The sequence below is a fragment of the Mustela nivalis genome (genome assembly GCF_964662115.1).
Source record: "Mustela nivalis genome assembly, chromosome: 6".
In the NCBI taxonomy this organism is placed as follows: Eukaryota; Metazoa; Chordata; class Mammalia; order Carnivora; family Mustelidae; genus Mustela; species Mustela nivalis.
Window position 1 is genome coordinate 135,526,584 of NC_139025.1, and position 121,896 is coordinate 135,648,479.

The window sequence follows — 121,896 nt, forward strand, 5'->3', positions numbered from 1 at the left end:
TCAGGTTTTTTTTTTTCCCGTTTCTGCCCCCACAACAAGTCATACGCAGATGACCAAGAAGCTCCATTGCACCAGTGGGAGCTCTCAGGACTGGTGTTATCTACAAGCAGGTCTTGAAGCTCTTGACCACTTCCTCTATACAGTGCCCTTCCCTTGTTATCTCTGTTTTGGTTTCTAGTTGTCATAAGGTGACACCACACTTTTTTTCATCCTCTGGCTATATCATCTTAATGTCTTTCGCAAATTTATCCTGCTCTAACAGACTGCTCAGTGCTGGAGGTCCTTGAGGCTCATGCCATCTTTCCATTTCATACTCTTCTTGGCAAGGTCATCCATTATTATGCCTACAGTGACCATAATCTGAACGCCAATCTCTCCAAACTCTTTTTTCTAGACCTGATCTGTCAGCTCTATAGTCATGTACTCAGCTACCCAAATGGCTTCTCCAGCTGAACTTCTGAAATACAGAGAAACCAAGACTGATCCCACAATCAATGAGTGAATAGCTCTAGTATTTTTTAATTGGGCTCAGCTCAATCCTGACATCCTCCTCCCTCTCATTCCTTTTATTGAGTCCTGTTAACTCAATATCATTACTGTTGTTCAGTACCTCCCTTCTTTACTGATAAAACAATAAAAGAGCAGAATCAGAAGAACATAGGTCTAAGCAACACAATTGGCTTCAAATAGTTGACATACATAGAACCCAAGAATTGCAGATAGGCCATAAGGTGGATCATAAAGAAAGCCTCCATTTGCAGAGGAATGGAAAACATATGGATTTTCCCTTCTGACTCAATTCTTAGGAATTAAGCTAGAAGTCAATAACATGAAGATAACTGGGTAATCCCATTTATGTTTTAGAATTAAGCACTATACCTCTAAAAAAATAAAACAAACAAAACCACTACCAACAAAAACTCTCCTATAGAAGAACTTAAAATGGAAATTAGGACATATTTTGAGTTATGTGGTAATGAAAACATGACACACCAAAACTTGTTTGATGCAGCTCATTTAGTGCTTAGACGGAAATTTGTAGCATTAAATGGATAAATAAGAGACTAGTAGAGTCCAAAAATCAGTATCTAATTTTCTATTTCAAGAATTTAAAAAAAAGGCAACAAAAAATGGCAAATCAAACACAAAGGGTACAGAAAGAATGAATGAGTTTTTTTTTTTTTTCTGTCCAATCCCTTTATTACCATGAATGTAGATTTGTAAACTTACACTCACAGTGGCAGCTTGTCTTCAGAAAGCTGTTTGGAATAAAAATTAATGTACTTTCAAGCCACAAAAAGGTATGAAGGAAATGTAAATAAATATTACCAAGTGCAAGAAGCCAGTTTGAAAAGTCTGTGTAATATATGTTTCCCCTCATCTCGATCAGTTTCTATTACCCAGAACCACACCAAATAAATATACAATCTACACACCAGTAGTTTTCTAGGCAAGTACAACTTTAAGATTCTTCCCCTAAGATACCACTTCCAGGTGAATTACAGCCTTCAGTCCTTCCCCATGTAGAAATTCTAGAGTCCACATTCACACACACTCATGGCTTGTGTCTACCAAAACTAATTTTAAAACATATTAAAAATTGGTATGATGGGGACACCTGTGTGGTGTAGTCATTTGAGTGTCCAACTCTTTGTTTTGGCTTAGGTCATGGGATCAAACCCCACATCAGGAATCAATACATAAAATCAACAAAGGAAAGTTAGCTTTAGAAAAGTTAATAAACTAATAAAGCCTTTGAGAGCCTGATCAGGAAAAACAATATAGAAAATATTACCAATATTCTGTTACTTATTGAATTGGAAGCCCCATTCAGTGCAGAAAGGAAAAAGCATAGGTATTTTAGAAAAGATGAAACAAAATTGTTATCATTTGAAAATAATTTAGTGGTCTACATTGAAAACTAAAGTTATAATTTACAGAGAAATTATTAGAATTAATAAATGACCTCAACAAGATGTTAGGAATTAGAATCCATGTATAAAAGTCAATTGTTTTCCTCTGTAGTAGCTACTAAAAATGAAAATATAATACAAATATCAATTACTGTAAAACCATGAAGTACCTAGAAATTAATTTGACAAAATATGTGCAAGTTGCCTATTATGAAAATGTATACAATGTAACTGATGATCAGTTAAAGACTGTTAAGAGTTATATACCATATAATTTAGTGTTCTTGCTACTTGATCTTTACCCAAATCAGCTGAAAACTTATGTTTCCACAAAAATTTGTGCACAAAAATTTATAACAACTTTATTCATAATTACCATTCAAATTTATTGAAGCAACCAAAATATCCTTCAACAGCTGAATGGATAAACAAACTGTGGCAATCCATACAATGGAATATTATTCAGCAACAAAAATACGTGAGCTATCTATCAGGCCACAAAAAAGTATGAAGGAAATGTAAATAAATATTATTAAGTGCAAGAAGCCAGTTTGAAAAGTCTGTGTAATGTGTGTTTCCAACTATATGACATTCTGGAAAAAGCAAAAACTATAGAGATAGTAAAAAGATCAGTGGTTGCCAGGGGTTGGGGGAGGGGAGGAGGAATGTATAGGTCAAGCAGAGGAAATTTTTAAGGGAGTAGAAACTATTCTGTATGATACTGTAATGGTGGATTCATGACATTATACACATGTCCAAACTCAGAAACGTATACTACAAAGAGCGAACCCTCAGGTACATTATGAACTTCAGTTAATTATAATATATCAGTAATACTTCATCAGTTCTAACAAATATATCCCATTAATGACAGATGGCAATCATTGGAGAAATGTTTTTGGGCAGAAGAAGAGATATATGGGAACATAGTTACTTTTGTGTAATTATTGTATATATCTAATATTGCTCTAAAAATAAAAAAGTCTATTACCAAAAAAAGACATAGAAAATAACCATATTCATGGCTAGGAAGATAACAGTATCTTGAAGCTGTCCTCAGATTAATTTGTAAAGCAACTGCCAACTAAAATATTCACTACTTTTATTTGGGGTGGCAGTATTAGACAAATATACGCAGATCTGAAATTTATATGGAAGAGCAGAGAAAAAGGAAACCAATCAGAAGAACCACAAGAAGATGGGACCTTATGCAGCTGGATATCAAACCTGTAGTGACTATGTGATATTGGCACAAGTATCAATAACTAGGTATGGACCTTATATATGGAAATTATATATCTAGTTAAGATGGCCTAATATATCACTGGGAGGTAGGGTAGGTTTTATTTGAAATTCAATTATGTACACAGATGGAAAACCAAAATCTCACCCCGCCCCCACAAAACCACACATAAACAATTTAGGATAGAACAAATAACTGTGAAATGCAAAACTTCAGAGCTTTACCAAGAAAATAAATGAAAATATATTAGTGATCCTAAGGATTTTTAAATTGTACCCACCATATACATGCCACACACACGAACATAACATGCAAAGAAAAAAAATATTGGTAAATTGAAGTCATCAAATTTTTTCAGATGTGGATCTCGACACCTAATTTTTTTAAAAAGCTATACATAGGGTGGAGAGTTTTTCAGCTGAAAGTACCAAGGAAGCATTATCAAAATTTTGAAAGTACTATTTCAGATAAGAGAAAACAAAGTGATCAACCAATAGAATAATGGGTCCACTTTCACAATTTCAGATTGGCAAATATTAAAAAAAAAAAAATCTTGCAATAGTAGTTACAGGCAAAGAGATTGCACAACAGAACTTATTGGCTGATGTTAAATATATTAATTAATATATCTATTTTGGAAAACAGTTTGGTAATACCTAGATAGTCAAGTTTAGGACACACATAACTTACAAGTCAACAATTCAACTCCGAGATAGGGTGTTTCTCAATGAGGTCTTATTGTTAATTTGGGCAGGACACTTGTCTCTTGTAAGATACCTTTCGTAACTCTGATTTGCTCCCACTGTGTATAAGTTATGCCCCCAGCTTTGGTCATTAAAACAACCATTCCTTGCATGTTTCTAACCACTTTTAGTGGGACAGTCCAGAGATGATGGAAAAAACTCTAGGGAAAAACTAACTTTAGCACCAGAAGAAAGTCGAAGAATAGTTTTTATAAAGTCTGCTTACCTCTGTTTTTAGTAGTGAAATGGAGTACCTTCAGAATCCAGCTGCAGGAAAATTAATAATTAAATTATAGCATCTTCTCACAACAGAATATTATACCATGAACTATGAAACCCTGCCTTTAAGTTACGAGGTATTAAGAGACAGCTTTGTGTAGCTCTAAAGAAAGCATAAGAGGCAAGAAGATATTGGAACTGTCTGTGCAAAACATCTAAGCCTTGCCTCTTGGCAGCCTGGTGGTTGGAGGATATCAGTGTGTTGGGACAGACAGGCATTGTGACAGGACATGAGGGCTTGCGCAAGTTGGCGTAGATTTGATAGGTGAGGAAATATGGTGGACACAACCTGAAGTGTGAGTGGGGTGGTAAGGAGGTGGTGAGCATTTTGCTGCCCCTGACATAGGTGTTTGAGGAACTTTCTGGTGTGATATGTGCTAGGAAGGGTGGTCTTTGTTGAGGGGCTGTTTATGGATGGTAAATGGATGGTTGGTAGTGGTTACTTTCTCTTTTCTGGGCTAAATGCAAAACTCTTGGAATAATTTAAAAAAATATTTTAAATAATTTTCCTTTTTAACTCACCCATGAAGAGAAAGCAAACTTTTTTTAATATTTTATTTTGAAGTCATCTGTGCCCTGAATCTGAGGTTCAAACCCACAACCCTCAGATTAAGAGTTACGTGCTTCATCAGCTGAGTCAGCCAGGTCTCTCTAAACCTCTTTTTTGAATACAAATCTTCTGCTTCTATTTTCCTGTCCTAGGACGTGCAAAGTAGAAACTGAGACTGATCCTCCCATGGTCACTTGAGTGCTACATATCTGCTTGGTTTGCAGAGGATGGCGGGACTGGGCTATAGCTAATCAGGCCTATGGGATCACATGTGGTCAAGTGCATTGCTCTGTCTATCCCCCTTTTGAGCTCCCTTCCACCATATTGAGTGGGCTTCTCCCACTACCTGAGGATCTAAAATTTATTACATGGTATAGAAGTTACCACTCCCTTGCTTATCTTCCCCACTAGGCTGTGTAATTTGGTCTGTGGGTAGGTCTAAAGGAGTCATGTCTAATTTGTCTTTGTTTTCTTGGGGCCTTGCTGTGTGCCTGACACAGAGCATGTGCTCAATCACTATTTACATATGAGGAAATCAACGATAGTAATGAATCCATTCAGGTTCATACAGTTTTTATCAGTGTCTTTGTTGTAAGTTCTCTTCAGTGTATAATTTCATTAAAGTCAGAATTTCTTTATTTGTTTAGGATTTTTTGGAAAGAAACATACTGTAAATGAAATTTCTATCTATATGATTTCACTGAAAACAGAGAGATTTAGACAGGTGTAGACTTTTCAGCCCAAGTCTGATACTAGCCTTAAATCTAAATGTGTTTGTCTCTGTCTTTTTTTCAATGAAGATGGAAGTTCTGGTGAATCCATGTCATGTGAGTTTGGGGGTTGGTGAATCTGTATCTAGGATACAGGTCATCTCTTTTCTTCCTGATGAATAGTGGACAGGTTACTATCACTCTCATGGAATGGGAGAAGCAATGAGGAGGGAAGAAAGGATTGGCGTGGACTGGACTGTAGCTAGTCAGGCCTATGGGATCACATGTGGTCAAGTGCATTGCTCTGCCTATCCCCCTTTTATCTCCTTCCACCATATTGGGGTACCACAAAGACAATAAGATGTTTGCTGAGTATTCGTGGTGTGGCTGATATTATTTGTAGCTTTCCAGAGAGGGGAGGGGTAAAGCAAGGAGCATCTGTGGTTCAAGTACCCATTGATGTTTGTCTCCCATGTTTTATGTCCAAGGGCAACTTCAAGGCTGAACCTGCAGCAGTGGGATAACACCCCAGATAATGATGTTGGCTGAGTGTCTTCCAGTTTTTTCCCCACTCCTGTCAGGGTCAGCAATGAAGTGAGGCGCGGGCTTACATTTAGGGGAAATGGAATGAGAAAGCAAAGAAAAAAATTAAGAGGGAAGAGGAAAAAAGAATGTGAGAATGTAGAGACGTCACATGGAAGTCTGAAATAGTCAAGTATGGAACAGTCTCACTGTCGTGCTCAGTCATCCCTAAGATCAAAGTGAAAGAAAGTCATTTTAGAATAAAGGATGCATTTGCTGGAAGAGGAGTCTCCAGACTTTTCTCCTGGGTCCCAGATTCATACCACACTGGATAGTCCACAGAAACCTGATCACAACTGGTTCTGGCAGAATTCTGTCTCTCTGAAGTGCTCTCACAGATACAAACATTTGTTTCTTGGCAACATCACCATTATGCACCAGGTGGCACCCATGAAATGACATGAAATGATGTTAGACTGTTCCCCTTTCCTTGCTTTTCATGGTCTCTGTAATCTTCAGAGACCCATCTCACATCTGTCTTCTCCTCTCCCATAAATTCTCTCAATCCTTCAAAGCCCAGCTGAAAATTTCTTTTCCTTGTCTGGGTTTCCTGACGATATAATCTGTATCTTCCCCCTACCTTTGTTTACACAGCATGTCACTTTTGCTGTCATGGAACACTAACCTCATTCTGCTTTCTCTAGAAATCTGTAGAGGGAGAAAGGGTTTGGAGCAAATAGGGAAGGGAAGGCAAATGGGTAGTCGGCAAAAGTGTCACTGAGTAAGACCCTGAGAAGATCATTAGCTTCCAAGACCTTATTAACTGTCCACTGGCCATCTGGCTCAGAGTACCACCTCATGATAACCCAATACCCATGAGACTGAGCTAGAAATTACAAATGGTGACTCATATGCAATGAGAATGAAATACTATGTAGACTCTCCTATTTATTTTGATATAAACAGCTCACTGTGTCATTATTATCAAGTTATTTGGGAAGTCAAATCATAATGAGCATCAACTTCATTAAAGTGGAGTGAGCAATAATTATATCAGGGCCTAGAAATACTTTGGAGAGCCTGTTGGGTGTATTGGCTCCCTGAAGTCAGCCTGCATTACAAGTCACATAGAATCAGGAGACTGTTTTGTGGACTCAAATGCCTGAGAAGAGAATGGTGTAGATAGCCATCCATCTCCCAATAGCGATTGAATTCCGAATGAGGACTTGACATACTCACATTTTGTTGGCTTGGGCCAATGACATGATGCCCACATGCCAACCTGCCTAGGCCATGAGGCCAAGGTTCTTAGAGTCCTGTGGGCTGGGCTCTCTCTTCCCTCCATAGGGTTCAGGAGTAAGTACAAACTTTTATCCAGGTCTTCTTGCATGACCTTGTCCTCTTTGGGATTGACACACTATTTGATTAGCTGTGTAATTATCACTTTCAGTCAGGATGAGAACCTCACATGGTTGCCCGGCAACCAGATTTTCTCCTTTACATGACTTTGTATGTCTGGCTTCTGATGGATGAAAGGTGGTCTTACAGTTTTATCCTGCTTGCTGTCATCACCAAAACTTGGGGATAGGAGGTGGCAAAGGGCACCTTTTTTATTGCCAATCCCATCCACCATTTTGTATTTTCATTGGTTGTTTAGAAGTTGGCATCTCTCTCTCTCTCTTTTTTTTTTTAAGATTTTTTAAAAAATTATTTGACATACAGAGATCACAAGTAGGCAAAGAGGCAGGCAGAGAGAGAGGAGGAAGTAGGCTTCGCTGAGCAGAGAGCCTGATGCGGGACTCGATCCCAGGACCCTAGGATCATGACCTGAGCCAAAGGCAGAAGCTTTAACCCACAGAGCCACCCAGGCGCCCCTTGAAGTTGGCATCTCTTATTAGACTGGGAGCTCCTGAGGAACAGACACCTTTTTTTCTTTCCATTCCAGCTTTCTGCACATCTCATTTATGTGGGAAAAAAAAAATATATATATATATATATACACACACACACACACACACATTTTAAAATAATCATTTAAGTGGTGGGAAGAAGGAGAGGGAGAGCAAGAATCTCAAGCCAATTCTGCATGTTGAGCGTGGAGCCCTGCGTGGGGTTCAGTGTCAGGACTCTGAGATCATGACCTGAGCTAAAACCAAGAGCTGGACACTCAACGAACTGAGCCACCCACAGGCCCTTACGTGAAATATATTGACTCATGTTTCTCCACAGCTGATTTTCAAGCCACAGGCCATGCTAGGTACTGTGGGGCTGCATGAATTGCCGCTGGGTTGGGGAAGGTGGTGATACATGGAGGCCTGGGGGAAGGAGGGCGGGCTCTAAAGGAATTCCTAAGTGTCAGGTTAAATACAGTTAAGGAGACCCAGGGGTAGAGTAGCTTCTTTTTTCTTCCTTTTTTCCCCCCTTGCCTTTGTTCTTCTCACTTCCTTCCCTGGTACTCATTTTATAAGATACTCTCTTCTGCTTTATAAAGTCAGGTATTTAGAAAATACAGAAAGTTGCCTCTGGTTCCCCTCCTTGGTGTTGATGGTGGTGGAGTTGAGCATAGGCCCAGATTTCACAAAGACAATGACGAAGATCTGAGGTGGTCCGGGCCCCTGATACGTGCTGGATCACTGGGCAAGGTGAATGGGGAGGAGTCATGTAGCAGGTGGTCAGGAAAGGGCCTGAAGAGGGAGGGCATATCCACTCCAACTCAGGCAGGGAATAAGCCAAGTTGCTGAGTTTCATGCAAAATTTTAAGGCCAAAAAAAAAAAAATGAAAGGCTTTTAGCTCAAATAGCTTGAGGGCACAAGCACTTGACATGGTTTGCATATTACCTTTGTATTTATTAGTTATTATAGTGGTTTCTACCATTACATTTCCCAGAATGAAATGAGGGCCGGAAGGTTTAATGACTTACCTAACATCATCAAGCTGGTGTTAGAGCCAGGAGCTAAATCCAGGACTGTCTGAATCCAAGTGCAAAACTCTATGTACATCAGGAGTTTGGAAATGAGACGACTCAGAGCCGCTGATCTAAAAAAGTTGGTAGTCAAAGGGAGATTTTTCTTTTTTAAGATTTATTTATTTTAGAGAGAGAGCTCACACAAGCAGGGGGAAGGGAAGATGGAGAGAGAGAAAGAGAAGCTCCAGGAGACTCCATGCTGAGTGCGGAACCCCCAATGCGGGGTTTGATCCCAGCACCCTGAGATCATGTCCTGAGCTAAAATCGAGAGCTGGGTGGGCACTCAGTCGACTGAGCCACGCAGGTGCCCCTCGAAGGAAGGTAGTTATTTTTGTGTGTCCACTGTGCCTTTTTAAAGGTGAGGATAATTATAGTGGTTGAATAGCCTTGTTGTGCTCAGCAACTAATAATCCTGAATGAGAGGATTATTGCCTCCTACCACCACATGTCCATGTAGTCGCCCACTGGGGATTTTCTGAGATTTCATTTGGCAGTTGAGGTTTTAAATAACTAGTGTCGGTGCTAGCTTATGCAGATGAGTTGAGTGGTTTAGAGAAGTACCTTACCTTATTGGGAGGTTTCCAGAAAAACTACCAGCCAACCACAGAGCTTCAGTTTCGTGACCACAGGGAAGCACAGTGACAAAGCAGTACAGAGGAACTAGCTTACACCTGGCACAACTGAACAGGTACATTAATTTCTCTACCTTTCAGTTATGTGTTCTGTACTGTTAGTGATTTATCTCCAGGATCATTCCTCTCCATCACCGTGTCCACGAGACGGGCACGTCAGCTGTGTTCCAGGATCTTCTGTGGGGTTGGCCTCTTTCTTCTTCTTTCCTCCCTCCTTTCTCCTCTGTTGAGTGCCTACTATGTGCAGATGCTGCTGTAGACACCAGGAACACAACCGTCAACCGAACAAACACCCACTATCTCGTGGAGATCTCATCCTGGTCCCAATGGGGGCAGGCTACAGATATGTTCAGAGAGGGCCAGGTGTAATAGAGAAAAACAAAGCAGAGAAGGTGATTGGGAGTGCTTGAACAGAGAAGTCCGGAAAGACCTCTTCTGGCCTGGTTGCATTTACCCAAAGACCTAGAGGAGGCAAGGAATTCAAGTGTGTCGGTGCCTGGAGAAAGAGCTTCTCTAGAGGAGAGAAGAGTAAGTGTCCAGGCTCCAGGAAGGCAGAGGAGTGCCTGGTGTGATTCAGGAATAGCAGGGCAGCAGTGTGAGGGGACAGTGGGTGGGAATGTGAGTTAATTTGGAGGCTGTGTGCGTCATGTGGGCTTTCCTTTTCTGTTGGGCAAGCTTGCGAGACCATAGGGCTACTTGGGTGTACCAAAGAATGGGCTAAGAAGGATCCCTTTGGGCTCAATAATGGTGTTGCTCACAGGCAGGGGTAAGTAGTATACAGGTGGTGCTTATAACACCTGCTCTAGACCCTGGGAATAGCATTAAGTAGAAGCTTTGCCTTGGAGGAGAGCCATGGAGGAAGCATGCACAGGTCAATGAGCTGTGCTTGTGAGGATTGGGGCACTGTCCTGAGACTTCATTACCAGCCCTCTAGCTCTGTTGTGATGAAAGTATCAGAGGGAAAGGGATGGTTGGAATGAAGGAAGGGACTTGGTTGGCTGACCACCTTCATTGAGCTTTTTCCTCCAGTCTTCCTAAACACATCCCCCACCTTAATAACAATCATACTAGTAAGACAGCAATACTAACAGAAAGGCCACACCAGTATCGCTTTCTGAGAGGTTACATATAAGGACCTGTGCTTGGTACAGTATAAGAGTATTATCTCATGAGACCACATCTATTTGGTTCCCTCTACATACAATTAGCCTAGTAAAGTGTCTGGCCCAGAGACAGCCTTTCAATGAATCAATTTTTCTCCAAATAATCTGTAAAGTAAGTATCTTTTTTGGCCCTTTTGGAGATGTTCTCATGTCTTGAATTTTAAGTAAATTGTGCAAGAACGCAAAGATAGGAAGTAGAACAAGTAGGATTCGAAATTCGGTCTTTCTGACTCCCAAGTCTCGTCTTCTCCGCACAGAGCTGGGCATTCTAATTTTGAATTCTCCTGGATCTTGGCACTGTGAAAAGAGTGGAGGATCCAGGACACTCCAGTAAAAGTCTAACTCTTTAATCTCCCTTCAGCAGCCAATTATCCTGTTCACGTCGGCTTCCTTATTCCTACATCGATGATACTGATGACAGCTTGTGGGCCCCTTAACAGGAGAATGTGTGTATTTGTAAATTACAAAGTGCTAAGAAAGTGTAATGGGGACCATTATTCTTTTAAGCTACCTGCTGGTAACAAGCGTGAAAAGAGTGCATGCAAGGTGAGTGGACAGATATTACTGAGCGTGAAAAGAAAGGTTGATTATACCAGGGGTTGGCAAACTTTTTCCACAAAGGGCCAGATAATAATAGGTTATCAATTGTTAATAGATGTTCAGTTAATGTTTGTATGAATGAAGAAATGAAAGAATACAAGGGAAGATACGTAAGACATGCCATGCTTATAGTTATGATGGTAGTGTTAAGAAATGAAAAATTCACTGCTTTTGAGCAAAAGCCAGATTTAATCAAACATGGATTTGCACAGAACTTTTAAAGTTTTATGGCTGTATATGCACAATATAAGAAATTCCCCTGAGAATTTATTATTGTATTTTAGTATTTGTCTTTTATTCCCTTGTAAATATTTTATTATGTAAGTTTTGAAAACACTAGGTCTTTGACACAACTGTCATTCGGAACATGACAGATGATATCATTGCCAGTCATTGAATTACAGGGATAAATGGAATAAAAAAAAAAAAAATCCTGTTCTTGAAGGATTCATGGTCTCAGGAATATGGACTTAGAATTTATTATACAAATAGCCACAGAATATAAGGTGCTATGGTTTACTCTATCCGGGGGAACTGAATCTTGATAAATTAGGAGAATTTTATTAAATGGCTAAAAGGAACAATATTTCATCTAATAAGTGGACATTATTATGAAATAATATGGTGCCTTTATGGATTGACAGTAATTTGGGTGGTAGCTAGGGCAGTTTGCAAGAATCATTTGTAAGGGCAGATTGGGGCTACCCAGATTATTAGTTCATCCTTTGACATGGAGGACATCAGAAACTTTCCAAGGATATTTCCAAGGATATTTTCCAAGCAGAGAAATTCTGGAGCCAGAGTCCCTGAGTTCATATTCCAAGTCCTGCCCTTTACTGTGTGTGTTACCTTGGACATATTTATTTAGGATCTCTCTGCCTCAGTATCCTTATTTATAAAATGGTGACGATAATTAAACCAAAAAGAATGCTGTTTGGATTGAATGAGTTAAGATATATCAGGTATATGGAAAAATTCTTGGCACATAGAAAAATCCCAATAAGTATTGGCTCTTGTTGCTTTTACTTTATGCATTGAGAAAAACTCAAAGCTTATTTTCAGCCAGAGCTAGAGGCACAAAAAGATTCAAGGGATTTCTTAGGGGTGACGTTAACAAAGCTTCAAGTTAACTACCAATATGTAACCAGGAATTTCAACTAATATGTGCCTATGTGCAGCGTAGAGGTAAGTTTGAAATTTGTATAACAGTTCCATGATTTACAAACTTCTAGAACTTAAATTTTCTAATTTGTGTTTTCTTTTGGATCTTCTAGAAAATTTCAGCTGTAGCCCTTGCACCAGAAGCTGAAATAATAGAAGCTGTGTACGATGCATTAGGGTATTGAAGAAAATACATTTTGAATTAAATGTTTGGAATATAAGGAAGGAAAGGTGATTGAAAATGGGGCGGAAGAAAATTCAAATCCACGCATAATGGATGAGAGGAATCGACAGGTAAATGAAAATTTTAACTTATTTATTCTTGATGTAAATATTGTTTTTAAAAGAGGAGCATAGGATAGAATGGTTGAGTTTTTCTTAAATTTAATTGCAAGTCTATTTTTGTTTTCAAACTAAATAAAAAATTTAAACACTTTTAGCTTGTCATCATGTGCTTTAAAGAAACTTTTTCTTATTGCAAAAATCATAGATGTTGGTTCTAGAAAATATAGGGGAAAAGAAGAGATCACTGTAGTCCCACCGTTACTGTCCATTGTGTAGATTTATTGTAATATACTTAGTCTTTTGTTCATTTGATTATGTTTGTTTTTAATAGGTTAATTATTATTATAAATTATCACCTCTATTTTCATAATTAGGGAATACCTAAGTTAACTATGGTTATCAGTGAATGTGCTTTAGTCACTTAAATTTTCTGGTTAACCAACAAATAAAGAGAATTTTTTTATAACTCATATTATCACAAATATTCCCAGAACAGTTATTATATTGATCTCAGTTTTAATTGATAAAATATATTGAACTTAATTTTTAGCACCAGTGTCAATAAACCCTTGTAAGTTTAAGATAATTATAATACTGATAATTATCTTAAATTAAGATAATTATTAATTATATAATTAAGATAATTATAATACTGATATATGAAGACTAGAAATTGTAAGAGTTTAGAGCAGGGATTGGCAAACTGTGGTTCATGGGCACACTGGCTTTTGACAAACAAATCATTGTTAAAAAACTGCCATGTGCATATGTTTACATATTGTCTGTGCCTGATTTCACATTGTAACAGCATAATTGAGTAGTTGCCCATAGGCCTAAAATCTTTACTCCTGGCCTTTTAAGAAGAAGTTTGCCATGCTCTTGGTTTACAGGAAAGAAGGAAAAATAGTTTCATAGAATATTGTAAATAATCTAGTATTCACAGCATATGCAGGAGGGGTAGATTCTGCTCTGGAAAGTTTACCTCTCAGGAGAAGTTTCCAGAAAAGCTGGTTTCTGGAAGCTTACCAGGAACAGAACAGCACTAAAGATAAAATCTGCAGAGTCTGAGTAGTAATTCATCTGGTAATATGGATATAATTGGAGACAAAACTCAGCTGAATAGCTGATAGAGAAGTTAGTGGAAGTGATTAGAGTTGTCACTGGACCTAAATGAAGAGAACTCCTGTTTCATCTCATGAAAATTCTTCTGATAAAATGTAGGGCTCACACAGTATGATTCTTTATGAAGGTTGATAAAACAGGGGAGAGTGATAAAATAACTATTCCATCATGATTCTAAGCAAGCTTGCAAGTAAATGTCCCTTCATAAATCTGAGGACTATGTCACATAGAGGGAACATGGGGGACCTGCTTCATGAACACATGCAATATTAATGTAAAATAGGGTTTATTCGGGGAATAACATAAAAGCAGAGAACTGGCAAAGGACGTAACATTCCCTGAACTCTCATTATCCCATAGAGAGTCATGTTTAAATTCAGCATAGATACACTGGATCTACCAGTGGAAAAGACATCCCAACTTTAGAGAGAAAAAGGAGCTAGGCATATGTAAGTGACTGTGTAATGGAGCTTTTTAAGCTAAGGAAATGATATTATTAAAAGATGAAGCTTGCCACTATACTCAGCAACTAGAATTAGCCTGAATTAATAATTAATATGTTGAGTTTACCTAAGTCATTTTCTTACTAAGCTGCCAGATGGGGCAAGGGTAAGGGTGTCTGAGTTTCTTCTCAGGAGATTTTGGCAAAGAATGCAGAAACCATACTGTGGAGGTAGTTAGACAATTTGGTTTTCAGGTTTGATTAGGCACAGACGTAATTGGTCATTTTTAACTTGTGGATTTTGAGTTAAAAGTTTCATTATTCTTGCATTAAAATGGGGGAAAAAGGTTTCTGTGCTGAAGAGAATATGTGTCGCTTATTCATCCAAATTTGAATATTTACCATATCAGAGAGAGACTGTGAAGCACTGGAGACTCATTCAAAACATATAGCCTACAGAAGAAATTTAACTATGTGGCAGATAGATGCTAAGCTTAGGTGCTGGGAGGGTTTATGGAAGGAACTACCAACCTCTGGGGTTGTTTAGCGAGCAGTACTGAAGGAGGTAACAGCGAATAGAGTTTTTAATGATGGATTTTTGGAGCTACTAAGATAAAATCACACTTCAAGTCATTAGAAGAGTGAGTTAAAACTCTTGGGGTTGACACTACCATGCACTTAAGAGCTGCTTCACCTCACTTCAATTCTACTTGGAAGCTTTCACTTGACTTCCATTTGGGAGCTTCTAGTGAAACCTTGTGTTGGTCCTTCTTGGCATAATGTGTTTCTATTTAAAAAGTCAATTTTGTATTAAAGTATAACATAAAAGAAAAGCACACAAATCCTAAGTGTGGCTAAGAGAGTTATTGCAAAAAGTACATGGCCACGTAACCAGCATATCCCAGTGCACCACCCCAGAAACTCTCTGTCTTGTCTCCCAGGCATTATCTCCCTGCCCCAGGGAAGGAAAATCATTAACTGAACTTTCTAACACATAGGTTAATTACCCCTGGTTTTGAATTTATGTGAACAGCATGTGTTCGTTTGGGCAACATTATGTTTGTGAAATTAATGTTAGTGTTGCATGTGGGTATATATGTAGATGTATTTTATAAATCTACATATTCATATATGTTTTCATTGATGTATGATATCCCATTGAGTGGATAGAACACAATGTGTACACTTATTTTTTCTACTGTAAATAGAATTTTGGGTTGTTTTCTACTTTGAGACTATTATAAAGAGTGCTATTTTGAATACTCCCGTGTGTGTCTTTGGTACCTATGAATGCTTGGGTATATGCCGAGGGGTACAGTTGCTAAGTCACAGAATATACCTGTGATAGCTTTAATAACAATAGTTTTCTAAAGTGGTTGTACTGATTTATAATTTTTGCTCTGCTAACAGGGTGTGAAAGTTCCAGCTGCTCAGCTGCTCTAAATATTCACCATTACTAGTTTTTATCCCTTTCATTTTAGCTGTTCTGGTGGGTGAGCAAAAGTAACATTTTAATTTTAAGTTTCTGTGATGTTTGATGAAGTTGATCACCTTTTCATATCTTTCCTGGCCCTTTAGATACCTTCTTTTAGGACTTACCTGTTAAGTCGTACCTCACTACCTTTTCTTAGGCAGTCTCCTTGACTGCTTTTTTCTTAGTAATTATTAGTATACATTCTGTATATAATATATTCTGAGTGTTTTGTTCATTGTGTGCATTTCAAATAACTTCCCTCATATCATGGCTTGCCTTTTCACTTTTTCAATCCTTTTTTTTTTTTTTAATGTTGTCCAGTTTCTCTTCTTTTTTTTTTTTTTTCCTTTATGGCTATTGCTCTGTGTTTTGTTGGAGAAATACTTACCTATCATAAGTCCATAAAGATTTTTTTTATGCTTTCTTCTGCTTTTTACCTTTCATGTTTTAGATCTGTTATCCATTTTGAATTGAGTTTTGTGTATGGTTTGAGGTGTTGGGTTAAGATTTGTTTTCCTGATAAATACTCAGTTCACCCAGTACAGTTTGTTTTAAGAACCATCCTTCCTCCATTGCATGACAGGGGTTGCCTTTGCTGTGAATCAAGGAATCATACACATGTGGGGCTGTTTCTGAACTCCGTTTTGTTCCATTTGTGTATTTTATATCCTTGCTCAATTCTGTACTATTTTAATTACTGTAGTTTAATATTTGGTAGTAGAAATTCTCTACCATGGTATTCTGCATGACTGAGTGGTTGTTCTTGTCATTTTTCTTTCCAAGTGAAACCAAGTGTCAATATTCACTTAAGAGATGGGCGCTGGGGTGGCTCAGTGGGTTAGGCCGCTGCCTTCGGCTCAGGTCATGATCTCAGGGTCCTGGGATCGAGTCCCGCATCGGGCTCTCTGCTCAGCAGGAAGCCTGCTTCCTTCTCTCTCTCTCTCTCTCTGCCTGCCTCTCTGCCTACTTGTGATCTCTCTCTGTCAAATAAATAAAAAAAATCTTTAAAAAAAATATTCACTTAAGAGAATCAACAAAATAAACTTACTGGAATTCAGATGTATGGATTGATTTAGGAGAACTGAAATCTTTACAGTATTAAGTCTTGTAATCCATAAATAGATATTTTTACCTTACATTTGTTTTTCATTAATGTACAGGTCTAAACATTTTTTATTTTGTTTATTTATAGGTATTGGATTTTTTTTAGTGTCATTGTGTTTTTCCCCAGATTTCATTAGTCTCGATGCTTGTTGCTAAGCCTATAAAAGCTTAGTTTATTTTTTTAATGTTGACTTTGTGTCTAGCAATCTTGCAAAATTCACTTTCAAAATTTACTTATTTCTAATAGTATAAGTTGTACACTATTTTGGATTTCCTATGTAAACAGTTGTGTTGTCTGTGAACAGTGATTTACTCTTTTTGAAATCCTTTATTACATTATCTTGTTTCATTGTACCAGCTAGGACCTCTAGAATAATGAATAAATGTGAAGGTAGTGGGCATCCTTTGTCTCATTCTCAACTTTAGGAAAACACATTCAATATGTGATCATTGATTATGGTATTTACTGAGAGTTTTTCTAAAAGATCCCTTTTATCAGAATAGAAAAGTTTTCTGCTATTTCTAATGCCACTGTTTTTATCCTGAATCAGTGTTGAATTTTATCAAAAGCTTTTTCTGAGTTTATGTAGATGATTCTATGGTATTTTTCTCCCCTTTTTTCTTTAATGTAGTATCCTATGTTGGTTGATTTTCAAATGTTAAAGCATTTGAATGCTTTAAAAATGTATTTCTTGAAATACACCTTTATATATATCACTTGATTTGATTGTTCTTACCCCATTTTTTATTTTTGCGAGTATTTGTGTGTGTGTGTGAGTTTAGTCTGAAATTTTTTTTTCTTGTAATGTCATTCTTAGGTTATGACAAGTTATGCTGGCCTTATAAAATGAGTTGGGAAGTCTTGTTTCTTGTTCTCTGGAGAAGTTTGTGTAATAGTAATATATTTCTTCTTTGAATACTTGGAAAAGTTTACCAGTAAATCTGTTTGTCCTTGGAGTTCATTGTGTGAGAGTTTTTTAAAGTAAATATTTAATTTCTGTAAGAGATAGACTGATTCCTACTCTTCTACTTTTTCTGCCAGTTGGGTAAGTTGGGTTTTTCAAGAAATTCTCTATTTTATTTAAATTGTTAATATTATGGATATTCAATGTGCATATGCTCTAATTTTCTTCATATTGCTCATATTCTCTTTTATATTTTGTCTTCCATTCCTTATATTGTTACTTCGTGTCTTTCTTTCCCTTGATCACTGAGATTATGTCAGTTTTATTAACCTTTCTTTTCTTCCTTTTTTTATTGTGTTATGTTAGTCACCATAATTATTAACCCTTTCTAAGAATGAACATTTTAGCTCACGGGTTCTGAGCTGTGTCTGCCAGAGAGATGCCTGGGGAGTGAGACAGGGTTTAATGAAATAAAAGGTGAGCCCAAAAAAGGACCTGCCCTCTCCCCACAGGTCTGCTTCTGGAAATGACTTTGTGGACCAGGGACCCTCCTGGGGGCCATCTTGGGGGTGATGGGCTAAAGATGGAGAACCACATGGACCACTGCAGTTACCCCTAGAACAGAGTTAATCCCTTCCAAATATTCTTGGACATGTTGGCTCCACAGAAAATTCATGAATTCATGAGACTCTGCCAGCTCCAGCTGATTTCTTCTGACTTGCTAGAACTAGAATCCATTGTCTTAATTAATATCTTTGGGGAGACCCTTTCACTCCTGGGAAGCTGCCTGCCCAGAGTGGCTGAGGGGACCTCAAAAGAGACAGATCCCTGAGACCTTGGAGGACACGGCCAGGCTTCTCTGAAGCAGAAGGAAGCTTTAAATCAGGAGAATGAGCCTCACTTACAGGTGGGGGTCCTGAGAGAATGGTCAAGGTCTGGCCCTGCTTTGACCCGTAGGTTTCCTGTCGGGTCATGTGGGCCTTCAGTGGCTGGACACCTGGCTACAATCAGTCTTTCCACCTCCCCCCATGCCTGTAGAAGTGAGATCACTTTTTATTTCAGGGCAAATTTAGAGCAACTGTCTCCTAGAAGCTGGCTGGCCTCCCCATCCTGTGCTCTGGTTGCTGTGCTCTGGTTGTCAGGCAACTGTTTACCTTAGAGGTAGAGCGCCCCCCAAGGTTCTGAGCCTTCAGTTGAGACCCAGAGAACACTGGCCTTTGGAGGCAGAGCTGGGGAGCTCTCCATAGCCCTGGATGGCCTCCTGCCTACCATAGATCCACTTTCCACTTGGTCCTAGACCACCTGTGCGGTCCTCTGCTGGTGATTTTTGAAAGCTGGAGACACGTTTCAGGTCTCCGTGGATTTCCCTGGGAGATCCTGGTATAAACTGTGATACTGGTTTTACCAGTGAAGAAACAACACATTTTAGAGAAGTGTGAAGGTGTCAGGCAAAAGGTGTTTCGCCCACGCTGAAGTCTGTGGAAAAGGCAGTGAGAATATGGAACCGCTGACACAAGCTGATGATGCCCGAGGTCTGCCCGGGGCGGAGGCCAGTCTTCCCAACTTAACATCCTCGTGCTTATCAGCAATAAATACAAACCACTGTAGGCTGTCTCTTCAGAATACTCTTGACTTTCTGAAAAAGTTGCTGAAGGGCCAGCCTTCTAAATCATCTCAAGAGACTGGTCACAGACCCATCTTCAAAGCCTCAGAAGAGAAGGGAGAAGACCTTGGGGAGAAAACACTGGGTGATGTGACTAAAAACCCTCCTGATCTCCAGAGTCCAGAACGGCTTGCCCAAGAAACTGCAAGATGGAAGCAGAGACTCCAAGAAATGGAGCAGGAGAAAGAAAGGCTTGAACAGTCAAACGCAGGATTCCAAAAGGCCCTGAACGAGAAAGTCAGCCAGTTAGTACCCGTGGGTGAAAACCTGCTGAAGACCTTCCCCGGGCCCACACACCTTGGAGATCATTTGGGTCATGTCAACTGTGAGGTCGAGGAAAAGAGGGAAACAGAAATTGACGATGGCCCCATCCACGGGTCAGAGGGTGATCTGAAGGGTGTCACTGATGATGCTGATTCCAATGTGTCCCTTCAAAGTGCTGAAGTGAAAAAGCAGGAACTAGCCAGACAATTGCAGGAAGGAAAGCAAATGAATGAGGAGCTTATGGCACAAATAACAGATCTTCAAGCCAAGGAGGCCTCTTTGCAGCGTGAAAATTCACAGCTTGAAGAGGAGATTCAGCAGCTGAAACAGAAGCTTCAAACTCTGCCTCAATTATATCAAGAATGCATCAGCCCCGTTGAGAGAAAATGGTCGGAGGCAGAAGAGCAGTGTGCAGACATTAAGTGGAATCTTTCCTGCACACGTAGAAACATCAAGGCCATGTCTCAGACTCGAGACTTCTACAAGGAGATCGCTGAAGACACCAGAAGACAATTGGAGGAAAATGCCATACACTATCAAGAGGGGATCCTCTTCCATGCAAAGAGAGCTCAGGAAAGCTGGATGGCAGCTGTGCTGACCGAGAGAAGCCTCAAGGAGCTAAAGAAAGAAAGTGATTACAACAGGCAAATGTTGGCCAAAGCAGAGTCCAACTTCCAGCTTTTCCCAAGTGGCCCTTTTACTCCTGCTCCTCCACCAGCTGCCCACAGAGGCCCAGAAGTGTCAGAGAACCCCTGGATCATCAGCACCCCCAGGAAGGAGATGAGCCAGGACTTGAGGGCCCAGGCAGCTGGGCCACACCACCAGAGCCCCCTGAGGATTTGACTGAGCTCACCGCAGGCCGGTCCTGAATTCCCACAACCACAGCATAACATCTGCATGTGTTTTCTGTCTTTAAAGTTATTTTGACTTATCTCTTTTTAGTTTAGGTATTATTTAGATAGATAGTTAGATAGTTATTTAATTGATAGTACAATTGCTTTTATTCAAGTAGATTTAGCATTATAGTTTTCAGATAGTATGTTTCCATTAAAGTGTCATTTCCTATAATTCTTAAAGATGTATTATTTTCACCAGACCCTCTAGAACTAGAAAATATTAAGTTAAAGATTTCAGTTAAAGATCTCCAGTTACTTTAACAATTATCAAAATTTGGCATGGATACAAACATTTAAAATAATCAACATTTTTTTTAAGAACGTTTTTCTATGGCATGAGCATTTTTGTGTGCTGTTTTCATACACATAAGCTTGTATGAGACATCTGCACAAGTCAATTAATATGTATCTGAACAAATTTTGATTTGAAAAACTGGGGAAAAGAAAACCCTAAAACAACAATTTCCTATTCCAACTTCATAAAATTTTGATTATCTTAGCAGAGTATAGTTACAATTTTTTCTCCCTTTGTTAACATTTAAAACTTTTTTCCTTTTCTTTAAGTTATTGTTTGCTAAATGTTTCGACATTTCTCAATTTATGTAGCGAAAATAAAAGTTTTTCAGAGATGGCAAGCAAACAGACCTCCCCCATGCAGTTCACAAGGCACTTTTAGTCAGTTTGGCGGTAACAGAGAGTAATAGAACAGTAAAGAAAGCTGCCAATTTTTAAAACAATTTTAAAGAGAGAAAGAAATGATGTTCACACAATTTGCATAATATGCAAAATATACCTAGCTCGTATATACACAAAAGGAGAATTGCCCAATGTATCAGATAGATGCTTGCCCTCTGTTTCTTGGAGCTGTGGAAGCAGAAAGCAAGGCAAAAAGCAGAGGGAGACTCCCAGATGCTAACAACAGGGGGAGCTGTTCCCACTCTTGGGCCTGCCTGGAGGGAGGAGGGGGAACTTGGTGCCATCAGGGCCCTAGGGAAGGCAGATTTAGTTCCAGGCCACCACAATAATGCAAATGTCACCATAAAGCACATAATTCATTAATTAATATTTTTTATTGAAATCAAATAAAAAAAGCCTTGTTTAAAAAATATTTTTGTTATTATTTTATTTATTTATTTGAGAGAGAGAGTGAGAGTGAGAGAGAGCATGAGAGGGGAGAAGAACAGAGGGAGAGGCGGACTGCTCGTGGATCGGGGAGCCCCATGTGGGACTCGATCCCAGGACTCTGGGATCATGACCCGAGCTGAAGGCCGTTGCTTTGCCAACGGAGTCCCCCAGGCACCCAAATTAAAAAATATTTTCTTGCTGAAAACTGATAACCGTCATCTGTGCATTTAGCAAGCTGTAATCTTTTAGCTGGGAGGAGGGTCTCGTTTCACTATTGATGCACATTGATCAGGGTGGTGGTTGATAGAAAACTGTCACAATTTCTTCAAAGACGACGACTACCAAGGTTGCCGCATCAGCCTACCCTTCCTGTCACGAAGATTTCTGGTAGCGGGCAGGGCTGTGGAGGGACGTGAAGAAATTGGAGCGCAGATGGTTGGGAATGTGAAACAGTGCAACTGCTGTGGTACATGGTGCAAAGTTTCCTCCAAAAATTAAAAAATACACTATGATCCAGTAATCCCACTTCTGTATTGCGGAAAACTGAAATCAGGATCTGAACGGGGTTTCTGCATTTCTAGGTTCATAGGGCACTATTCCCAGGAGCCCATGGATGGATGGATGGGCTGAGAGAATGTGGTGTGAATGAGTAAAGAAAATGTAATATTATTCTTTAAAAAGAAGGAAATTCTGTCACACGTTACAATATGAATGAAACTTAAGGATATTGCGTTACACAAAATAAGCCAGTCTCACACACACACACACACACACACACACACACACACACCAGATTTTCGGAGTCCCCTTATATGAGATCTCTAAAGGGGTTGAAAATAATATAAAATAGGGACACCTAGGTGGCTGAGTAGGTTAAAGCCTCTGCCTTCGGCTCAGGTCATGATCCCAGGGTCCTGGGATCGAGCCCCACTCTGGGCTTTCTGCTCGGCGGGGAGCCTGCTTCCTCCTCTCTGCCTACTTGTGATCTCTGTCTGTCAAATAAATGAACAAAATCTTAAAATAATAATAAAAATAAAATAAAAAATAAAGCAGTCAAATTTCTACAAACAGAAATTGGAACCATGGCTCCCAGGGCTGAGGGGTGGAAGGAACGGGGTTGTTCTTCCCTGTGCATAGAGTTTCAGATTTGCAAGATTAAAATTTCTAGCAATCCTTGCACAATTATGTGAATTTAGTTAGTAATACAAAACAGCAAACTCAAACTCGCGTGAGAACAAATGTGTCCTTCCTATACCCCAGAATCAAATCAGAAGTTAGGGAGTTAGCCAATGAGGAGGAAGCTGGTGTCTTATTTTCCTATTACTCTATGATGGTTGGGTGCCCTGATTATATACCTCTGGAGAATATCCTAGATATAACCTCAAGATAGAGATTAATCCAAAGGCGCCTGGGTGGCTCAGTGCCTGAGGAATCCAGTTCTTGCTTTGGGTTCAGGTCATGATCTCAGGGTCTGGGATTGAGCCCTGCATCTGAGCTTGTCCCTCGCACTCCTCCTCCCCCACGTGCACGCTCTCTCTCTCTCTCTCTCTCTAATAAATAAATAAATAAATAAATAAAATCTTTTTAAAAGAGAAAGATGATTCTACCTAGAGAACATTTCTCAGGTAGTTCTTCCTATCTCAAATGTAGCTGGTGATTAAACCCAGTCATATCACTCCTCTCTCTTTTTTTTTTTTTTTTTAACAGAGAAAGCAACAAGTAGGAGGAACAAAGGAACAACAGGCAGAGAAAGAGGAAGAAACAGCCTTCCTACTGAGCAAGGAGTCCTATGTGGGGCTCCATCCTAGGACCCTGGAATCATGACTTGAGCCTAAGACAGACACTTAACTGATTCAACTACCCAGGAGCCCCGTCCTCCTGTAATCTCAAAACACTTCCCCAGTTTGTAATCCAAACAGGTTTACCAGCAAAACAGGCAAGGAGTCTGCTTCGTCCTCTCCTTCTTCCTCTCCCCCTGCTCGTACTCGCTCTCTCTCTCACAAATAAATATATAAAACCTTAAAAAAAAAAAAGTGAGCTGAACTGTGGTTGTGCATAACTGTTAAAAGCATGCCCGGGTTAGACAACTTGACTGACTTTGCTATGTGACCTTGGTAGGTACCTTCTTAGTCTGTCAGTTTCCTTTTGAGGATAATAATGAGATTATTGTTGGCTTGCCTTTGTTGCTGTTCCTAACTGCATCTAAAGCAGTTAGGATATTGGTTAGCATATGATAAATACTGCTGTTGCAGTTGCTGTTATTGTCATCATCTCATTAATTCTTTCTCAAATCTTAATCCCATATGATAGTACTTACTTCCTTGCTTTCTCTCTCTCTCTCTCACTCTCTTTTTTTTTTTTATTAAGGACTTCATATAACTGCTGTATATTACATATTCCTCATTCATTCTGTGATGTAGGCTTCCCCAACTAGAATGCAAGCTCCATGAGATCAGTCGTAGAGATGTAGAGATTTTTCACTAGAACAAGAAAGGTGTCTGGAGTATATTGGATACTCAGTAAATATTTTCTGAATGGACTATATTGAATTCTATTCCAAATAGTAAGTAGATATTGGGGATATAAAAATGCATGAAGTTCTTTCTCTAAAAAAAACATAAAGTATAGAATAGAAGAGGCTCATACTTAAACAAAACTCAGTATGATTTTACTCCCCCCCACCTCCCAGAAGTGATTGTGATGGTAAGAGTATTCCTGAGGTTGCTGTCACAGAAGGTGCCGTTAAACTGGGGAAGATTGTTTAAGAGATGGGGGCACACTGTTTTCTAGCAGAGGTGAAAATTTGAGCGGAATTACAGAGCTTGAAGTCCAGGTTAACAACAATGTAGGCTGATTAGAAATGGAGGGACTGGGTGACTCAGTTGGGTGTCTGACTGGATTTGGCTCAGGTCATGATCTCAGGGTTCTGCAGTTGGTTCCATGCTTGGTATGGAGCCTGCTTAGGAGTCTCTGTCTCCCTTTCCCTTTGCTAAACCCCTCTCCCCAACCTGCTTGCTTATATGAATGCAAGCCGCTCCCTCTCAAAAAAAAAGGTAGAGTGTCTAGCTAGGAGGTTGGTGGGGATCACGGAATCAGATTTGGGAGTAATAGCAATTGGAGATGCAGGTTGTCTAGCCCTTGCCTGGACAGAAGCAATGAGATTTGGAGATTTAATATATGAAATTTAATGATAACTGGATGTAGCACTAACATTTTAGTTCAGGTTTTATTTTGAAGGTAAGAGTATGTTTCATTATAGAACATTATAAAAGAATTTGATTTTTTAAAATATTTCCTTTTAGAAATTGAGAACTATGTACAAAACACAAATTTCCAATAACAATTCATTATTTATTTATTTATTTATTTATTTTTAAAGATTGTGTTTATTTGTCAGAGAAAGAGTGAGAGAGTAGAGACCACAAGAGTGTGCATATCAGCTGGGGAAATAGCACACATAGGGAAAAGTAGGCTGGCTCCCTGCTGAGCAAGGAGCTGGATATGGGACTCAATCCTAGGATCCTAGAATCATGATCTGAGCCCAAGGCAGCGGCTTAACCCACTGAGCCACCCAGGCGCCCTAAAATTGGCTTTTTAAAGCAAGCTCTTTTTAACCTTGCCAAAAAAAGCTTATTTGTGTGTCTATATGTCTTAAAAGTTCAGGCTTTTAATATTTAATTTATTAATACAAAAAGAATATTTGGCAATTTGTATTTTTTCCCCTCTAGAGAAGGGGTTGATTTGAAATGGAAATAAAATTATAGTATCACAGTAATTAATATTGCCGAATCAGATTCTAAAGACTGGTATTTCTTTTCATGGAGAAATTACCATTTTTATTTGATGTAGCAGATTTACTTGGGAGTTGGTAGAGTCATCCAGTCATGCATTTCTAAATTATTGGATGAACAACACCATAATTGGTCCTGGCCCATCTGGGTGAGCAAGGTGGGGACTGAGGGAAGGGGCTTTTACCATCTTTCCTTTATACCTAAAGGCCTTACTGTTATTCAAAGAACTGGATCATTCTTTATGTACTGATCCTTGGTTAGTATTCACCAGTGTTCCTTTTTTAAATATAAATTATTGACATCAGTTTTATGTTCACTTTGGCAATCTTATGTTCATTATTTTCATTTCATTATTACCTTTAAAAGACAGTGAAAGCTACAAGCATACATGTATTTGAATACAAACATATTTTACGGCAATGCAGATCACTGACCCTCTGACAATTTTCTTTTATAAATGAGAACATAATATAGTGAATACTTCCAATTATTTTAGCAAAATTCAGTAGGCTGTGTGTACAAGGTAAATAGAAAGCATATCATTGGATCTAGAGTGTAGGAAAATGGGACCTAGGAAACCCAATTTGTGAATCTAGTGAGTTATCGAACATTACTGAACATCTAAATAATACTTAACTGAAAAAATAGGTTAGTGACATTAGAAATTCCCCATTGGCTAACATTATGTTTTTATTAGGCAAATACCACAAATGACTTAAATATTTATTTTCCTATTTTTCAGCAAGTATTTTTGGAGCTATCTGCCGGGCATAGTGTTGGAATGTATAATGTATAATGACAAAACATATTTAGTTCAATTTTGGAGTTAAGAACACTTACCCATCTCATTTTTTTTTTTTTCCTATAGCAATTGCATTTTGTGAAAAAGGAGCAAAGAATTTTCTGCGAGGATCATATGAAGTGCACTTTCTTGCTGATATATCATTTCTAGTAAGATATTTTTCATTATGTTATGAAGTAAATAAACACAATGGAAATGATTTCCTTTCTTAAAATCAGACGGTCTTTTTAGCTTGAATAGTAGTCTTTTTGGAGTTCATTTTGTGGCTTAATGTAGATTAATTAAGGGAATTTATACTGTCCATTTGAAGCGCATTCTGTTGTATTCTGACAGTTTTTCATATATTTAGCAATACCGCTGAGATAATCCTAACTTTTTCATTGTTCTCACTTCATCTTCCATATCATTTAGCCTTATTTAAAAAAAGAAAAAAAACCTGAAGTAGTCCATATTTTCTGTGACAATAAATAGAAGAAAGTGTGGATTTGAGGACATGAGTTAGATATAAGCTGAGAAAGATGTTCAAATGAAAGATGAAGTGTACAAATATTTCCTGAAAATATCTTAGGAAGGGTCAAAGAAAAAAGTTAAGCAGAGTTAAGAGATTTTTTAAAAATGTCAACTTAACATTTGTAACTTGAATTTGCCTCCTTAAATCATAGGTGCATATTTGCAAAGCTTCTGAGTAGGGTGTTTGACTTACAAACTTACAGTGGTCTAGGTTCATGGTTCCAGATTGTAAGATGTATAGTGCTCTTCAAACGTTTTCATGGGGGTGCCCCCGTGGCTCAGTGGGTTAAAGCCTCTGCCTTTGTTTCAGGTCATGATCTCAGGGTCCTGGGATCGAGCCCCACATGGGGCTCTCTGCTCAGCAGGGAGCCTGCTTCCCGCCCCCCGCCTCCCCCGATCTCTCTGCCTGCCTTTCTGCCTACTTGTGATCTCTATCAAATAAAAAAAAATGTTTTCGTGACTGAAACTTTATCTGAATTCCTCCTGTATTCAAAATGGAAAAGAAGTTAGTTACATTAATACCAGAGCATTTTGAAATAATAAAATTTTGAAAAATGTTAGTAGGGGATAGCTTTTGATGTGTTTTAACATTAACATTTTCAATAGATATTAGACCTCATTGATGTGCCTGATGATTATCTCAGTAAGAAAAGGGAGTGGAACTTGACATTTTTTGTACTTGTTTTAAGAACAGTTTTATTTAATATAAAATGTAAAATTTAGGGGGTATTAAGTGGTGTTCAAACCTTATGACTTATAAAATGAATCCTTTGTTAAATTACTTTATTGTGATACCAGTTTCCTTTTAAAAATTTTTTATTTTTAAATTTTTATTTCATTTTTTTAGAGAGAGAGGGATGGGGAGAGGTAGAGAGGAAGGGAGGGAGGGAGGGGGAAGGCCAGAGGTAGAGGGAGAGAGAGAATCTTAAGTAGGTTCCATGCCCAGTGCAGAGCCCAATGTGGGGCACTATCTCACAACCTTGAGATCATGATCTGAGCTGAATAAGAGTCAGACACTTAACAGAATGAGCCAGTCAGGCACCCCATGATACCAGTTTCTTATGTTTCTATATTTTTCTTTTAAAACTTTGACAGAGGAAGCGTCCATTTTATGATATCTTTCAGTTTGGGGAAGTAGGAGAAGAGGCATAATTTTTTCAATTGAAGCCAAGTATCCTACAGGCCAGAACTTGTATACACACAGGCAGGATGGGAAAAATAGAGTCAAATTCCTATTTTTATTTTTTAATTTTCTAAATATTTTATTTATTTATTTGACAGGCAGAGATCACAAGTAGGCAGAGAGGCAAACAAAGAGGGGGGAAGCGGGCTCCCCACTGAGCAGAAAGCCTGATGCAGGGCTCTATCCCAAGACCCCATCATGACCTGGGCCAAAGGCAGAGGCTTTAACCCACTGAATTTAAGAAGATAAATGTGTGTAAGGTGCAATACAAGGTTTCTAAGGTAAATTGGTGATTTCTAAGATAAACTGGAAATTACAGGATTCTGTTGTTTTCCAAGCACCTGGATTGAAGTTTGCTAAAGAAAAATGTATAGATTAAAATGGGTCCTGGAACAGTATTCACTCAGCAGTTCTCCTACTTTTTGTTGATGAATATTTAAAGAAAAGGGAAGAATTCAGAGTATCTACTAAGCTTCAGCAAAAGAATTTAAACTATGTAGAAACTACGTATGTAATATATGTATTATATACTCTTATGTTTTAGTTTGCTTTTTTTTATGGTATAACCGTAGATACCAATTGGACATTTAATTTTTGAAAATTAATTATAAGAATATATTTTCCGTTGAAGTTTTTCTCCTGATTTCTAGTGTATGTACAAAAAAAAAGGTATTAATATGTTTCAAAGAAAGTAAATATGTGAAATAGCATGAATGCAGTAAATACTCATTTTTTTATGATCATAAATACTAATATCATGCTTGGAAATACATTTGTTAGTAGTAATAATGATTCACTCTCCCGCAAATATTTACAATTGTGTAGCATTTTGTTCTAGCCCCATGTGGTACATATAATATGTATAATTTCAATTTTTCTCTTATAAAAAGTTAGTTTTAGAAATTGTGAGATACTGAAGGTTATGCAGCTCAAACAGTGAAATGTTTGTGGCTAGGATCCACCTTTCTTACTCAAATAGTAATGGATCTTCTCAGTCAGATAGTGCTTTGAAATTCTAAGCAAGTTGTGAAGAAGGAGTAATTGGAAATGGCGCAAAATGCTAAAGCAGAAGGAAGATTTCAGCGATGTTTAAAGTTCATGATTTTTGGTCTTCAGGATTTGTCTTTCTTCTTTAATTTAAAGGCAGCCATTGTGGTGTTGTTTATGGGAACTTTCTTCCTTTTCTACTACTTCAAAGTAGAATGCATTTTTTCAAGGGAAGCTGAAAGATTTCTTTTTGGAAAATATTTAAAAAATTCTTTTTCTTTAGAGGTGCCTGGGTGGCTCAGTTGGTTAAGTATCTGCCTTCAACTCAGGTCTTGATCCCAGAGTCCCTGGCTCAAGCCCCACATCGGGCTCCCTGCTCAGTGGGGAGTCTCTCCCTCTCTCTGTCCAGACTCAGACTCACCCTCTCTTGCTCTCTTTCTTTCAAATAAGTCGATAAAATCTTAAAAGTCTTTTTATTCTTTACTGTTGACCACATTGTTTAAAAACCTCATGTCTAGATGATAGTTCTGGGGTATTCATTTGCAACAGTAATATATATTGTGTTCCTTAGGACTTTGGTGCTGATTTCATTTTATGTTATCCCAAATGAGCACAGTGTTTCCCACAACATTAATAATTATATGCTCAAGATTCCCAAAGGCATATTTTTAGCTCTAATCTCTGAGTCTTGTGCCTAGGTTCCTGTTTGACATTTTCAATTGTATGATCCATGACCATCTCAGGTTTAATATGTCCCAAATTGAATTAAGTCCCCTCCTCCTCCTCCTCCTCCTACTCTTCCTCCTTCTTCTTCTCCTTCTTTCCTTCCTTCCTTCCTTCCTTCCTTCCTTCCTTCCTTCCTTCCTTCCTCCTTCTTCCTTCTTCTTTCCTCTAACAATTTATTTATTTGAGAGAGAATGTGCCTGCCAACACAAGCTGGGTCAGGAACAGAGGGAGAGAATCTTCACGTGGACTCCCTGCTGAGCACGGAGCTCAACAGAGGCTCAATCCTAGGACCCTGAGATCCAGACCTGAGCTGAAATCAAGAGCCAGTGCTTAACTAACTGAACCACCCAGGTGTCCTCTAAGTTCCCTTCTTTTAAAGCAGTAATGAATCATTCAAGATTTTCTCTTGTTAAGTACTTGTTTATTTGTTTAAAAAGCTCAGTTGTTGATTGTACACAGTTACTTCTACTACAAAGGTACTTTTTACTAAAAAGTTAGTACTTTTTACTAAAAGTTTTTGAAAAACATTAAGAATTGATTTACCAGGATCATCAGAATGAGATGTTCTGATGAACTCAGAGATTGATGTTTATTTAATAAGAGCTAACCTTAGAAAGTAAAGTTCACCATGTGTTTAAAGTTCATGCTCTTAAAATATTTAGTTACTTAAGCAACAGAGTTCTTTAAAACAGTAAACAAAATTGATTTGAAAAGACTGAAATTCTGTGATCAGTATTAGTATGATTTTGAGTGTTAGACGATGTTATTTCTCTTTCCCTTTTTTTTTTTTTTTAAATTAAGTGAACTGCACCCCCTTTCGTGGGGATTGAACTCATAACCTGAGATCTAGAGTCACAAGCTCTACTGACTGAACCACAGGTGCCCTCTACTGACTGAACCACAGAGCACATGTGCCCTTATTTCTTAAATTAAGACAGCAGAACCCATATTGGAAGTCTTTCTAAAAATGTGGTTTCTGATTTTATGAAAATGACCCACTAAAAAGAATTTCAGTTAACTGAGAGTTCAGTTTAAACTGATTTTTGACTTTAATGTTGCCTGAACACAGATATAGGCCTTGGAGTTAGTGAGATTCCTTCCCCTCTCCCCGAAGGATAAGATATATTACTTTGCGGGGAAAATGCCATCTGTGTTTGCTAAAGATGACTATTAGTCTCAAAGGTTAGTTTTAAATGTTTCCATTTCTTACAATTCCTTTAGTTTTATCATATAGAATTAGCACTCCGTTGACCTAATATGTTAGTGGTTAGCTTCATTTAATAAAATCATAATCCTGCAGTTGTTTTAAAGGTGTGTACATACTTTTGTTTAGCATTTATATTTTTTGAAAGTGTGGTAGAATGTATATAACACAGTATTTATCATTTTAATCATTTTTAAATGTATAGTATGGTGGTATTAAGCAAACTTCTATCGCTGTGCAATAATCACCACCATCTCCAGAACTTTTTCATCATCCCATTTTAAAACTGTGCACTCATTAAGCAATAATTTTCCATTTGTCCCTCTCTGTCATCGCTGGGAACTATTTTACTTTCTCTATGAATTTTGACTACTCTTTGTACCTTATATAAATGGAATTATCTAATAGGTGTCTTTTTTGACCTCTTTCTCTTATCATATATTTTTAAGGTTTATTCGTGTTATAACAAATGTTAGGATTTTTTTTTTATAACCGTTTTATCAGTGAAGGTATCTCTTTTTTTTTAAGGTTTTATTTGTTGATTGATGGGGCGCCTGGGTGGCTCAGTGGGTTAAGCCTCTGCTTTCGGTGCGGGTCATGATCCCAGGGTCCTGGGATCGAGCCCCACATCAGACTCTCTGCTGGACAGGAAGCCTGCTTCCTCCTCTCTGCCTGCCTCTCTGCCTACTTGTGATCTCTCTGTGTCAAATAAATAAATAAAATCTTAAAAAAAAAAGATTTTATTTGTTGATTGAGAAGAGCACATGTGTGCATGCACTCATGAGTGGTGCAGGGGTCAGAGGGAGGGGGAAGCAGGCTGTCCACTGAGCAGGAGGCCTGACAGGACACTGAGATCACACCCTGAGCTGAAGGGAGATGCTTAACTGGCAGAGTTACTCAGGTACCCTAAGTGATAGGATTTTCTGTAAAGCTGAAAAATACTCCATTGTATGTAGATAACACGTTTTGTTTTTCTGTTCATCTGCCAATGACATTGGGATTTTTCTACCTTTTAAGTGTGGATAACGCTCCTATGAACATAGATGTACAAAAATATTATTCAAGTCCCTGCTTACGGTTCTCTTGTATATAGACCTAGAAGTGGAATTTTTGGATCAAATGATTATTTGCTGTTTAATCTTTTGAGTAACCAGCATAAAGTACCATTCACAGTACCATTCACAGCAACAGTACCATTTTACATTCCCCCAAGCAACGCACAAGGTTTCACATTTACCCCCATTCACAATATGACTTTTTTTTTTGGTTTTCGTTGGTTTTAATGATAGTTGTCCAAATTGTGTGAAGTGGTATGTCATTGTGGTTTTGATTTGCATTTGCCTAATGATTAGTGATGTTGAGTATCATTTCACGTGCTTATTGACCATTTGTATATCATCTTTGGAGAAATGTCTATTCAAGTCCTCTGCCTATTTTTGGTTTTGAGTTTTAGGGATTCTTTATATATTGTGGATATTAATCTCAGATAATATGACATAGAATTATTTTCTTCTATTTGGTGGGTTGCTCATTTACTCTGTTGATAGTGTCCATGGACACTTTTTGACATTTGGCCATGTATTCCTGGATTTGTCTGTGCTCTTTCTTCTGTTCCATTGATCTATGTGTCTGTCTTTATGCCAATGCCATATTGTATTGATTACTATAGTTTTATAGAAAATTTCAACATTAGGGAGTGTGTGTCCTCCAAATTTGTTCTTTTTCAAAATTGTTTTGGATATTTGGAGACCTTTGAGATTCAATATTAATTTAGGGTGGCTTTTCAAAATTTGGGATCTTGATAGGGATTGCATTGAATTTGTGGTTCACTTTGGGTAATATCTGTATGTTAACAACAATAAGTCTTACAGTCTGTGAACATAGGGTGTCTTTTTATTTATTCTGTATTCTTTAGTTTCTTTTATCAGTGTTGTTGAGTTTTCAGTGTGCAAGTTTTTCACATTGACTAAGGTAATTCCTGAGTATTCAAAAAAATTTGATGCTATTGTAGAGGCACCTAAGGTGGCTCAAGTCAGTTAAGCCAAATTTTGGCTTTGGCTCTTGCATCCTGATTTTGGCTCAGATTATGATCCTGAGATTGAGCCCCACATTGGGCTCTGTGCTGTGCGGGGAGCATGCTTGAGGATTCTCTTCCTTTCCCTCTGTTTCTCCCCACTCTTGCACGCACACACGCTCTCTAAAATATTAAAAAAAATTTTTTTGATGCTATGGCAAATGGAATTATTTTCTTCTTTCAAACTGTTTATTGTTAGTGTAGAAATGCAACTGATTTTATTGTGTTCATTTGTATCCTACTACTTTGATGAACTTATTAGTTCAACAGGTTTTTGTGGAATCTTTTTAGTGGATTCTATGTATAAGATGACATCATCTGCAAACAGAGGTACTTACACTTTTTCCTTTCCAGTTTGGATACCTTTTATTCATTTTTCTTGCTTAATTGCTTTGACTAGAACTTCCCCTGTTGAATTTATGGGGCAAAATCAGTCATTCCTGTCTTATTCCTGATCTTAGAGGAAAAGCTTTTAGTCTTTCACCACTTGAACGTGGTGTGAGCTGTGGGGTTTTCCTATATGATTTTTATTTTGTTGAGGTAGTTTCCTTCTATTTCTAGTTGATTTTGTTTATCATAAAAGAATATTGTACTTTGTCACATGCTGCTTTTGCATCAATTTAGAGGGTCATGTGTTTTTTTCCTTCATTCTCTTAATGTGGTTTATCACATTGATTAATTTTATTAGTGTGTTAAATCATCCTTACATTTCCAGGAATAAGTCCCACTTTGTCATGGTGTACAGTCCTTTCAACATGCAAAACACACAACAGGCAAAATCACACCATCTCAATTACTATTCATTTTATAATAAGTCTATTAAATAACTGTATGAGTCTTTTCTTCAAGGTAGTTTTGACTATTCTTTATATTCGCAAATGGATTTTAAAATAATCTTGTTAGTTTCTGCATGTAATAAAAGGAAATCTGGTATTTTGATTAGGATGGCATTGAATCTCTAGATTAATTTGGGGGAGAATTGACATCTTTATGAAATTGAAACATCTCAGAATCTGCAAAGATGGATTTTTCTTTTAGTATATTTTAAATTTCAGGATCAAGGCATTTTTGTTTTCTGTGTTTTGTTTTGGATAACTGAGATAATAGCATCTTTCATTTAATGTTTTGCCCGTGGGAGTGCTTGCTTCAGTATAGAAGAAAATTTTGACTTTGAAGGAAAGAAAGGAGGAATTGCTGTAGCCAAGACCTAAATAGGAAAGAAGGCATGTATAGTCGGACAGATGCTGATGGATTGATAGATATGATGGCAGGAACTTGAGGAGATTCTCTTCTGATTACTGTTTTTTCCATAAGTAGAATAGGTAGCAAAGTCATCAACTGAAAGTGAGGATGAGTGATGAGTGTTAGAGTGTTAGAATAGGGCATCAAATAATCAAGCACATAACTGGGAAATGGAAAATTACTGAACTTAAGGAAAGATTAATTAGCCTGGTGAGTATGGTTGTTTATTCTCAGCCTATTCAGCTACATGGAAGTAAGCAGGTAGTCAAGAGCGGGTTCTTTCCCAGGAAATGACTGGAGGGAGGAGAGAAGAGGGAGAGCAAGAGCCGAGGGAGTGAGGGTGCATGAGAATTTAATTAGATAAAGAGACATAAACTGGCTGAGGAACAGTGAAAAGGTGGTAGGTATAATTAAATTATAGCACCTAATGGGATCTAAAGAGTGTTAAAATTATGTTACTACAGCATTTGAGCCAGAAATATGGGAAGTAGTAGTTAAAAAGAGTTATACTTATGAGTTTAGTTTGATATAATTTGCTTTCAGATTTTTGTTGGTTATTCGTATTAATCTTCATGTGGTAAATGCAGCACATGTTATAAAAAACAAGTTCATATTTTTTAATCCAAAACCTTTGGGGACAGATATTTGTTTTATTTTCAGCCCCTCTATTATTTTTTCCAGGAACTTGCCAGTTTTATTATTCCCTCCAAAGAACTAACTTTTAGTTTTGTTGATCTCTGTTGTATATTTTTTATTTCATTATGGTATGCTCTTTTATTTCTTCATCTGTAGTGTCTTGGGTTTAATTTGTTCTTTTTATAACACTTTCAGATGGTTGCTTAGAACATTGGTTTTTGGCCTTTCCTCCATATATGTGTTCTAAAGCTATAAATTTCCCTCTTAAGCATGGTGTTACCTGCATCCCATAACTTTTGATGTTATGTGAATTGTATAGTGTTCAATTCTTTTCTGATTGTGGCTGTGATTTCTTCTTTGACCCATGAGTTGATTAGAAATTTATTGCTTAATTTCACTCTATAAGCATTTCTAATCATATTGTTGTTACTTCATAGCTTAATTCATTGGAGGTCAGAGAAACATGTCTGTCCTTTGGAATTTGTTAGCAGTTTATGATCCAGCATGTGGTCACTTTTGGCAAATGTTTTTATTCACTTAAAAGGAATGTGACTTCTGCTCTTGTTAGGTATACTGTACTGTATGTCAGGCTGGTAATTGTAAAATTCAAATCTTTTTGTTTCTTCTAATCTATTCCTTGTTTTGGTGTGCTTGTTCCATTAGTTTCTGAGAAAGCTTTGTTAAAATCAACTTGCTAGATTTGTCGTCTTACTTACTAGTTCCCTTGGTACTGACTGAAGTTTATTTGGAGAAAGTATGTTTTTGGGGTGCCTTGGTGGCTCAGTCGTTAAGTGTCTGACTCTTGATTTTTGCTCAGGTCATGATCTCAGGGTGGTGAGATTGAGCCCGACATCAGGCTCTGTGCTCAGCAGGGTCTGGTTGAGATTCCTTCTGCCTCTGCCTTCTCCCAACCCTGCTTTCTCTCTCAAATAAATTTTGAAAACAAAAGTGTTTTTCCATCTGCACAGTTCAGTACAATATTTTAACAAACTGATATGTGGGCAAAGTCACAAATTAAATTTCAAATCAATTTGTAGAACATTAGAATCACAGGTAGACATTTTTGAGTCATGTTCTGTCAACAGAGGGAATGTGCATCTCTGTTGCTACTGGCAAAAAGAAAGAGGTTTCCATATTATAAGCCTTTGAGCTGTTATCTGCTGTATGTCTTGCATAAATTTCTAATTGCTGTTGTATTTGTCCCTTAATTTTGCTTAGCTTTGTAGAAAGCACAAAAAGTGTTTAACACAGAAAGTGTTAAATCATGGAAAAGGAAATAAAGCCAGTGAGAAAGCTATAGCATCTGAAGTCATGTAGTATTTTACATCCTAACCATGATAACTTTCTATTATAAATGGACATTTTCTGTATTTCAGTTAAGTATTAAAAGAGAAACGATTGGGGATTATGAGTTTATATGTAATATAATTTTTCCTATTTAAAAACATGGAAAATAAAGTCCTAGTTAGGATTTTGTACAGGATATCTGATTTTAAGGAACAGATTCCTGACTTTAAGTGTTACTAGGTATATTCAGATTTAGAATTGCTAGCTCTTTCCAGTGAATTGAGCTTTTACTGTGTTCTGGAATTGAGTCCTACATCGGGCTCCCTGCTTCGTGGGAAGCATGCTTCTCTCTCTCCCACTCCCCCTGCTTGTGTTCCTCTCTCACGGTGTCTCTCTCCCTCTGTCAAATAAATAAATAAAATCTTCAAAAAAAATAAAAAAATGTACTGTGATAAAGTATAGCTACAGATCTTTATTTTTGATTTGTGTTCTACACAGTGTGTTCTCCATGCTTTTACTTCCATTCTATCTCATATTTAAGATGTACTTTTGTAGTCATCAGATCTTTTTTTAATACAATTCAGGTATTAATTCATTTTCCCCTTCCATTAGCTTGTTAGCTTTCTGTACTTTTGCTGCTCTTACATGCATCTTTGACTCAAGTCCAAAAAGTAAAAAAGTACTCTTTTTATTTCCCATTAAATGAAAGGGTTTTAGAACACCTTAACTTTATTTACTCCTGTACTGTACTGTTGTTGTGTATTATTAATATTTTAAATTCTACAGTGTATTATTATCTTCTTTAGTCTATTTACTCAGAGGTACATATTTACCCTCTTCCTTATTCTTATTTGTTTGTTTATGTACGTACTTTTTGGTGCAATATCCAAGCTGTGTCTGGTATCCTTTTTTCTTTCATTCTTCTTTTTTTATTTAAAATTTTTTATTTTTTTGGGGCGCCTGGGTGGCTCAGTGGGTTAAAGCCTCTGCCTTCGGCTCAGGTCATGATCCCAGGGTCCTGGGATCGAGCCCCGCATCGGGCTCTCTGCTCAGCAGGGAGCCTGCTTCCTCCTCTCTCTCTGCCTGCCTCTCTGCCTACTTGTGATCTCTGTCTGTCAAATAAATAAATAAAATCTTAAAAAATATATATATAAAATTTTTTATTTTTTTTATAAACATATCGTATATTTTTATCCCCAGGGGTACAGGTCTGTGAATCTCCAGGTTTACACACTTCACAGCACTCATCAAAGCACATACCCTCCCCAATGTCTATAACCTCACCTTCCTTCTCCCACTCCCCCTCTCCCTAGCAACCCTCAGTTTGTTTTGTGAGATTAAGAATCACTTATGGTTTGTCTCCCTCCCAGTCCCATCTTGTTTTATTTTTTCTTCTCCGACCCCCTTAACCCCCCATGTTGCATCTCCACTTCCTCATATCAGGGAGACCGTATGATAGTTGTCTTTCTCCGCTTGACTTATTTTGCTAAGCATGATACCCTCTAGTTCCATCCACGTCGTTGCAAGTGGCAAGATTTCATTTCTTTTGATGGCTGCATAGTATTCCATTGTGTATATATACCACATCTTCTTTATCCATTCATCTATTGATGGACATTTAGGTTCTTTCCATAGTTTGGCTATTATAGACATTGCTGCTATAAACATTCGGGTGCATGTGCCCCTTTGGATCACTAGGTTTGTATTTTTAGGGTAAATACCCAGTAGAGCTATTGCTGGGTCATAGGGTAGTTCTATTTTCAACATTTTGAGGAACCCCCATGTTGTTTTCCAGAGTGGTTGCACCAGCTTGCATTCCGACCAACAGTGTAGGAGGGTTTCCCCTTTCTCCGCATCCTCTCCAGCATCTGTCATTTCCTGACTTGTTAATATTAGCCATCCTGACTGGTGTGAGGTGATATATCATTGTGGTTTTGATTTGTATTTCCCTGATGCCGAGTGATATGGAGCACTTTTTCATGTGTCTGTTGGCCATCTGGATGTCTTCTTTGCAGAAATGTTCCATGCTCCTGGATTGGAAGAATAAATATTGTGAAAATGTCTATTCTACCTAAAGCAATCTACACATTTAATGCAATTCCTATCAAAGTACCATCCATCTTTTTCAAAGAAATGGAACAAAGAATCCTATAATTTACATGGAACAAGAAAAGACCTCCAATACACAAAGGAATATTGAAAAAGAAAGCTAGAGTTGGTGGCATCACAATTCCGGACTTCAAACTCTATTACAACGCTGTCGTCATCAAGACAGCATGGTACTGGCACAAAAACACACACATAGATCAATGGAATAGAATAGAAAGCCCAGAAATAGACCCTCAACTCTATGGTCAACTAATCTTTGACAGAGCAGGAAAGAATGTCCAATGGAAAAAAGACAGCCTCTTCAATAAATGGTGTTGGGAAAATTGGACAGCCACATGCATAAAAATGAAATTGGACCATTTCCTTACACCACACACGAAAATAGACTCCAAATAGACGAAGGACCTCAATGTGAGAAAGGAATCCATCAAAATCCTTGAGGAGAACACAGGCAGCAACCTCTTGGACCTCAGCCGCAGCAACATCTTTCATTGCCATAGGCAAGGGAAGCAAGGGCAAAAATGAACTATTGGGATTTTTGTCAAGATCCAAAGCTTTTATACAGCAAAGGAAACAGTTAACAAAACCAAAAGACAACTGACAGAATGGGAGAAGATATTTGCAAATGACATATCAGATAAAGGGCTAGTGTCCAAAATCTATAAAGAACTTAGCAAACTCAACACCCTAAGAACAAATAATCCAATCAAGAAATGGGCAGAAGACATGAACCGACATTTCTGCAAAGAAAACATCCTTTTTTCTTTCTACTTGAAGAAGTCCCTTCATTGTTTTTGGTGTTAAATTCTTTGTTTCTATTTGATTACAGATGTCTGTGTTTTGCCCCCCCCCCCCCCCTTCAGGAGTATTACTTGCCAGATAGACTATTCTAGTTTGGCATTTCTCCCACTCTTGGCACTTTGAGAATATCATTCCATGTCTTCTGACTTCCATTACTACTGTGAAAAAGTCCACTGTAAATCTTTCCTTTTTTGACTACTTTTAAGATCTCTCTGTCTGTGGCTGTGTCTCTTTGCGTGAGTCTCTCTCTTTCCCTCCATCCACCCTTTTTACTTTGATATGTTTTTTGTTGTGGTTTTCTTTGGATTTGTTTTGCTTGGGAGTTTGTAGATCTGGGTTCTGTGGCATGATGTCACTGGTAAGTTTTTAAAAAGTTTTCAACTATATGTCTTTAAACATTTCTCTCTTTTCTTTCAAGGACTGCAGTTACATGTATTTTGGATCCATGTGTCATAAGTTTTTCACACTCTTTTCTGTATTTCCCAATTTATGTCTTTTTGGGCATCAGTATGAGTATTTTCCTCTTTCTTAGCTTCTGGATCATTGATTGTTCAGCTGTATTCTAACCTATTATGATTTATTTTTTTATTTTCTGTTTTCAGAATTGTATTTTTCAGTTGTTTTCCATACTTTTAGCATTATCTGCTAATAGTCGTTATTAATTCTTTGAACACATTCACATATTTTAAAGTTCTTTTCTGATAACACCATTACTTGGATCTACTATAGGTCTGATTTCTTGCCATTTTAAAATCTTAGTTTTCAAGTCAGGTCTTGACTGGTTATTTTTCATTTTTAGACATTTTATATAATAATGATAAGATCATTTAAATTTCTAGATGATATTAACTTTTGCTGGTAAGATATACTTTTGCTAAAATCTTTACAGGAGTTTTTATTGGCCTGCAGCTAGACTAATGACACTAGGTAGCCCAGATTCCTTAACCTAATCAGGGATTGAGATGATATGAAGCTATACTTTCCTCCTTGTTGGTCTGGTCTATTTCTAATTTACGTATATACCTAGGGTATAGTCTTTTGGATTCCCTCCCTACTCCCGGTGTGTTTACTGGGGCTGGGCTATTCCTTGGCAGACCTTGCATCTATTTTTGTGTCCTACTGAAGATCTGTTGAAAGCTCTGTTTAGCTTCTCAGCCTCTCAGCCAACGTTGTTGGGTCTAAAAATAAACACACACACACACACACACACTCTTATTTATTTGAGAAAAAGTGAGAGAGAGAGCAAGAGTGGAGAGGAAGAGGGAGAAGCAGACTCCCTGCTGAGCAGGGAACCTGACATGGGGCTCAGGCAATATTTTAAGAATCTACTAATGACTAGGGGGAGAATTAATCTGAAGTGCGTTCTCATCCGTTTCTTCCAGATCTCAGCCCTTCAATTCTGTCTTGGAAGTTCTCCAGTGGTTTTGAACAGATTACTTTTCTTGTTGTTTTCTCATTATTAGAAGGTTGGTTTGGGGCTCCTGGGTGACTTAGTCAGTTAAGCATCTGACTTACTTTTGGCTCAGGTTGTGATCTCATTGTTTGTGGGATTGAGCACTCTGTCAGGCTTCGCGCTCAGGTCGGAGTCTCCTTGAAGATTTTCTACCTCTGTCCCCTCACCCCCCACCATTTGTGCTTGCTTATGTTCTCTCACCCTCCCTCTGAAATAAATAAATCTTAAGAGAGAAGGTTGAAGTAACCTATTCAACTATTGTCAAAAGCAAAATGCTTAGATATGGTCTAATAGAATTCAGAATTTTTCAGATTCTAAAAGAGAGTGCAGTACATACACCTTAGAGGCATTAGAGGCATTAGAATTGAAATGCACGAACATTTATCTTGTCTACTACAGTTCAAATTTTTATAATGGGAATTGAATGCAGTGTGATCTGTAAAGGAACATGATTTGAATAAACTGACTTTTATTGGTTTATATTGCAGTCTCATGAGGAAGCAAAAACATTCTACAGCACAGTTGTTTGTTTGGTTCCCACCAGTTGACTAGCCATCCTTCAGTTTTTCTAATGTTTCCTGCTTCCGTGCACATGGTATTCTCTCTGCTTAGAATGTATACCTTCATACTCAGGTTTGAGGCACATTCCAAAGGAAGCCTTACCTAACTTGTGAATTTAGGTCAAATAAACTAACATCCTAATTTTAATTTCTGGACTCATTTATATGGTAGTTTGATTAATGTCTGTTTTCCCCTCTAAACTATGAACTCAGTGAGATCAGAAATCATGCCTTTTTTCTTTTTAAATATTTTACTCTATGTGCCTACTTCAGTGTTTGGAAGTAGAATACTTTTGCAAGTTGGTGATCAGTTAATAGGTTATCAATTGTTAATAGATGTTCAGTTAATGTTTGTATGAATGAAGAAATGAAAGAATACAAGGGAAGATACATAAGACATGCCATGCTTATAGTTATGTTGGTAGTGTTAAGAAATGAAAAATTCACTGCTTTTGAGCAAAAGCCAGATTTAATCAAACATGGATTTGCACAGTACTTTTAAAGTTTTATGGCTGTATATGCACAATATTAGAAATACTTGAATAAAATTCCCCTGGGAATTTATTATTGTATTTTAGTATTTGTCTTTTATTCCCTTGTAAATATTTTATTATGTAAGTTTTGAAAACACTAGGTCTTTGACACAACTGTCATTCGGAACATGACAGATGATATCATTGCCAGTCATTGAATTACAGGGATAAATGGAATAATTAAAAAAAAAAATCCTGTTCTTGAAGGATTCATGGTCTCAGGAATACGGACTTAGAATTTATTATACAAATAGCCACAGAGTATAAGGTGCTATGGTTTACTCTATCCGGGGGAACTGAATCTTGATAAATTAGGAGAATTTTATTAAATGGCTAAAAGGAACAATATTTCATTTAATAAGTGGACATTATTATGAAATCATATGGTGCCTTTATGGATTGACAGTAATTTGGGTGGTAGCGAGGGCAGTTTGCAAGAATCATTTGTAAGGGCAGATTGGGGCTACCCAGATTATTAGTTCATCCTTTGACATGGAGGACATCAGAAACTTTCCAAGGATATTTCCAAGGATATTTTCCAAGCAGAGAAATTCTGGAGCCAGAGTCCCTGAGTTCATATTCCAAGCCCTGCCCTTTACTGTGTGTGTTACCTTGGACATATTTATTTAGGATCTCTCTGCCTCAGTATCCTTATTTATAAAATGGTGACGATAATTAAACCAAAAAGATGCTGTTTGGATTGAATGAGTTAAGATATATCAGGTACATGGAAAAATTCTTGGCACATAGAAAAATCCCAATAAGTATTGGCTCTTGTTACTTTTACTATATGCATTGAGAAAAACTCAAAGCTTATTTTCAGCCAGAGCTAGAGGCACAAAAAGATTCAAGGGATTTCTTAGGGGTGAAGTTAACAAAGCTTCAAGTTAACTACCAATATGTAACCAGGAATTTCAACCAATATGTGCCTATGTGCAGCATAGAGGTAAGTTTGAAATTTGTATAACACTTCCATGATTTACAAACTTATAGAACTTAAATTTTCTAATTTGTGTTTTCTTTTAGATCTTCTAGAAAATTTCAGCTGTAGCCATTGCACCAGAAGCTGAAATAATAGAAGCTGTGTACGATGCATTAGGGTATTGAAGAAAATACATTTTGAATTAAATGTTTGGAATATAAGGAAGGAAAGGTGATTGAAAATGGGGCGGAAGAAAATTCAAATCACACGCATAATGGATGAGAGGAATCGACAGGTAAATGAAAATTTTAACTTATTTATTCTTGATGTAAATATTTTTTTTAAAGAGGAGCATAGGATAGAATGGTTGAGTTTTTCTAAAATTTAATTCCAAGTCTATTTTTGTTTTCAAACTAAATAAAAAATTTAAACACTTTTAGCTTGTCATCATGTGCTTTAAAGAAACATTTTCTTATTGCAAAAATCATAGATGTTGGTTCTAGAAAATGTAGGGGAAAAGAAGAGATCACTGTAGTCCTACCGTTACTGTCCATTGTGTAGATTTATTGTAATATACTTAGTCTTTTGTTCATTTGATCATGTTTGTTTTTAATAGGTTAATTATTATTATAAATTATCACCTCTATTTTCATAATTAGGGAATACCTAAGTTAACTATGGTTATCAGTGAATGTGCTTTAGTCATTTAAATTTTCTGGTTAACCAACAAATAAAGAGAATTTTTTTATAACTCATATTATCACAAATATTCCCAGAACAGTCATTATATTGATCTCAGTTTTAATTGATAAAATATATTGAACTTAATTTTTAGCACCAGTGTCAATAAACCCTTATAAGTTCAAGATAATTATGGTACTGATATATGAAGACCAGAAATTGTAAGAGTTTAGAGCAGGGATTGGCAAACTGTGGTTCATGGGCAAGCTGGCTCATTTGACAAACAAATCATTGTTAGAAAACTGCCATGTGCATTTGTTTACATATTGTCTGTGCCTGATTTCACATTGTAACAGCATAATTGAGTAGTTGCCCATAGGCCTAAAATCTTTACTCCTGGCCTTTTAAGAAGTTTGCCATGCTCTTACAGGAAAGAAGGAAAAATAGTTTCATAGAATATTGTAAATAATCTAGTATTCACAGCATATGCAGGAGGGGTAGATTCTGCTCTGGAAAGTTTACCTCTCAGGAGAAGTTTCCAGAAAAGCTGGTTTCTGGAAGCTTACCAGGAACAGAACAGCACTAAAGATAAAATCTGCAGAGTCTGAGTAGTAATTCATCTGGTAATATGGATATAATTGGAGACAAAACTCAGCTGAATAGCTGATAGAGAAGTTAGTGGAAGTGATTAGAGTTGTCACTGGACCTAAATGAAGAGAACTCCTGTTTCATCTCATGAAAATTCTTCTGATAAAATGTAGGGCTCACACAGTATGATTCTTTATGAAGGTTGATAAAACAGGGGAGAGTGATAAAATAACTATTCCATCATGATTCTAAGCAAGCTTGCAAGTAAATGTCCCTTCATAAATCTGAGGACTATGTCACATAGAGGGAACATGGGGGACCTGCTTCATGAACACATGCAATATTAATGTAAAATAGGGTTTATTCGGGGAATAACATAAAAGCAGAGAACTGGCAAAGGACGTAACATTCCCTGAACTCTCATTATCCCATAGAGAGTCATGTTTAAATTCAGCATAGATACACTGGATCTACCAGTGGAAAAGACATCCCAACTTTAGAGAGAAAAAGGAGCTAGGCATATGTAAGTGACTGTGTAATGGAGCTTTTTAAGCTAAGGAAATGATATTATTAAAAGATGAAGCTTGCCACTATACTCAGCAACTAGAATTAGCCTGAATTAATAATTAATATGTTGAGTTTACCTAAGTCATTTTCTTACTAAGCTGCCAGATGGGGCAAGGGTAAGGGTGTCTGAGTTTCTTCTCAGGAGATTTTGGCAAAGAATGCAGAAACCATACTGTGGAGGTAGTTAGACAATTTGGTTTTCAGGTTTGATTAGGCACAGACGTAATTGGTCATTTTTAACTTGTGGATTTTGAGTTAAAAGTTTCATTATTCTTGCATTAAAATGGGGGAAAAAGGTTTCTGTGCTGAAGAGAATATGTGTCACTTATTCATCCAAATTTGAATATTTACCATATCAGAGAGAGACTGTGAAGCACTGGAGACTCATTCAAAACATATAGCCTACAGAAGAAATTTAACTATGTTGCAGATAGATGCTAAGCTTAGGTGCTGGGAGGGTTTATGGAAGGAACTACCAACCTCTGGGGTTGTTTAGCGAGCAGTACTGAAGGAGGTAACAGCGAATAGAGTTTTTAATGATGGATTTTTGGAGCTACTAAGATAAAATCACACTTCAAGTCATTAGAAGAGTGAGTTAAAACTCTTGGGGTTGACACTACCATGCACTTAAGAGCTGCTTCACCTCACTTCAATTCTACTTGGAAGCTTTCACTTGACTTCCATTTGGGAGCTTCTAGTGAAACCTTGTGTTGGTCCTTCTTGGCATAATGTATTTCTATTTAGAAAGTAAATTTTGTATTAAAGTATAACATAAAAGAAAAGCACACAAATCCTAAGTGTGGCTAAGAGAGTTATTGCAAAAAGTACATGGCCACGTAACCAGCATATCCCAGTGCACCACCCCAGAAACTCTCTGTCTTGTCTCCCAGGCATTATCTCCCTGCCCCAGGGAAGGAAAATCATTAACTGAACTTTCTAACACATAGGTTAATTACCCCTGGTTTTGAATTTATGTGAACAGCATGTGTTCGTTTGGGCAACATTATGTTTGTGAAATTAATGTTAGTGTTGCATGTGGGTATATATGTAGATGTATTTTATAAATCTACATATTCATATATGTTTTCATTGATGTATGATATCCCATTGAGTGGATAGAACACAATGTGTACACTTATTTTTTCTACTGTAAATAGAATTTTGGGTTGTTTTCTACTTTGAGACTATTATAAAGAGTGCTATTTTGAATACTCCCGTGTGTGTCTTTGGTACCTATGAATGCTTGGGTATATGCCGAGGGGTACAGTTGCTAAGTCACAGAATATACCTGTGATAGCTTTAATAACAATAGTTTTCTAAAGTGGTTGTACTGATTTATAATTTTTGCTCTGCTAACAGGGTGTGAAAGTTCCAGCTGCTCAGCTGCTCTAAATATTCACCATTACTAGTTTTTATCCCTTTCATTTTAGCTGTTCTGGTGGGTGAGCAAAAGTAACATTTTAATTTTAAGTTTCTGTGATGTTTGATGAAGTTGATCACCTTTTCATATCTTTCCTGGCCCTTTAGATACCTTCTTTTATGACTTACCTGTTAAGTCGTACCTCACTACCTTTTCTTAGGCAGTCTCCTTGACTGCTTTTTTCTTAGTAATTATTAGTATACATTCTGTATATAATATATTCTGAGTGTTTTGTTCATTGTGTGCATTTCAAATAACTTCCCTCATATCATGGCTTGCCTTTTCACTTTTTCAATCCTTTTTTTTTTTTTAATGTTGTCCAGTTTCTCTTCTTTTTTTTTTTTTTTCCTTTATGGCTATTGCTCTGTGTTTTGTTGGAGAAATACTTACCTATCATAAGTCCATAAAGATTTTTTTTATGCTTTCTTCTGCTTTTTACCTTTCATGTTTTAGATCTGTTATCCATTTTGAATTGAGTTTTGTGTATGGTTTGAGGTGTTGGGTTAAGATTTGTTTTCCTGATAAATACTCAGTTCACCCAGTACAGTTTGTTTTAAGAACCATCCTTCCTCCATTGCATGACAGGGGTTGCCTTTGCTGTGAATCAAGGAATCATACACATGTGGGGCTGTTTCTGAACTCCGTTTTGTTCCATTTGTGTATTTTATATCCTTGCTCAATTCTGTACTATTTTAATTACTGTAGTTTAATATTTGGTAGTAGAAATTCTCTACCATGGTATTCTGCATGACTGAGTGGTTGTTCTTGTCATTTTTCTTTCCAAGTGAAACCAAGTGTCAATATTCACTTAAGAGATGGGCGCTGGGGTGGCTCAGTGGGTTAGGCCGCTGCCTTCGGCTCAGGTCATGATCTCAGGGTCCTGGGATCGAGTCCCGCATCGGGCTCTCTGCTCAGCAGGAAGCCTGCTTCCTTCTCTCTCTCTCTCTCTCTGCCTGCCTCTCTGCCTACTTGTGATCTCTCTCTGTCAAATAAATAAAAAAAATCTTTAAAAAAAATATTCACTTAAGAGAATCAACAAAATAAACTTACTGGAATTCAGATGTATGGATTGATTTAGGAGAACTGAAATCTTTACAGTATTAAGTCTTGTAATCCATAAATAGATATTTTTACCTTACATTTGTTTTTCATTAATGTACAGGTCTAAACATTTTTTATTTTGTTTATTTATAGGTATTGGATTTTTTTTAGTGTCATTGTGTTTTTCCCCAGATTTCATTAGTCTCGATGCTTGTTGCTAAGCCTATAAAAGCTTAGTTTATTTTTTTAATGTTGACTTTGTGTCTAGCAATCTTGCAAAATTCACTTTCAAAATTTACTTATTTCTAATAGTATAAGTTGTACACTATTTTGGATTTCCTATGTAAACAGTTGTGTTGTCTGTGAACAGTGATTTACTCTTTTTGAAATCCTTTATTACATTATCTTGTTTCATTGTACCAGCTAGGACCTCTAGAATAATGAATAAATGTGAAGGTAGTGGGCATCCTTTGTCTCATTCTCAACTTTAGGAAAACACATTCAATATGTGATCATTGATTATGGTATTTACTGAGAGTTTTTCTAAAAGATCCCTTTTATCAGAATAGAAAAGTTTTCTGCTATTTCTAATGCCACTGTTTTTATCCTGAATCAGTGTTGAATTTTATCAAAAGCTTTTTCTGAGTTTATGTAGATGATTCTATGGTATTTTTCTCCCCTTTTTTCTTTAATGTAGTATCCTATGTTGGTTGATTTTCAAATGTTAAAGCATTTGAATGCTTTAAAAATGTATTTCTTGAAATACACCTTTATATATATCACTTGATTTGATTGTTCTTACCCCATTTTTTATTTTTGCGAGTATTTGTGTGTGTGTGTGAGTTTAGTCTGAAATTTTTTTTTCTTGTAATGTCATTCTTAGGTTATGACAAGTTATGCTGGCCTTATAAAATGAGTTGGGAAGTCTTGTTTCTTGTTCTCTGGAGAAGTTTGTGTAATAGTAATATATTTCTTCTTTGAATACTTGGAAAAGTTTACCAGTAAATCTGTTTGTCCTTGGAGTTCATTGTGTGAGAGTTTTTTAAAGTAAATATTTAATTTCTGTAAGAGATAGACTGATTCCTACTCTTCTACTTTTTCTGCCAGTTGGGTAAGTTGGGTTTTTCAAGAAATTCTCTATTTTATTTAAATTGTTAATATTATGGATATTCAATGTGCATATGCTCTAATTTTCTTCATATTGCTCATATTCTCTTTTATATTTTGTCTTCCATTCCTTATATTGTTACTTCGTGTCTTTCTTTCCCTTGATCACTGAGATTATGTCAGTTTTATTAACCTTTCTTTTCTTCCTTTTTTTATTGTGTTATGTTAGTCACCATAATTATTAACCCTTTCTAAGAATGAACATTTTAGCTCACGGGTTCTGAGCTGTGTCTGCCAGAGAGATGCCTGGGGAGTGAGACAGGGTTTAATGAAATAAAAGGTGAGCCCAAAAAAGGACCTGCCCTCTCCCCACAGGTCTGCTTCTGGAAATGACTTTGTGGACCAGGGACCCTCCTGGGGGCCATCTTGGGGGTGATGGGCTAAAGATGGAGAACCACATGGACCACTGCAGTTACCCCTAGAACAGAGTTAATCCCTTCCAAATATTCTTGGACATGCTGGCTCCACAGAAAATTCATGAATTCATGAGACTCTGCCAGCTCCAGCTGATTTCTTCTGACTTGCTAGAACTAGAATCCATTGTCTTAATTAATATCTTTGGGGAGACCCTTTCACTCCTGGGAAGCTGCCTGCCCAGAGTGGCTGAGGGGACCTCAAAAGAGACAGATCCCTGAGACCTTGGAGGACACGGCCAGGCTTCTCTGAAGCAGAAGGAAGCTTTAAATCAGGAGAATGTGCCTCACAGGTGGGGGTCCTGAGAGAATGGTCAAGGTCTGGCCCTGCTTTGACCCGTAGGTTTCCTGTCGGGTCATGTGGGCCTTCAGTGGCTGGACACCTGGCTACAATCAGTCTTTCCACCTCCCCCCATGCCTGTAGAAGTGAGATCACTTTTTATTTCAGGGCAAATTTAGAGCAACTGTCTCCTAGAAGCTGGCTGGCCTCCCCATCCTGTGCTCTGGTTGCTGTGCTCTGGTTGTCAGGCAACTGTTTACCTTAGAGGTAGAGCGCCCCCCAAGGTTCTGAGCCTTCAGTTGAGACCCAGAGAACACTGGCCTTTGGAGGCAGAGCTGGGGAGCTCTCCATAGCCCTGGATGGCCTCCTGCCTACCATAGATCCACTTTCCACTTGGTCCTAGACCACCTGTGCGGTCCTCTGCTGGTGATTTTTGAAAGCTGGAGACACGTTTCAGGTCTCCGTGGATTTCCCTGGGAGATCCTGGTATAAACTGTGATACTGGTTTTACCAGTGAAGAAACAACACATTTTAGAGAAGTGTGAAGGTGTCAGGCAAAAGGTGTTTCGCCCACGCTGAAGTCTGTGGAAAAGGCAGTGAGAATATGGAACCGCTGACACAAGCTGATGATGCCCGAGGTCTGCCCGGGGCGGAGGCCAGTCTTCCCAACTTAACATCCTCGTGCTTATCAGCAATAAATACAAACCACTGTAGGCTGTCTCTTCAGAATACTCTTGACTTTCTGAAAAAGTTACTGAAGGGCCAGCCTCCTAAATCATCTCAAGAGACTGGTCACAGACCCATCTTCAAAGCCTCAGAAGAGAAGGGAGAAGACCTTGGGGAGAAAATGGGTGATGTGACTAAAAACCCTCCTGATCTCCAGAGTCCAGAACGGCTTGCCCAAGAAACTGCAAGATGGAAGCAGAGACTCCAAGAAATGGAGCAGGAGAAAGAAAGGCTTGAACAGTCAAACGCAGGATTCCAACAGGCCCTGAACGAGAAAGTCAGCCAGTTAGTACCCGTGGGTGAAAACCTGCTGAAGACCTTCCCCGGGCCCACACACCTTGGAGATCATTTGGGTCATGTCAACTGTGAGGTCGAGGAAAAGAGGGAAACAGAAATTGACGATGGCCCCATCCACGGGTCAGAGGGTGATCTGAAGGGTGTCACTGATGATGCTGATTCCAATGTGTCCCTTCAAAGTGCTGAAGTGAAAAAGCAGGAACTAGCCAGACAATTGCAGGAAGGAAAGCAAATGAATGAGGAGCTTATGGCACAAATAACAGATCTTCAAGCCAAGGAGGCCTCTTTGCAGCGTGAAAATTCACAGCTTGAAGAGGAGATTCAGCAGCTGAAACAGAAGCTTCAAACTCTGCCTCAATTATATCAAGAATGCATCAGCCCCGTTGAGAGAAAATGGTCGGAGGCAGAAGAGCAGTGTGCAGACATTAAGTGGAATCTTTCCTGCACACGTAGAAACATCAAGGCCATGTCTCAGACTCGAGACTTCTACAAGGAGATCGCTGAAGACACCAGAAGACAATTGGAGGAAAATGCCATACACTATCAAGAGGGGATCCTCTTCCATGCAAAGAGAGCTCAGGAAAGCTGGATGGCAGCTGTGCTGACCGAGAGAAGCCTCAAGGAGCTAAAGAAAGAAAGTGATTACAACAGGCAAATGTTGGCCAAAGCAGAGTCCAACTTCCAGCTTTTCCCAAGTGGCCCTTTTACTCCTGCTCCTCCACCAGCTGCCCACAGAGGCCCAGAAGTGTCAGAGAACCCCTGGATCATCAGCACCCCCAGGAAGGAGATGAGCCAGGACTTGATGGCCCAGGCAGCTGGGCCACACCACCAGAGCCCCCTGAGGATTTGACTGAGCTCACCGCAGGCCGGTCCTGAATTCCCACAACCACAGCATAACATCTGCATGTGTTTTCTGTCTTTAAAGTTATTTTGACTTATCTCTTTTTAGTTTAGGTATTATTTAGATAGATAGTTAGATAGTTATTTAATTGATAGTACAATTGCTTTTATTCAAGTAGATTTAGCATTATAGTTTTCAGATAGTATGTTTCCATTAAAGTGTCATTTCCTATAATTCTTAAAGATGTATTATTTTCACCAGACCCTCTAGAACTAGAAAATATTAAGTTAAAGATTTCAGTTAAAGATCTCCAGTTACTTTAACAATTATCAAAATTTGGCATGGATACAAACATTTAAAATAATCAACATTTTTTTTAAGAACGTTTTTCTATGGCATGAGCATTTTTGTGTGCTGTTTTCATACACATAAGCTTGTATGAGACATCTGCACAAGTCAATTAATATGTATCTGAACAAATTTTGATTTGAAAAACTGGGGAAAAGAAAACCCTAAAACAACAATTTCCTATTCCAACTTCATAAAATTTTGATTATCTTAGCAGAGTTTAGTTACAATTTTTTCTCCCTTTGTTAACATTTAAAACTTTTTTCCTTTTCTTTAAGTTATTGTTTGCTAAATGTTTCGACATTTCTCAATTTATGTAGCGAAAATAAAAGTTTTTCAGAGATGGCAAGCAAACAGACCTCCCCCATGCAGTTTACAAGGCACTTTTAGTCAGTTTGGCGGTCACAGAGAGTAATAGAACAGTAAAGAAAGCTGCCAATTTTTAAAACAATTTTAAAGAGAGAAAGAAATGATGTTCACACAATTTGCATAATATGCAAAATATACCTAGCTCGTATATACACAAAAGGAGAATTGCCCAATGTATCAGATAGATGCTTGCCCTCTGTTTCTTGGAGCTGTGGAAGCAGAAAGCAAGGCAAAAAGCAGAGGGAGACTCCCAGATGCTAACAACAGGGGGAGCTGTTCCCACTCTTGGGCCTGCCTGGAGGGAGGAGGGGGAACGTGGTGCCATCAGGGCCCTAGGGAAGGCAGATTTAGTTCCAGGCCACCGCAATAATGCAAATGTCACCATAAAGCACATAATTCATTAATTAATATTTTTTATTGAAATCAAATAAAAAAAGCCTTGTTTAAAAAATATTTTTGTTATTATTTTATTTATTTATTTGAGAGAGAGAGTGAGAGTGAGAGAGAGCATGAGAGGGGAGAAGAACAGAGGGAGAGGCGGACTGCTCGTGGATCGGGGAGCCCCATGTGGGACTCGATCCCAGGACTCTGGGGTCATGACCCGAGCTGAAGGCCGTTGCTTTGCCAACGGAGTCCCCCAGGCACCCAAATTAAAAAATATTTTCTTGCTGAAAACTGATAACCTTCATCTGTGCATTTAGCAAGCTGTAATCTTTTAGCTGGGAGGAGGGTCTCGTTTCACTATTGATGCACATTGATCAGGGTGGTGGTTGATAGAAAACTGTCACAATTTCTTCAAAGACGACGACTACCAAGGTTGCCGCATCAGCCTACCCTTCCTGTCACGAAGATTTCTGGTAGCGGGCAGGGCTGTGGAGGGACGTGAAGAAATTGGAGCGCAGATGGTTGGGAATGTGAAACAGTGCAACTGCTGTGGAACATGGTGCAAAGTTTCCTCCAAAAATTAAAAAATACACTATGATCCAGTAATCCCACTTCTGTATTGCGGAAAACTGAAATCAGGATCTGAACGGGGTTTCTGCATTTCTAGGTTCATAGGGCACTATTCCCAGGAGCCCATGGATGGATGGATGGGCTGAGAGAATGTGGTGTGAATGAGTAAAGAAAATGTAATATTATTCTTTAAAAAGAAGGAAATTCTGTCACACGTTACAATATGAATGAAACTTAAGGATATTGCGTTACACAAAATAAGCCAGTCTCTCACACACACACACACACACACACACACACACCAGATTTTCTGAGTCCCCTTATATGAGATCTCTAAAGGGGTTGAAAATAATATAAAATAGGGACACCTAGGTGGCTGAGTAGGTTAAAGCCTCTGCCTTCGGCTCAGGTCATGATCCCAGGGTCCTGGGATCGAGCCCCACTCTGGGCTTTCTGCTCGGCGGGGAGCCTGCTTCCTCCTCTCTGCCTACTTGTGATCTCTGTCTGTCAAATAAATGAACAAAATCTTAAAATAATAATAAAAATAAAATAAAAAATAAAGCAGTCAAATTTCTACAAACAGAAATTGGAACCATGGCTCCCAGGGCTGAGGGGTGGAAGGAACGGGGTTGTTCTTCCCTGTGCATAGAGTTTCAGATTTGCAAGATTAAAATTTCTAGCAATCCTTGCACAATTATGTGAATTTAGTTAGTAATACAAAACAGCAAACTCAAACTCGTGTGAGAACAAATGTGTCCTTCCTATACCCCAGAATCAAATCAGAAGTTAGGGAGTTAGCCAATGAGGAGGAAGCTGGTGTCTTATTTTCCTATTACTCTATGATGGTTGGGTGCCCTGATTATATACCTCTGGAGAATATCCTAGATATAACCTCAAGATAGAGATTAATCCAAAGGTGCCTGGGTGGCTCAGTGCCTGAGGAATCCAGTTCTTGCTTTGGTTTCAGGTCATGATCTCAGGGTCTGGGATTGAGCCCTGCATGTGAGCTTGTCCCTCGCACTCCTCCTCCCCCACGTGCACGCTCTCTCTCTCTCTCTCTCTCTCTAATAAATAAATAAATAAATAAATAAAATCTTTTTAAAAGAGAAAGATGATTCTACCTAGAGAACATTTCTCAGGTAGTTCTTCCTATCTCAAATGTAGCTGGTGATTAAACCCAGTCATATCACTCCTCTCTCTTTTTTTTTTTTAACAGAGAAAGCAACAAGCAGGAGGAACAAAGGAACAACAGGCAGAGAAAGAGGAAGAAACAGCCTTCCTACTGAGCAAGGAGTCCTATGTGGGGCTCCATCCTAGGACCCTGGAATCATGACTTGAGCCTAAGACAGACACTTAACTGATTGAACCACCCAGGAGCCCCGTCCTCCTGGAATCTCAAAACACTTCCCCATTTTGTAATCCAAACAGGTTTACCAGCAAAACAGGTTGTACCAGGCCATGCTGGGGGTCCTGAAGACTGTTAACGTTCAGTCATTACAAAATGAAATTAATATTTGAGCAAATATGCACCATTTATTGTGTTTATAGACTTATTTTTGGTTATTGCCTGTTTAACTTTCCCCTTAATCGGGATTGATTTTAAAAGCTGTTTGCATATACAAACCTCTTTTCTTTCACACTGCATTATACTCAGGGCAGAGGTATCCAGTGAAATTTGGTAAGTTCAAACATAAAGTAGAAATTTTCTTCATAATTAGGTTGATTTTTTTTTAAATCAAGACTTGAGGAGATGCTTAGAATTTTAGGCCCTTAAGACTTGATACAGGGAATGTTAATACCCTGTCAGGAGCACTTTGTTTCATTTTGCTTTCTAATTTGTTGGCATTCACTGATTAAGCACATAATTAACAAGCTAGTATAACAGGAGAAGGCATTAGGGAGTGGTTTTTCTTGGGTCATTCAGGTCTTCAGTTATCATCAGCAATTGTATTAAGTGTTATCTATTTGCTTTGTAAAATGTAGTTGAGATATTTGAAAAGAGGAGTTTGAATCAGTCATTTCATTTAACCCTTCTTGTTAATATGGAAAATTGGAAGTTGTAGTAACTTGTTTCACTATATAAACTGTGATATTTGACATTCAACTATTATTGGAATGATAGTGTCTACACTGTTTTTATTTGTTTCAGATTACTTCTTTACAAGATGTATCCATGTGATTTTGTGATATTGTCTTGTGTAATTTCTGCTCTGGTAATTATCCTATAGAAACTTAAAACTTATTTTAAGAATAAGTTTGAGAAGTTGTCAGTGTTTATCATTTTTGTTCACAGCAAGCACTCACCTGTTGTCACGGTATCTCATGACATGAGTGGCTCGGTCACTCAGTGGTTTGCCATCTGCCTTTGGTTCAGGGCTCAGGTCATGTTCTCAGAGTCCTGGGATTGAGCTCCAGCAGAGTTGGGCTCCCTGCTCAGCAAGGAGTCTGCTTCGTCCTCTCCTTCTTCCTCTCCCCCTGCTCGTACTCGCTCTCTCTCTCACAAATAAATATATAAAACCTTAAAAAAAAAAGTGAGCTGAACTGTGGTTGTGCATAACTGTTAAAAGCATGCCCGGGTTAGACAACTTGACTGACTTTGCTATGTGACCTTGGTAGGTACCTTCTTAGTCTGTCAGTTTCCTTTTGAGGATAATAATGAGATTATTGTTGGCTTGCCTTTGTTGCTGTTCCTAACTGCATCTAAAGCAGTTAGGATATTGGTTAGCATATGATAAATACTGCTGTTGCAGTTGCTGTTATTGTCATCATCTCATTAAGTCTTTCTCAAATCTTAATCCCATATGATAGTACTTACTTCCTTGCTTTCTCTCTCTCTCTCACTCTCTTTTTTTTTATTAAGGTCTTCATATAACTGCTGTATATTACATATTCCTCATTCATTCTGTGATGTAGGCTTCCCCAACTAGAATGCAAGCTCTGTGAGATCAGTCGTAGAGATGTAGAGATTTTTCACTAGAACAAGAAAGGTGTCTGGAGTATATTGGATACTCAGTAAATATTTTCTGAATGGACTATATTGAATTCTATTCCAAATACTAACTAGATATTGGGGATATAAAAATGCATGAAGTTCTTTCTCTAAAAAAAACATAAAGTATAGAATAGAAGAGGCTCATACTTAAACAAAACTCAGTATGATTTTACTCCCCCTCACCTCCCAGAAGTGATTGTGATGGTAAGAGTATTCCTGAGGTTGCTGTCACAGAAGGTGCCGTTAAACTGGGGAAGATTGTTTAAGAGATGGGGGCACACTGTTTTTTAGCAGAGGTGAAAATTTGAGCAGAATTACAGAGCTTGAAGTCCAGGTTAACAACAATGTAGGCTGATTAGAATAGGAGGGACTGGGTGACTCAGTTGGGTGTCTGACTGGATTTGGCTCAGGTCATGATCTCAGGGTTCTGCAGTTGGTTCCATGCTTGGTATGGAGCCTGCTTAGGAGTCTCTGTCTCCCTTTCCCTTTGCTAAACCCCTCTCCCCAACCTGCTTGCTTATATGAATGCAAGCTGCTCCCTCTCAAAAAAAAAATAAAAAGGTAGAGTGTCTAGCTAGGAGGTTGGTGGGGATCACGGAATCAGATTTGGGAGTAATAGCAATTGGAGATGCAGGTTGTCTAGCCCTTGCCTGGACAGAAGCAATGAGATTTGGAGATTTAATATATGAAATTTAATGATAACTGGATGTAGCACTAACATTTTAGTTCAGGTTTTATTTTGAAGGTAAGAGTATGTTTCATTATAGAACATTATAAAAGAATTTGATTTTTAAAAATATTTCCTTTTAGAAATTGAGAACTATGTACAAAACACAAATTTCCAATAACAATTCATTATTTATTTATTTATTTATTTATTTTTAAAGATTATTGTTTGTTGTCAGAGAAAGAGTGAGACAGTAGAGACCACAAGAGTGTGCATATCAGCTGGGGAAATAGCACACATAGGGAAAAGTAGGCTGGCTCCCTGCTGAGCAAGGAGCTGGATATGGGACTCAATCCTAGGATCCTAGAATCATGATCTGAGCCCAAGGCAGATGCTTAAACCGACTGAGCCAATCAGGTGCCGCTCCGATTTGTGTTTAATTGGTTATTTAATATGGGTCAAATTGCTAAACTTTAATTTGAGAACCCATAAAAAAAAGAGCTCCACTTGAATTACTTGATTTTAGAAGTTGGTGATGAAACTTTTTAAGGAGCTTTTTTCTTTTTTTTCATTTCAGTGTAATTAGTTTAAAAGCTAAAATTGGCTTTTTTTATTAAAGATTTTATTTATTTATCCGACAGAGAGAGATCACAAGTAGGCAGAAAGGAAGGCAGAGAGAGAGGAGGAAGCAGGCTCCCCGCTGAGCACAGAGCCTGATGGGGGACTGGATCCCAGGATCCTGAGATCATGACCTGAGCCGAAGGCAGCGGCTTAACCCACTGAGCCACCCAGGCGCCCTAAAATTGGCTTTTTAAAGCAAGCTCTTTTTAACCTTGCCAAAAAAAGCTTATTTGTGTGTCTATATGTCTTAAAAGTTCAGGCTTTTAATATTTAATTTATTAATACAAAAAGAATATTTGGCAATTTGTATTTTTCCCCCTCTAGAGAAGGGGTTGATTTGAAATGGAAATAAAATTATAGTATCACAGTAATTAATATTGCTGAATCAGATTCTAAAGACTGGTATTTCTTTCCATGGAGAAATTACCATTTTTATTTGATGTAGCAGATTTACTTGGGAGGTGGTAGAGTCATCCAGTCATGCATTTCTAAATTATTGGATGAACAACACCATAATTGGTCCTGGCCAGTCTGGGTGAGCAAGGTGGGGACTGAGGGAAGGGGCTTTTACCATCTTTCCTTTACACCTAAATGCCAAACTGGATTATTCTTTATGTACTGATCCTTGCTTAGTATTCACCAATGTTCCTTTTTTAAATATGAATTATTGACATCAGTTTTATGCTCACTTTGACAATCTTATGTTCATTATTTTCATTTCATTATTACCTTTAAAAGACAGTGAAAGCTACAAGCATACATGTATTTGAATACAAACATATTTTACGGCAACGCAGATCACTGACCCTTGACAATTTTCTTTTATAAATGAGAACATAATACAGTGAATACTTCCAATTATTTTAGCAAAGCGCACATTCAGTAGTCTGTGTGTACAAGGTAAATAGAAACCATATCATGGGATCTAGAGTATAGGAAAATGGGACCTAGGAAACCCAATTTGTGAATCTAGGGAGTTACAGAATATTACTGAACACAGCCTCAGAGTGATCACCTCAGTTTCTGCTCCTCCCTTCTCACTAGTTTATCAACCCCTGGAGTTTTCAGTGTTCAGCTCCCAGGACAAGAGCGATTAATTAGCAGCAACCCATTGCCCATACAAAGGTTAGATTCTTTATCTCCCTATACACAGATCCTTCATCTCCCTTTACAGATCCTGTAAAGGGCTACAAGGAAAAAACAGTTGCAGAAGACCAATTCACATCTGTCAGGTTTTCACCCCTCTAGAGTCTTGGCAACTCAAGTCCTTTTTCCTGCAGGAACTTTCCAGTGTCTTTTGTTGTATTTTATCTTGTTTTTCTGGTTGATGTCAGTGGGTTATTTAGTCTTCTATCAGTTACTTCATCTTACCTAGAAGCAGGTTTGTCAATTTCTTTCAACATTTTATTAATATAATACATGCTATTTTATATATTTTGAGACTACATACCATTAGGCTCATACATATTTAGAATTATTTTACCTTCTTGATGAATTTTTCAATATATATTGATCTTCTCTGTTTTCAGTGAGACTTCCAATTTTAAGTCTATTTCATCTTACTTTAACATAGTTATACCTTTCTTACAGCTAGTGTTTTCTCAGTAGGTCTAGCTCTCTACATTTACTTTCAACCTTACTATGTACTTAATGCTTTAAGTATATGTTTTATATATAGTATATGGCTGGATTTTTCTTTTTAATGTAGTCTGATAGTATCTCTTGACTTGCCAGTTTACTTGGATTTTATTCTTTGTTTTGTTTGTATATTTGCACTATTTTATAACATCTTATTGATTTCAATTTGTTTAAGGGCCTCAGGCATTAAAAAATGACATAATCATATCACTCCTTGTGTCCTTAAAGGGGATATCAGAGGGGGAAGCACACCATGAGAGACTGTGAACTCTGAGAAACAAACTGAAGGTTTTGGAGGGCAGGAGGGTGGGGGTATGGGGATGGGTGGTGGGTATTAAGGAGGGCACGTACTGCACAGAGCATGGGGTGTGGTGCATAAACAATGAATTTTGGAACACTGAAAAGAAATAAAATAAAATGGGGGGGGGGAAGAACTCTTCAGATTCAGCTTTACACAGAGTCCCCTACAGAAAAGAGCACTGGAAGAAGATACTCTATCTAGATGGAAATCTACCAATGGGGGGGGGGCTTGGTTTGTATTTTGTTTTGTTTTATTTTTGGATTTGTTTGTTTGTTTGTTTTGTTTTGTTTTAAGATTTATTTAGAGAGAAGGCTTGAGTCGGGGAAGGGGCAGAGGGAGAGAATCTTTCAAGCAGACTCCTCTCTGAGTGAGGAGCCCAATGCAGGGTTCAATCCCACAACCCTTGAGATCAGGACCTGAACCAAAACCATGAGTCAGATGCTCAACCAGCTGAGCCACCCAGGTGCCCCAACCTTGGAGGTTTTGATTAAGAATGGTTAGGTAGCCAATGCCAGAGGTTAGTCAGTCCCTACCCATTTTTTTCAGACTCTTATACAAACCATTGCTTCTGTGATGCTCTGATATTAATCCCTCTTATGAGGTGGCAGGTAGTAGGTGTCCCAGAAATGAAGATGAGAGGCATAAGCTGAACTGAAACTGCTCCTTTTATTTTATATTATATTATTTTATTTTGTTTTATTTTATTTTTTAAGTAAACTTCCGTGTCCATTAGGGATCCCAATGTGGGACTTGAATTCATGACCTGAGCTCAAGACATCCCTCACATTCAGAGTTAGATGCTTAACCAACTGAGCACACAGGCACCCCAAAACTGCTTTTTATCATTTTTAAATTTTTAATTTTTTAAAAGATCTTATTTATTTGCCAGAGAGAAAGAGAGAGCAAGCGAGTGAGCACACACAAGCAAGGGGAACAGCAGGCCGTGAGTGGAGTAAGCTCTCCACTGAGCAAGGACCGAGATGCAAGACTCTATCCAGGACCCAAGATCATGACCTGGGCTGACAGCAGACGCTAAACCAACTGAGCCACCCAGGTGCCCCACCACTGGTTTAATTCTAAGGGAGGTAGATCCTGTGTCAACATCTTGTCAGAAATCTCAATTTGCTATTTTTTGATTTTGTTAAAATTAATAGTCCTATTCTATTCTGTGATCTAAATTTCCAGTATTTTAGTCATAGTTCTCAATTGAAAGGATTCATTAGTTATCAGTTATTCTTTACTGTGGTTCTTGCTTCCTTTTGTTGTTGTAATCTGTTTCGTGCTTTATGGATTAATTTAGAGAATTCTTTAGCACCACTCAGTGCCATGTGGCATTTTAGAAGCTGACTGAATATGCAGCATTGAACAAAACTGAAAAAAATCCCAGTCTTTCCCAATTTACATTTTACTTAGATGACTAGGTTTTTTCCAGCTAGTAGTTTTGTTTTGTTTTTCTTCCAAGAAGAGTTTCTGGGTGCTATATTTCCTTAGTATTTTTTTTAAAGATTTTATTTATTTATTTATTTGTCAGAGTCACAGGTAGGCAGAGAGGCAGGCAGAGAGAGAGAGGGGGAAGCAGGCTCCCCGCCAAGCAGAGAGCCTGCCATGGGGCTTGATTCCAGGACCCTGAGACCATGACCCAAGCCGAAGGCAGAGGCTTTAACCCACTGGGCCACCCAGGCGACCCTCCTTAGTATTTTTATGTTTGAAAATGTTTGTTACTTTGTACTTGCACTATGGCTTGGTCTAGGACCCCATTCCTTTTCCCTAGAACATTGCAAAGTTTAGTTCAAGGCGTTCTGGCTTTCAGTTTTGCCAGCATCAGACTGAGTATATTTTTCTTTTCACCAACAAGTGATTTAACATTCAGTAACTTATGCAGAATATGACATGAGTTTGATTACTTAAAGTGTGTGTGTGTGTGTGTGTGTGTGTGTCTGAAGTTTGTGACCTTTCAGTATTGTTTTATTTTTTTAATTTTTAATTTTTTTCATTTGGTATGGCTATACTTTGCTTTCTTTCTTTTTTTTTTTTTTTTAATTTTAATTCCAGTGCAGTTAACATGTTGTATTAGTTTCAGGTGTACAGTATAGTGATTCAGAGTCCAATATATTACTCAGAGTGCATCAAGGTAAGTGTACTCTTAATCCCCTTCACCTATTTCACGCATCCCCCACTCCACCTCCCCTCTGGTAATCTACTGTTCTCTAAGTTGATAATCTGGTTTTTTTGGTTTCTCTTTTTTTCTTTATTCATTCGTTTTGTTTCTTAAATTCCACACATGAGTGAAAGCATATGGTATTTGTCTTTGCCTGACTGGCTTATTTTATTTAGCAGTATACTCTCTAGATCCATCCATGTTGGTGCAAATGGCAAGATTCCATTCTTTTTTATGGTTCAATAATATTCTAATGATATATAACACATCTCCTTTATTCTGCAATCTGTAGACACTTGGAGTGCTTCCATATCTTGTAACAAATGCTGCAGTAAATATAAGGGTACATATATCCCTTTGAATTAGTGTTTTTGTATTCTTTGGGTAAATACCCGGTATTGTGATTACTGGATTGTAGGGTAGTTCTATTTTTAGTTTTTTGAGGACTCTTCATAGTCTTCCACAGTGGCTGCACCAGTTTGCATTCCCACTAAGAGTGCACAAGGGTTCTTTTTTTCCCATATCTTCTCCAATGCTTGTTGTTTCTTGCATTTTTTTATTTAAGCCATTCTGATAGGTGTGACATGATTATCTTATTGTGGTTTTGATTCGTATTCCTGTGATGATGAGTGTTTTCATGTGTCTGTCGGCCGTCTGAAAGTGTTTTTTGGAGAAATGTCTGTTCATATCGTCTTCCTATTTTTTATTTGGGTTATTTGTTTTTTTGGGGTATTGAGTTGTATAAGTTCTTTATATACTTTAGATAATTCCCCTTGATTGGATATGTCATTTGCAAATATCTTTTCCCATTCCCTAGCTTGTTTTTTAGTTTTGTCACTTGTTTCCTTTGCTGTTTTCAATGTAGTCACAAGAGTTTGCATTTTGCTTTTATTTCTCTTGCCTCAGAAGGCATGTCTAGAAGAATATTGCTATGACTAGTGTCAGAAAAGGCTACATGTGAAAGAATGAAACTAGACCACTTTCTTAGACTATACACAAGAATAAACTCAAATGGATTATGGATCTAAAATGTGAGATGTGAAACCAAAAAAAATCCCAGAGAAGAACACAGCCAGAAATTTCTCTGATGTTTTATTTTTAAACAAATATTTTTTCTTTCCAGTTGTGTGCTTTTTTAATATACTTTCTTTTGATGTTTTTATTCATACTAATTTTTTGTTTGTTTGTTTTGATCCTTTGAATTTCCTTATTGTGGCTTTAATCTCTGTTACGATTTCTTTTCTTCCTGGTTCTTGTCTGTGTGATACTAGCTCACTTTTTAGGTCATTATATTATGTCTTTGGTAATGGCATTAGGTACAAGTAAACAAGGGATGATTTTTTCCGCCCCTAAAGATTTTATTTATTTATTTGAGAGAGAAAGAGCAAGAGCCAGAGGGAGGGGAGAAGGACAAGCCAACTCCCTACCAAGGTATTCTCTAGCCTAATTTTATGTTATGTTATCTGCTTCACATGAAATACATGAACTGAAATGTAGCTGGATTGCAACATTACTAATTAACAGTATACCAATTAGGAGACTGACTAATACCCACTTTTAGATGGAAAACTGATGTCTAGAAGGAAATCTCTATATGCCATCCAAAAATTTCTTAACTGCAAACTCTGAAGTAGAGGCAAAATGTAGAGACTCTGAAGGCTTATTTTTTTCCTTTGTATCTTATTATTTTGTTACAATCTAGCATCTTGGGCAGAATGTTTTTTACCTTAAACTTTATCGTTATCTTTTTATTCTCTCTGTTGTTGTACCCCCCACCTGAATTCCATTTCCTTAAAAACGAAAACAAATATTTCAGCAGATGTTGAGGGGTTTTTTTGTTATTTGTTTTGTTTTGTTTTAACATAACTTGTAATTTGTGTTTCATACTGAGAATTAAAATATCAGCTATAGGCCAGTATTCAAAAATACTTCATAAAAAGTATTTTGGATGTGTGGACACCTTTCATATAAGTAAGTGCCATAAGCAGGCTGCATTGCTTTGGCTCATTAACTTTTCTCGTCACATGAAAGTTTAATTAAAAAAAAAAAAACTTTTAACCCTATTTTCAGTCAGTCCACAAAAATGTGGCTTATTTTTCTGGTTATATAATATGTGGCACTTTATACTTGGTGTACTGTGAAATATAAAAAAAATACAAGGCCTTAAGAACTTAAGGAGATCGATCTCTATAAAGTTAGGAGAATAAAGTAATCAAGTGCTAAGAGGTATAGATGTTAAATGCATCTGATGTTACCAAAAAAAAGAACACATACATCTTGCCTAAATTTACTGAAAACTATTAAATCATGTTACATTTTAATTTTATCATGCTACATAGGAAATTTATTGAAAAATAAGGAATATCTTTCATTTGTACAGTGAAATGCATTTTAATTGTTGCTTCTCTTTTACATGTGTAGATTATATTTGTAATATAATAGTATAGTCAATTTTATACCTGTGGGAACAACTTTGTAGTAGAAACAATTACCTTAATCATATTAAAGATTCTCAGCTTCTTCAATAACTACTGTAATGATTGATTATAAATGTAGGTCGGTAATGAGACAAAGTTCATGGAAGGAAAAGCATATCGTAGTTGTTGGTGAGGAGAGAAAATGCTGCAGTTAACACTGTTTCCAGTTCTAAAGACTATTTAAAGGTACATTTATGGACTTTTTTTTTTAAACCCATTTTTTTAAAAGATCTTATTTATTTATTTATTTGACAGAGAGAGAGAGATCACAAGTAGATGGAGAGGCAGGCAGAGAGAGAGAGGAGGAAGCAGGCTCCCTGCTGAGCAGGAGAGCTCAATGCAGGGCTGGATCCCAGGACCCTGAGATGATGACCTGAGCCGAAGGCAGAGGCTCAACCCACTGGGCCACCCAGGCAACCCCCCCCCCTTTTTTTTTTAACCCATTTAAAAAAAATAGACTTTATTTTTAGAACAGTTTTAGATTCACAGCAATATCAAGGAGAAAGTTTGCGTATACTTTGTGCTCCCACAGATGCACAGTTCCCTGACTACCATATCCTACATCAGAGTATGGTACCTTTTTTTAAACTGTTAAAGCTACATTGAACAACATCATCGCCCAAGGTCCATGGTTTACTTCGGGGTTCATCCTCAGTGTTGTACAGTCTCTGTGGTTTTGACAGTTGTATAATGACATGTAGTCATCATTATAATATCATGCAGAATAGTTTCACTGCCCTAAAAATAATCCCTCCTGCTAACCCCTGAAAACCACTTACCTCTTTATTGACTCCTTAGTTTTGACTTTTCTGAATTTCCTGGGATTTTTGCAAATTAAATTTTCCCAAATTAAATCATATAGTATGTAGCCTTTTCAAATTGTTTTCTTCCATTAGTAATAATACATTTAAGGTTCCTACATGTCATTTCATGGCGTGATCATTTATGGCTTCTTAGAGTTGAATAATATTCCATTGTCTGGATGTATCACAGTTTATCCATTCACCTACTGAAGGTACATACATATTTATTGGGTTCTGTTGATATTATGTTGAGTGTTTTTACATCTATGTTCATAAGAAATATTGGCCTGTAGTTTTATTTTCTTGTTCATCTATGTGGTTTTGGTATTTAGGGTAGTCTTAGTCCCTTATAGGTACCATTGGATAAGTTATATCCTCATAGGATAAGTTAGGAAGTATTCCCTCCGCTTCTGTCTTCTAGAAGAGGTTGTAAAATGTTGATATAATTCCTTAAATGTTTGGTAGAATTCACCAGTGAATCCATCTGGGGCTGATGCTTTCAGTTTTCAAAGGTTGTTTACTATTGATTAATAGATGATCTGAATAGGCTTGTATTGATTTCTCCTTGTTTGAGATTTGGCACATTGTGGCTTCCAAGGTACTGGCCTATTTTATCTAGCTCATCAAATTTGCAGGCATAGAGCTGTTCATATTCCTCTGTTATCTTTTTAATGTCAGTGGGATTTGTAGTTGAGTTGTAATGTCAGTTTTTCATTTCTAGTATTAGTAATGTCTATCTTTGTTCCTAGTTAGCCTGACTAGAGGTTTATGAATCACTCCCCACCCCCAGAGAATTAGTATTTGGTCATAACATTTTCCCCTTTTGATTCCCTATTTTCAACTTAAGTGTTTGCTGTTCTAATTCTTATTGTTTCTTCTCCTTCCTTTGGATTTAATTTTAATCTAATTTAAGCTTAGATTTTTGATTTTAGATCTTTCTTCTTAGTTTATGCATCTAATACTATTTTCCCTCTAAGCATTGCTTTCACTCTCAGTACCTGAGTACTTTGATCTAGTTCAAAATAGTTTTTCATTTCTCTTGAGATTTCTTCTCTGACCTCTATGTTATTTAGAAGTATGCTGCTGGGTGTTATATTCAACTAATGATGTACTATAAGTTGGCTCTTTAAATTTAAATGAAAAATAAATTAAAAAATAAAAGCACACACACAAAATAAAAGTATGTTGTTTAAGTATTTTGATATTTTCCAGCCAATTTTCTGTTACTGATTTATTTAATTTCATTGTCATCTGAAAACCTATACTTTGTGATTTCTATTCTTATAACTTTGTTGAGGTATTTTATGGCCCAGAATGTGGTCTGTCTTATTGAATATTTCATGTGAGCTTGACAGTAATGTATATTCTTCTGTTATTTGGTGAATTTGATGTCAGTTATATTAAATTGCTTGATGATGCTGTTGAGTTCAGTTATGCCCTTACTGATTTTTCTGCCTGTTGGAACCAATATTCAACATTTCTGATAGAAATGTAGTAAATAAAATGCTGTCTAATTTAATAGCTTTCACTAAATTTACTCAAGATGTCTGTTTTCTTCTTTTTGGTAACATCAAATCCCTTTAATATCTATTTGTCCTATGTTGAAGTCTCCTCCTATAATAGTAAATTTCTCTGTATTTCCTTGAGGTTTTAACACTTTGTCTCATATATTATGATGCTTTGTTATTAGGTTTATATGCTTTAAGGACTGTTATGTCTTCACAAGAATTGACTCCTTTATCAATTTTTAATGCCCTTCTTCATTTGAGATAATTCTCCTTGCTCTGAAGATTGCTCTGCTGGAAATTAATGTAGCTATGTTAGTTTTGATTGGTGTTATAGCAAAGTATATCTTTCTCTACTTTTAATCATTTATGTGTCCTTTAAGTGGTTTTTTTTTTTTTTTTTGTAGACAGAATATAATTGAGTATTGGTTTTGATATATGGACAATCTGGTTTTTAATTGGTGTATTTAGACCATAGACTTTTACAGTGATTGGTGATACAGTTAGATTAATAACTGCCATATTTGTGTTCTAATGGTTGCTCTAATTCTTTGTTCCTTTTTTTGTTTATGGTCTTTTTCTGCTTTCTGTGGGTTTAGTTGAGTATATGATTCCATTTTCTCACCTTCCTTAGCAGATCAGTTATAGTTCACTTTTTATTTTTATTTTTTTAGTGTTTGCCCTAGAGTTTGCAGTATAAATCTACTTTCAGATAAACACTTCACAGTTATAGATTTACAGGTAGTACAATAACCGTATAATAACAAGTATTCCCAATTCCTCCCTTCTATCCATTCCATGTCATTACTGTAATTCATTCCATTAGTATTTTGTTGCTATTATTATTTGAATAGACTGTTATCTGTTATGTCAATTAAGAAAAAAAAAAAAGCTTTTATCTTCCCTTATTACTTTTTTGATATTCTTGATATTCTTTGATATTCTACATGAGTTTTTGTTCTGTAGGAGTTACCTTCTTTTTGAATAATTTCTTTTGACATTTCTTGCAAGGCAGATCTATAGACCATGAATTCCCTCAATTTTGTTTGTCTGAGAGGGTCTTTGTTTCTTTTAAAGTGTAATTTCTCAAGATACAGAATTTTGGATTGGTGGATTTTCCCCCCTTAATACTGTATATATTACTCCACTGTCTTATTTCTTATATTGTTTCTGAGGAGAAATTGCTTATAATTCTTATATTTGTACTTCTGTAGGTACGGTGTTTCCCCCACTCTCCCAGCTTCTTTCAAGATTTTTTATTTTCTATACTTTATATCGACTATACTTAGATGTAGTTTTTTGATTTTTGCAGGGGGCGGGGCAGGGTTGTTGCATTTCTTCCTTGATCTGTGGTTTGCTGTCTGACATTAATTTGGGGAAAATTCTCAGATGTTATTGCTTCAAATGTTTCTTACTTTCATTTTCTTCCCCTTCTGGTATTCATGTTATGCATATGTTATACTTTTTTAGTTGTCCCACAGTTCTTGGATATTTCATTCTATTTTTTTCAGTCTTTGGTCTTTTTGATTTTCAATTTTGGAAGTTTCTGTTGACATATACCTTAGCTTAGAGGTCCTTATCAGTTTGCAGCCTGCTAATGATCCCATCAAAGACTTTCTTCATTTCTCTTAGAGTATTTTTTATCATGAGCATTAAAAACAACAAAAAAAAGTTTTTTAGAAGTTCTGTCTTTTTAGTTATGTTACTCACATATATTGTCTGCTTTTCCTCCATTAGACTCCCTTAGCATGTTAATTAGCATGTATTGCTGGTCTGATCAACATTTTTGTTAAATATGAGTAGTTTTGATGCTTCCCTTTTCTCTTCAAACTGTGTTTTTTTGCCATGAAGTTTGCCTTGTAAATTTTTTTGGAACCAGGCATGATGTCCTGGGAAAAGGAACTGCAATAAAAAGACCTTTAGTAATGTGGTGGTATGGTATGGGGAGAGGGGAAGTGTTCTGTAGTCTTCTGATTAGTTCTCAGTCTTTTAGTGAACCTGTCCCTGTGGCCTGTAAACTTTAAACCTGTTTCTCAATCCCTGCCCCCCATCTTTAGGTGGGACAGAATGGATAGAGGGGTTTAAAGGTGAATATTTCCCTTTGCTCATGTTAAAGGCTTGAGGGAGCTGGAGCTGGATATTTCCTTTTCCCTAGGTTACTTGGGCTCTGCTGTCATAGAATAGTTTGTCTTGAAGGCAGGCATTGTAAAGAACAGAATGTTCTGGTGTATTTCAAAATGATCACTTTTCCCATATTCCCTGCTTAGAAGCACAGAGGGATTTTTCACTGATCTTTACTGTGAGAACGTGAGAGGCATAAAACTCAAAAAAGTGTATACATGCACCCCAAAGCCCAAACCCTCCCCCCCCCCAGGAGTTTTTAACTTTTATATTTGTCTTCTCTGAGACTTCAGGAATTCCTCAATTACAGTTTAGGTTTTTTTTACCTTGGTATTTCTTTTTGTGATAGTTTCTGCTGTGGCTCTGGTATTTTATGATTTTCTGTATCTGCACATCTGTGTCCAATTTGGAGAGCAGAAATTACTCTGCGACCTCAGTAGTGGGGGATCTAAAAGAGTTGTTGATGTTCAGATTGCTCAGTTTGTTTACACACATAACATGGAGGGTAAATAACATGCTGGGTCAACCAGGAAATCAAAGAGGAAATGAAAAAATACATGGAAATAAATGAAAATGAAAGCACAATGGTCCAAAATCTTTAGGATTCAGCGAAAGCTGTTCTGAGAGGGAAGTTTGTAGCAGTGCAGGACTACCTGAAGAAACAAGAAAAATGCCAAATAAACAACCTAGCCTTACCCCTAAAAGAGGTAGGGGGAAAATAAAAGAACAAAGCCAGTAGAAGGAAGGAAATAATCTAGCACAAAAAGAAATAAAATAGAGACTTCAAAAAGCAACAACAACAACAACCAAGAAAGATTAATGAAACTAATAGCTGGCTCTTTGAAGAGAGCAACAAAATTGATAACCCTTTAGCCAGACTCATGAAGAAAAAAGAATAATCAAATAAATGAAATCATAAATAAAGGAAGAGAAATAACAACCGACACCTCAAAAATGTAAAAGATTATAAGAGAATATTGTGAAAAATGGTATGCCAACAAAATTGGACAACCCGTAAGAAATAATTAAATTTCTAGAGACATACAACCTACCCAAACTGGAACAGGAAGAAAAACAAAAACAAAAACTGAACAGAATGATTATTAGCAATGAAATTAAATCAGTAATCAGAAACTCTTGACAAATAAAAACACAGGATCAGATGGCTTCACAGGTGAATTCTACAAAAGATTTAAAGAGTTAATACTTACCATTTTCAGAGTATTTTTTAAAACTAGAAGGGGAGAGAAGGCTTCCAAATTCATGCTATGAAGTCGACATTACCCTGATAACCAAAACAAAATAAAGGCACTACAAAGAAAGAAAAATAACAGGCCAATATCTGTGAATGAACATCGATGCAAAAATTCCTCAACAAGAAGATATTAGCAAACTGAATCCAACAATACATTTTAAAAAATCATTTACCATGATGAAGTGAGATTTATTTCAGGGATGCAAGAGGGGTTTGTATGGGTCATTATTCACAAATCAATTACTGTGACATACCACATTAATAAGAGAATGGTGGAAACCATCTGATTATCTCAATAGATGCAGAAAAAGCATTTGGCAAAGTACAACATCCATTCATGATACAAACATTCAACGAACTAGGTCTAGAGGGATCATACCTCAACATAATAAAAGCAGTATATGAAAAACTCATACCTAACCTCTTACTCAATGGTGAAAACCAGAGTTTTTCCTCTAAGACCAGGAATAAGACAGGAATGTCCATTCTCACTACTTTTATTCAAAAAGACATCTAAATTGGTAAGGAAGAGGTAAAGATGTCACTCTTTGCAGATGGCATGGTGTACTGTATGTAAAAAACCCTAAAGACTCCACTAAAGAAACTCCAAGAACTGATAAATTCAGTCAGTCCTAGGATACAAGATTAATATACAGAAACCTGTTATATTTGTATACACAATAATGAAGTAGTAGAAACTACTAGAATACAGTCACACTTTAAATTACACCAAAAATAATAAAATACTTAGGAATAAATTCAACCAAGGAAGGGAAAGACTTCTACTTTGAAAACCATAAAACACTGATGAAAGAAATTTAAAAGTTACCCAAACAAATGTAAAGATACTTCTTGTTTATGATTGGAAGAACAAAAATTTTTCAAATGTCCATACTACCAAAAGTAATCTAGAGATTTAATGCAATCCTTTTCAAAATACCAACATTTTTCACAGACCAGAACAAATAATCTTGTAATTTGTATGGAGCCACAAAATTCTCCAAATAGCCTAAGCAGTCTTGAGAAAAAACAGCAAAGCTGGAGATATCCAAATCTGGAATATCCAGATATTCCAGATTTCAAGATATACTGCAAAGCTGTGGTAATAAAAAACTGTGCTATTGGCACTAAAATAGACGTATAGATAATGGAACAGAATAGAGAGTCCAGAAAGAAACCCATGCTTATATGGTCAATGTGCAATAAGAGAGGCAAGAATCGACGATGGGGAGAAGACAGTCTCTTCAACAGATGGTGCTGGGAAAACTGGACAGCTACATGCAAAAGAATAAAGCTGGGCCACTGTCTGAAAGCATACACAAAATTTAAATGGATTAAAGATCTAAATGTGAGACTCAAAACCATAAAATTCCTAAAAGAAAACACAGGCACTAATTTCTTTGAAATCAATTGTAGAAACAGTTTTCTAGATGTCTCCTAAGGGATGGGAAACAAAAGTAAAAATTAAACAATTGGGACTGTATCAGAATAAAAAGCTTTTGCATAGCAAAGGAAACTATGAACAAAACAAGGCAACCCACTGAATGGGACTTCTCCCATTTATTTACAAATAAATATTTAAATAAATATTCATATACTTAAAAATGAATATATTTGTAAATGATATATCCAACAGGGGGTTCATATCCAAAATATATAATGGACTTAGATCTATACTATAAAAAAACCAAACAATCTGATCAGAACATGAGGCAAAGGACCTGAATAGACATTTTTCCAAAGAAGACCTCCAGATGGCCAGCAGACACATGAACAACATCGCTAATTATCAGGATAATGCAAATCAAAACCACAATGAGAGATCACCTTAATAATCTGTCAGAATGGCTAGAATCAAAGAGACAAGAAATAACAAGTGTTAGTGAGGATGTGAAGAAAAAGGAACCCTTGTGCACTGTTGGTGGGAATGCAGATTGGTGCAGCCACTATGGAAAATAGTGTGGAAACTTCTCAAAAAATTAAAAATGAACTACTTTATGATCCAGGAATCACACTGCTGGATAATTTGCCCAAGGAAAACAAAACCACTAATTCACAAAAAAAATGTATATATCCCTATGTTTATTGCAGCATTATTTATAGTAGCCAAGATAAGGAAGCAAATCAAGTGTCCATTGACTGAAGAGTGGATAAAGAAGGTAAAGATAAAGAAGATATTGAGATAAAGATAAAGAAGATATTTAAAAAATTATATATAGTATATATATACACACATACATACATGCAGTGGAATATTATTCAGCCATAAAAAAGAATGTAGATGGACCTAAAGGGAAAAATGCTAAGTGAAATAAGGCAGACAGAAACATAAATACTATATGATTTCACTCATATGTGGAATTTGAAAAACAAAACAAATGAATAAGAGACAAAATAGACAAATACAGAGAACAAACTGGTGGATGCCAGGAGGCAGATGAGGTGGGTAGGAAATAGATGAAGGGGATTGAGAGTATACTTATACTGATGAACACGGAGTAATATTTAGGACTGTTAAATTAAAAAAAAAATTCAACAGTAAAGATAGACCGAAATACATAGCATGTAAGAATCTTTGCAGGCACTTGGGATCTTAAATATAGATGGTCTTTGAGATATGGTGTGCCACCCTTGTTAAATTCAGAGAATTATATGAGTTCCAGATTTGATAACAAAATCCAGAAAACTATTTAGGGTAAAACAAATTTGTCTCAATTTATAAAGGTAATGAGTGTTTTTTAGGTTAGGCTTTTAGTCCTATTTTGTTTTTCTTTATAGTGATGGTAGTACAGGAGTAAAATGATTTAAAATTTGTGTTTATTTTGGCTACATATCACTGAAATAGTGATACTTTAAGGATTATTAAAATTTGACAATAGTTAGAATAAAATATCTAATGTGTTTGATGTAATTTATAAACCCATTTCATGATGTATTCAGAATACTGAAGGGGAAGAATCTACAGCCAAGAATACTCTATCCATCAAGACTATCATTCAAGGGCACCTGGGTGGCTCAGGGGGTTAAGCCTCTGCCTTCGGCTCTGGTCATGATCTCAGGGTCCTGGGATTGAGTCTCGCATTGGGCTCTCTGCTCAGCAGGGAGCCTGCTTCCTCCTCTCTTGCTCTGTCTGCCTCTCTGCCTCCTTGTGATCTCTGTCTGTCAAATAAATAAAATTTTAAAAGAAAAAGATTATCATTCAAGATACCATTTTACCTTTAAGTGGGAAGAGTTTCCCAGACAAAAGTGAAGATTCATGACCCCCCTAAACCAGCCCTGCAAGAAATATTAAAAGGTACTCTTAAGTGCAAAAGAGAGACCAAAAGTGAGAGAGGATAAGAAAGGATGGGGGGAATTCTTAGTAATCAAGGTAATGAGGGCTGCATAAATCCTGATTCACTCAACATAATTTCCAAAAATAATCCACACAGAAAAGCATGAAGAACAAATACAATTGTATGAAACCTACAACTTTGGTGCAACTAGAAAGCAAATGATGTCCAAATTTGTTTTAGCTTTAGGGAAATATTACCAACTTACAGTGTGCTATTTTTTCTTTAACTTCTGCAGGTCTTTCACATGAGCAAGCATACTTAAGGAAAAACAGTGTGGAAGGGAGAAGAGACTTTGTGAATATCTAAAGTTGATTTGAAATCATTACTAAAAAAGGGAAGTCTATTCTAATAAGTACAAAAATTCTGAAAAATACTACTTGTAGGTCAAACAGACCAGCGGTAAAGGACTTAAAATTTATGTGATATTTAAGGAAGTGGTCTTGGGAGGGTAACTGTTTGGGGGCTTTTATAAAGGAAGACAGAGGTAATCATTTGGAAAATGTTTTTTGAATGGAAAAGAAGGGAAGAGATAATGAAATCCTTCAAGATAAATTTAAAAAAAAAGTACAAAAAAAGATATTGAATGATATCAGAACTCCTCTCCCTCCTGCTGCTCCCTTAAAAAAAAAGCTTCCATTAAAGAGACCATACTGAATGATCCATCCTCCCACTGCCAGTACTTTCCATTGCAATTCATTGAGGCCAGTAATTTTCATGTATACAATCTACTATAAAGAAGAAAACAGATGATTTATAGCTGTTCAGGTGATGAAGTTGTTGTCCCCAAACAATGGAAAAGTGGAAAAAAACCTGTAAAATGATAACTCCAAGCTGAAACCATTCTCCATAAATAAGTGTTTAGAAATGTGACCGATGAAAAAAATTATTATTCAGAATTTGGAAATACTAAGAATAGATTTCGATTTTTTCCAAAGGTATAGATGAAACAAAGTGATTAAATTGCATAAAGAAAAATAAAAAGATAACATTATATCAAAACAAAGGTTAAATTACACAGTGACCACAGAAGACTAGATTCAAGTGAAATCTTAAAAAGATTACTGAAGGATAGCAGGAGATAACTAAGTGAATGGAAATGAGATAAGATTGTTCAGGGGGTTAGGGAGAAGGTGTTTGAAAAGGGAGGTAGATTAGAGAGGTCCAGCTTACATATAATTCCTTGGAGCATCTCACTGTGCCTGCAAGTTCAGAGAATATTGGGAACATGTCAGATGGACACAGAAGATAGCATAGTGGATCTCTCATTGGTAAAATCAAAAACAATTTAAACATCAAAAGAAAAAAGGTAATGATTATAATGCATTGAATAAGGTAGCCTATAAGTTGATATGGACATGAATGAGTAAATGCATACATGGAGGAAAAGCAAACTGTCTTATAAAATGAAATTAGTAGTAAATGTAGTTATAATGTATTATGAAATTAGAAAATCCCTATTTGACAACCACCATAGTAATTTTTAGGCAAGAATCATGAATGGATTAATGGATCAGTTAAACTTTGATAAATATTATATTTACATAGAAATTTTATCAAATACTTACTAATTACAAGGGGGAAAATAGTAACTTTATAAGGGAAAAATCTTGACAGACTCTATCTTAACCAAGTTAACACTACCAGTTGGGACAAATAGATGTCATGTGGATTTTCATGAGAGAGATTGTGGACAGAACATCACTTCTAAGTTGTTCCTGCCAAAAACATAGTCTAAAGGTAATCAGAAAGAAACATTAGACAAAGTCAAATTGAGAGATATATGACAATATAAATATAGCCTGTATTCTGCACAAGTACGAAGGTCCTGAAAGACAAAGACTGAGGAAATATTTCAGATTAAAGAGGTTGCAGTTTTCAGAAAGCAACAGCTAATTCTGGATTGGATCCTGCACTAGCAGGGGGAAAAAGGAAATTGGGAATAATTGAGAAATTTGAATAAGGTTTGTAGATTATAGTGCTATATCCTTGTTTTCTGATTTTGATAATTGTGTTTTTCTTTGTTTTTAAGAAAATATTTAGGGGCAAAGGGACCGTATAACCTCTACTTTAGTTTGTCCAAAGGAGTCAGGAAAAAAAGTGTGTGTGTGTGTGTGTGTGTCTTTTATTTAGGGAAGGCAGTCATGGTAAAATGTTAACAGTTGGGGAGTTTGGTTGAAGATAAATGAAAAATGTGGAATATAAAGTTAATTTTATGTTACTAATTTCATATAAGCTGCTAGCAGTAAACCAGTGTTTTAGACTAAATGCTATAGATAAAATGAAAAAAGACTTTATTTATGAAAGTTGAAAGCGAAATATTAATATTTCTAGTTTTCAATGTTATGTCTTTGGGGTCATCCTTGAAATATAAGTGTGTTCTTGTACACATTTTTCTAATTACTGGGAAAGCTCTTTTAGACCTGTAGTTGAAAGACCCAAGGATCCCCTTACCCAAGAATTCAACACTGCCACAGGATGCAAACAGCAAGAGGCTGTCTTTTTTCCATTGGACATTCTTTCCTGCTTTGTCGAAGATTAGTTGACCATAGATTTGAGGGTCTATTTCTGGGCTCTCTATTCTGTTCCATTGATCTATGTGTCTGTTTTTGTGCCAGTACCATGCTGTCTTGATGATGACAGCTTTGTAATAGAGCTTGAAGTCCGGAATTGTGATGCCACCAACTTTGGCTTTCTTTTTCAATATCCCTTTGGCTATTCGAGGTCTTTTCTGGTTCCATATAAATTTTAGCATTATTTGTTCCATTTCTTTGAAAAAGATGGATGGTACTTTGATAGGAATTGCATTAAATCTGTAGATTGCTTTAGGTAGCATAGACATTTTCACAATATTTATTCTTCCAATCCAGGAGCATGGAACATTTTTCCATTTCTTTGTGTCTTCCTCAATTTCTTTCATGAGTACTTTATAGTTTTCTGAGTATAGATTCTGTGTCTCTTTGGTTAGGTTTATTCCTAGGTATCTTATGGTGCTGGGAAAATTGGACAGCCACATGCAGAAAAATGAAATTGGACCATTTCCTTACAACAAACACAAAAATAGACTCAAAATGGATGAAGGACCTCAATGTGCGAAAGGAATCCATCAAAATCCTTGAGGAGAACACGGGCAGCAACCTCTTCGACCTCTGCCTCAGCAACATCTTCCTAGGAACAACGCAAAAGGCAAGGGAAGCAAGGGAAAAAATGAACTATTGGGATTTCATCAAGCCTGTGTCTTTTGACAGGGGCATTTAACCCATTAACATTCAGGGTAACTATTGAGAGATATGAATTTAGTGCCATTGTATTGCCTGTAAGGTGACTGTTACAGTATATGGTCTCTGTTCCTTTCTGATCTACCACTTGTAGCTCTTTGCTTAGAGGACCCCTTTCAAGATTTCCTGTAGAGCTGGTTTGGTGTTTGCAAATTCTTTCAGTTTTTGTTTGTCCTGGAAGCTTTTAATCTCTCCTTCTATTTTCAATGATAGCCTAGCTGGATATAGTATTCTTGGCTGCATGTTTTTCTCGTTTAGTGCTCTGAAAATATCATGCCAGCTCTTTCTGGCCTGCCAGGTCTCTGTGGATAAGTCAGCTGCCAATCTAATACTTTTACCATTGAATGTTCCAGACTTCTTTTCCCAGGCTGCTTTCAGTATTTTCTCTTTCACTGAGACTTGTAAATTTTACTATTAGGTGACGGGGTGTGGGCCTATTCTTATTAACTTTGAGTAGTGTTCTCTCAACCTCCTGAATTTTGATGCTCGTTCCCTTTGCCATATTGGGGAAATTCTCCCCAATAATTCTCTCCAGTATACCTTCTGCTCCCCTCTCTCTTTCTTCTTCTTCTGGAATCCCAATTATTCTAATGTTCTTTCGTCTCATGGTGTCACTTATCTCTCGAATTCTCCCCTCGTGGTCCAGTAGCTGTTTGTCCCTCTTTTGCTCAGCTTCTTTATTCTCTGTCATTTGGTCTTCTATATCACTAATTCTTTCTTATGTCTCATTTATCCTAGCAGTGAGAGCCTCCATTTTTGATTGCACCTCATTAATAGCTTTTTTGATTTCAACTTGGTTAGATTTTAGTTCTTTTATTTCTCCAGAAAGGGCTTTTATATCTCTCGAGAGGGTTTCTCTAATATCTTCCATTCCTTTTTCGAGCCCAGCTAGAACCTTGAGAATTGTCCTTCTGAACTCTAGATCTGACATATTACCAATGTCTGTATTGATTAGGTCCCTAGCCTTCGGTACTGCCTCTTGGCTCTTTTTTTTGTGGTGAATTTTTCTGCCTTGTCATTTTGTCCAGATAAGAGTATATGAAGGAGCAAGTAAAATACTAAAAGGGTGGCAAGAACCCCAGGAAAATATGCTTAAACCAAATCAGAAGAGATCCTAAATTGTGAAGGGGTAGAAAGGGGATAAAAAGAGGTTCAAAAAGGAAGAAAGAAAAAAAAAGAAAAGAATTTTAGAAAAGAAAACAAATAAAGAAAAATATAAAAAAGAAAATATATATATATTAGATAAACTAGTTTAAAAACGTTAAAAAAAAGGGTAAAAGTTAAAAAAAATTTTACCAGAAGGTGAGAAAAAAAAAATTAAATTAACAGCGAGACTAAAAAAAATCACAGGGATAATGCCATGAGTTCCGTGCTTTGCTTTCTCCTCCTCTGGAATTCTGCTACTCTCCTTGGTATTGAAACCGCACTCCTTGGTAGGTGAACTTGGTCTTGGCTGTATTTCTTGTTGATCTTCTGGGGGAAGGGCCTGGTGTAGTGATTCTCAAGTGTCTTTGCTCCAGGCGGAATTGCACCGCCCTTACCAGGGGCCAGGCTGAGTAATCCGCTCGGGTTTGCTTTCAGGAGCTTTTGTTCCCTGGGCGCTTTCTGTAGAGTTCCGGAGGACGGGAATACAAATGGCGGCCTCCTGGTCTCCGGCCCAGAGGAGCCGAGAGCCCGGGGCCCCACTCCTCAATGTGCCCTCAGAGAACAGCGCCCAGGTACTCCCGTCTGCCTGACCTCCGGCCACGCTCCGAGCTCACCGTGCCTGTGGCTGGTTCAAGGTAACACCGAGCTGTGAGCTTACTGTCGGCTCTGTCTCTGTATCCGGCTTTCCCGTTCCAAAACCCGCAAGCTCTGTGACACTCAGACACCCCAGATCCTTCTGTGACCCTGCGGGACCTGAGGCCACGCTGACCCCACGTGGGCTTCACCCCGGTTTAGCCTCTGGAGCGATGTCCCTCAGTGGAACAGACTTTTAAAAGTCCTGATTTTGTGCTCCGTTGCTCCGCCGTTTTCCGGGAGCTGGCCCCTCCCGCCGGGGTCTATCTTCCCATCACTTTGGATTCACATCTCCGCCAGTCCTACCTTTCAGAAAGTGGTTGTTTTTCTGTTTCCAGAATTGCTGTTCTTCTTCTCTTTGATCTGCTGATGGATTTGCAGGTGTTTGCAATCTTTAGATAAGCTATCTAGCTGATCTCCGGCTAGCTGAAGTAGTCTCAGCCTGCTACTTCTCCACCATCTTGACTCCTCCCTGGGATTTTTTTTTTTTAAGATTTTATTTATTTACTTGTCAGAGAGCGAGGGAGCGAGTGAGCACAGGCTGACAGAGTGGCAGGAAGAGGGAGAAGCAGGCTCCCTACTGAGCAAGGAGCCTCGATGTGGGACTCTATCCCAGAACGCTGGGATGATGACCTGAGCCGAAGGCAGCCGCTTAACTGACTGAGCCACCCAGGCGTCCCTCACCCCGCCGGTCGGGATTTTTATCAGTTCTTATTTCAGACTTCCTAAAGTTTAAATATTTAAACTTATTTACAGTGAAAAATATCATGAGTACTAGATTTCTTTATTAAAAAACAAAATATTATGGTAACATGATTTTATGTATATGTATTTATATAATATCTCTATATATACACATGCATATATGTAATTTCCATGGAGAATAAGCGTATCTAAAATTTTTTTTTTTAAAGATTTTTTATTTATTTATTTGACAGAGAGAGATTACAAGTAGGCAGAGAGAGAGAGGAGGAAGCAGGCTCCCTGCCGAGCAGAGAGCCCGACGCGGGACTCGATCCCAGGACCCTGAGATCATGACCCGAGCCGAAGGCAGCGGCTTAACCCACTGAGCCACCCAGGCGCCCCACGTATCTAAAATTTTAAATACATTGTTTTTTGGGGATAAGAGCATGTAAGCTAAAAAAAAAAAAAAAAAAAAAAGCTGTTTAAAATTGACCACCTTTTGTATACAACCCATTTTGAAATATGTTTGCTTTTTTAAATTTATTGTATAAAAGAAAACTTGGATATACCAGGGAAAAAAGTAAATAGCATTGTTTTTGTCTTGAGTTTCTTTTCCCTGTCTCCTTTCCACCATTTCCTTATCCTTTCCATCTCCACTGTCACTAGCAGATTTAATAATATAGGCTAGAAAATGAATTATAGGACCTGCGAAGCTGTGCTATATACCGAGAATTCTGTATCTGCTTCCTTGAACTTGAGAGATAGGGTTGGTGATGCTTTGTAAGTAGAACAATACAGCACTTTAAGGATCTTTGTTGGTATATGTACCATTATTTGAATCAATTATCTTTGGCTAGAAACAGTAAGCACTGCTCAGGCATCTTACTTCCAGGTTTGGGATCCTTTCTGAGCTCAGAGTAGTGGGGGCACTAGCCAGACTTGTTTTGGGAATTATAGGACTTAGATAAGAGACCACTAATATATGACCTAAAGGATTATGATAGTTTTTTTCATCAAGGTTCTTTGATTCTAAGAACTAGAAATCCATTTAAAGTAACTCAAGCTAAAGAAGAATTTATCATTTTTTTAAAAAGATTGTATTTATTTGAAAGAGAGAGCACAAGCAGGGAAGAGGGGCCGAAGGAGAGGGAGAAGAAGGCTCCCTGTTGGGCAGAGAGCCTGCTTCAGGGCTCGATCCTAGGACCTGGAGACCATTACCTGAGTCAAAGGCAGATGTTTAATTAACTGCGCCACCCAGATACCCCTAAAGGAGAATTTATTGAGAGAATACAGTCACGTGGCACCCAAGGCAGATAGGAATACTGGGTGTTCTAAAGGCTTGGCACCAGGAGCTCCATCTCAAGGTCTGCATGGTGTGTCATCTCTGCCACCAACCCTGGTTTGCTGGATGACTCTGGCAAAGGCTTTATGTAAAAATAATTGATGTTCTGGGTCCTTTTCCAGTTAACCATTTTTATAATCAGAGTATAATTTCCAAATTTAAAAAAAGCTTTATTTATCTTACTGTCTTTTGTCGCAGTGGGAGAAAAGGGTTGGTGAGCTGTGGGACCTCTATCTTAGTACGAATAAGATTTTTTAAAAAACTGGGTTGGTTCTCTATAGATGGTATGAATTTTTCTACTCTAGAAAAGTATGACTTTTGTTTTTCAGGTTACCAAGTTTGTATTCCAACCTGCTGGGCTCAAAATAAGATCCAGAATCAAAACCTTTGTTTGGTAAAGACTATACACACACAGTGTAAGAGATGTCCTCTTGCACTACCAGTTCTATTCTTTATTATCCAAAAGCCCACTGGGGCATCTCCCAGCAGCTTTCAGAATATAAAAGTTAAATACATGTATGAATTTAAGAAATTATACCTATGAAATTATATTTTTTCTCATAGTTCAAAAGTAGCCAAATACAACAATTTCTGTGGATCCATCTGGTACAAACTAATATTTTTAGATTGCCTTATTATGTATTTTTACAAATTCATAACTTTATGTTTTAGAAGACTTCTAAAGGAACTTGTCATAGCATCCTGATCTCGTTCTTTGCCTTTTTTTTTATCTTGCAAGTATTAATAAATAAATATTTTATGCTTGTCTACCACCTTGTTTGTCTAGATTCAGAAAAATGTAAAGCAGTCTAGACTTCAGTCTTTGACTTGAAAGTTCACGTATTAGTTGAGGGTACATTAGATAGGTAAATACAAGGTAGTATAAATAAATGAATGTTCTATTGAATAAGTGCTCTTAGAATTTTATTGTAGGGAAGTAGTAGGGGAAAAGTTTCATGGAAGATGGGGTTCAAACAAGGCCACAGGCCATAGTGAGCTATAAAACAGTCCTACAGAAAAGAGGGCAGGGTTTTAAACAAGTGAGCCGGTAAGTAGGAGCTAAGCTGTTGGTGACTTGCAGTTAGGCTAAGGAATTTTGGTTCTGTATTCTGTATCTGTTATTTCCAAAGAGGGATGTAAGATATGTAAAACAGTCTCTTGCAGTTTAGGAAGAAAATATTAGAAATTCTACTCTAAAATGTGCTTATTAATATTAAAAGGATTAATTTATGCATATAAATTGCAAAATGTATGCATATTTTGGGGGCTGTGCATAAAATATGTGTCTGGATGGAGTAGCTAATCTAAGTCTTAGAGACTGCTGCTTTAGATTCTAGAGAAGCATCAAAGATTTAAAACAGGTGTGATAAATACAAAGTGGTTTTGAGGAGACCCGAATCTCTAACAAGTTATGGGACAGATTAGAAAAGAGAGTAGAAAAAGTACAAGGGTATATTCTAAGCATCTAGATATAAAGCAGCACAGGCCTGTGTTGAATATGGTGGCAGTGGAAATAACTATAACCTATAAAACTTGGTGTTCCTTGTGAATTGTGGGGGAGAAAACAAAGCATGCACCTCAAGATTGCTTTCTGTGTTGCCTGGAGAAGGGTAAGTCTGAAGAGGGGATCTGTTTAATGAGAGGTAGTGAGTTCCATTGAAATAGAGTAGCCAGATATCCAAATGAAAATGTGCAACAGGCAGTTGAGACTATAGGTCTTCCAAATGTTAGGTTAGGTGTGAAAGAAAGCATAATCATTACTCTTACAACTATAGAATGAACAGGCATCAAAGATTTTATTTAACGAATGAGTACACCAGTAAGATGTTACAGCCAGTTCAAAGAACTCAAAATACCATGTAATAGTGGTTAAAGAATGCTGAAGTGAATTTACAAATGCAAGAAAACGGGTCAGTATCCACAAGGTGATAATCAGTGACATCCCACAGGAAACAATTTCTATGAACAGGAGTTATTTGCAGTTATTATTCATTTTCTGCAAGTTAATTAACATCCATCCCTACAGAGTTGTAATATAGCTTTGTCAAAGAACAAAGGTAGATAAACCTGAATGAAAGTTCTAGCCAGGATGTAATTTTCATTGTTTTTTCCATAAATTGATGGAAATGTTTTAAATTTCAGAGCCTTCCTATTGGTAGGGTCTTTAATCAATAGAAGTTTTTAAGTTCCTCTTCATTTAGTTAAAACTCATTTAATTAATACAAAAAAAAAAATGACCCACCTCTTTTAAGTTTAATTTGGGCATTTCCAGCTCAGAAACTGTGGATGTGATACAGGGATCCCTTGTCCCTTGGAAGTTTTGTTTTTGGTTTTTTGTTTTTTTGTTTTAAGATTTTATTTGTTTATTTGAGAGAGCACAAGCAGGGGAAGCCTCAGGTAGAGCGAGAGGGGGAGAAGCAGGCTTTCTGCTGAACTAGGAGCCCAATGCAGGGCTTGACCCAGGACACTGGGATCATGACTTGAGCCGAAGGCAGACGCTTAGCCAACTGAGCCACCCAGGTGCCCCTCCCTTGGAAATTCATATATGTAAAACACCACCCAGTCTTCTAGCAGCTCAAATTTCACCTTAGAACTCACTTACTTCAGATGGAGAGGAACCCTGCCTCAGAAGATTGTGGGTTTGTTGTTGTAGACTGTTGTACTCTTAATACTGTGATAGGAATAGCATTTAATTTATGAATTACCACAAGAATTAAGGATTACTCTTTTATTTCTTGAAGAAGAATACTGAAAGGTTACAAGCCTTCTCTGATCATCTCTCCTTAATTTTTGATACTATAATAAATTAACACAAATCACTAATCAGTTAACCAAATATTTTCAAAAAATTTAGCAGCACATTAGTTTTTTCTTTTAAAAACCAATGCTTAGTACATACTAAATCCTAACAAGAATTACTGGGAAGCTCCCTTGAGTTTACATTTACTGTGAAACATAAGTCAAGGGTAGTTTTATACTACTGTTAAACAGTACTCTTCAAAAGTAAAATCATGACTCTCAAATCTAAAATGAACATGAATCAAAGACTTTAACTCGTGGGCACCTGAGTGCTCAGTCCGTTAAGCATCCAGCTCTTGGTTTGGGTTCACGTCGAGATCGTGGGGGTCCTTCGATCACCCTGCATTGGCCTCCGCATTCAGTGCAGAGACCACTTGAGAATTCTGTCCCTCTGCTCCTCTTTCCCACTCACACACACTCTTTAAAAAAAAAAAAAAAAAAAGATTTTAACTCATTAGTGACTGAGGAAACTGAAAAAAATTACAAGTGGTTAATAGATAAATCCTAAGATTAGACAAATACATAAGCCCATCAAGAAGGCAAAATAAATTTTCTTCGTAGGTGCAAAAAAATAAAAGACCTGATCTCTTCCACAGTAGTGACAGAAGTCAATTGAACCACCATCAGACAGAATTTATTTGCATGTCTACAAACATTAATTTCCATTATTACCAGTTTCAACAAATTAACTTCTATCTCTACAGAGTTGTTAAATAGCTCAAAGGCACAAACCCCATAGAATCGGATGACATGGAAGGATGTGCCCTAAACAATACATAGTTTTCCATAAAGACACTTAGGAGGGGTTTTTTTTTTTTTTTGATCCATTTAAAAAGCTTTCAGAATCTGTTCTTAGATAACTAATACTTAAGGTAAATATTAGCTAAGGACGTTGATTATTTTATAATGTATGTTCAAGTATGCAGAAAGTACCTGACCGAATTGGCCCAAAATATAAGAAGAAGTGCCATTAAAATCATAATATTGTTTACATCTATTGTGAGGAGTAGAAATGTTTGTTTTTTAAAGGTGTTTAGCTAACCCTCCAAAAATAAAATTTCTTTTATAGAAACACACTGATGAAAATTATATGGGCATTCATTTTAGGATTTCATTTAAGTAATCTTTGCAGTTGGAATCATTAGACATGTTTAGAACACTGGTACAAAAGAACACCTAACAGGTTGTATCAAGTTAGCTTAAATTAATAACTTAATTATTTAAGAAAAGCAACTTCAGTCAACTTACATGATACATACCTGTGAAACTTGAAATTATTTTGGCACAATTGAACTTTCCCCATGAGTTTGCCATAATGTCACTGAAAACTGTCTGTTGATGTACAATAGCAAAGTACTTTTTATGAAGTACTATTTACTTCAGAATGGACCATAATAATCATCTGTAATAGCCATAGACTGTGCACCGTGCTAGTACTCTTAAGGAATACACAACAACAGATTCCTCAAAATGGTAGCCTTTCACACTGTTTTCTTCGTTAACCAAGTGTTTTTATTGTGGCTGACCTGAAGCACGTGAAAAAATTGAAGCTAGCCTGTTTCTTATATGCCTCACCTAAGCTTGTTAATAGATGACAGCATTCCATGTGTTAGTACCTGTGACACAGGAGAGACTTTTACTATTAAGCTATGTGGTAATGATAAAGAAGACAGAAAAAGTCTTTTTATGGTAGTTGGGTCCTCACAACAACTCTTCATGTTCTGGTGATAAGAAGATGCAAGTTGGGTATCCAGTAGAGGTACATGAGCTTGTTATCTCCAGAGCTGATAGAGCCTCTTGAATTCCCTCACAATGACAGGAACCCCATCTGAAGTGAAGGCTTGCAGAGCTGGAGATACCAGAACACTATTCTTTATGAGTGCAAGTAGGGTTAACCCTGTTGTTGTAGAATAAAACTTCTGTGTAATTACTTTAAAAGTCCATATTCTTTTTCTTCAGTAATTTGAAAGGACTTCAAAGAGGCACATAGTTGGTGGTCGCTATTAGTGAAAGCATGACTATGAATTTCCTAGTCTTAAGATGCGTGAATATGATGGGAAAATATCTGGAGATTTCAGGCTAGAATAAGTCAACAAGTTCATGATGAAATCTGTGTAGGCACTTACTATATTTGTTTTGTTTCTAGGGCTGTGTAGGTTATAAGAGTTCATTGTGTTCCAATATTCTGAATGTTAACGTCTTCATTGCTGATAGCAACTTGCAGAGCTTTGGCAAGCAGAACTTGCTACAGTGAGCAGGGGAGAATACATGTCTCCATCCCTTAGTTCTAAATAACTGGACCTTTTATGGCTAAGTACACATAAAAGTTCATGTGATTAGTTATATCCATAGAATGTAGAGCCACGGGGCCAGTGTTAGGGAAGTACAGGTAGTGTTTGCTCTATGCTTATGTTTAGTGATTGTGTTACGGTGGGGGTTTCAGAGACTATATGTGGGATTCCTAGTGCATGCTAAGTAATTGGAGAAGTTAACGTATCAGCACTTAGGATTGTTTATGATTCTGTAAGCATGAAAAAAATCAAATTGACTAAAGGATTTTAAAATAATTTGACTTCAGGGAAACTAAGAAAAAAATTTCCTATCTTAACCTGTTGTGTGTTTACATTCTTTCAGTGCTTATAAAATAAGCATTCATAATTGTAAATTATATTTTAAAGGATATCAAGATTACTATGAATTAATTAAGTGCATCTTAAATCTAATTTAAATAATCATTAAAGAATAAATTAGCAAACATAGTACTAATTTATTGATCAAACTTTGTTTCCCAATTAAATAAACTTCATTAGTTTACTTGGAAAATTTTAACTTCCCAAAACTTCACAGTGGTTGATTAGAAAATCAGCCAGCCTCAAAGCTATTTAAAATGTTGAACTCTGTAATTCTACTTTAAAAAAACACCCATTGGGGTTTTTAAAAATTTAGACATTCTGGAAATAAATTAGTATTCCACAAATTGTCAAGCCCTTGGTTGTAAAGCTACTCTTTTAAATATTGAACAAGTCATTTCATGGTGATTTTAGTGAAAAAAATTAAAAATCAGAAAACAAATAGTTCATTATATTTTTACCTCAAAATAAGAAGGAAAAGTGAACATATTGTCTAGGAGATACTTTCATAACACAAAGTTTTCCAGAAAGTCAGTTCAGTGGATTAGGTCAACCCCTGAAGGAGCTCTGTACGAAGAGGTAGCCAAGGGGGTGAAAGATACATGCTGTTTAACATATTATTACAAACTTTAAAAGTAAGTAGAAGGGGGAAAATTTCATTAGTGGGGTGTTTTTTTTTGTTTTGTTTTATAGAACTTCAAAATAAATTTGTTGCAATCTTACACCAATAGATGTTCAGTGTCACTAATAAAGTCACTAATAATATGTATACTCTACATAGAAAAGAGTCATAGCTGTCAAATGTAAATAAGTATTTGAGTTTTTTGCCTTTAAGTTTTGTAGGAAAATGATAGTATTTAAGAACAAATTAGGAATGAGGTTACTGAGATAGGATGCTAATTCTTTCTGGTGGCTAGGATAAACTCAGGTGGAAAGCAGTTTCAGTAGATGAAGTTGCTGAAATGTTCATTTTGTAAAGGTACTATGATAGGTTCTCAGAGCATCATTTTGATACATTTCTGTGTCAGTTTGCACACTCATTGGCCCTATCAAGATGTGTTGATCAGGCTGTAATCAGATTCAGATTGTAAATGTCAGAGCCGTGAGTAATTTAGTATCTCTAGGAAGTTTGGGAAGAAAGAATCCAAATAAATTAACATTCCTTTTTTTCTTAATGTGCACTGGGAACATTAATTTTGCTTATACCTAAGGTTTACATTATTTGGAGGATTAGAGTACATTTGTGATCATTTAAAAACCATTTCAGTGGCTCTTGTAATAATTCATTCAGTCTGTGCTCTCTTAATAAATTTTACAAAACTCATGGCAAGTTAGTATCATTTGTGTGTGAATTTTCCAATTGTATTTCAGACTTTAAGAAAGAAAGGCCTGAATGGTTGTGAGAGTCCTGATGCTGACGATTACTTTGAGCACAGTCCACTCTCGGAGGACAGATTCAGCAAACTAAATGAAGATAGTGATTTTATTTCAAACGAGGCCCTGAAAGTACTTTTACTTTACCTCTACTTTTTATTTGTTGATCCTTTTTGTTAACTTCATTATATAGGCTCTGAACAAGAAGGAACACAGAGGGTGCGACAGCCCAGACCCTGATACTTCCTATTTGCTAACTCCACATACAGAAGAAAAATATAAAAAAATTAATGAGGAATTTGATAATATGATGCGGAATCATAAAATCGCAGTGAGTACTAAAGTATGGTTTCTGCTTTTATCTTGTGCATGAAGATATTGGCTATGCATCCTGTTTATTTTCGCAGTGGGTGATGATACCAATAAGTAGAAGGGGAAGAAATTTCGTTAGGGTTTTTTTGTTGTTGTTTGTTTTACAGAACTTCAAAATAAATTTGTTGGAATCTTATAATAATACATGTTCAGTGTCTTAAACAAGGAAGTGAAGAGAAGGCATCCTAATCTAAGTTCTACTTACTGTCTCCTATACCTTTGGACAGGGCGCATAAATCCCTCTCAGATGCCAATTTTCTCATCAGTAAAGTGAATGAGCTGGCTTACGTAATTTTTAAGGTCCCTTCTAGCTCTTAAATTTCCATGATCGTAAATATAAAGGGTTCATATAAGATTTCCCTTTCCCTCTCATGACTTAAAAAATATTACATGTACATTAATAGATCTTGAGACTATAAAATATAAAGTGATTAGATTTATTACAAAATTTGATGTTTCAGGATTATTTTTAATTATTTTGTATAGTTGCTGTAATAGTAGTAACTTACTCTTTGGTTCTTTGTAAATGTCTGAAAACTATTTGGCAAAATACCTCCAAACTTTTCTTTTCTTTTATTGTAGGTATTGAGGAAGAGAGGCTTGGCTTGATACTAATTTAAGGAAGCAAAGTTTTTAAACTGGTTGCAAATCAAATACTTGGTTTAAAATTTTCCTATGCTCATACATCTAACCATCATGAAAACCAGTAGTTTTTTGAGTTATCCTTCTTTGATAGTTCTTCAAAGAGTTCTTACGGGGAGCTCATTGGCAAGAGCTGCTTAAAACAGCTATTTTGGATCTGATTTTCTAAAGCTGCATCTGTAGTGTAGGCTTCAGGGAACAAATTGGTTCTGATTCTGATATTTATCTTATTGTCAGAGTTAATTCTCTTAAAAACTATGCCTTGAAGTATACATCATGGATTATCTCTTCAAAGGAGTCCTTTACTATAAGAAGCTCATGAAAAATAGATTTAAGGAAGTATTTTTGTGCTAATACAGTTATTATTCTTTAAAAACATAAATAAAATAAAATCCCTTCTGACCTCACATGGATGCTGGTGACTTTGTAGTAAATGTTAAACTGCAAAATATTGTGTAAATAAAATTGCTTTACCTTTGAAAAAAAATTTTTTTGTCATGTAGCCATTGTTTTATGTCAGTTAATGAATGATAATTTTCTTTCTGAAATAATCTATTGAATAGAGAACATAAATTATGTTCTTCCAACTTTGAATTAGCAGTGTTACCACTCTTTGCAATCACTTTTAAAATATGGAGAGAAGAAAGCTTTCTTCTTTCTCTATAATGGAGATTTTATAAAGAGAACTGTTATATTCATGGTTAACAAGTATATTATATATGGTCTACGAAGGAAATACAAGAAGAAATGACAAATACTGTTTTAAGGGGGTGTGGAATACTTAGGAGGGAAGTAAGATAGCATTTATAATTATAACTTAATCTTCATACAATTTAAAGATAGGTTTTCAGCGGTTAATTTTATTGTTTAGATGGTTTCTTTGCATTTCATCACACTCAGATTGCATTGTGTTGTATATATGACTTGATTTTTTTTTTAAGTTTTGTCCATTAAGAATGTCAGTCAGTTAAACCAGGGCTGATTTATAATGTCCCACATTTGGTGTATTAAATTTATAATTTGTGTACATATTTTCTCCTTTTGTTAAATTTGTAATCTCTCAATAGAAATGTAATGTTACTAAACTGGTTTGGATTATTAAAATGCAAATTTTATGCCTACTTGGTAACAATATATTTTGTAATGTCTAAATCTGACAACACTACTTTAATATCAGGTTCTGACATCTAATTTTCATTTCTAGGACTGTTTTAAATATATATATATATATACACACACACACACACACACACACACTTTATAGTGGTGTATATGTATTCATATATAAAACGGAAATTGAAAAGTTTATGTCAGACATACTCATGTTCAAATGTAATTCTGAAGAAAGCAACTTAAATCTACCAGTTGATTAGTAAGAAACTATCCCTGTCCTCAACTTTTAATAACTGTGGAGTTACCTTATCCAAATTAAAATTCGTAAGTTATTTATTTAATATAGATGAAAATGAAACTAACAGTTTTCTCTTCCTTGTTCTTTATTTACAGCCTGGTTTGCCACCTCAAAACTTCTCAATGTCTGTCACAGTCCCTGTGACCAGCCCTAATGCTTTGTCCTACACTAACCCAGGGAGTTCACTTGTGTCGCCATCTTTGGCCGCCAGCTCAACATTAGCAGATTCAAGCATGCTGTCTCCACCTCAAGCCACGCTGCACAGAAATGTATCCCCTGGAGTCCCTCAGAGACCGCCGAGTACCGGCAGTATCATCATTGTATCTGGAAAAAAAAAATTTCTTCCCTGATTTAGATATCGTGTGTTCCTGGAGACTTCTGAACACAGACACTTCTAAGAAAAATTTACACTTGTATGTATTCAGCCCATTCATTCTATTAAAATGTAAGGAGCTTCTGCCTCAAGAGATTTGCAGAGATAATTGAATAACTTAATTTAAGGTGATGAGAAAGAAACATATTGCTGAGACAAGTTATAAAACATAGTGGTAGGTTAAATGCCTAATTCTGCCACATATTAATTGTGCTTTGGATGGAATATTATATAAGACCAATGTAGGATCTTTTTTAACATAATTGTGGAAAATTCATAACAGTATTAATAGTTATACATTAGGCTGCTTTACTTATATGTGTATTTCCAAATATTTATAGTTTATTTAAACTTTATTTGAGTTATTTGCATGCCCATATACATACTCTTTTTGTGTTAAACCTTCCCATATGCTTGTACTCCCCCAGTACTGCCCATCTTACTTTGCCTTCTACTTCCTAGCTTAGCTAAGGCTAGACTCGAGAATTTCTATTTCATTTAATGTTAATTGTAAGTACCTCTTGGTTTATTTCCGAAATAGTTCCCCCCTCCCCCATGGAGTTTAACTCTTCGAAGATTTCTAATGTGTTTTCCCCTTGACTTTCCTTCTTTTTTTTTTCTTCATCCTTCTGGCATATTGTAAACACGGTTCTAACTCCTGTCAAACAAGTGTTTCAATTCCCATTTTTTTTGTACTTTTTACACTTTCTAAAAGCTTTTATCAATATTTTTTCTTATCTGCCATGCAACTGTAAATCTAAACTCTGTCTCTGCTGCTTGGTTTTTCTGTGCTCCCTTTGGTAATTTGAAACTCAGACTTTGTCATCATCAAAATACATTTTCTTTTGTTGTTGTTGTTGTTTTCATTCATTTTTCTTTTTTTATAAGCCTCCTCTCCCTGTCGTGACCTTTATGTTTAGAGGACTACATAATCCTACTCCTGGGATCATGGCACATCGTCATTACTTCATACAAAGCATCTCAGTCTGCTGTGTATTAATCCCTTTTATACCTCTGTTCCATTCCCATGCCCTTCCTCCCCCCATCTTAGGTAACTAATGTGTTTAGTGTTAATAGTGTTAATAATCATGATTAGGGAACATGTATTTCTATTAAAACTTAAAATTCAAGTAAGTATTAAAATATTGTAAGTGCTTAGTGAGAAACTTAAAGATTTTATTTATTTGAGAGAGAGAGAGCATTGCATGAATGGGGGGCTGGGGGAGAGAGAGGAGACAGAAGGAGAGAAACAAGGAGCCTCCTTGCTGACCTGCTGACTGGGGAGCTGGACATGGGGCTCAGTCCCAGAACTGCATCACAACCTGACCCACAGGCAGACATTTTACCAACTGAGCCCCCCAGGCACCCCTTTAGTGAGTTATTTAAAAGTCTGTTTATATTATTACGTATAAACAGAGATAAATCCTGCTTCTTAGGGTACACCTCAGCATCTCATAATGCATCAAGATTGTATGTCCTGATTCTTCATTAACTCATACTCGTACATGCCAATTTTACCTAGACTGTGTGTAACGCTACTTACTCCACTTGTGTGGCTTGTATTCTAAATGGCATATATGTATGTATATATATATATATATATATATCTGCTTTTTAACAGAATTAGATCTGAGTAGACTTTTTATGTCAACTAAGATACCAACTGGAAGCATGTATTTATGTGAAATACTTAGAGCATACATGGGTTTAAAGTGTTTTTACTATAAATTGTCCCTAAAATAAATGATCTGCCATGGGTATTTTTAAAATGTTATTTTTGTGAGGAAGAGCCAGATAATATGTTTTAGCTCATTTTCAACAATGATGCCATTTTGGTTTAGTAGTTTGGAAAAAGTAGTTTAAACTCATTATTATACCAGATATACTCTTTATGAATGAAAAGATTAAACAGTTAAGATTCCCAGGGAAATTTAGAGGGAAAAATATTTAAAAGTAAAGAATGATTTCTAATCTATTTTTCCAGATATGTTTCTTGGAACTGTATGAGGAGAAGGATTTATCAATGTTTGGTAAACCTTGTGTTAAATAAAACTAAGCAATTTTCTTCACTGTAGGACTTACTGGAGCCTTTAAAATGCTAATTTGTTTGTGAGTCATTAAACTTAGTATGTAACATATGGTTACACAAAGTGATTTTATAATAGAAACCTTCATTTTTTTCCTCATGAAAAAGCATCTTTCATAATTAGTATCATAAAACATTTTGGGAAATCTTCTTTCTGGTCTTAAGATGATATATAGAAAAGAGCTTTTGGATAATGAAACCTTCCATAAATGAAATTAAAATTGAGGTTTAAAAAAAGACAAGACAATTAAGCTTGTGCTGTGATAATAGTAGACCTGATTATTGGGACCAACCCTTCCACTGAAGACACCTACAAATGCTAGGCAAAATATTTTTTAAATCTGCTTGAAAGCACTTGAGAACCTACAAAATAATGAAGAATTCCTGGCTCAAGATCCAGGGAATGTTGGAGACAGATCCTCAAAGAGGGTGAGCCTGGCATTAGTGACTGCTTTTCCGCAGGTGGTAGTTGCCACTTCCACAGTGGAGCAGGATGCCTCAGAGACCTAGGGGGACAGGGAAGTCAAAGTTCAGGGCCCTTAAAAATTGGGAGGGTCCAGTGTGCTCCTGTCACTTTGTCCCTAAAATAAATGATCTGTCATGGGTATTTTAACACTTTGTGTTAAGCCCCCAAAAGGCAAGACCATAGAAGTAGAGTGAATCAGAGATTAACAGGCCCTTCTAGTAGCTACATCTAACATCTGCGCCATCTGCTTTCCGTACACTAGAGTGTTGTTATCTACATTTAAAGTACAGAGTAAACGTTCTTTACACTGTGTTCCTTTTTTCTCTTTTTTAAGATTTTGCTTGTTTATTTGTCAGAGCATGAGGGGGGAGGAAAGACAGGCAGAGGGAGAAGCAGAGTCCTTGCTGAGCAGGGAGCCCAGTGTGGGACTCAGTCCCGGGACCCTGGGATCATGACCTGAGCTGAAGGCAGACGCTTAACTTGACTGGCCACCCAGGTGCCCCATATGTTCTTCTATACTTAAAAAAAAAAAAAAAAGTTCTTTGTGTACATAAAACTGAAAATTGACCACATGCTGGGCCACAAAAAAAGTACCAACAAATTTTGGAGAATTTAATCACATAGAGGTAAGCTCTCTGGTGACAGAGTATTTCAGCCAGCAACCATTTTTTATGTATAATAAATCAATTTTTTATACATAATCTGTATAATAACTTTAATTTTTCAGTCTAGGCTTAAAGACTTGCCATGAACCACTTCCATATAGTTTCAATTAACCTTTAAACTGGAACATTTTTACTGATACTATAATTTTCAAATGTATAATGTTTTTATAGATGAGCCTCTGTTCTCCTCGTTCTTATTTTAATTTTTGTTGAGTCTCCTGCTTCCCAAAATACAGGATGCTTCAGGCCCATGTAATAAGGCAAGCAGAAGCATCTTTGAGGTTTTTAAGCATGAGACAAACTTAGAATAGGGAAAGACATGTTAAATAGGAAATCAGAGGAAGCATAACTGTAAAAGAAGGATTGATTTGGTTGTGTAAAATTAAGAATCTTTATTGATCAAAATCACCATGAAGAGAACAAAAAGGCAAGACAGTGAGAAAATGTAGATTGTATACATACAGCACACAGAGGTCTTTTTTATCAAGAATACTTACAAGTCATCATGAAAAAAATCTGATTTTTGAAAATGTGCATGAGAACATTTTACAAAAGAAGTTACTGGGTATCCAGTAAGCCTGTGACAAGATACTCAGTCTCAGTAACCAAGGCAATGCAAAATTAAAATCACAGAAAGCATCATACAACAGCCAGAATGGCCAAAGCAGAATAGGCTGATAATACCAGGTGTTGATAACTCTCATTGTGAGAGTTCCAAACTCTCATTCCCTGAGGATTACAGTGCAAATTGATGCAGCTGTTTTGACATTGTCTCCTAAAGTAGTAGATATATGGGTTCTACAACCCACCATTTTTATTCATCCTTATATACTGTAGAGAAATGCATATGTGTACCATGAGCATCAGGAAATAAAGGAATGCGCATGGCATTGCCTGTTACAGGCAACATCTAGAAATAATCCAAATTTCTGTCAACAGTAGAACAAATAAATAAGTGATAGTATGTCTATGTGAAGGAGTTCTATACTGGAATGAAAAGGAAGAAACTATAGCAGTAATTAGCATGGTGGCTGAATTTCATCAGACTATGATGTATGAAAGACAATGGATGCAAATACAAAATTATTCTATTCTATCTAAATAAAGCTGGAAAAATAGCCAAGCAATATTATGTGCTAAGATTGCGTGTAGATAGATGATAAAACTGTAAAGAAAAACAAGTCACTGTAATAGTCATAATACTGGTTATTTTGGGTAGGTGGGACAACAGGAATGTTCGGGGGGCCCAATTATAGAGCCTTTTCAGGGTTTTGGCAGTATTGTTTTTCCTGATGTAATGGATACGTGGAGATTTTAAATTTATGCTAAAGCCTTGATTGTTAAGTTTTTATTTTATGTACCATTTTGTATTATGTGGTATGTTAATATGAGTTTTAAAATAGATACATTTGATTTTTAAAAGGAATTCTAAACCAAAGTGTGGAGGTACTTTTAAAATGCTAAGAGACATTGGGGAGGGTATGTGCTTTGGTGAGTGCTGTGAAGTGTGTAAACCTGGTGATTCACAGACCTGTACCCCTGGGGATAAAAATATATGTTTATAAAAAATAAAAAGTTAAAAAAAATAAATAAATAAAATAAAAAAAAAATAAAATGCTAAGAGAGGGGCGCCTGGGTGGCTCAGTGGGTTAAAGCCTCTGCCTTCAGCTCAAGTCATGATCCCAGGGTCCTGGGAGCCCTGCCTCTGGCTCTCTGCTCAGTGGGAGACCTGCCTCCCCCTTTCTCTCTGCCTGCCTCTCTGCCTACTTGTGATCTCTGTTTGTCAAATAAATAAATATTAAAAATCAATCAATCAATCAATCAAATGATAAGAGAATGTAGTGTATATTGTATAGGTGTTATACTATCCTGAAATCTAGAGAGAAAACATTACACATTCATACTCTCAGAAAGACTTAACAGTCTTTGGGCAAAGACTCCGTTCATTGGGCACTATTGTCTGCATGTGGCAGCGGGATGTACAGTCCCATCTTGAGATCAGGAAGCACGACTGTGTCAAGGGGACAGACCAGCAAAAGCCTAGGATGGCAGAGCAGAAAGCTGGAAAGCTCTGGCTCCTCCACAGTGAGCTGCAAAAGCCACTGAGCTTGCAACCACTTTTCTCCAGTTGTCTTAAGGGAGATAAAAAGATTTTCTCATTCCGTAAAGAAGTAAAATAAAATACAAGCAAGAGGAAGGGGAATATTTAATAAGTAGGTGGGTTTTTTAATGTACCTAAATGTACAATTCAAAAAAGAAACCCAACTAGTATTTGAAAAATGGAAAGGATGTATCAGGAGATTTAAATAAAAATGACAAAAGAAAACCACAAACTCACTAATTGCCAACTATTACCACTTTGTGTTGTGATCTGGAGAACCAGTGCAGGTGTGAGGAAACTGATGATGGCATTGTAAGTTAGTAATGAGCTTTCTGAAAAGATTTTGCAAAGATGTCCCAGTAGTCATAAAAATGTTCATGCCTCTGAGCCCACAAATCCCATTTCTGGGAATCTCTCCTAAAGAAATGAACTAGAACTTGCAAAGATTCACTGCAACTTTATTTATAGTATGAATAATAGGAAGAAACCAATGTATTCAACAGTATGAAAGTTATGTAAATGAAAATTTTCATCTGAACTTCTTTTTAGTTGTAATTAAAAACTATGCAAAAAAATATGCATGTGGAAAATAAAAAGGGGAAATCCAAACTGATTATCATAGTTATGTTGGGATGGTGGATATAGGAATTTTCTCTCTCCTTTTCTAGTTTCTAAACTTTCTATATTGATATGGTTGGTACCTCCACAGTCATAACATTTTATTATAGTAAATTAAAGCATTCATTTGTTTTTCCTTGAAACATAATTTGTTTTCAGTCTTTTATTGTTCAAGTAAAACCTGCCAGTTTTGTACATGCTGTAAATTGTATACATTTTCCAGAGTGGCACTCTGACTTGGCATACGAGGTACATTTCTCTACTGAAAGTTGACCTACTCTGATGTAGGTGAAGTCCAAGTTCTTTTGGAGGCTTTTTCTTCACAAACCCCACTGGGTGCTCACAGAAGAGATTGGGAACATCCTGAAGATGTCTCCCCTATGATGTACGGCTGAGAAAAGGGAAGAGCAGCCCCTGTAATAGGGACAAAATGTGCTGCCTGGACCCTTCTCCCCTTTCTGTCCTATGGACCAGAAGTGTTCATCTGTGAGGGGATGAACGACACAAAGTGTCACCCTCCAGGCCCTTTGGCGACCTCCCATTGTATCTTGAGAAATGGAAAAGGAAAAACATTTGAAGCCAGGGCGGAGGTGCAGGAACAATGTGAACGCCAAGAGCATGGCAGAGGCCCAAGAGGCCCCAGCCCGGGGCGCAGCACCAAGAGGGGAAGGCTGCAGACTGAGAATGGATCACACACTGGAGAAAAACCGACTTCCGGCAAACCAGCCTCACTTCCTGCTGCAGGGATTCGGGGCCCATGGTGGCAGCACCGAGGGTGATGACTGCACCCATGAGCTCCAACTCAGCCCAATTCCTAACTAAATGAACTCCAACCAAGCGCTAAAGACCTATTGGTCTGTAGGTCAGTGAAGTTAACCCAAACTGCAAAACAAAGAGCAGAACAAATCTTCCAAGAGCTGTGGACTTCTATCAGGTGGTTTAACATATTTGTCATTGGAATTCCAAAAAGAGGGGAGAGAGAACAGAGCAGAAGAAATATTTGAAGAAACAGTAACACCAAGTAGGACAAATACACACACATTTCAGGTTACTAAAAGCAAAGGACAACAAGGAGAAAATCTTAAAGGCAGCCAGAGGAAAGAGAAGGAAAAAGAAAATATATACCATACTTCTCTTCAGAACCTATGCAAGCTATAAAACCGTGGAGTAACCTGCGGTGCTGGAATTCAAAACAAGAAACCCTCAACCTGGAATTCTGTATCCAGCAAAGTTGTCTTTCAGAAATGAAAGAGAAATAAAAACTTTCTCAAACAAAAAAATCTGGGGAATTTATTGCTGGGAGATCTGTTCTGCAAAAAATGCTGAAGGAAGTCCTTCTGCAAAGGGACTGTGATGCCAGCGAAAACTTGGATCTACACAGAGAAATATAGAACACAGAGAAATATAGAACAATGGAAATGAAATAAATGAAGATAAAATAAAACACAATTTATTTTCCCCTACATTTTATAAACCTTTTATTTTAGATTACAAAGATAGTACAGAAAGTTCTCCTAATGCTTCGTACCAGTTTCTCCGATTATTAACATCTTGCATTAGTATAGTACAATAGTACTGTAGTACTGCATAGTACTAAAAGGTCAGTATTGATACATTATTATTCACAGAACTTTTGTACGTTATTCAGATTTCTTTAGTTTTTAAACCACATAGCTTGTGTTCTGGGACCCCATCCAAGACACCACATTACACTTAGTAGGCTGTTTCCCACTTAGTAGGCTGTTTCCTCAGACTCCTCTTGGCTGTGATAGTTTCTAAGTCTTTCCTTGCTTTAATGACCTTGACAGTTTTGAGAAGTACTAGTAAGGTATCTTGTAGAATGTCCTTCCATTGGGACTTTTTTCCCCACGTTTTACTCATGATTAGACTGGGGTTATGGGTTTCAGGGAGGAAGGCCACAACTCAAGTGTGCCATTTTGATCACCTCATACAAAGGGTACATAGTATCATTATGAGTAATTTCTGTTGTTGTCAACCTTGGTCACCTTGCTGATGCAGTGTTGCATGGGTTTCTGTGCTGCAAAGTTACACTTCTTCCTTTGCGTACTGTCCTCTTTGGAAAGAAGTCCTATGCAAGGTCCATACTTAAGGAGTGGGGAATTGGGCTCTACCTCCTTGAGGGCAGAATATCTACATAAATTATTTGGAGTTCTTCTGAACAGGTGATTTATCTGTTTGCTTTTATTATTTAATGATTTACTTTAATACAGACTTATGGATATTTATACTACTAAATTCTGCTAACATATAGTTCTACCAATACTGTTTCATTCTGTTGCTCATATTCCAGCTTTAGCTGTCGAGGACTTTTCACTTGGTTCCAGTTCCTCTGAAAATACATCCTCATCCTTGTGGGGTTATTTTTGGCAGGGAGGGGATAATGAAGGTTACTTTAAAATTTTTCAGTTACGATGAAGTGTTCCGGGCTCATCTTGTATATTCCCTGCCCCAGTCCCAGAATCAGTCATTTCTCTAAGGAACCTGGTTCCTTATTATTGGAGACTGGTATTAGAAACCGGAATCCAGGCATCTCTCTCTTTTTCATTGTTCTAAAAGATCACTACTTTCTAAAGCAAAAATAGTGGGAATGAATTTGGTGCTTATAATACATGTAGAAATAAAGTGTAGGACAACAAAAGACAGGAAGCAAAGTTGTAAACACACTGTTCGAAGCCCTTACTCTACACCTAATATGATATCTACTTGACGGTAAACTCTAGTTAACTAAAGATGTATGTTATAAAACCTAGTGCAACTACAGAAAACAATTTATGAAAGAGTATAAAAAGTCAATAGAGGAGATAAAATGGAATTATTAAAAAATGCTCGAATAGCCCAAGATATGGGAGAAAACAGGAAAATACAACAAAGAGACAATGAGGCAAATAAATACAGCTAACAACATTGTAGATTGTAATCCAACCATACAAGTAATCACACTGAATGTGGTCGTAAACATCAGTTAAAAGACAAAATGTCAGATTGTTTAAGAAAAGGAAGGTCATGGCGATTCATAGACCTGTACCCCTGGGGATAAAAACACATCATATGTGTATTTATTTATTTATTTTTAAAGATTTTATTTATTTATTTGACAGACAGAGATCACAAGTAGGCCAAGAGGCAGGCAGAGAGGAGGAAGCAGGCTCCCTGCTGAGCAGAGAAGCCGATGAGGGGCTAGATCCCAGGTCGCTGAGATCATGACCTGAGCCGAAGACAGAGGCTTTAACCCACTGAGCCACCCAGGCACCCCCTTTATATGTTTATTTTAAAAATTAATTAATTTTAAAAAAAAGGAAGGTCATACTATACACAGTCTATAGAAACCCTACTTTAAATAGAAAGGCAGAAGTTAGCAGATAGAGAAAACATACTATGCAAATGTTAACCACAAAAAGGCTAGTGTAGCAATATTAATTTTAGACAATATGGGCTTCACAATAAGGAATATTATCAAGAATAAAGAAGGACTTCACACAGTCCATTTTCCAAGAAATAAGTATCTTTAATGTATACACATGTAACAGCCTGCCTTCAAAATTTGTAAGCCAAAAACTGATGGAACTAAAAGGTGAAATAGAAAAATCCACAACTGTAGCTGGAAACTTAAACATTCTTCTCTCCGTAATCGGCAGAACAAGCAGGCAGAAAAATCTGTACGGATCTGGACAACCTGAGCAATACTCAACCAGCCTCACCAGTACTCTAATAGACTTTTATGGGACACTTCACAACAGCAGAGCATAACATTTTTCTTAAGGGCCCTTGGAACATTCACCAAGATAGACCATTACCTGTGCCATAAAGTAAATCTCAACAAATATCAAAGAGTTAAAATCAACTAGATTATATTCTCTGATCATAATGAAATCATAACAGAAAGGAAAAATCCTTATATATTGAGAAATTAACACACTTTTAAATAATCTCTGGGTCAAAGAGGAAATCTTAGGAGAAATTATAAAATATGTATGTGTGTATGTGTGTGTATATGTATGTATATGAGAGAGGGAAACTTACAGCATTTGATGTTTATATTAGAAAAGAGAAGGTACTAAATCAGTAAACTTTTGTTAAAACTCATAAACTCAAGAAAGAAGAGCAAAAACTTAACCCAAAGCAATCAAAAGAAAAAATTCAGAAATAAATGAAATTTAAAATGAAAGCAATAGAGAAAAGCAATCAAGCAAAGCCTAGTTTTTTGATTGCTAAACTTCTGGCCAAGCTGACCAAATTAAAAGAGAAGGCACAGGTTATCAATATCAAGAATGAAAGAGGTACTGGCAGAAAGGTGGGCGCCAGTGGACAAAACAGAGAGCCCAGAAAATAGACCTACACAGATATATTCTGTTGTATTTTGACAAAGGCAGTAAAGCAGTTCAGCCGAGAAAGGATAGCTGGTCCAACTGACTCTCCTGGAACAGTTCACCATCCATATGCAAAAATAAAACCTCAAAATACAAATCATACCTTATTCAAAAATTAACTAAAAACGCATCATAGACTCAAGCATAAAATACAAAACTCTGAAACTTTTAGAAGAAAATTTTGGAAGAAACAATACACCAAAAACACAATCCATAAAGAAAATTCTGATATATTGATGCTATCAAAATAGTTTCACTATCAAAAAGTTTTACTCTGTAAAAGGTCCTACCCAGAGAATAAAAAGACAGCCTACAGATGAGGAGAAACTGTTTGCAAATCACATACTCGTAAAGGACCTACCTGCTTCTATGATAATAAAACTGTACATCTATTAGGATGGCTAAGATTTAAAAAATAAAATCAGTGGTACTGTGATAGCATTGTATGGGGACAGATGGAAAAGCTACACTTGTGAGCACAGCATACTGTATGGAGTTGGGGAACTGCTGTGTTGCACACCTGAAAAAATGTAACATCATGGGTCAGCTTTACTCGGGTGCCTGGTTGGCTCAGTCGGTTAAGTGTCCAGCTCTTGATTTCAGCTCAGGTTTTGATATCAGAGTTCAAGACCCGCTGATATCAGAGTTCAAGGCGAGTTCAAGGCCCGATGAGGGCTACTTAAAAACAAAACAAAAACCCAGCATTCTAAAATGCCAAGTTCTGACAAGGATGCAGAGCAACAAGAACTCTCGTATATTCATGCTTAGAGCAAAGTCACACACCACTTGGGAAAACAGATCAACAATGTCTTACAAAGTTAAATATATACTTGTCATACAACCCAACAGTCCTCTCGGAGAACTGTGCTTATAGAAATCTGTATTTTTCACAGTTGCCAAAAACTGAGAACAACCTAGATGTCCTTCCAACAGAAGAATCGATGCATATACACACTGTGGTACATCCAAAGAGTACTGCTCAGCAAAAAAAAGGGACGAGCCACTTATTCACAGCAGTATAGATGATCTTAAATGAGTTTTGCTAAGTGAAAGAAGCTGGATCCAAAAGACTACATAGCATTTGATTCTATTTATATTTCATTCTGCAAAATGCAAAACAGATCAGTAGTTGCCAGGGATGGAGAGAGGAGTTGACTGCAAAGGGTATGTGAGGTGAATTTTTGAGGCGATGGAACTCTTCAGTGATCCTGTGCTGGTGGGTGTACATATGAGTCTATGCCTCTGTTAAAACTCATAAAACTGTAGAAAGAGTGGTTTTACTATATGCGGTTAAAAATCAACCAGGATTCCAGGGGAACTGCAGATGGAATACAGACTGTGACACATGAATATGGCTGTAGTACAAGTCTGTGACAGGATGATCCGGAAGGGGACGGGGAAGGAGCTCTCAGTAACTTTGGAAACGGTTTTAACTCTAGATAGAGAAAACAAAAAAATGAGGAAGTCGTTGTGCTCAAGAGGGTACATTTGTTAGACAACACTCAAACAGTGAATACATTGTAGATAAAGCCAGGTTTTTCATTGTTCGGGGGGGGGGGGTGACTTACAAATAAGCAAGGTGGTTGGGGTTGGGGAAGGAAGGCTACAGTGAACACTGTGTTTCTGGGCTATTGTTGGAAGTTTCAGTATGAACTTACTTTCTTAACATAGATAGAGAAATATCAATGTATATACACGTGAATAGTGTACCTCATATATTTCCTAGCTCTACCGACAGACCCTTCAGGTAATGGCACCTGATAACTGAACACACCTAGTACTCAGATCTTCGTTTCTAAACATTCTCCAATAAGAGGAATCAGGATTCCTTGGAAAAATGATTGATTATAGAGTGGGGGCAATGAAAATACAGGATGAGTCGGAGGTGCCAGAGGATAAGGAAGTGCAGGTGAAATGCTTACAGGAACCAGCCTCTCTGAAGAGCTCCAGTGGCCCAAACTAGAACAATTTAAGCAACAAAATAAGTAACAATAGTATTGGATTAGTACCCAAGGAATACAAAATACCAAGTCTGTTATTGATAAAAATGATGAAAGAAACAGCTCTTCCTTAGAGAAGAGTTCTAATTATTACATGTAGAAAGAATGAGAGAAATAGCAAATCATCACTGTCATTACCACAGTACAGAGATCATGGCCAGACAGGGTCAATGGATGCTAAAATGAGTGAGTGAAAGTTTAAGGAAAAACAGGGTGTTTGCATAGCCTCAAAATGTCTCTCCCCAAATAACTGACAAAGGGAACAATAGTAATTTTGTAGTAGGGAGTCCTCGAAGACGCGACTTTCACCAGCAATCGAGTTTAACATCACCAATAATGAACTGACATACCTTCTGGTATGTGCTAAGAGGGTCACATCACCTCTTTGGTACTCTTCCAAAAATCCATGCTCTCTATCCAAGAAAATTTAAGACCCAAATTACGGGACGTTCCATGAGATATCCACCCAGTACTCTGCAGTTTTTTTTTTATCCAAAGATTTTATTTATTTATTTGACAGAGAGAAATCACAAGTAGACTGAGAGGCAGGCAGAGAGAAAGAGAGGGAAGCAGACTCCCTGCTGAGCAGAGAGCCCGATGCGGGACTCGATCCCAGGACCCCGAGATCATGACCTGAGCCAAAGGCAGCGGCTTAACCCACTGAGCCACCCAGGCACCCCTACTCTGCAGTTTTTAAGGTCATGCAAAATGAGGAAAGATGGAGGGAGCGGTCACAGACCAGAGGAGACGAAGGGTATGTGACCGGTAAGGGCATGTGGGATGCAGCATCCAGTCCTGGAGTAGAAAAAGGACATCGGTGAAAGACGGGTGAAATCCAGGTGAAGTCCTGTAGCCTCAGTTATTGCTGGTTTCTCTGTCAGTTTGACAGTTGTCTCGTGCTTCTTTGAGAGGCAGACCCGGGTGGGGTGGTGCTGGGGTGTGTGCTGTGATGGTGCGCTCTCTTCACAGCCGCTCTCTACGGGTAAAATTATTGCAGGATACCGAGTTAAAGATACACACAGGTGTAACAGGTAACCCCGAAAAGAAAAACATGTGGGCATTCAGGGTAGTCATTTGGCTCACCGTTTAGGAACAGGATGTCGAACACCTGCCCCTGTCTTTCAGAGAGGCTACAGAAAGTTTCATTTAAGGCTCAGTCAACTGCAGAAGGTAAGGGCAGACCTGCATGGAGGACTTCAGCTGCTGGTCAGAACTATCTCTGTCTGGGCTTTCTTTCAGAGATCATGAAGCAGCTCTTAGAAGACTCAGAATTTGCCATATAAACTATTTTACACCCTTGGCCTGGCAGGTGCAAGTGGAAACCACACAGCACTTACCTGCGGTATTTGCATGCGGGTCCTGTGGTTGGAGGCCTGTGAAGATCTGTGTAACTCTGCCGCTGAAAGGCCTCTCGCCCACATTTGAGACAGCAGCTGTAGGCTGGGCGCTTGTTTTTCAGAGTTGGCAACCAGCCTGCCTGTATTACCGTTTGTTTGCAGGTTGGCTGGCTTTTGGATCCGGGTCTCCTCCATCACTGATGCTTACAAAGACTTCCGTAGATTGACAGAGAAACTTGACTCCTTCAAGTAAAAGAAAGCACTAGCTAGCAGATTATTTCTAGCCTGTTAGTATTTTCTGAATGCTTAGGAGAAGAGCAAATATGTGTCCTTCATCTCTTTTCTGGACGTGATTTATCAGTTCAGTTCTCTTCCAGTCTCATTAGCTTCATACATGTTACTGTTTTTCCGCAGCGAAATTATACACACGAAAGCTGTATTTGCATCCAAATCCGTGTTATCCAAGACTGTTATGAACTACTGTTGGAGTTCTTCTTGTTTTGTAACACTATGCTAGCTGCGGTGGGAAATTAGAAAACAAAATAATTCCTGCTGACCAAAAAGCATACATCTAGGAGATAAATAATGGACGTGTGTGACCAGGTGGGCTACGGATGCGAGGACGAAGTACTCTCAGGGTTTCAAGTATAAACTGGTGTCATGATGAGAAACTCTGTTTAAACACAGTGGCGGTAGCCCGGCGGTATGTGGGTGAGGCCGACACAGGAGTGGACGAAGCCAGGGAGGGGGGCAGCTTTAAAGCCTGGCCTGCAAGAATCCGAAGAATCTTTCTTCTGAAAGCAGCTACTAGTGGAGATACGATAAATAATTTATATTTGTATTCACTGCTTATATTTAATCATCTCTTTAGAGTTCCAAGCAACTGCTAGTGTCCGAATAACGTGTTTTTCTAAGGAAATATTTTATTTTTGAGTATCAACAGTCTTAGTAACTCCCGTATCCCTCTCATGTGCTGAGTGCAGTCGGAGGAAGAAGAATTGGAGTTGGTGACTCCAATTGGTGAGTGTGCGTTTCTGCTTGAAGGGAGTTGCAAAAGATCTGGAAAGTACGAATTCTCTTAAGTGTTTATATCTAACCAGTGTTCCCTTTGTTACACAGTTTTTCTTGCTGTTATTAAACACTATCCAAGCACTTTTAATAACGGAACCAATCTAGTACTACTGAGTCCATCCCGTTTTTCTGCTTATAGTTGTATATCTTGACCCATTTTGTTTGTTGGAGGGAACATTGGAACAGAGCCTTTAAAAACAATAGCTGTCAATGATCACAAGACACTTGCTAAAGATTTTTTCTTAAGGAAGGATATAAAATACCTTATATAGTTCCCCAAATTATTAACATATTTTTAGAAAATGACTTCACCCTCAAAGTTCCTCAGATTGTAACACATGGTCTTGTGTTATTTCTCTTTCTTTCAAAAAGATTACATCATTTTTGGTGAGGTCACTTTTTTCAGAGTTGGAATTATTTCATACTGCATGAGATGATCTGAACCATAAGGGGGATTCCCTGTTTGCTAAAAGGAATGTCTGTAATTTAATATACACAAATTTACCTTTTTGTATCAGGACATACTCTGTTGTTAAAAGTTTTTCTAAAATAAATGATTTCTTTTTTCTAAAATAAATGATTTCTATTGGCTTCTCTTCTAGAAAATAAATTTGACTAAAAATAACTTTTATCTCTTCTTTGGGAACTAAAACCCAAAATTCACAGAAATCATATAAATTCTGTCAGTTGCGAATTAGTGACCTTAAGGGAGAAAAACTTGAAAATGTTTAGTTTGTAGCATGGACAAGGGTTCAGATTGCATCAGAGCATGGGGGGAAGGCATCTGTTGGTTTTATTTATATTTTATTATTACATATATACGCATGCTGGTGTGTTTTGCACAGTTTCTGTCTTTTTAGATTAGGTTGTCTGTGTTCTGTCCTTAAACTAAGAGATCATTCTTTAACTTCGTGATCACTCACAGTTTGAGATGTGGTTTTGTATTCAGTAAACTAAAATATACTAGTGTGCCATCAACTGTGGTGTTGGATTATATCATGTGCAGATTTAGACTTTCTTCTGGGGAAATACTTTATTTAGTAATATGGTAATAATTAGAAAATGGAAGTTTATAATTAAAGATGAAATGATTTGTCTTCGACTGTTTACCCTTAAGAAGTTAGTTGTCACAAGTGTTTCCTTTCAATTCTGTAGCAGTATGTTGCCCTCTAGTGGTCCCACAAGTCTCTTACTCAGAAAAATCAATGCCTTGGAGATTCGGAGCTTTGATGCATCCTGCCGATATATTGGCATTCACTGTTACACACACACACACACATACACACCACCTCTTCTTGAGGTCATGCCCGGAGATTGCCATGGAGTTGAAGCCCTGGCATGGATAGAGTTAGGCCAAACTGGGTCATGCTGTGTTCTTTTGCCTACTGTCTGACTCTGAGTTTCCAGATTAAGTCCAAAGTATATCTCTACCTCAAAAACTCATTAAAATTATTAACTTGATGCTGAGATGAACATGTGTTCCCACTTACCATACACTGACTTCCACCCACTTAAAGTTCACTCCCCAGTTACAGAATCTCAAAGATAAATTTCTAAATCTTTGAAAACCACAAGGTGAAGAAAGACTCTCATGGTGAGAGCCGGGCTGCTGAGATGCCTTGAGAAGCCTTGCTGTTCTAAACAACCTCGCTTTGTGGTAGCTCCAGGGGTCTCACCTGTGGATCTGAAGTGACATAGAAATGTGGGCCAGAGGGTTTCTCAGGAGAGTCATTTAAGGATACTGTCTTACATCTGGGTGGTACTCCAGTCACCAGAGCACTTCCCAACTCTTGGCTCATTAGAGCTTCCCAGTAGTGCCCAAGGCCGGCAGCACAAAGATCACTGTCTTCCCTACTGTGCAAACAGAGAGGTTCAGAAAAGTGAAATGATTCCCCCCTCCCCAAGCTTAGGGAGTCGGGAATTGGGGAGAAAAACGTAGGTGATGTCTCTATATTAAAAGCCCTGGGCTAGTTGTGCTTTGGCCTTCTTGGGTGCTGAACCCATGGATCATGGAGTCTGTTCTCTTTATCTGATCCTGCTTTTGGAGCATTCTCGGAAGCCCCTGTCGTGAGAAAGTGCTGTCACCCCCGAAACGTAGAGTGGCCATGTCAAGCTGACTTGATTATTCAGTAGTTGGGTTTTTTCACTCCCGGTACAGATAGGATACGGTGTAGATGGAGTCGGTCAGCGAGCATTTAGTGTTGCCCCATTCGCCGTCTCATGAGAAGTGCGCTAGTTACAAGCTCTCCACGCAAAGCCTCTCCTTTCAGAAGTGTCGGGTGCCTGAGCAGGGATGTGTATTGGAACCTGCTGCCAAGAAATAGGTCACTGGGGGGGGGGGGTGACAGTAGGGGAGGCTGAGCTTGTATGGGCGTGGGGCACTGGGGGGTGTGGGGGGCATGGGGTGTGGGGGTGTGGGTGTAGCAACTGTAGGAGCGCAGGGCAGGAAAACTGGAAGCAAACTGTACTATAGGAAGCCAGGACCTCACAGCACGCTAACATGGGAATGCTGCCGGTGCAAGTGGTTTCGATCCCTAAACTTACTTACACTCTCAGGATACAAAAGACTTTTGGCTCTCCTCAGCTCGAAAACCTAGATGTTTGATTTGGGGCAGCCTGGCGGTATTTTAGTGCCAGCAAGTCCTCATTTATGGTAACACATCAAAGCATTCTCACCCAGAGTGCAGGTTTCTGTTTTAAGGATATATCCTTGCCACCGATAAACACTATGAAAGACAAGGGAAAATGAATAATTAATGTAAAACTATGTCCCTTGAAATTAAATATTTAGTTCACATTAGTATTTCTAAGGTTTTTTTCCACATCATCACTGCTTTAAGACATAATGACGTTCACATCATAAAACTGTGAAAAATGTCACTTTTAAATTGAATGTTATTTTTAAAATACTAAGGCTGAATATAAATACTCAAATAATGACCCTTTTTTCTACTCTCTCACAGAATACCCAAAGGATAAGCAGTTCTCACACCACTCAGCCTCTAGCTACCCCAGTCGTGTCTGTGACCACCCTGAGCTTGCCTCTGCAGGGACTCGTGTACTCAGCCATGCCGACTGCCTACAACACTGGTTAAGCCTGCTCTCTTGCCTTCTGTGGCTCGTACTTCTTTGTTTGGTGATCACCATGTGCTTTTGTGATTTTCTTTTTTTTACAAGTATATTGATTGAAATCAATAATCTCCAGTTCTTTAGAGTCACATTTGGGCATATTAAAAGACAAAGGTTAGCTTTGAAAAACGTACAAAAAAATACATTGTGGAATGATTTCCCAGTGTCCGCTTTTACTTACCCTGACAAAGAAACAGAGAGCTGTTCCCAGAATCTGTGACCAGACAGGACGAGAGCGCCGCTTGGCATTTTCTCTGGTGCGTCTCGCTGCAGTCCTCCAGGCTGGCAGGTGTTGACCTGCTGGGGGGAGCACGGCCTCCGCCTGGACTCGGGACTCCGGAAGGGGACACGTGCGTGGCTGCGCCGGGCAGCTGGTGTATTCCTCTGTGTACCTACCTTTTTTAGTTTCTGTCCCTTGTGCCTCAGGAGCAAAACCAGGACATTTCTTGTTTCTCCTCAGAGCCAGTCAGTCATTCCTCTTTTCTGAGAGGAGCTTCTCACTCATTTATGTTTACTTAGACGTTTCATCTTAAAACACCTATTGCGGGGGTCTGTAAGGCAAAGTCAGCACTGCTGAGTGACCGGAGAGGTGCCATGGGCCACGCAGGCTGTCCACAGAGGCCCGGCACGTGGCAGGTTTCTTCCAGATCAGCCGTTCTGGGGAGAGGCAGAAGGTTGGCAGGTGTGGTTTCGCCTTCTTACCCGCTGAGCCAAACACCTGATGCTTCAAAGGAAGAAGGAAAGAAGGAAATAGTTAAGCGATACCTTGTCAGCTTTCAGACTGCAGTGCAGGGTATTCATCCTTTCAGGATTCTTATAAGCAGACTGTAATAAAAACCATCTAATTTTAGCCTTCAGAGTAAATGCTTTAACACGGTGCTTTCACACTGCTGTCTGACGCTCCCTGCAGCCATTGATACATTTGCTTGTCACTTAAAGCTGTGTAGTTCATTTAAAACAGAATTTTAAAAGGTTTTGTTGAAAAAAGAAAGCCTCTTAGGAGAATGTCCACTACCTTTTCTAACAATCAATATGAAAAAAAATGCCCAAACCTATTAAGTGCAAATTTAGAGTGAAGCGAGAGATAACATGTTCATAGAAATTCTGTGTCCTGGTGGTGATCGCCAGCTGTAGGCACGCCCATATGCCAGGGACAGAGCTTTTGTCCCAGGTTCGTGCCAGCTCGGGATACAGGCCGGAGCTGAGGTCAAAGCGGCTGAGGTTAGTAGTTTGTGCTCTGAGACCTGAGAGCATGAGGAAAGAGGGGGGAAAGCACGACCTGAAATGTTCAGAAGCGCTCCAGCGGGGAAGGTGGCACTTGAACTGGTTCGGAGCGAGAGCAGTTTCTTGAGCTTTCATGACGGGTTTTCCAGGATATGTCCCTGTGCCACTGTGCGTGCTTAAGAAATGCTGTTGGATTAGCATGAAGTTGTTTTTTAAAAATCCAGAAGGAATTACCAAAACATAAAAACAGAGTCTGATTCTCTCAAAGCCATCAATCACTTGGCCTCAGTCTCATTCCTTCTTTTAACTGTGACTCAGTCTCTGTGCTCATTTTCAGAGCATGTGTGAAGCTTAATCTTAAAAAACATTATTTTTACTCTGTCTCGTTGCCCTTTTTAAACACGTCCACCTTCATCTTTCTGTAGTTTGGCAGCTGCCTTTCTGTGCAGAGTCAGACTCGTGCCAAATGATCAGGAAAGGGATGAAGGTAGGATCAACATTTCCAAAAGTGCAAGTTTTTATGTGGAAGAGCCCCGGTGCTTTGTCCTGTCATGCCCCTCATAAGGTCCCTCCGCAGCCCTGCTCGTGTGTCCATTCAGCACATGCCTGCTGAACACTCGCTGGGTGGCAGCTGTGGGGCTGGGCACGCGGGAGTGTATAGTTCACAGCGGAACTTGGGACAGACCGCTGTGAGAATCAGGTACCACAGTCGTGTTAAGAGCTACGAGAAGCCTCGCTAGAGGGGCACCCGTGACTCAGCGGCGCGGGGCAGGGAGATTGTTCCGGGGAGAAGGGAGCACGGCGGGATCGGGATGGCGCAGGGTGTGAAGGGTGGAAACTGTAGAGGTAAGTCACAATTTCTAGGCCATGTTGAAGATTTTGGATGTTGAGAGCACAGGGAAGCCAGAAAGTGTAGGCAGAGAGGTATCGTGAGCCCATTTGTTACTTTAAGATCACTTTAGCTAGTGTTCCTGGGGCAAGGCTGCGTGCTAGGAGACCGTCCGGAGGCTCGCATGGTGGCCCAGGTAGTGGATCCTGATGGCTCAGAGGAAAGCGGTGGCAGGAAAGCTGGTGAAACAGGCAGGTTTGAGAGACAACACAGAGAACTGACGGGCCTTGGTGGTTGGCGCTGGAAGTCGGAGAGAAGTATCAAGAACACCCACAGGTTTCTGGCACGACCGAGGTGAATATCGGTGCCATTTATTAAGATAAGGAGCAGGTTTGGAGGAGACGATTCCAGTCGGGTGTCAGATTTGAGGGGTTTGGAGAGACATCCAAATGAACATACCAAGGAGGTAGCTGGGTGGACCTAGAGGTCAAGAGCTGGGGGCTGCAGGGGGCACCGGTGTGCATGCGGGACCCCTGCGCACCTCGGCGGGGAGTGGCTGAGGCGGTCAGAGAGCATGGCGGGAGCAGAGTGTGGAGGCCGGCAGGATCCCAAGCAGCAGCTACGTTCTTTCCTCTGAGTCCCTTTTTTTATGAATGTTAATGCACTAGGAAGATGGGCTTCCTTAAATACCTCCCTTGAGACGGGGAAAAAACAGTTAAAAATAGAAGGGTTTTTGCCACCTCTCTTTGAAAGTAAATGGAAAAAACAAGTGTTAATGAAGAACTGAAATAGCTCGACGTGTGAACGATACCTAATGTCCTGGGTCTTGGCCAGAGTGATTATGACTGAGCCTTTCTGAGGAAATGAGCCACATTCTCTGTTACACTCTTGTCACACATAAGTTTTTTCATGAACTTGAAGCTGTGTTGCACGCAGTCAGCGATCTCCGACAGCCCCGGCCGCAAGCGACGGCTGCTCACCCGCTGTGTGCTGGCATCCTTCACTTGGCCGCCGAGCTGGCCCCACACGAGGAGGGCTGCTGTGTCCTTCCTGCTCCCCTCTTCTTGGGAAGAGAAGAGCTGCTGCTCTAGGCTCCATCCGGTCTGTCGCTGCTTTTCCCAGGAGGTAGCGGTGCGCACGTGTCAGGCGACCGCTGCGTGCGCACGTCCCTTAGCAATGGCCCTGCCATTATTTCTATTTACAAGTCTGGAGAAAGGATCTCAACCTTTTGTGAGTCAGGAGACTGTAAACACGTAGCACAGAGTTGACGCTGACTTTATCGAGATAATCCCAGACAAGCAAATGCAGCTAGGACCTGCCGAAAGAAAAACTGTTGTCGGTGTGGACGTGTGTTTTAGTTAGGAAGTACCTGGCTTCTTGCAGCTGGGGTAACCGGCTTGTGCTTGGGCCTTCTCTCTCTCACACGAGTGATACTTCTCTCTTTGTTCTAGATTACTCACTGACTTGCCCAGACCTGTCCGCCCTGCAGGGCTTCAACTCCCCGGGCATGCTGTCTCTGGGACAGATGTCAGCCTGGCAGCAGCACCATTTAGGACAAGCCGCCCTCTGCTCTCTGGTGTGAGTAACGGGAAATTGTCTCCAAATCTCTCCTCCCGGCCCTTGCACTTTATTTTTCTATCAGTTACAGTCTTTGGTGCTGTTGACTGTCACATGACGGTCCTAGGACGACTTCTTCTTTATGTAGTACAAGTGTTTGGAGAAAATATTTCCTTTACGTGCTTCTGGATAATAGCTTGGGTCCTGCTCAAACTAGGCATTCCCTGAAGAGATTCGGGAGGCAAGGCTTCTCTTCTCTGGAGATGGTGACCAAGGGGTACTGAGGCACAGGCGGCCCCCACATTCTCCCTGCTACTAGGGCTTTTGGATACCCCTGGGCCCCACCGTAAGCTTTTCTCACGCCTGTCCCCTCACCCTGCCCAGAACGAATGTTCTCTGCGTTGAACTCTTCTCGGTGAGGGACGGTGTGGGCAGTGGGCTGGGATCATCCACATGAAACCCAGTAGCTAGCTGGCTCCACACACAAGATGCCCACCCCCTACTGTTCCTCCCGTCCTGTCCGTGGAGAAAGCCAAGGTGGTTTTCCTTGCATTTCTTCACCCATTGGCCCTTGGGGGTCTGTTCATCCTAAATGAACACACCATGAGCTGAAAGGGTCGCTCAGCTCGGGGGAGAAGCCTGTATGCAGGCTCCGCTACTCTGAGTGGCCTGTCTGAGGCGGTGCCCTCCCCTGGAAGACAGGGTCAGGTGACGGCCTTGCAGGTACTGTGCGAGCAGTGAGCGGTGCCTCTCCCAGGGCTGGAGCAGAGGGGAAGCCAAAGGCTTCCTCTCCCGTTCTGGTCCACGCACAGCAGCGGACACACAGTTTCGGCTCCTTTATCTGCAGAAGAACCAAGGGCTTGGGCAGGAGAACTAGCCACCCCGGTTTTGTTTTCCTCCCATGGAGAGGTCATTAAAACCAGTCTGGGCATTTGGACAGGCTCTGTTGGGTGGAGGCTGCAGTATCATTCCGGTCACACAGATGCACTCACCACCCTCTAACATCTTGTCTTTCCTTCAGTGCTGGAGGGCAGTTATCTCAGGGTTCGAATTTATCCATTAATACCAACCAAAACACCAACATTAAGTCAGAACCAATTTCACTTCCCCGGGATCGAATGACCCCATCAGGCTTCCAGCAGCAGCAGCCACCGCCGGCGGCCGCCACAGCCCCCCCAGCCCCCCCAGCCCTGGCAGGAAATGGGGCGCTCCCCTGTGGACAGTCTGAGCAGCTCGAGCAGCTCCTATGATGGGAGTGACCGGGAGGATCCACGGGGCGACTTCCATTCTCCAATCGTGCTTGGCCGACCGCCCACCACAGAGGACAGAGAAAGCCCTTCCGTCAAGCGAATGAGGATGGACGCATGGGTGACCTAAGGCTCCTGGGCTGGTATTCGTACTTCGTGATCCCGCAGCGAACTGCCCTACATATCTACATCGGTAAATAAGGACATGAGTTAACTATATTTATATGTACATACATACATATATATCCCTTTATATATATATATGTATGTGGGTGTGAGTGTGTGTGTGTGTGTGTGTGGGTGTGTGTTACATACAGAATCGGGCACTTACCTGCCTCGTAGATCTGCAGATGTACGTCCCGTGGCAAACAAAGCGCCCTGTAGGCAGATTCTAGTCTGGCACTTCCTTGGACTACTTGTTTCATAAGATAACCAGTTTTTGCAGAGAAACGTGTACCCATATATAATTCTCCCACACTAGCTTGCAGAAACCTAGAGGGCCCCTACTTGTTTTATTTAACTGTGCAGTGACTGTAGTTACTTAAGAAAAATGCTTTGTAGAACAGAGCAGTAGAAAAGCAGGAACCAAGAAAGCAATACTGTACATAAAATGTCATTTATATTAATTACCCAGCCTGGCATGGGTCTCTGTTGCAGAGGGGTGCATGGGAAGGGCTGTTGATATTTTAAAACAATACAAAAAAGCCCCACACATAACTGTTTTGCACGTGCAAAAAATGTATTGGGTCAAACAAGTGATCTTTAGCTAATAAAAAAGAGAGAGAGTAGAAAACACGCATGAGATATTCAGAAAATACTAGCCTAGAAATATAGAGCATTAACAAAATAAATTAATATATTAAGCTATAATTGGACTATGTCAGAAGTTTCTTTTTACATTCATATCTCTAAGAAACTGATTTTAGCTCATGTATATTTTATATGAAAGAAAACACCCTTATGAATTGATGACTATATATAAAATTGTATTCACTACTTTTGAACACATTCTGCTATGAATTATTTATATAAGCCAAAGCTGTATGTTGTAACTTTTTTTTAAAGAGAATAGCTTTATCTTGTTTTAACTTTTTAGATTTATGTTAAGAGGGGAAAAAAACAAAAATATCTTGCAAGCAGAACCTTGGGAAAAAAAGCCATGAACACTTATTATTCTATATGTAAATTAAAAGTCGAGCCAAACTCTTTTGTGTATATAGCATCTTAAATATATTATCACCTTTGATGTAAGTACCTATGTATTGTATGGTCACCAGATTAAAAAGTATACTTTTGTGGATTGCCGCCAATTTGGGGGGAAAAGGTGAGATCTTTATTAAGTATTCACTGTTTAATATTTACTATTTTGTTAAATATACTGTACTTTGGATTTTAATTATTAGCCCAGTCTTTTCAGAAGATTATATAAAGGGGTTTCTCCTCTCACTCGTGGTGAATGTGTGATGTTACGTTGTAATCTTTGTGCTGTATGGGTTGAATACCATAATATATTTTATATGTGTACATAAATAGCAAAGTGGCAAAAAAAAAACTGGTGTTAAGTTCATCTTGCATAAATATAAAATGTGTTGTAACAGATTTAAGGCATTATTTAAAACTTGCCTTTTGTGAGGAAAAAAATATAGTAGAAAAAGCTGACTTAATTTAATATTAGAGAACATGGAAAAATAGGAGACCAGCACAAAGGTTTTATAAGTGGTAAATGATTAGGGAAAAATACTTGTGGGGAAAGGGATCTTTCTTCCTGGCCCCTCTAAAATAGAATGATGCAGCTGGTTACAAAATACTACCATTCTGAGCTCTCTGTGCATCGAAATGGCACTTCGGTGTGGGGAGAAATTCTCTCACGGGCACACCGCTGGCTGGCACGGCGCGCCGTCCTCCTGAAACCCGGGCCGCGCCCCGCTCCGCCTCCAAGCGCGGCCTCCCTCTTACCGAGACAGCGGGGCTGGAGGGCAGGTTCGTCCGTTTCCTGGGCTTGTGCCACAAACAAAATTCAAAGTCCTGTAGATTTTTAAATACTTTCATCGTAGATTTTTAAATACTCCCTTTCCTGAGAAACTCAAAATAAGGGTTTAAAAACTGCTGCTATTTTGTATTTTAAACTTAATGTTGAGCAGCTACCTACAATTTTTTACTTAGGTTTTGCTTTTCCCCCTAAATTGCCTTGCTTCTGATATTTTCCTCAAATGCTATTTGTGACAAATCATCAGCCAGACTTCCTGACTGACACATAGGTATTAGGTACAGGGGAAACCTGTGGTGTTCACAGCTACAAAATGGAATTCGGTTTTAGTAACAGTTCAGGTAGTAAATTTTGAGAGGCCAAAAAAAGGGACGGTGACATGCTGTCTCCTCTCAGCAGGATGGCCCTTGGGCTCTTGTTCAGAAAGGATTAGTTTCTCTTTCAAATGTACTTACTTTACTGAACTGCATACCGGGACGTTTCTTTGTAAGGTCACACCTGATTGAGACAAGACAGTCTCCCGACACTGAATTTCCAAGATAATCCTTACCACTTTGTAAACCATTTATAGCTTTGAAAGTGTTAAGTGATTCTTCCCTTACTCTTCATGCACGTTCATGAACTTCTGCTGTACATTGGAATAGGAGTTACCACATTCGCATTTACTATTTTCTTGTGTGCCTTATGAGATGGCTTTTCTGACTGTATCTCAATAGTCTTTCTTTCTATGCAGGTTTATAATCAGTACAACTACTGTTTTCTAAAATACTATTACACGAGGCTCGGAGTTTGTATTTCAATTACACTGACCAAGTAACAATGTATTCCGTTTTCAGAAAGTGAATATTTGACTGTTAACCCTTTTCCTGTCTGCCCAGTGTGACCTGGAGCGTGTGGACTTGACAGACACCCTCACCCAGACTCCATATACAAACACCACATACACATGCACATCTCCTGGTGGAAACCAAGTCAGAGTGGGGAAGACACGAATGGTGTTTCTTTAGAACTGAGTTTTCTTACCGTTTTAGACTCGTGTGTTTTGTATGACACCATTACCAGAAAATTTTATCCTTCAGATGAAGTATTTTATTACTAAAAGACAAAAAAAAAAAAAAAAAAAGGCTTAGAGGACGCCGCACTGGCTCAAGTACAGTTTCCAACAGCTGTCCTTCCCCTTCCCTCAGTGCGCAAACCGTCCTGCTTTGAGTGAGAGTCACCATTGTATGTCTGCAGATGGTCCATCTTTTGAGCCCTAATTATGTCCACTGTGTTAAAGACTAAATCGGGTTTGTTCGAAAAGAACAATATATGTTTTACCATTTCGTTTAACTGTAAGGACAACTAATAAAGCATTAACCTATTTTCTGTATTAACCATCATGCGCACAAGAAATACATAGTAAATAAGGAACCAGAAAACTCCTGGCATTGGATCATAAGAAGCTAGATGATTAGAATGTGAAAAAGATTTTACAAATGTAAAACTTTTATTTCTCTGTAGAAACTTTCTTCACTTTGCTGTGCAAGAAGACACTGCTTTGCTATATTTAAAATGGCTTTTTTAAAAAGAGATTTATGTATTTGGTAAATGTTTGTAGTCAACAGTTCACACAAGAAGCTGTACACGGTTTGATCATGTAAAACCGTTTGGCGGCACAAGCTGGACTTTGTTGCCATCCTTGAGATGAACCTTTTAAGAAAAATAAGTTAATCTCAATTTTTCCCTGAATGTGTTGTTCTTTCTTCATTATACAATAAATATTATAGTGAACTTTTTATCAAATGGTTAAGAAAATGCTAGAGGTTGTTGTAAACTATTTGTATCCTGCACTCACTACAGTAAAGACGGACTGGCTTTTCCTGTGTACTCCAGACTCTGTCATGTTTGCCTCCAGTCGTCCCCTGGCCCCGCCCCCAGATGCGACTCCTGTCCCTTCCCCTCACAGGCCTCTTCCTGCCCGAGATCCCCTTTACCTACTTTGAGGCTTGGTCAAGGAAGCTGCGGCCACAGCTCACCAGCCTCGCCCACAGCTGCTCCTGAGGCTTCCCTTCCTGGGCTGCCCGGGCCCCTGCAGGAGGCAGGGGCGATCCGGGGCCCAGCTCGGCCAGCCTGGCCCGTCACTGCAGCCAGCGTGGATGGGGCCGGCCCTCGCAGGCGCTGCCGCACTGCCCGCAGGATATACCGGCGGGGGGAGAGGGCGAGTTACTGCTAAACAGGCTCTGAGGATAGCGACTCGGTCTACCCAAAATGCACACCCAATACTGAGCGAGCCGCAGCAGAGGACAGATTTACTGAATGAGTTAGTTTCAAAAATGACAGGTGTGAAAACTTACCTTAAACTTGGCAGTGGCAAGCGCTCTCTTCCTTGGATTTGCCTTTTAAGCCAGCTCGTAACGGAGCACATTCCTGCTGTCAGTTAGATTAAAAGCTAAATTTTTGTGCTGGTTTTACTCGCTGGCTCCAGTGAGGCTCCTATTAGCAGGTTTTGAAAGCTGCTTGAGTCCCGTGGCTAAAAATAGTCTGATCACAGCTGCAGCTGCTTATAATCAATTCATCGCGATGTCCAGGCTCGCTCGCACGGGCGCCCTCCGCTAGCCTGGAGCCTGCTTTTAAGCTGATGCTGCCTGGCACCTGCCTTGAAGAGGAGTTTTCGTTTGGAACTCTCCGCCAGCCCGGTGGCCCCGGCCTGCTCTCATGTGCCCGGCCAGTCGCTCGGCAGGGGTCAAAGCACCACCTAGGCATGGGACCCAGGAAACCGGTTGTGTTTTCCTGTCCTCCACAGAAAGGGGGTTCCGGAGAGGTGCCTGGAACATTAAGGAGAGGGGCTCCTCAGGGACCCGTGGACTCGCGCCCTCACACCGCAGACACCGCTGAGCCCAGTGTGGGAGAGGTGAGCCCTGGGCCCCAGCTGTCACAGGGTGTGAGCTGAGGACACGCTCTTCTCAGCCAGCCCCCAGCCAATGACTGCACACAGCTGGGCTACGCCCCTTCCCTCCTGCAAGGAATCATCTGCACTCCCAACTCCCATCTGCTTCTGCTTCCAGACGACCCAGACTGACACGAGCTCACGCAGCTTTAGAGAATGCTTAGACTTCAGTCACTTCCTGACATCATCTGCCTGCTCACTCTCTACCAAATCAGCTGAAGGCAGCTGGGGAAGAAAATCAAAATCACAGTTGTACTAATTGGTTTCACTGTAAACTACCCCCCACCCCGCCCCACTCCCCCTTTTAAGCTTTTTTTAAACTTTACTTTGAACTTACTTCTAACTTACATAAAAGCTGCAGAAACCATCGTTTCCATATATCCTGCACCCACCTTCCCGACAGTTAACATTGACATAACTGTCGTTCACTATCAGAACCAGGAAGCTGATGCTCTTCCAGGACTACTAAGCCCGCCTTCCGGTGCAGGCCAGCATCAGCACGGCCACCTGTAACTAGCTCCTCCAGTGTGCATGCCCCCAGCACAGCCCCCGGGGAGCCCTGCCTTCCGTTACTGGCCAGCACCACCATGCCCACTTGCAGCTAGAGTGAGTCCCTCTGGCCAAGGGCCTGCATGCCCTCCACCTCCTTTTCTGCAGCCTGACACCTGTCCCCGACCTCCACTGCAATATGCACACCCAGGGGTAGAGTGTCAATTTCTAGGGCAGCACACAGACACTCGGGTCCACTGCCAATGCCAGGGAGCCCCCAGTTGGCCCTAGCCCTTGCTACCTGCCCTGACCCCATCACGACAACTTTATCAGCAAGTGACCTCTGCCACTACCAAGGGTCCTATATCTGGCCCCTCACAGTCGAGTGTGAACACCACTGGCCCTAGCCACTAATGCTGCCTGCTCTGGTCCCTAGCTACTAACTGGTTCTAGAGGCTGAGAAGCCCAATAGCCCTTACAGGTGCTGCAGACACCTGCAGTGATCACCAAGAACACTGTTACCAACAGTGTGGACCCCAGTGGCTTGAGCCAAAGAGCCATCATGCCCCAACTGAACCTACTGCTACTGCACACTCCTGCACCTGTTGCCCCGCACCACTAGACCTGGTCACAAGGCGATCCGCGCTCCCCCATATGCAAGTGAAAGTCTTCTCTAACCAAAAATAATCCATAAAGTCTGGAAGACGTGAGGGAAACATGTCTCTACCAAAGGGGAGTTCAGTAACGGGACCCAAAGAAACAGAGATGCAGGTATTGCCCATCACAGGATTCAAAATAATTGTAGTACAAATGCTCAGAGCTACAAGAGAACACATATGTGATTCAACAGTATGAGGGAAACCATACAAGAACAAAAGGAGCAGCTAAACAAAGAGAAAAGAACCGAATTTGGGGGCTGAAGAATACAATGAACTGAAGAATTCAATAGTTTCAACAGCGTAGTTGAACAGAAGAGAGAGGCAGTGAGCAAGAAGGCAGATCAGTTGAATTTAAACAATTAGAAAAAATAATGAAAAGGCACAATCAAAAGAAACAATGTACATATTACTAAAGTCCCAGAAGAGAGGGAGAAAGGAATGAAAAGCTTATTTAAAGAAATAATGACTGGGAATTTCTCAGACATGGGAAGAGAACTAGATATCCAAGTTCATGAAGCTTGGTCACCATAAACCTTCAACCCAAAATGTTCTCCAAGATATATAATAATGAAATGGTCTAAAAATCAAAGACAGAATTTTAAAAGCTAGAAGAGAAAAAAAAATTCTCTCACACAAGGAAACCCCCCATAAGGCTCTTAGAGGATTTCTCATCCGACAACTTACAGGCAAAGAGAGAGTGGGATGATAAATTTAAAGTGCTGAGAGAAAAACTGCCAGCCAGAATACTTTACCCAGCAAAGCTGTCCATCAGAAATGAAAGTGAAATAATAAAATTTTTCCCTAAAAAACAAAACCTGCTAAACTCTTGCCAGTAAACTACATTATAAGAAATGCTAAATAACAATAAACATACAATAATAATAATACACATATAAAAATAAATAATAAAATCTTCCCCTAATAAAAGCTGCTAAACTTTTGCCACTAAACTACACAAGAAATGCTCAAAGTGGGGGGTGCCTGGGTAGCTTAGTCGATTAAGTGTTTGACTTGATCTCAGCTTGGTCCTTGATCTCAGTGTTGTGAGTTCAAGCCCTATGTTGAGCTCCTTTCCAAGTTAAAATAAATAGTATTTATTTTATATTGGATCATAAAATAGTAATGAGCCCACTTTAAATAGAATTTTTTTTTAAATTAAAAAAATGCTAAAAGGATTTCCTCAAGCTGAAACAAAAGGACACTAATTAGTAGCTTGAAAACATAGAAATATATGACACACTGGTGTAGAGTCAGACTTAGAATACCTTAACACTGTTAATATGGCATTGTGCTAGGTAAAGATTCACCTAAAGATTAAAAGCCAAAGGTATGAAACCTAGGTATAGCTTTGACAGTTTGTTAATGGATACACCATTAACAATGTAAATAGTGTCATCAAAAATATAAAATGGGGGAGAAAAGGATAGATTTTTTTAATATGCAATCAAATTATTATTAGCATAAAATACACTGATATCTATAAGATTTGTTATGCAAACCTCATGGGAACTCCAAAACCAAAAAACTACAACAGACACACATAAGATAAGAAGGGAATCAAAGTATACTGATACCAAAAATCTCTTATTTACACAGGGAGGCAACAAGAGGAAAAGGAAAATGGAAATATATACAGCCAGAAGATAATAAAGTGGCATTCGTAAGTCCTTACTTGCCAATAATTACTGTAAATGTTAAGGGACCAAATTCTCCAATCAAAAGGCAGACTTACTGCCAGGATTAAAAAAAATAATACCCTATTATATGCTACCAGGGACTCACCTCAGCTCTAAAGACACACATAAAATCAAAGGAATGGCAAAAGCTACCCCATGCAAACAGAAGCCAAAAGAACATGGGTAGTTATACTAATACCAGACAAAACTGACATTAAGCCAAAAACAGTTAAAGTGACAAAGATGGTCACTGCATAGTGAGTGATAAGGGGGTCAATTCATCAAGATACAAAAATCATCAACTATATGCACCCAACTTTAGAGCACCTGAATTACATTAAGCAAATTCTAACAGATTTGAAGGAAAAAACAGATAACACAATAATAGAAAGGAAATTCAGTACCCTACCTACCAACACAAGATCATCTAGATAGAAAACCTGTGAGAAAGCACTGCACTTGAACTATACTTTAGACCAAATGGACCTAACACGTATAAACAGGCCAACTAACAGCAGCAGAATACACATTCTTCTCAAGTGCATACAGAACATTTTCCAGAATACATCACATGTAGGTCAGTAAAAAAAAAAAAAAAAAGTCTTAGCAAATTTTAAAAGATTGAAAAAAACCCAAGTATCTTTTCTGACTATAGTGGTATGGAACCAGAAATTAATAAATAACAGGAGGAAAGCTAGAAATACAACAAATATATGGAGACTACAAAACATGCTCCTGAATATAGGCCAAAGAAGAAATCAAAAGAAAAATCAAGAAGTATCTTGAAACAAATGGGAATGGAAGCACAACATATCAAAAGCTATGGGACACTGCAAGAGTAGTTCTAAGAGGGAAGTTTATAAAAACAAAAAATCTACAACAGATACACATAAGATGTGAAGGGAATCAAAGAGTACTGCTACAGGAAAAATTCACAAATACCTGCATCAAAACACAAGAAAGCATCAACCACCTCAATTTACAGGTCAAGGCACTAGAGAAAGAACTAAGCCCAAATTTAGTAAAAGGAAGAAAATTTAAAAATAGATGAAATAGAGACAAGAAAATAATTAAAAAGATCAATGAAACTAAGAGCTGTTCAAAAAAATGTGAAGAATTTGAAAATCTGAGCAGACAAGTATCACGTAAGGAGATTGAATCAGTAATCAAAACGTCCCAACACACACACACACACACACACACACACACACACACACACACACACACTTCCTACCTCCCAACACAGAAACATATAGGAACAGATACTTTCACTAATGAATTCTACCAAATATTTATTATAATTTTTTTTATTTTTTTATAAACATATGATATATTTTTAGCCCCAGGGGTACAGGCCTGTGAATTGCCAGGTTTACACACTTCACAGCACTCACCATAGCACATACCCTCCCCAATGTCCATAACCCCACCATCCTCTCCCTCCCTCCCCCGCAGCAACCCTTAGTTTGTTTTGTGACATTAAGAGTCTCTTATGGTTTGTCTCCCTCCTGATCCCATCTTGTTTCATTTATTCATTTCCTACCTCCCAAACCCCTTCACGTTGCATCACCACTTCCTCATAACAGGGAGATCATGTGATAGTTGTCTTTCTCCAATTGACTTAGTGAAATAATACTCTCTAGTTCCATCCACATTGTCACAAATTCTACCAAATATTTAAAGAAGAGTCAGTGACGGTCTTTCTCAAACTATCCAAAAATTAAAGAGAAGGAACTCCCAAACTTATTTTACATGGCCAGCATTGCCTGATACCAAAGCCAGATAAGCCTATAAGACAAGAAAATTACAAACAAATATACTTGATTAATATAGATGCAAAAATCCTCATCAAAATATTAGCAAACCAAATTAATTAGCACACAACACATTAAAGAACCACTCACCATCCAGTGGGATCTGTCCCTGGAATGCAAGGCAGTTCCACACACACAAATCAATGGGTGACTGTGAGACACAGTAACAGAAAGAGAAAAAAAAAATCATCTGACATATCAACAGGTGGAAAAAAGGCATTTTATAAATACAACAACCTTTCATGATAAAAATGGTCAACTAATTAAGTATAGGAGAAAGACACCTCAACACAACAAAGGCCACATATGACAAACCCATAGCCAACATCGTAATGGTGAAAGCTGGAAGCTTTTCCTCTAAGGTCAGGAACAACACAATGATACCTACTGTCACCACTCATAGCCAATCAGTTAAAAAAAGTAAAAGGCAGGGCACCTGGGTGGCTCAGTGGGTTAAGCCGCTGCCTTCGGCTCAGGTCATGATCTCAAGGTCCTGGGATCGAGCTCTGCATCGGGCTCTCTGCTCAGCAGGGTGCCTGCTTACTCCTCTCTCTCTCTCTGCCTACTTGAAATCTCTCTCTGTCAAATAAATAAATAAAATCTTAAAAAAAAAAAAGTAAAAGGCATCCAAATAAGAAAAGAAGGGAAACTGCCTTTGCTTATGAATGATATGATCTTATATACACAAAATTCTAAAGACACAACCAAAAAACTGCCAGAATGGACAAATTCAGTAAAGTTGAAGGATACAAAATAAACATACAGAAAACAGTTTTTAGCATTAACAACAAAATAT

The 121,896-nt window shown here is 38.2% G+C and overlaps 1 protein-coding gene and 1 pseudogene across 2 annotated transcripts; both read left to right on the forward strand.

The window, feature by feature from the left end:
- Window positions 1-42,823: 42,823 nt before the first annotated feature.
- On the forward strand, window positions 42,824-112,172 carry LOC309867652 (myocyte-specific enhancer factor 2A-like; annotated as a pseudogene). Its single transcript, XR_014316723.1, has 4 exons — window positions 42,824-42,877; window positions 106,524-106,650; window positions 110,194-110,320; window positions 111,321-112,172. The product of XR_014316723.1 is annotated as a myocyte-specific enhancer factor 2A-like (transcript).
- LOC309868116 (myocyte-specific enhancer factor 2A homolog) lies at window positions 80,799-91,424 on the forward strand (the record flags this gene model as incomplete). Its single annotated transcript, XM_082737578.1, has 5 exons — window positions 80,799-80,837; window positions 86,028-86,162; window positions 86,224-86,361; window positions 88,551-88,764; window positions 91,267-91,424. 5 exons carry the CDS (start codon window positions 80,799-80,801, stop codon window positions 91,422-91,424), a joined length of 684 nt encoding a protein of 227 aa, XP_082593704.1.
- Window positions 112,173-121,896: the final 9,724 nt, after the last annotated feature.